Consider the following 144,179-nt stretch of genomic DNA (forward strand, 5'->3'; position numbering starts at 1 on the left):
TGTCATGTAACCTAGCCCCCACTTGACAAAATCCATTCAGACTTTACGAAAACATGTATATCTAGATCGATAATCTTTTTGCAAACCTTTGTGTAGATTTGTCAAAAGGCACCACATTTATAAGCCTTCACAATATTTTGAAACCCCCCCTCTAATTTTGCCCCCTCTTGACAGAATCCCACCAAACTTTGCAAAAACATGTATATCTAGATCTATTATCAGTTTGCCAAATTAAGTGTAGATTCGTCAAAATGGCACCTCATTTATAAGCCTTTACATTATTTTGGGACCCCCTCTAATTTTGCCCCCTCTTGACAGAATCCCACCAAGCTTTGCAAACTCATTCGGAATCAGGTAAGGAATATAATTGCAGTTTCATTGAGTGGTGCCAAAGTTATATGCCATCCAAAAACTGCCCCCAAACTTCTGAAGTATCCCCGAACTTCCCAGGACTGTTCGCGAACATCCGAACTGTTTGTGGACTTTCTCTGCAAAAAAACACCCTTTTATTGCTTCTTGCAGCCATATCCCATCCCATCCACATCACCCCTCACCTCCCCAGAGATTATTTGATAAGTTTGACAAGTGGAATGTTGTCTTTTTTAATATGTTTTTACCCCGATGTCCACGGACACGGCTGCAAATCCAAGATAGCGGGCATTTCCAAAAATCTGAAGCACTTCATGCTTTTCACCATCCAATCAGTGGGCGCGTCCGATGTCCGCGGACACCACGTTGCCCTCTAAGCGAATCGGAGTCCTGTCAGCGGACCGAACATGGAAGTATGTCCGCACAGCGGACATAGATATCACACATTTTTTTAGACCTGCAGAACTACTGGACGGATTTCTACCAAATTTACAAAAGCACACTTTCGGGACCAAACCGCCGCTCTTGCCACACATTTGGTGAAAATCCATCCAGCGGTTTGGGCTGTAGGCGTGAGCAAAGTTTTTTCTCCATTCAGTCTATGGGAAAAGAAGACATTTTGGGACTCCCCCTTATAACTTTACTCTCCCTTGACCAAACCTCACCAAACTTTGTAGAGTGGGCCATATACACTTTTTTGCAAAGTTTGGTGAGGCTTCGTCCACGGGGAGCAAAGTTATAAGCCGCCCAAAAAGTGCTCTTCCTATGGGTTTAGCAACTTAAACGTAACTACATGGCCGCTACAGCAGGCCATGTAATATATAGCGAGGGGGAGGGGGAGAGGAGAGCGCTAGATCTGTGTATAATATTGCAGGTACAGCTAGTGAGCTTGAATCCACATTCTTCTACTCTTCTTAATGAAAGGGATTCAGCTCATCAGCTTAAACTAAGACATGTTCATAGAAACTTGTTTCACTCTTCTTTTAATGCCATGTTCTTTTCCGGTTCAGTTCTGATGAGCTGAAACGATCATGTCCAGCTCATCTAAAGGAAGACTTGCAGATGATTGCTCTGCCTACATCGAGACACAGGCCTCAGTCACTATTCAGGAACGTTTCACGGATCCACCTCTACAAAAGTCTGCATCTGTGAGAGGGCAGAGTTCTTCTTTATTTTGAGTTTATTTCTCAAATGTAGACCTGATGGAAATCTTTTGATGCTAATAAAAAATATTAAAGAGCGTTTCGTCTATTGAATGTTCTCTCCTTAATCCCCCATACAGCAAAATGTATGCTGCATGCACTTAACTGCATTCTTGCAAATTATTTTATAAATTAGCTCAGCGGTTCATTTTTCAGTCTCATATTGTTCTCTCTTCCCTTTTGACTTAATCCTAAAATGACCCAGTCACTCTTCTCTAATTATGCAGCAGGCCACATTGGACTGCGGCTTATAAAGAAGAAGGAGGTTTTCCGACATGATCCCATGCTGTGCAATTCACTATTGTACTTCTAGCAGCCTTGAAGTTGTGAGCTGTACTAGAGCCAGCATTTCCCTGTGATTTGATAGTTGTTCCTCAATAGCGATAGAGCGGGTGCACATAAGCATTTTCCTTCTGTGAGTGGTGAAATAGCTGCACATGTATGCCTGCAATGTAGTCCTGAGCAATGTTTGATTTTTGGGGTGCCCCGTTTATGTTGTACTGTGTGAACTATTAGTTTGAATGGATTTAAAATGCTGTCCATCTCTCTAATTTGTGTTAAATTGCTTTGTTGTGTTATGTTCAGGGAATGCATTAAGTGCAAGCAATATCCTCCACCAATTTGGCCTCTCGCCTCCAATATGGGAAATCTCCTACACTAAAGGGCTCATGTTTTAAAGCATGCTAATTTTCAAGGAGTTGACGCCAAAAGTGTGCAATAGGGTGCACTCCAGTCCCCCTCGACGCAATTAGGATTGTTTGTTCTATGAAGAAGACACAGTGCACAGAATTCCAAGCAGATCCAAGTTTCTATGAATGAAAACTTGAACGCCTTCCTCCGTGCACTTGCATGGCAGAAGGTGTTTGTTTGGTGTGCTAGGGAATTTGCATGAGTACCTATGGAATCTTTAAGCTTTTTAGAAAGTGCCAAATGCTAGGGGAATCATGTATCATCCTTCTACACATAGATTTTACTCCTCATTTAGCACTCTGGGTGATTGGGAGGAACAGTGAGAAGAAATCAACTTAACCTACTCAAGAAATGCATATGGTTTCTCAGCTTTCAGGCACTGTACTGGTGTGAATGGTCTCCCATGCGGCTGATCGCTACTTTACCATTACCTGGAATACTGGTTCCTCCTCTGCATCTCCCTCTGGCAGTGGTCCACAAATGTCTATTATGTGTGTACTCCTCTTCACACTGTACACATCTGCTCTTGGAAAACTCATTTATTCTTTTGGCTTTCCATATCTTTTTGCCATTTGTATTAAAAAGTTCTTCTCCTCCCCTCTTCCTGCCTCATCTCTGAGATGTCCTCTTCCATCATGCTCAACTCCTCAAAACCTGTTGTGATCTTTTTCCTGGCTTCTTCCATCTGCTTTACCTTTCCATCTGGACCTCCTTACTAGAATCCCCAAATCCATTTCATGATGGGGGCTGCTTTGACACTGACATGGACCTCTAGTACTCATCTTCAGTCCATTGACTGCCGATCCTGACCTCTGGTAGAGCCATAAAATACGATCCCATCTCACCATCCACAGTGATGAACCACTCATTGCCACACAAACCTTAAGGATTACTGCATCAACCTGCTTGTAGGACTCTCTCTCTCTACTCCAGGACCCCGCTTCCAAATTGACATGGACTCCGGTTCCTGGTCTTCCAGTGGGGTGGAGTTAGGACACCCAGGGTCCGAGCTGTAGGCTAAATCTTTATCAGCAGGGTTAAGTGGAATGGTGGGATAAAGCTAAATGGCCTTGGCAGCATCCAAAAGATACAAGTCTGCAGTCTTTTGATTGGATGCAAGTATGAGGACTACAACAATTTGCACACAGTCATCATATTTGGAGTTCCCAAATTGAGAGGTGGGATCAAAGAAGTACTTGGGTCTTGCATTGCCATTGGTGCAGATTCATGGAGGTTTGTTGATGGCTGGCATGATACACCATCATTTCGGCAGAGTGGCATGACTGATTTGTTAGGGGATTGCGATGACTGATTGCAGACGGTACAGGTTTAGTCTATTGAAACCTTCTTTTTGTCAACATGTTCGGGTAGTTTCTGGGGTGATTCTACACAATGTTGTGGTGGCTTTACATGGCTATGATCAATAGGTGCCTCCAAGAGACAGGACTTTGTAGTGGAGGTGAGGGAGTATTATGAAGCCGCATGGCGGAGTTGGACTGACTTACTATCCTAACAAACCAATGCCCACTTCTAACTCTGAGGGAGGGCTCCACAGACACAGATAACATATTGGAACATTACAGTGGAACACTCTGAGTGGGAGCGCCATGACTGGCACACCTTTCATGATACAGGCAACCAGATGTTCTTGGGTCAGCAACTAACCCGTAAGTTCTGGTTTGCTCGAACACAGCGATATAGCCATTGAAAATTGCCTCTAGGTGCAGATAATGCTGATGACAGGATAGCGTATATTACCAGAGTTCACTTGAAAAGGTGTTTCATGGGTGCCTTTCTGAAAATGAACAGTTGGGTGAGTAGGTAAATGTGAAGATGAAGAGCATTCCTGAGCCGCAGTCTGCACAGAGAAACACTCATGTCCCCTTTTATCCTAAAACTAGAGAGATGGACCAAAGAAGGTACACATTGCTTAACGAAGAGCCCTCCCTTGGATATAAGACTGGGAATAGCCTGTGTAGGTTTGGACAGACAGGCAATGCAATTCACAGTGCTAAACGGGGAAACAGAGTTAGATTTCCTCAAGCCATAAATGAGACAAACCGTTCGAGGTCTGAATAATTTGAAGGCAGCGCATTCCAGTGGCAGGGATCCTGCATCAACGGCATAGCCCATCGTTGAATTAGTGAAGCGTGCCAACCAAAATCTGATTCGGCCTCCTGTCAACAAATGGGAGGGTTCACTTCGACTATCATAGAGCGAAATTAAATTTCACAACAGCTCCAAATTGTGCATTAAGACTAAGATCAGCATCCCAAAAAAAAACAAGATGTTTTACTTTCCTGAAGTGTTTGACCTGATGATCTAACATAATAGGTGGGAAGTCAGAACAGCAGCTGGGCTGGATAAGAGCCCTAGCACGATAATACCTTAAAGAACAACATCTGCTATCACGTATCTACTCTATAGAATCTGTGCATTATCTGTGCATGAACATTATTGAAACCAAAAAGAGTCAAAGGGGCTCATTTCCCAAGTCACCAGATTTATCAAAAAAAGTGGCATAAAGTAAGGTGTAAATATTGTCATCCTTACTATTGCCCCCCACCAGATTTCCACCAAATGTTCAAATCCCTTCACTTTACACCTTGCAATCCAAGCATAAAGACTGTCGACATACGGTGGGAAAATCACACTGAGTTATCCTGCCACTGTACCACTATAGTTTTACACCTTTGATATATGACTGTAGAAATAATACAGCCACATTACATTTCTTTCTCCAACCTTCACCCCTAACAAATCCACATGCTCGGAGCAAGTGTAATGGTATAAGTCTAGGAATCACTGAAAAGGGCCAAATCAGCCAAATGTGTCTTGGAAGTCTTGCCAGTACCTACAACCAGCTACAATGGTGTCCAGTCAAAGGATCGATTACAAAAGGCTCGAATGCAAAAGGTGAGAGTCAATAGGGTCGAAAACCAAAGGTATGAATTTTTTTCTATTTATATATTTATTTTTGGGTTTCCGTGTAGGTAAAAAAAAGTGGTTTTTACCACAAAAACGGGGGCTGGGAGGGGACCCCGCAAAACAATATATATTTTTAAAAAAAATTGCGGACCTTTTATTTTCGAGACTATTGACTTGAATCTTTTGTCATTCGACCCTTTGCAGTCGATCCTTTGACCTATAACCATTATCAGTTGGGGGTTGGGGACAGAACATAAAACACAGTCCCAGTTTTCCAGCACCATGGAAGGACTACCATGGCATGCACTCCAAGGGAGCCAGCCACATTGAAATCTTGATCAGGCACTGTTGCTCCAGCGGCAAGAGCAGTCTTCTCCCCAGGCAACTCATTATCCTGCTTCCTAGCCCCCATATGAGGGTGCCCATCAGCCTGCTCTCTAGAGCCCTCGGCAGCAGTGCCTGTACAGAAGGAGGGGTGGAAGAACGTGAAGGCCCTACATGCTAAGGGTGGACAGGCCCAGGCTGTCCAACCCAGACCTCATTGAGCGGAAGGTCTTTTCCACCAACCGCCCGAATCTGCTAATCACCTTTAACCTCCTGGCAGGAATTTAGCCCTACAATGATTCCAAAAGGAAGGCAGTTACATTAACCCCCCACACGCCGTTGAGGCTCCTAACTGTGCTCTTTCTATGAGTAATGGGCACATTTCAGGACACAGCTGCCTTGGCGCATGGTATCACACAGCCCTGCTTCTAAAAGATCATCTCAGGTGTTGTCTGTCAAATATTTCCTTCCCCACCAATAATTGTATGAAGTTCCAGTTTAATGCCTTAGCAGGATTCCTGTACAAGTTTGGGTCCTAGGACTATACGCACATTATGCTTATACCATCCAAGGCAAGATAGCAGATCTTTATAAACACACACATGCAGCTCACCATCAATATGCAGATGGTCTGCGGTACAAGCCTGGTCTTCACTCACGTCTGTGCAAGGTTTCTTGGCACAACCCAGGACTTCAAGATCCTGGCTGCGAGCAACCCACCAACCATCGTGGATGGATAATCTTAATAATGGGTCTAGCAGCTGAGTGTGTGCATGAAACCACACTATCTCTGTAATCACACACCTATCCTGTATGTAATATCTCCCCGCCGCCTCCCAATGTGCATACATCTGGGTAACAGCATGCAGGGGTGATAGGATTGGCCGCACATGGCGGTCATAACTGAGGTTCAAGGGGGGCAGGTTGCACTAGGGATCACTCTGTTGGGGTACATGCACCAGTCACATGGCATGTCATAAACAATCTCATGACCATCAGAGCAATCAGTGGACATCCACTGGCAGTGACCCCATGTGATGAGCATAAACATCCCCAGGCAGCAATCCTTAGAACCAGCTGATTGATCATTGTTCCTACTCTGCTGGCACCATAGCTCGCTGTGCTCTAGCCAAGGGGTCTATACATCAGCAGAGCGGAATTATTGCAGTGTGGACCTTCATGTATGGATGTGCCTCTGGTTGTCCCATGGAAACATTCATGTGTGGAAGCAATACAGGACATGTAATGCTTTACACGCAATAGAGCAACCCAGTATGCATTGTAGGCCAATGAATTGCATATGCTAGCAGTGCAAGCAAGTAATTGTCAACACTTGCAAAACCATGGAAGCACCAGGGAAAGTCTGGCTGCAATACAAGCAACTACTGGAGAGTGAGGCAACGACACGCATATATGGATTAAATGTCATATAAAGCCAGTGCCTTGGCCTAGTTCAGCTATAACAGGAGTCCCAATATGTTTTCTTTCCCAGAAATCAGGAACTGCAATGTGGTTTTCTCCCAACAATCAAACAGGCACTACAAGTCTCAGAATGCAAAAGCAGCTTTAAACAAGCATTTCATTAATGGAAGTGCGCATGTTGGCATGCATGCTGGGTATTTGTTGGAGTCAGATCTACTAAGAATAATGGTGTAGGGAGGTCATGGCACTGGTGGTCATGCTAGGCTAAACTGGTGGTTATGCTGGGTTAAGATATGTATGGAGACACATGAATATTAAAACACTCAGGACATCTTAGCTGGGATGTAGTAATGAGACGAGTATGTCCAAAAGTCTTGGTCACATGACAGGTTATTAGTCGGGACCACGGCTAGTCACATATCAAATTACTGGCATGTGACTGACCAAAAAACAGTTCTATTTATTTTTTTTATTTATGTATTAATATATTTATACAGCACTGTAGCCCACAGGCATCAGAGCGCTAGGGGATATTCCTAAACCATGAAATGTCAGCATTAACAATGATTTCATATAGCATGGTAATTTAGCAAGTCTGTGTAAAGTTCATACATTCACATACACATGCATGCTGCTCCCTCCATTCTATCCGTGCTATTAGTATTACATACGAAATACGGTGCAATAATAAAACGGAAAACCATGCACACCGGGGTTTCTATGTTAGAATTGAATTATCTGTCATAACGCTCCGGCAACGTGTCTGCATGGTGCGACACAGTTATATGGATTCCTATGGGTTATGTCTCTGTTCACTTGCTGCAAAAAAGCAGGTGGAATCCATAGAAACAAATCGTGTTAAATCTGCACACAAATATTCTGGTGGCATAAAACAAGGTGGTTTCAAAGCAGGCAGAAACTCTCATCCTGTTCCTTGCCTCAACTCTGCCTTAAACCAGTGCGTAAATCGAGTGGTGTTCATGCGTAAACTCATGCAAACCTTTAATGCTAGGTTTTGTCAAGGGTTTTGACCCATGTTGAATTATAAGACAGGGTAGATGTGGGGATGAGCTGTCGCCACCTTTCATTCTATCCCGGAACGAAACTGAATCAATAGACTGGGTAGATGTGGGGATGAGCTGTCGCCGCCCACATTCACGCCAGAATCCAGGAGAACCGCGCAGTTTACGCACACCAAAATGGTCACCTAATCTGCCACCCACCAGTGCAAAGAAAGGTGGTTCTGTTCAAAATCTGTTTTTATTGATGTCAAAAAGTTTCTAAAATCTTGGGAACAAGACCACTCTAAAGATACAACCTTCTTGTGGGGGGTTCCACATCACCACTCTACTGTAAGGATGCCATCAAAACAATGTTAAGCAAGGGTCCTATACTATCAAGCAAAAGACCACTCCATTGAAATGCATTAATTCAAGACAGATCCCAAAAATGGGTGCAGTACCAGCTTTGTCCACAAACCGGCGCTAGCGGTCTAAACTCTGACAGTAGAACCGTACCTCAGGAATGCCAGAGGATCCTGAGCTAACTGGGACTTCAAAGGTTTGTTCCCAGGAGGCATGCTGATTCAATTAAAACACATCAAAGGGCCTCTATCCATGGGAAGCATTCACACCAGCCCTTACCAGCAACAGCCCCGTAGATCACATGGACCTGCTAACCAAATGCAGGATGGCCCCCTGGTTTGCTGACCCCAGCCCACACAATATACTATTTCCTTTGAATAGGATATGCTAATTTTGAGTGTGGACTGTAAACAGAGCTGCCTGGGAGGGGAGACATGTGATCCCTGACCCACCCAAGCTTCTGGGGGGCGGGCTCAGACACTTTTGTGGAATCAGATTGCAGCAAATATATGTTTAAGTTAAATGCTTCTAAAATAGTGTATTAAGCTTACAAAAATGTGCAATTTGGAGAACCTCAATCTAAGAAATGTACCCACAATTCAAGACTTGATTAAACTTTGTACCATGTTCTGAGGCGAAACCCCGCTATTTATTGATATTACAGACACCGGGTTTATGCTAGAAACCTAGTAAATAGCTGGAATGTGTGTAGAAGGAGGGTGTACATTTGTGTAATTTTTGATGAAAAACCAATGTTGCAAAACCCACTAAAAACGAAATTAAGTTGCCATTTGTTAATGCAAGCCCCCAGGAAGATCAGAGTCCGACAAGCATGGACCATAAGGAATATGTAATGTGTACATGTAATTTCAACAAATTGTGTATCTAGGAAATATGTATTAGGGTCAGAAACAGATTTGTGTGCAATTTGACAAGGGGAGGCTCCTCTGACCATAAAACCTACAGCATCACTCTGATGCTCCAATTCTTTCCCCCAATCAAGGGAGAGAGGAAAGCTCGGCCAATGACAAGTGAGAGGGGCAGGCTTAGCTAGGCCCAGGCACACACCCATTTTCAAAACACATAAAAGGAGCATTGAAACCCAGGTAGAGGGACATTGACTTTTCACTTTCTGCGGAGCGCTTTGCCGGGAGACTCCAGACTTCAATCCATCAATCTCCAGAGACCCAGAAAGCAGTGCCAAGAACTTTTGCCAGAACCAGAGACACTGTATCCAGAACCGATAACAGAACCGGAGACCCAGAGACCAGATCGCGGTGCAGTGCTGCTAGCAGACCCAGACCAGATCGCTGTGAAGTGCTGTGCGCAGAGACCGTCCGTGGCGAGGGAACCGCAGTCCAAACCTGACCAGATCCATGACGAAGTCGCATTCCTGTCCAAAATATAGTGTGAGTACCGCCAGAACTGTGCAAAACCCAATCTCATTGTTTAAAATAATCTAATTAAAACTATTTTAACCTATTTAGAACTACCTCATAGGAATCGTGTGTGTCATTCTGTCCTTTTTAAAGCTGAAAACTGTCATCTGCCATTTTGAACTTTTAAATTTCAAATCCGAAAAACTTCCTTCACAAAATCGTCCATATCTCTGGAACCGTTTGTCCTAGGAACAAAATTTAACTGTCATTCTAAAGCTTGGAATCTACTACTTATAGTGCCTCCGTAATTACGCTTGAAGCGCGCGACTAATTTGCCGCAATTTGACATTTGCAATTATTCCAGCCACGTGTGAAAATATTTGCCTTTGCTTCCATCCTTGAAATTCATTTTTAACCTGCTAATTACTCATAGAGCATTGCTAAAGTGAGCCTGAACTAATACCAACTAGCTATCACTCACCCTGAACCTCTACAGGGAATTAAAATCAATTTTAGCATCATTTCACTTCATTGCCACCACATTCAAAGCATTTTGGGCCTGTGTTTTAAAATCATACCTGTTTTTCTCTAAGCTTGCTAGGGGGGGACTGAATTTCGTATTGTATTTGATTGCATTCCTGAGAACTGTGTGCTCTCCTTTCCATCTCCTTATATTGCATAAAGGGGGGGGGGAATTGTCAAGGAAAAGTGATTACATTGTCTTTTGTTGAAGCAATATCCAGTTATTTTCTGTACTGCATTTCATTCATCATTGCATTGTCCTTGAAGCCATAAAGGCATTCTCTACCACCTTATTTTTCTTTTCCTATTCATAAGTAACCAAGAACTGTGCTACTGTAGGATTACCTATTGCTGATTACTGCTCATATTCACAAGTGTGCTATCCATTATCAATTTATTTATAGAAGTGTGATATATATATATATTGTTTAATTTTTCAAATAAACCTTTTAAATTTGCAAAACAAATCTACTTCTTGGCTCAGTGGGGTCAGGGGGATTCTAAGAGAGGGGTGTCATACAAGGGTTCATCATCCAGATTATAACTTGCCATAAAAATATATAAATAAGGGCTTCCCTTGGGCATCCCAGACAAGGCACTGACTTAGTGGGATTGCTTGATTGGAGTCACTTACAGTTTCAACATGTGCATCCACTGCGGACTTCAAACATTTTTTTAATTCTTTATTTTCCGTTTTCAACATTTCAAAGACAAGTCAAATTAACCAATCAATATAAAGTGTAGTAACAAATAATACAATAGCAACTCGATTCACCTATATACATTTACAATATAATATATACATAACCCCCCACAGACCCCCCTCCCACACAACCAACACATTAGCTTTGAGACTTAATACAAATCCATACATTTTCCCCATATTTTTTCAAAAAGGGAGACCTTCTTTTCTCTCCTGTGGCGAAGTGGTGTGCAAGTGGAAGCAGTCATTGCAGTCTCCAGCCTTTTTGACTGAAACTCTGTGCAACAACCTGGTTTGGAGTCCTACTTCACTGTCTACTACTTCTGGCTGTGCAGGGGTTAAAAACTCCCAGGACCGCGAAGCGGAGCGAAGTGGTGTGCAAGTGGAAGCAGTCATTGCAGTCTGTGCTGTCGGCTGAGGCAAGGCGGGGAATCCTGCCGCATTATCCATCTGTTTGATCAGGTAAACCCCCATTGACTCGAACTGTGACTGCTTCATTGACATTCTTGATTGCAATCTGAATCAAGTATAACGGAACTTGTGAGAACCGTCATTGTTCGCCACTGTTTGTAACATTTGGAGCAAGCTTTGGAATACTTTGGTGCTTCCTCTGCATGCAAGTTATAGTTGGGGGGGAGCCGGCGTGAGTGAGGAGCAAGAAGTACCTCACGTAACGACGGTGTACTTCATAGCCCTTTTTTAGCCGCGCGTTCTCAGCACATATTCTAGCTCTGCGTGGGAAGCTAGAGAAGGGCTGAGAAGGGCTGAGCGGCGACTGCGGGCTCTGTAGCCTTTGAGCCGCTCAACTGCAGTGTTGCTCCTCATCATCGTACACGCTGTGGGAGGGGCGCTATTTGGCGTATGTTGGGGCTCACAATAACTGAGCTGGTCGGCTCCATTGTGAATTGCCTATCTGCTGCAAAAACGGGCGAAGGGTTGAGCAGCGCATTTGAGCAGTGTAGCTTGTGAGCTGCTCTGTCCTAAATGCATTTTAGCGCTCACAGGTAGGGTTCGTTTTGATACGTGTAGGAAGACGCAGCTGCTCTCTTCCTTGGCAACTCCTCCTGCTTGAGGATCTCTGAACATTGTAATGCTCCAGTCTTTGAGTGTGAAGCAGACTCAAGAAATTGAGGAGTACCCCACTACAGGATGATCCAAGAGCACCAGAATGGGAGGACCCAGAACTGAGAAGGATTCAGTTGAACAGTGGCGCTAATTGTCCTATAGATGAGCCTGGCAGGGGCCAAGCGATGGAGGTGGGGGACTCGCAGTTACAAATACAAGCGTTAGTGCATATAACCCCATGTCTCCCCCTTGTCTCCACGCCTGTCAAATGTAAGGGGGCCTTGGATGCTGAGCCCACCCTAGCCGATAAGTGGAAAAAAGGTTTAGAATACACAACAACAACGACAAAAAGTCAGAAAAAAATAGAAGAGCATTTTGGGGCAAATAAAGTGGTGCCTGATGAATTAACATATGGTCCAAGTAATATATCATCAAGCTCCCTAGAAGATGTTTGTCAACTGGCCAAATGTGTCAGTTGCCACTCAGCTCTGGACACAGGTGATCCAACTCTGAGTCATCTGAATCTTACAAATACAGAAGACAACCAAGAACTCGGAACTCCGGTACAGGTCCGCCAACCGGTCGAATTATCTGTTGCTATCCGTCCAAACGTAACACAGGAAGAAATTCTGGTTGAGGGGCCGGAGTCGAATGTCAACTCATTAACCGCACTCAGTTATGTGTTGAATTCGCTGGTCTCCATTTTTGAACTTCTGAAATCCGAAGTGCAAATTCAATTTGCAACCATGATGGAATTAACAAAAGAAGTAGCCGCACTGGACAGCTCCGTAGCAGGCTGCTGCAATGCCGTTAATTCATGCGTATTGCCGAAATTACAGTTGATGCAATTGGAGTGCACTAAACAGGGTTTGGACATTTCTGCAATACAGAGGTCCTTTGCAGATATTCACAAATCTGAAGAGGCAGATAGATCTCTTAAACAGGGTCTTTTGGCCCAATTGCAATTGTACAATCATAACTCACAAGAACAGTTGGGAAAAGAGCCTATAGAGGCAGATCCTACAATTGACTGTGAATCATCTCTTTCAGCGTCCACACTGGAAGAATTCATGAGACTGGCAAATGTGAATGTGGATCCCTTCCATGGAGTCGCAATGGAGAAGTCTTCAGAAACTAATACCAGCAGTCAGCTGGTCTCCCAAGAGGCTGCATTAGAAGAAGTGGGTGTCTCAAGTCCACACCAAGACAGGAAAAAAATGAGAAAGAGGGCAGCAAGACGGGCCAAAAGAATTAATGAAATTAAATCTCAAAGGAAAAAGGATAACTTGGAGAAAAAGTAAAAAAATCAGAGTGGATTAAAGCAAAATAACTTGGCCACCAACTCATTCTTTAAGAAAGTTGGAAATAACCATCCGACTCTGATAGAGGATGATATGGAAATTATGGAATTAACATCCCCCAACAGCTCATCTGTTAAGAGGGGGGACCCACAGAGGAATTGCAATCACGTAAAATCCTCTCAACTCACCGATGAACACAAAAAAAAAGCAGGCATCACTAAAAAGAAGGTCGACCAAAGTATGTTCACGAAAGTATCCCAAACAGAAAAGTTCCCTGACAAACCAGAGATGGCCCAAGTACTGTCCAACCCAAAGAAGTCAATTCCTTTGGCCCCTATCTTTCTGAAAGCTAAACAAAAGACGAGAGCAAATGCGTCACTGAATGATAATGATCCTACGGTGTTGAGGAATCTTAACATTAAGATTGCTCCTATCTTCTTGAAAAAAGAAGTCCACACCAAGACAGGAAAAAAATGAGAAAGAGGGCAGCAAGACGGGCCAAAAGAATTAATGAAATTAAATCTCAAAGGAAAAAGGATAACTTGGAGAAAACGTCAAAAAATCAGAGTGGAACAAAGCAAAATAACTCGGCCACCAACTCATTCTTAAAGAAAGTTGGAAATAACCATCCAACTCTGATAGAGGATGATATGGAAATTATGGAATTAACATCCCCCAACAGCTCATCTGTTAAGAGGGGGGACCCACAGAGGAATTGCAATCACGTAAAATCCTCTCAACTCACCGATGAACACAAAAAAAAAAGCAGGCATCACTAAAAAGAAGGTCGACCAAAGTATGTTCACGAAAGTATCCCAAACAGAAAAGTTCCCTGACAAACCAGAGATGGCCCAAGTACTGTCCAACCCAAAGAAGTCAATTCCTTTGGCCCCTATCTTTCTGAAAGCTAAACAAAAGACGAGAGCAAATGCGTCACTGAATGATAATGATCCTACGGTGTTGAGGAATCTTAACATTAAGATTGCTCCTATCTTTTTGAAAAAAAAAAATAGCCCCCAACAGAACTTTACAGCACCCAGCGAATGTGAGTCAAATGACAATACAAATGTGAACAAGCGAGTCAGAGCCCAACCATATTCACCTCTAGACACCTTGGTAAAAGAAATCTCGCATAGTGAGCTACAGGGATCACAGCGTCTGGAGGCAAATTTGGCAGTTGAAAAGAGCAACACATGTGACATTATGGATGCGAGCTGGAATAGTGCGGAGGATGTAAGAGCCCACAGATCTGAAATCAGGAGAGCAGTAGATGCTTACATGCAAGGACTTTCTATTCCTCTACTCATAGATCCAGCGTCATCAACCACCCATTGCAAACTACTTAATGGTGTTGTCAAAATCACGGGGAGTGCGAAACAAGCCCAGAAGGGGCCGGAGATGGGAGGGTCTGTCCCTATGATTCATGCAACAGTAACATCTGTGACTCCAGCCGCAAGTTTGGATGTAAACACCCCTAGGGTGCCCACCCCTGTGGCTGGCTCTGATCTATCTTCACCCCCACAATTGAGCCTACCCATTGATTTTACAAAGGATGTATTGGCGCTGATTCAAGATGCTTTAGGGGATTTGGCACCCAACCTGAAAGAGAAAAGAAATAATGTGACCTCCACCAAGGGCATTAAAACACAAGGGACTGTGGGTATGGGGAAGGTTACTCCTCGAGTGGCACTGTGTTCCATGATTTTGAAATGTAGACCTGCTCCATGTACTCAATACGATCTGAACCGAAGAGCAATATTAGCCATCTTTTCGGATATACCATTGCTGGAAGATATATCTTCAGCTGACTTGACTTTGGTAGAATTCACATCCAATCAGAATTTAAATTCAGTACGGGTGTGGATGCAATCTAGAGCAATTCGTAATCTGATATGGCAAGCGAAAAACTCATTATTTGATTTGGGCTTTCTGCTCGACTTAGAAATCGACAGTGTTTTGGAGTCTGAGTTGTCAAGCAATATGGAATCTATGCCAAGGGCAATAATTGTCGCAACGAATTGTCAAGATTTAAAGCAGCCATTGAAGGATAGGGCTTCGTGTGCATGCAACTGCAGCAGTAATTCGAACTAGCTATCTAACCTGGCAAAGTTAACCCCTCTTACCTTGGTCAGCTGGAATTTGCGGGGTTTCAAACATTTGCTAAACAATGATGAGAGTGGCCTAGGCAAATTCCATATAATTCTGCTGCAAGAGACTTGGCTGCTAAGCCCCATAGTCTGGTCAGGTTATCAAATACACTTGAATCCAGCTCGGAAGCCCGCAATAGGCAGACCCTCTGAGGGTCTACTGGTGGCACTGAAAGACGAACCGGGATCATCTTCACAGGTGTGGGCCATGCCGAATGCATACATGCTACTTGTAAGGGCGGTAATTAATGGTGCCAACTATGCAATTTGGAATATATACTGGAACCCAGTAGCCATCACAACTGAGTGTTTCTTTAGGGATTTGAATAAATTATTTGACATAGTATCTGCGGATGATAAGATTTTGTACTTCATTTTAGCAGGTGACTTGAATATGAATTGCTTAGCAACAAATGGGGCGCAAAAGAGTGAAAAGCTGGTACAATGGAACACAATGGTCACTCACAGGAACTTGCAAATGTTGAATGGAGCATTTAATACAGACATCCCTCCTGCACCAACTTGGAAAAGAGGAAATTCTGTATCCACAATTGATTTCATCTATGTAAATTGTGCCTTATGGTCAGCAATGTGCTCCTTTTGTGTGTCTCCATCTGTAACAAGTGATCATAACATGTTGTGTGCCACTTGGCAAGTAATAGCAAATGTGAATGATATCAAACATAAGATAATTGAAGGTGGTTGCTTTGTGGTAAATGGCGGCAAGAACCGACTCTGATGGTCGGAGAACGCCCTGTGGCATTTTAATCAAATTTTATATGACTCAAACACCTCAACTAACTCGCAAGCATCAGACATAGGTTTAACATATTCCAATACAATGCAATTATATAGCCACCAGAAGGCTGTGAATTCCAAAAGAGAAAGGCACATCCATGTTTTTGATAGCTCTATATTCATTAGGAAGAGAGCATATCGTGCTGAAGTGAGAAGTCTGGCAAAGCTTCCTCTCACCATTAGATTGACTCTCATAAAAAAAGTCCGCCTGAATTACAATAACTGGGTCAAAGGACATGGAGCCAATCTATATCACAAAGATGGTGCAATTATGTTGTCGACTTTGGCTGATAAAAATATCACAAAAATGTGGGCAATAATAAATCAAACTAATAACGCCCGCCAATTAGACCTTCAGACATCGACAGTTGAGGTGCATCAGTGGGTAGATTACTTCCGATCCCTATATGCGTCACCCGTAAACACGGTCTCGACATTAAATACACGAGAGGTGCTGAGGTTCTGGCTACATACTGACCAAAAGGAAATAAAACACCTAATTATGACATCAAGCAACTCGAGTGCAGTAGGGCCTGATGGGATTTCGAACTGTCTGATGAAAAAACACCCTGAAGTCTGGAGCTCAATTCTCTACAAGATATTTTCTGCAATAAACAACCATCAAAAATTACCAAAAACATGGACGGATGCAATTACAATTCCGATTTATAAAAAGGGTGACCGTCAATTACCAACGAGTTACCGACCAATTTCTCTATTGGATGCACCTGCGAAAATATTTTGTAGAATAATATTAAAGGAGCTCAATGAGTGGATAGATCAAAATAGTCTAAGAGACCCATTCCAGTCAGGCTTTGTAAGGGGCATGGGCACAATACCGAATATCTTAGCACTCTCAATGATACAATCAGATCAAGTTGATGGTGGACTCCCCTTATATTTGGGGTTTATTGACTTTAAATCCGCCTTCGACTACATTGATAGAGATATGCTTATAGCTAAGCTAAGGCAACATCAGTGCCCAATGCCCCTTATAAACTTAGTGATCTTACTACACTCCTCTACCTCTATGCGAGTTAAACTAAATATGGGCGGAAGATTATCACCAGCTATCCAAACATATAGAGGAGTGAAGCAGGGCTGTGCTCTTGCCTCATTCTTATTTAATTTCTTTATTTTGATCTAGGCCCTGCACTAATGAACTGCGTAGCTGATGCGCCTCGTATAGGATCTCAAAAGGTTGCCTACTTACTATATGCAGATGATTTGGTATTACTATCCCGCACTCCCATAGGCCTACAAAACATGCTAAACCAATTAGGTTCATATGCAACATCAAATAACCTTGTGATCAACACAGCCAAATCCCAAATTTTAGTGTGTAATAATAATTTTACAAAAAAATATCATCTGGAGTTCAAAATTGTGTACTAACTAAAGTTGCCAGATATAAGTATCTCGGAGTATATATTGAGCACAAGAAAACTCATGACAGCTGAAATTAGGGTTAAACTTAGTTCTTTGATCTCACAATCTAAAATCATGTTAAGAAGATATGGGAAGTTCACCGTGAAACACATTGTGGTCTTTTATAAGGCCAAAGTAATTCCAATTCTGCTATATGGTGTCGAGGCTTTGGTACCACAAAACCGCAAATTCTGGGATAGCTTAGAAGCTAGATTTTGGAAAAAAGTTCTATCACTCTCCCCAGGTACACCACTGGCCATGCTGCGATATGAACTGGGTTTGGTCTCCTTATATGCCCATGTATTATGGAAGCAGTGTGCGCTTCTACTGAAAATGCTGGATGGTTTAGGGAGGCCTACCTTTCTAAATGTACTAGCCCAAAATCTATTAACTGCAAAAGTTGGTATGTCAAGGATGTGGAGAAGTCACACGCTCAATGCGGCTGCTGATGACTCAGTATCGATCGAGCTTCTGTTGACTAATCCGGATCATGCCAAAAATTAAATTTATCAAGCAGACTGGATTTTCAACATGGAACTTTGCACAAAACTTAAAGACTTTAACCTCGAAGCTTTTGGCACCAAAAGGTATGGGGTAATAGCAGAGTATCTGCTGAAATTCCCGTCACATGCATGCTGGCAGAAATATCTAAGATTCAGATTCAATCAATATGAGACAAATGAGATCCTGTCTAGAAGAAAAGTAATATCGAAGGATCAGAATCTCTGTTGTCACTGTAAAGTAAATGGACAATGTGAAACATTACAACATCTCATCATTGAATGCCCCACATTACATGACATCAGAGTGAAATGCTTCAGGGGAAAGTTGTCGGTTCAGAGTGGCACCAGTTCTGTGCAAATATGGAATCGTCTGTTTTCTAATCCAAGAATGACTATACAACTTGCAATTGTGCAATTTCTTATAATTTTCCCCAGCTCGAATTCTGCATAAATTAATTCAAAGTGAATGATGATTGTCAGTTCTAACTAATTTCAAGGAGGGCTCTCACTTTCACTTTGTATCATTCTGTTTATTTTGTTTTATGTGGTTTTATTATGTTTACTTGTTTCACATTTGCCTATAATGGGATGCAAATATTCGTTGTAAAGTATAAGATGTTTAAGTATGCTAAATGATAATGTGTATAAAAATTAGAAAAGTTGGTTTACCAGCTATAACAAATAAAAAAAATTTAAAAAAAATTCTCTCCTGTATATCACTCTCTCCATTTTAGCTAGTTTAAACATTTCCACAATGCTGTCAATTATCAGGAAAATCCTGGACTTCCACCCTCGCAGGATCATTTTCTTGCCTATCGTGGCACCCCTAGGGAGCCATTTCTTTTGAGAGATGGTTAAATTATCCAACATATCATCACTACCCAAAAGTAATGTTTTGAAGCCATAGTCAATTTTTTCTCCAAGTACCTCATCACATATCCCACCAATATCCACCCAAAAATCATGCACCCTTGTGCAGTCCCCAACATATGCTCCAGCGTTCCAGTCTGAATGTTATGCTATGTGATGTTATGTTACTTTGCATTTATATAGCCCCTTATGTACCATTGGTATGGTCTCAAGGCGCTGGTAGGTTGAACGCCCTTGGGAACCGAAGTTCAAGTCAGTAGAGAGAATAGCGAGAGTCATAAGGTGCGTGTGAGCACCGGATATGTGTGCAGCTGGTGTGGCATTCGTGTGATAGCTGCTTCTTAACGGTAGGTGTGGTGGTTGAGAGATCATGAGTATGTGTTTGTTCTGGCAGGTTGTTATCCAGACCGATTCTGGCTGCATTCTGAGGAGAATGCCTAGGCTGGAGGGTGTGTACCAGAAGTGTTTAGTTAGGGTGATGGAGAGTATGAGGCAAATGATGGTATGAGAACAGCTATACCGAATGGTGTCATAGTATCGCTGTGTTCTAGTTGAGTGGTGGTGTTAAGAAGAGAGTAAGCGTGGAGATGTGAAATGGTGGTTTACCCTAGTTGCTTGAGATCTTCCCCACTCCAATGGTTCCATGTACTCCATCCGTTCCATGTATTCTGAACTGTTCCACGTATTACGCCCATTGCAAGCACTCAGAGCCGTTCCTTTCAATTCTCTTTCATACCTTCCATACACTCCAATCCGTTCCATCCACTCCAATCCGTTCCATGCACTCCAATCCGTTCCATGTACTCCAGGCCATCTTATGCACTGCTCCTTTCAAAAGGGCCATTCGTTCTACCCACTCCAGGCCATCCTATGCACTGCTCCTTTCAAAAGGGCCATTCGTTCTACCCACGTTACCTTTTTCCGTGTATCATCCTTCCACATACCTCATCTTCACACGTTCCATCTGCTTCTCTGGTTCCACCCATTTCATTGGTTCAAGACACATCACCCGTTCATCCACCTACTTCATCCATCGTACCATTTCACCCGTTCCACCCACTTCATCCATTCTGCACCACTTCATCCGTTCCATCCACATACTTCACCCTTTCCATCTACATACTTCACTTGTTCCAACACCATACTTCTTCTGTTCCAACTACATTTTACACTTGATCTATCCACTTCACCCGTTCCGTCGACATACTTCACCCATTCTAGTTAATATATTTGACCCATTTTGTCCACATACTTCACCCGTTCCTTCCATTTACTTTACCCGACTCGTCCTTAAACATCACCTTTTTTCTAGATCCATTCTCCGTTCCTGCTACCCACTTCATCCGTTTCTTCCTCCTACTACACCCGTTCATTCCAACCACTTCACCCGTTCCTTCCAATCACTTCACCCGTCCCATCCATATAGATCATCATTTTGCTCTACACTCGACACCCGCTCTGCACTCTACACCCACTCTGCACTCTACACCCGGGCTCTCATTCTACACCTGCTCCGCACCCTACACCCGCTCCTCGGTCCGCATTCTACACCCGTTTCGCACTCTACACCCGCTCCGCACTCCATACTCGCTCTGCACTCTTTACCCGCTCTGCAACTACACCATACCCTACATCCGCTCAACACCCAACATCAGCTCAACACCACCGCAACCTACCTCTGATCAACACCCTAATTCTGCTCAACACCCTACATCTGCTCAACACCATCATGCCATACATCTGCTTAACACCCTAAATCTGCTCAACACCTTACATCTGCTCCACTCTACTATCTACTGACACTCTACAACCACCCCACAACCTGTATCTGCACCACGCTCCTCTATGCTCCATGCTCTCTTCCGCTCCTCTACTCATCCACTCTCATCAGCTCCTCTACTCACACCCTACATCCGCACCATAGCCTACATCTGCACCACGCTCTTATCTGCTCCACGCTCTCATCGGCTCCATGCCCTCATTCCTTCTGTGCTCTCACCCGCACTACGCGCTCACCCGCTCAAAGCATTCATCCATTCTACGCACTCATCACTCTACGTATTTATCCGCTCTACACACTCATCCGCTCTACACACTCATCTGCTCTACACACTCATCCGCTCTATGCACTCATCCGCTCTACGCACTCATCCGCTCTACACGCTTCATCCACTCATTTCGTTTGTTCCTCCTGCATTATCGGTTCTGCCCATGTCACTTGTCGCCTGCACTCAATCCGTTCCGTGCTCTCCATCTGTCTCATGCACTACACCCAACTCATGTACTTGAATCTTCTATTCAGTACTTTCCTTTTATACCATGCACCCTTACTTTCCATGCTTTCAGTCTGTGCATTCATCTGTCTCCTGTATTCATCTTTCTATCCTCTTCTCTTTATTCCTTTTGTCCATTTCATTAATTTCGGCCGCTTTACTTCTTTCGTAGAATTTATTCTTTTATCCATTTCACTGCTTTGGTCCACTTTACTCATTCTATTAAGTTTGTCCTTTTTAGTTTGCATTGGAGGTTATTGGTTTTCAATTTCTCGCATTGATCTTGAAGTTGTATTGTTATTTGTTTTATTGTTATTTATTATCTAGTAGTTTGGGTTAGTTGAATTGTTGCTGTCCACTTTAATCCTTACGTCCACATTGATCCTATTGTCGATTGCATTTATTTCATCCATTTCAATAATTTCGGCTACTTTACTGCTCTCGAACAGCTTATTAATTGTATCTACTTCACAGGTTTGATCCTTTTTATTCATTCTATTTTGTTTGTTCTTTTTAGCTACACAATAGAGGTTATTAGTTTTGATTTCTCGCTCGGATCGTGATGCAGCATTGCTATTTATGATCTAGTATTTAGGCAAAAGACATTGAGGTGCTGTCATCCAGTGTGAGTTAGTTTGAGTTCGGGGTTGGTTTTATGGGAAGAGCCAAGTTTTCAGTAATTTGCGGAAAGACATGAGGTCTTCGGTGAGTCGGATGTGGGGTGGGAGTGCGTTCCACAGCGTGGGGGCCAAGGCTGAGAAAGATGATCCGGAATCAGAAAGGCCTCTCTTGCATAAACGCTCTGGAGTCCAAAAGACCCTATTCAAAAATGTTATTTGCCTGGATTTTTCACCCAGACTGATTGAACAAAGGTTGACATTTTTGCACATCTCCATCCATACATCAGAATCGATGTCACAGCCAAGTCTCCTACACAATCCTTCCCGCAAACAATCATTCTCTTTATATTTAGCAACAAACAATTTATAAACCCTGCCAGCCAAACCTCTGTCACTCGTTTTGATTTTGACATTAAGAAAATCTAAGTGCAACTCCTTTGCCAAAACGACCTCTCCTTTTGTCTTTTTCAGTAGTCAGTAGTCTGTGTTCCAAAAGGCAGTAATCTCCAATTTTTCTCTGACCTCCTTAGTCGATAGCCATTTTCCTTCCTTTATGAGGTCCCCAAATCATCTGACCCCCTTCAAAAACCACTCTGGCCAGAGTAGAATTCTCCCATTGTCTCTGATCCCTGTATTAGACCAAATTGAAGCTTCCGGGACCTTCAATGCATCAACCCACAGGAGAACAAGCCATTTTTTCATGAATTTTACAGCCCGAACTGGATGTTGTAGTTAAAATTGCTCTAGGTGTCAATGGCCTCGCATGGCTTGCCTCTGCAATTGGCCATTCATCATTGGATTGTCAACCAAGAACAGGGCAAAGTATTGAGCTACAAATGCCAGATGACAAGCCTGAAAATTAGGAACTCCAAGGCCACCCTTTTCTAGAGGCAATTGTAGTTTCCAAAGCTTTATCCATGGGGGTTTGTGGTCCCAGATGAAGTCCTGAATAAGCCGGTCCAGTTCTATCCAGTAATTCAGGTCAATTTTCAGTGGTAACATGCTAAGTACGTAATTCATCTTTGGGGTAGAGGTCATTTTCAGGGCATTTACTTTCCTCCACAATGAAAGATTCCGAGTCGACCACCTATCCAGATCTAGTCTGAAATCCCTACATAGTACCTTCAGATTTTCATCAACTATGTGTACAATCTTTGGTGTTAACCAAATTCCCAAGTATCACATCCTTTCAGCACAGCACCTAAAGCCCAAGGAAGTGAACATTGATTTATTACATGTCACAGTCAAAGGCATCACTTCAAATGTTGTCCAACTAATTTTGTATCCAGATGCCTCATTACATTTCGACAGACGATCCATCAAAATGGGCAAAGAGGTCTCCAATTCTTTCAAGACCAATAGGAGATCATCAGCATAGAACCAAATATTCTGCACCACACCCAGCAATTTACTCCCCTCATCTCTTGTTCGTAGCTGAGAGCAATGGCCAATGGTTCGACTGCAATAATGAACAACAGTGGCGATAGTGGACAGCCCTGCCTAGTACCTCTCTCTAGGATGAATGTATCGATCTTAATCCGTTGGTGTCTATGTTAGCAGTTGGTTCAGCATATAATAGAGTAACCCAACAAATGTATCTCTCACCAAGGCCCATTTTGGGTAGTACAAAATATAGATAATCCCAATTGACAAAGTCAAAAGCTTTTCTGGCATCTAAGGACAATACAGCGATATCATCACATGAGTCCAAGGCTTGAGATATTGTTTGAATAATTCTGCTTATATTACTCGAAGTTTGTCTATTCCCTATGAACCCAGATTGGTTATCATGGATTAGCTTTGGAAGCAGATTTTCCAACCTCATGGCCAAAACCTTTGATAGAATTTTGTTACCCGTATTAATTAAACTAATTGGGTGATAACTTGAAGGCAGATTCTCATCTTTCCCTTTCTTCAGAATCACAGATATCATGGTGTGGTTAGTAGTGAGTGGCAGAAGGCCATCCCATCCGTGATGAATCATACATTTCTTCCATTAAGATAAGAGCCGAGTCTGGTAATATCTTATAGAATTCAACTAGAAGGCTGTCAGGCCCAGGTGACTTCCCAGTATTTAGCTTATTAATTTCTTTTCTCAACTCCTAGACTGTCAATTCCTTCTCTAGAGATTGTTGGCCAGCTTCTGTGATCTTTGCAATTTCAAGATTCCCAACTAAATGATCTTCCACTCCATATATCTCAGGTTCATTGCGATATAAGTTCATGTAGTAGTTCTTTAAAATTTCATTTATCTCTTTGGGGTTAAAAGTGGTTATGCCACTAGAGCCCATAATTGAAATTATGGCACTATTGGAATTCATTTTCCTCAGACGGTGCGCCAACCACCGATCACATTTTTCTCCTTTTTCATAATAGGATCATCTTAATTGGTACAAACTTCGCTCAGCTCTCTCCGTTAGCAGAGTATTCATTTTCATCTTCAATTTCCACAGTGAAAGACCCTCAATCTTCAAGTCCAAATCTTGTCTCTCTCTCTCTCAGATTTTTTTTTGCCACTTCATAGGCTAAGAAGAATTCCTCTCATGCAGGACTTAAAATCTTCCCAGACAGTCTTCGCATTTAGTTCCCCAGAGTGATTATCTTCCACAAAGTGGTCAGCTTCAAAGCCAATCTTGTCCAGAATCTTCTCATCGCTCAGAATCGATGTGTTCATCTTCCAAGTAAACGTCTTGTAAAGTTTGAAATCCAGCTACAAATCCATGGTCACAGGTGCGCGGTCAGTCAAAAGTATATTACCAATATTACTTGAACAATCATTTTCTGTCATTTTCCCACCTGTTAGCAACATATGTAGTCTAAAGAAGGTATTATGTACGCTGGAGTAGAAGCTATATACCCTTGCAGAAGGATGTTCAAATCTCCAATTGTCCTTCAAATTATGTTCCTTAATGAGAGCCAGAAGTGGCAAGTAATGGTTGTCATATTTCCTGTGCATACTGCACTTGCTTTTATCAACAGCTGGATCAATTACTACATTAAAATCACCACCCAATAGTACATTCGGTGTGTTTAGATCTTGGATAATTTGAGCGACCTGCCTGAAGAACGACCCAGCATCTAAAGATGGTGCATAAATGTTACAGAGTATCATAATTTCCCCCTGAATCTTCACAAGTGAAGCAATTACCATATCCTCTTTATCAGAGCTTTCCTTTAGAACTTGTATAGGTACATTTTTGCATATTAAAATCACCACACCTCTAAATTTAGAGATGAATGAAGAACCAAAAGCTTTTCCAACCCAGTCCTTTTCCAGACTGGCAAGCTCAAGCTGCAACAAACGAGTTTCCTGCAAGAAACATATATTGGTGTTCACATCATCCAAATAATTAAAAATCTTTTTCTTTTTGATTTGATGATTTATGCTGTTCATATTTCAAATCACAATACTCAATGCATCACAAGATTTTCCCATCATACCCCCATTCATCATTTCACATTCCAGGAATTGTACCAGTCTCAAAGAAAAAGAAAAGTAAAAACAAAATAGCTCCCACCCTCTTGAGAAAAAGCCAGATAACAAATTCCAAGTATAATACAAACAGAACATTCTAAAGGGTCCTAAAACTGCAGGCATCTCTCCTAACAACTGCTGAACTCTTATCAGAATCAAAGTAAGCTTACAACATATAAAACGTCCTCCCTAATAGCCACTAGCCAATGGTTAAGTCAACTATGTTAATCATCATTGTTAATGAAGCTTCATGAAGAATACAAAAAAAATCATAGTTCTATTCTATTTAAATATTCCCAAACAGTTTTTGGGACTTAAAAAAGTTAATCATTCGTCTCAATTTACAATCATTAAAATTCAGTGCCAGTTCAGATCGGGAGACAGCAAAAGAAAAGAAATCTGCAAGGTTCACAATTCAATGGACTAACGTTGTCTCACCACCACCCAGCATCATATAGCCAACATTATGTTCAGCCCACAAGGAGAAGTGATGCAACAACAATGCTAGAGCACACTCCAGGACCGGATAATTCATAGATAGTGTCTCTGTCACTACGCTGAGCTGGCCAGGCCAATGAAGCATGAGTTGACCATTCTTAGAATGTTAATTGGCCCTGCGATACCGGGGTCAAACATTTGTGATACAGTAAAGAATGCATAAAACAGATTTCAAAAACTAGTTAAAAAAAGTTGATAGAAGTCAATAACCAGGTCATCATATATGATAATGCAAAGGCCATAAAGCCTATTACTGGGTTATGTCAGTGAGCACCACCACTAAATATAGCATGTCTGTACCACCACCACTTCCTAGCAAGTAAGTATTGCGCATCAAAGATATATATGTAATAGACTTCAGGTATCGCTCCATATGACAAAAAGCCCACATCTCATCCTGTATGATCCCCAGCATAACCAGAGATATACATGAATTAGTTAGAGGACAATGATTAATTAAATATCAAACATGGAGTTATAAGAACGTACTATCAAAGCTGAAAGTGAAATTAATAGCAAAATATTCCAACACAGAAATCCTCAGGGAGAGCATAAAACATTTTCAGGCCGATTCATGGAATAATTAGCGCGGCGCAAGTGGGCAAAAACGTGCGATTCGCAGTGGAATAGCGAAAATCGCAGTGCAAGTGCGAAAATCGCACGAAAAGCAGCGCACGTCGATTCAAACAGCGTGCGCCAGGTCACAGCGAAAATCGCACAGGCCACAGCGAAAATTGCACAAAGCGCGGCGCACGCAACAAAAGTAGGCGGAACACGAGGCGTACCACTCGGAATGGGGAACAACTTGCCAAAATGTGGGCGTCACGGGGGAAGCACAGGGTACAAGTGCGCGGAACGCCCAAACGCTCGCCTACAACACGTATTCATGGAATAGAATAGGGCAAAAAAGCGCACGCTCAAACCAGCGCACAGGCACAAACACGACCGCCACAAGAAAGCAGGCGGTAGCGTCTCTGCGCCTGGAAGAAATGTGCGCCAAAAGGTGCGCCAACAAATAGCACCTATATACAGCCATGATGAATGCCCAATACTGTGGCCCTCCAGGACAAATGACGTGCAAAGGGTACCCACAAACACAGACACGCGCTGACAGAAAAAAAACGTGTGCGTGTATACCGGGGTGCGCAGGAAGTCTCACACGCGAATTGGCTGGGTACGTGGATTACAGGGGTGCGTGGGAAGTACCACACGCAAATTGTCAGGGTACGTGGATTGCAGGGGTGCGCGGGAAGTTCCACACGCGATATGGCCGGGTACGTGGATTTCAGGGGTGCGCGGGAAGTTCCACACGCGATTAGGCAGGGTACGTGGATTTCAGGGGTGCGCGGGAAGTTCCACACGCGATTTGGCCGGGTACGTGGATTTCAGGGGTGCGCGGGAAGTTCCACACGCGATTAGGCAGGGTACGTGGATTGCAGGGGTGCGCGGGAAGTTCCACACGCGATTAGGCAGGGTACGTGGATTTCAGGGGTGCGCGGGAAGTTCCACACGCGATTTGGCCGGGTACGTGGATTTCAGGGGTGCGCGGGAAGTTCCACACGCGATTAGTCAGGGTACGTGGATTACAGGGGTGCGCGGGAAGTTCCACACGCGATTTGGCCGGGTACGTGGATTTCAGGGGTGCGCGGGAAGTTCCACACGCGATTAGGCAGGGTACGTGGATTGCAGGGGTGCGCGGGAAGTTCCACACGCGATTTGGCCGTGTACGTGGATTTCAGGGGTGCGCGGGAAGTACCACACGCGATTTGGCCGGGTACGTGGATTTCAGGGGTGCGCGGGAAGTTCCACACGCGATTAGGCAGGGTACGTGGATTGCAGGGGTGCGCGGGAAGTTCCACACGCGATTAGTCAGGGTACGTGGATTTCAGGGGTGCGCGGGAAGTACCGCACGCGATTTGTCAGGGTACGTGGATTTCAGGGGTGCGCGGGAAGTTACACACGCAATTTGGCCGGGTACGTGGATTTCAGGGGTGTGCGGGAAGTTACACACGCGATTTGGCCGGGTACGTGGATTTCAGGGGTGCGCGGGAAGTTCCACACGCGATTAGGCAGGGTACGTGGATTGCAGGGGTGCGCGGGAAGTTCCACACGCAATTTGGCTGTGTGCTCCCAGGTATTACCTGTACACCCTCCACGGCCCCTGCAGGCAGCACACACCACAGGGGACTACCCTGCACACCTGCTCATGTCACCCACCACCCCCACCCCCCAGCCACCAGGGGCACCCTCCACCAGGCCCCCACCCATGTCACCCACCACCCCCACCCCCCAGCCACCAGGGGCACCCTCCACCAGGCCCCCACCCATGTCACCCACCACCCCCACCCCCCAGCAGTGCAGGGGCATCCTCCACCAGGCCCCCACCCATGTCTCCCACCACCCCCACCCCCCAGCCACCAGGGGCAGCCTCCACCAGGCCCCCACCCATGTCTCCCAACACCCCCACCCCCCAGCCACCAGGGGCAGCCTCCACCAGGCCCCCACCCATGTCTCCCACCACCCCCACCCCCCAGCAGTGCAGGGGCATCCGCCACCAGGCCCCCACCCATGTCTCCCACCACCCCCACCCCCCAGCCACCAGGGGCAGCCTCCACCAGGCCCCCAACCATGTCTCCCACCACCCCCACCCCCCAGCACTGTGGGGCACCTGCCAGCAGGCCCCCACCCATGTCACCCACCACCCCCAGCCCCCAGCAGTGCAGGGGCATCCTCCACCAGGCCCCCACCCAAGTCTCCCACCACCCCCACCCCCAGCCACCAGGGGCAGCCTCCACCAGGCCCCCACCCATGTCTCCCACCACCCCCACCCCCCAGCAGTGCAGGGGCATCCTCCACCAGGCCCCCAACCATGTCTCCCACCACCCCCAGCACTGTGGGGCACCTGCCAGCAGGCCCCCACCCATGTCACCCACCACCCCCACCCCCCAGCAGTGCAGGGGCATCTTCCACCAGGCCCCCACCCATGTCTCCCACCACCCCCACCCCCCAGCCACCAGGGGCAGCCTCCACCAGGCCCCCACCCATGTCTCCCACCACCCCCACCCCCCAGCCACCAGGGGCACCCTCCACCAGGCCCCCACCCATGTCTCCCACCACCCCCACCCCCCAGCCACCAGGGGCAGCCTCCACCAGGCCCCCACCCATGTCTCCCACCACCCCCACCCCCCAGCACTGTGGGGCACCTGCCAGCAGGCCCCCACCCATGTCACCCACCACCCCCACCCCCCAGCAGTGCAGGGGCATCCTCCACCAGGCCCCCACCCATGTCTCCCACCACCCCCACCCCCCAGCAGTGCAGGGGCATCCTCCACCAGGCCCCCACCCATGTCTCCCACCACCCCCACCCCCCAGCCACCAGGGGCAGCCTCCACCAGGCCCCCACCCATGTCTCCCACCACCCCCACCCCCAGCAGTGCAGGGGCATCCTCCACCAGGCCCCCACCCTTGTCACCCACCACCCCCACCCCCAGCCACCAGGGGCACCCTCCACCAGGCCCCCACCCATGTCTCCCACCACCCCCACCCCCCAGCCACCAGGGGGAGCCTCCACCAGGCCCCCAACCATGTCTCCCACCACCCCCACCCCCCAGCAGTGCAGGGGCAACCTCCACCAGGCCCCCACCCATGTCACCCACCACCCCCACCCCCCAGCAGTGCAGGGGCATCCTCCACCAGGCCCCCACCCATGTCTCCCACCACCCCCACCCCCCAGCAGTGCAGGGGCATCCTCCACCAGGCCCCCACCCATGTCTCCCACCACCCCCACCCCCCAGCACTGTGGGGCACCTGCCAGCAGGCCCCCACCCATGTCACCCACCACCCCCACCCCCCAGCAGTGCAGGGGCATCCTCCACCAGGCCCCCACCCATGTCTCCCACCACCCCCAACCCCCAGCCACCAGGGGCAGCCTCCACCAGGCCCCCAACCATGTCTCCCACCACCCCCACCCCCCAGCACTGTGGGGCACCTGCCAGCAGGCCCCCACCCATGTCACCCACCACCCCCACCCCCCAGCAGTGCAGGGGCATCCTCCACCAGGCCCCCACCCATTGTAACGCTCACCTTATTCCCGTAGAGGCGCCGGTCTTGACTGGGCGTATACCGTATCTTCAAAGGTGATGTGTAACACACGGCTGGCTCTTTGGGCTGGACCTCTGTGCACTGTATGTTTGACTCGAAGGGTAAGATGTCTTAGGTAAGTGAACGCCGTGCTCTCCATCTGCCTCGGGGCAGGGTGCTGTAACCAGTTTCTTCACTGGATAAGGGGAGCAGGCCTCTTGACTTCAGAGGACTGCTGTCCGTCGTTTACTGCACGAACGGTAAGTTTCGAGTAATTCTAATGTCTTTAAAGTCTTTAGTAATGATGTCTCTTGTTTTGCAGGGTTCCGGCGATGGTGGATGACGGGCTGAAGTGAGTTGAAGATGGAGCCCGTGTGATGAATAGAAGCGCCTGGAAGCACGTAAGTAAGCGCTTGTTGCCTGCTTCACGATGCGCTCTAACTGTCTTTTTATTTTGCAGGTACAAGTTCGGAGCGGCTGCAGGGTGCCGGAATACCCACTGGGTTAGATGTGGAAAGGAGTGATGGCACGTGAGTATTAAAGTTCCCCAATGTCTTTAAACGCACCTTGTTTTGTCTTTCAGATGCGGGATGCAGCGCCGAAGGCCTCCGGAGCGTGCGAAGAGTTGGTAAGCTTTTGTCTTTCAGATGCCGGAATGCAGTGTGAAGACCTCCGGAGCGCACGAAGAGTAGGTAAGCCTTTGTCTTTCAGAATGCAGCGCGAGGCGTTGGTGACAGCCGATGGCCCAGGTAAGTGAAGAGCTGTCACTGAAGACCGTAATGCTAACCTGTTCTTTCTTGTCTTTATAGGTGTTGCTGAAGACTGGATTCAGGATGGTAAGCCTTTTTCCTTAGGCCCAGGATCAGATGCAGAAGACACGATGAGCGTTCTGCTGCAGAGGATGCAGAATAATGCAAAGCAAGATTCATCCATCGGGTGTGGTTTAAATAGCCTCCTGTAGTGCTTAGGTGTCTCCTTCCACAGCCACGCCTAGGTAAGAAAAGAGTTCCTGCTTTCCAGAAGAGTTCCAGTGTTCTGAACCTAGGGAGTGGCTCCTGCCCCACCCAACAGGAAAAGTAGTTCCAAACAGAAGAGGATCAGAGGCTCAACTGGCAGGCAAGTAAGCAGCATGGTCTGCTGCAGGTAAGTCCACCCAAGCATTATGAGCCCGGCGCTTCCAGCGCTGGGACTGGGCATATTTATGAGCCTGGTGCCACTGGCGCCAGGACTGGGTCCAAAAGGTCCCAATTGGGACTGGTTGGCACTCGGAACCTGGGTTATGAATCTGCTTCCAAGGGAGTTGGGAAAACCCTGACCTTTTGGAAGCAGAGATCATGACAGTACCCCCCCTCAAGGCCCCTCCCAAACCGGGCTTCTCCGGGGGTTTTGGCTTGTCAGGAAATGTTCGGTGAAATCTTTTGATTAGGCAAGGAGCGTGGACATATTCAGCAGGTTCCCAGGATCTCTCTTGGGGGCCGTAGCCTTTCCAGTCAATTAGGTAAAATAGTTTAGATTTGGAGATCTTGGAGTCCAGAATGCTTTTGACTTCAAACTCGAGTTCCCCATCAACTAAGATAGGTTTTGGAGATTTAGTTAGTCGAGTTTGAGGTTGCACGGGTTTTAATAGAGAGACGTGGAAGACCGGATGTATCTTCATGTGCGGGGGCAAGTCCAACTTGACCGCTACTGGGTTTACTATGGTAGTGATGGAATAGGGACCAAGGTATCTTGGGTTGAATGTGCGTGGCCCTTTTAGAGGTAGATATTTGGTGGATAACCAGACTTGATCCCCTACTCGATATTGAGGGGCTTCCTTCCGATGTTGATCTGCTCCTTTCTTGTATTGTTCTTTAGCCCTTTGAAGGTGAGAAACAGCTTCCTTAAAGGCTTGGGTGATTGTAGAATGCAGGTAGTCTACTGCTGGTGTTTCAAGATCTTGGAGGCGATCCAACTCCGAGGTTCGAGGGTGACTGCCGTACAAAAGAAAAAACGGGGTTTTCCCAGTTCCCGAATGGACAGAGTTATTGTAGGCATATTCGGCTATCCAAAGGATGTCTTTCCAGGTTTTTTCAGTTTGTTGCAGCATGCAGCGTAAATACTGTTCCAGAGTTTGATTGGTCCTCTCGGTTTGTCCGTCGGTCTGAGGGTGGTGACTGGTCGATAGTCTCACATCAATTTGAGCCGACCGACAGCAACTTCGCCAAAAATGAGAAATAAATTGACTACCTCGATCCGAAATTAGAACCGAAGGAAAACCGTGCAGTCGGACGATGTTTTCGAGAAATTCTCGGGCCAGAGTTGCTGCTGTTGGCAAGCCTTTGAGCGGAATGAAATGCGCCATCTTGGAGAATAAGTCCACGATTACTAGAATCGTAATGTATCCGGAGCATGGAGGTAGATCGGTGATGAAGTCCATAGAAAGCGTATGCCAAGGGCGAGGTGGGATGTCAATAGGGCGTAAGAGGCCTGCTGGTCTTTCCTTTTGACTCTTGTTTTGGGCGCATACTCCACAGGACATTATAAAGTCTCTGATATCTTTTTTCCAAGACGGCCACCAGAAGTAGCGCTTGATCTTTTCTGAGGTCTTGGCTATACCGGGATGTCCTTCCATTAAAGAATCGTGATAACAAGAGATTACTTCTTTCTGTAAATCTGTGCTGGGTAGGTATAATCGTTCTTGGAAATACAATAAGTTGTCCTTTACTGCAAAGTCCTTTCCTTGCAGATGCCAATTCTGTATGTCTGCTGGAGTTACAAGTTGCCTGGCTTTATCCTTAACTTCCTCTATGGATTGTGTGGCGATTACACCCAGAATTCTTTGTTCGGGAATGATTGGTACAGGTTTAGGGTTGATCAAGTGTTCTTCCACTCCCATCCGAGAAAGGGCATCAGCTTTACCGTTTTTTGTACCAGGTCGATAGGTAATTATGAAGTCAAACTCGGCAAAGAATAATGCCCAACGGAGTTGTCTAGAGGATTGGGCTTTTGCGGTTTTCAAATATTGCAGGTTTCGGTGATCCGTAATCACAGTAACGGTGTGTCGGGCCCCCAGCACATAATGCCGCCAAGCCTTAAAGGCAGACTTGATAGCCAGAAGTTCCTTGTCAGTAATCGTGTAATTGATTTCAGGAGGCGAGAATTTGCGGGACCAAAATGCCACGGGATGCAACTGATTGGTTACCGGGTCCTTTTGTGATAGAACTGCCCCCATGGCAAGGCTTGAAGCATCAGTTTCCACGATGTAGGGGAGTTCGGGGCGAGGGTGTTTTAAGATTGGTGCAGAGATAAATTTAGTCTTCAAATCCTGGAAAGCTTGTTCTGCCTCGGTAGACCATTCAAAACGTTTGTTTTTCTTTAACAAGGCAGTGATGGGCTGGACTATTCGAGAGAATTCAGGGATAAACCTGCGGTAAAAGTTAGCGAAGCCTAACATGCTTTGCACACCTTTTACGGAGGATGGTGATGGCCATTTGAGAACTGCATCGACCTTCTTTGAATCCATACGCACTCCGCCAGGTGATAATATGAATCCCAAGAATTCAACTTCAGTCACGTTGAAAACACATTTTTCCAACTTAGCGAAAAGTTTGTGTTGACGCAATCTTTCGAGGACCATTTTCACATGTTTCCGATGTTCAGATTCCGATGAAGAATAAACGAGGATGTCGTCAATGTAAACAACAACACACACATCTATGAGCTCTCTGAGGACATCGTTCATAAAATATTGAAAGGCGGCCGGGGCATTGCAAAGTCCGAAGGGCATGACCTGATATTCAAATAGCCCATACTTGGTGCGGAAGGCCGTCTTCCATTCATCGCCCTCTTTTACTCGTACCAAGTGGTAAGCTCCTCTAAGATCCAGCTTTGTATATATGCATGCTTTTCTGACTTGGTCCAGGAGTTCAGGGATCAAAGGTAACGGATATCTACTCTTAACGGTGATCTGGTTCAGGGAGCGATAATCTATACAAGTTCTAAGGTCTCCTTCCTTTTTTGGAACGAAGAACAAAGCTGAAGAAGCAGGGGACTTGGAAGGACGAATAAACCCATTTGCCAGGTATTGATCCAGGTATTGTCGAAGGTGAAGGTTCTCAGGCTCGGTGAGGGCATAAATTCTACTACAAGGAGGAGTAGATCCAGGTATCAGGTCTATCTGGCAGTCATAAGACCTATGAGGAGGTAGAGAGTTAGCCTGATCCTTCCGGAAAACATCTTGGTATTCTAGGTATTCGGGAGGTAACTGGGGAGTCTCTGAAGAAATTGCTGCCAGTGCAACACCAGGTGGAGGGTGACAAGTAGAGACACATTCTGGAAACTGGACCGTTCTTGCTCGCCAATCGATCAGAGGATTGTGTTTCTCTAACCAAGGTATTCCTAGAATAATCTGAAACTGAGGGGCCTTGATCACATCGAACACGATCTTCTCATGGTGTCCATCTTGACTTATTAGCGTAACTTCTTGAGTGGTATGCGTTACTGGCCCGGAGGCTATCTCCGTACCATCCACCGTAGTAATGAAGTCCTTTACAGCCTTGGGACAAAGAGTTAGATTCATCCTCAAAACCATTTCATGATCCACATAATTGCCGATGGCACCGCTGTCGACGTAAGCTTCAATTGCATGTAATCGATCCGGATTATCAGGGCTAATGAGGACCATAGGTATCACGAAATGCGAGGTCACGGAACTGGTTTTCACGCTCGGCAAGAGGACCTCTATTCTTGTCGGGCGAGGTCGTTTCCCTGCTCAGAGTTTGTAACTTTGGTAACTGCAGCTCCTACTGCCTTCTTAGCAGGTTTCACCGGACAGTCTCGAAGAAAGTGCCCTGACTTTCCGCAATAGAGGCATAATTGCAACTGTTTTCTCCTTTCCCGCTCCTTTTGTGTTAGAGGACCTTTCAGACCCCCTATTTGCATGGGTTCCCCGGAGTCTACTCCTTTGGAAGGAGTTGGCGGTTTGGAAAATACTCGAGCATCAAACTTGGAACGATCGGCCTTCCTGTTCTGCAGTCTGTGATCTATTTGAACGACTAAGTCTATATAGTCCGAACAATCTTGTGGGGGATTCACTACTTGGGCTAACACATCTTTGAGCTCTCCACGTAGACCTCTATAAAACAGCGTAATCCTTTTGTCCTCAGGCCATTGAGTTTCCACTATCAGTCTGTTGAAAGACGCAATATAAGCCAAAAGGTCTTGATTACCTTGTCGCAACGAAAGAAGCTCATTGTCCAAGGCCTGCCCCTGTGAATGTCTTGCGAACAGTTTTTCCATACTGAGCTGAAAAGCTTGAAAATCATGGAGGACCGGATCATCTTGATTTACTAGAGGGATCGACCAGTCTGCCGCATTGCCACTAAGGTACGAAAGCACGAAAGCTACTTTAGCTTGATCAGTTGGAAAGGCTGCTGGCCGGCATAAGAAATGCAACCGGCACTGATTGATAAATACTGCAAACCTCTTTGGGTCACCAGAAAATCGTTCGGGCGGAGCCAGAGGTACATTCCCAGGTAGGTTGATCTGCACTGGATTCATAGAGGATGTAGAAGGAAGATTTCCCCCAGATGCGGGTAATGGGGTCTGTCCGGCTTGTGACTGTAGCAATTGTCTAGCGAGATCATCTGTTTGCTCCTTGGAAATAATCAGTTCCCTTCTTAGAGCGTTCGTTTCCTGATGGGCTGCATGCACTTCTGCCCTTAGTTCCCCAAGTAACTGGGCTAGTTGGTCGGTATCCGAGGTTTCCATAGCGCCTGGACGGGAGTTTTGTGGTAGGCTTTGCATTCTGTAACGCTCACCTGATTCCCGTAGAGGCGCCGGTCTTGACTGGGCGTATACCGTATCTTCAAAGGTGATGTGTAACACACGGCTGGCTCTTTGGGCTGGACCTCTGTGCACTGTATGTTTGACTCGAAGGGTAAGATGTCTTAGGTAAGTGAACGCCGTGCTCTCCATCTGCCTCGGGGCAGGGTGCTGTAACCAGTTTCTTCACTGGATAAGGGGAGCAGGCCTCTTGACTTCAGAGGACTGCTGTCCGTCGTTTACTGCACGAACGGTAAGTTTCGAGTAATTCTAATGTCTTTAAAGTCTTTAGTAATGATGTCTCTTGTTTTGCAGGGTTCCGGCGATGGTGGATGACGGGCTGAAGTGAGTTGAAGATGGAGCCCGTGTGATGAATAGAAGCGCCTGGAAGCACGTAAGTAAGCGCTTGTTGCCTGCTTCACGATGCGCTCTAACTGTCTTTTTATTTTGCAGGTACAAGTTCGGAGTGGCTGCAGGGTGCCGGAATACCCACTGGGTTAGATGTGGAAAGGAGTAATGGCACGTGAGTATTAAAGTTCCCCAATGTCTTTAAACGCACCTTGTTTTGTCTTTCAGATGCGGGATGCAGCGCCGAAGGCCTCCGGAGCGTGCGAAGAGTTGGTAAGCTTTTGTCTTTCAGATGCCGGAATGCAGTGTGAAGACCTCCGGAGCGCACGAAGAGTAGGTAAGCCTTTGTCTTTCAGAATGCAGCGCGAGGCGTTGGTGACAGCCGATGGCCCAGGTAAGTGAAGAGCTGTCACTGAAGACCGTAATGCTAACCTGTTCTTTCTTGTCTTTATAGGTGTTGCTGAAGACTGGATTCAGGATGGTAAGCCTTTTTCCTTAGGCCCAGGATCAGATGCAGAAGACACGATGAGCGTTCTGCTGCAGAGGATGCAGAATAATGCAAAGCAAGATTCATCCATCGGGTGTGGTTTAAATAGCCTCCTGTAGTGCTTAGGTATCTCCTTCCACAGCCACGCCTAGGTAAGAAAAGAGTTCCTGCTTTCCAGAAGAGTTCCAGTGTTCTGAACCTAGGGAGTGGCTCCTGCCCCACCCAACAGGAAAAGTAGTTCCAAACAGAAGAGGATCAGAGGCTCAACTGGCAGGCAAGTAAGCAGCATGGTCTGCTGCAGGTAAGTCCACCCAAGCATTATGAGCCCGGCGCTTCCAGCGCTGGGACTGGGCATATTTATGAGCCTGGTGCCACTGGCGCCAGGACTGGGTCCAAAAGGTCCCAATTGGGACTGGTTGGCACTCGGAACCTGGGTTATGAATCTGCTTCCAAGGGAGTTGGGAAAACCCTGACCTTTTGGAAGCAGAGATCATGACACCCATGTCTCCCACCACCCCCACCCCCCAGCCACCAGGGGGCAGCCTCCACCAGGCCCCCACCCATGTCTCCCACCACCCCCACCCCCCAGCAGTGCAGGGGCATCCTCCACCAGGCCCCCACCCATGTCACCCACCACCCCCAGCCCCCAGCAGTGCAGGGGCATCCTCCACCAGGCCCCCACCCATGTCTCCCACCACCCCCACCCCCCAGCCACCAGGGGCAGCCTCCACCAGGCCCCCACCCATGTCTCCCACCACCCCCACCCCCCAGCAGTGCAGGGGCATCCTCCACCAGGCCCCCACCCATGTCACCCACCACCCCCACCCCCCAGCCACCAGGGGCACCCTCCACCAGGCCCCCACCCATGTCTCCCACCACCCCCACCCCCCAGCACTGTGGGGCACCTGCCAGCAGGCCCCCACCCATGTCACCCACCACCCCCACCCCCCAGCAGTGCAGGGGCATCCTCCACCAGGCCCCCACCCATGTCTCCCACCACCCCCACCCCCCAGCAGTGCAGGGGCATCCTCCACCAGGCCCCCACCCATGTCACCCACCACCCCCAACCCCCAGCAGTGCAGGGGCATCCTCCACCAGGCCCCACCCATGTCTCCCACCACCCCCACCCCCCAGCCACCAGGGGCAGCCTCCACCAGGCCCCCACCCATGTCTCCCACCACCCCCACCCCCAGCAGTGCAGGGGCATCCTCCACCAGGCCCCCACCCTTTTCACCCACCACCCCCACCCCCCAGCCACCAGGGGCACCCTCCACCAGGCCCCCACCCATGTCTCCCACCACCCCCACCCCCCAGCCACCAGGGGGAGCCTCCACCAGGCCCCCAACCATGTCTCCCACCACCCCCACCCCCCAGCAGTGCAGGGGCATCCTCCACCAGGCCCCCACCCATGTCACCCACCACCCCCACCCCCCAGCAGTGCAGGGGCATCCTCCACCAGGCCCCCACCCATGTCTCCCACCACCCCCACCCCCCAGCAGTGCAGGGGCATCCTCCACCAGGCCCCCACCCATGTCTCCCACCACCCCCACCCCCCAGCACTGTGGGGCACCTGCCAGCAGGCCCCCACCCATGTCACCCACCACCCCCACCCACCAGCAGTGCAGGGGCATCCTCCACCAGGCCCCCACCCATGTCTCCCACCACCCCTAACCCCCAGCCACCAGGGGCAGCCTCCACCAGGCCCCCAACCATGTCTCCCACCACCCCCACCCCCCAGCACTGTGGGGCACCTGCCAGCAGGCCCCCACCCATGTCACCCACCACCCCCACCCCCCAGCAGTGCAGGGGCATCCTCCACCAGGCCCCCACCCATGTCTCCCACCACCCCCACCCCCCAGCCACCAGGGGGCAGCCTCCACCAGGCCCCCACCCATGTCTCCCACCACCCCCACCCCCCAGCAGTGCAGGGGCATCCTCCACCAGGCCCCCACCCATGTCACCCACCACCCCCACCCCCCAGCAGTGCAGGGGCATCCTCCACCAGGCCCCCACCCATGTCTCCCACCACCCCCACCCCCCAGCCACCAGGGGCAGCCTCCACCAGGCCCCCACCCATGTCTCCCACCACCCCCACCCCCCAGCAGTGCAGGGGCATCCTCCACCAGGCCCCCACCCATGTCTCCCACCACCCCCACCCCCCAGCCACCAGGGGCACCCTCCACCAGGCCCCCAACCATGTCTCCCACCACCCCCACCCCCCAGCACTGTGGGGCACCTGCCAGCAGGCCCCCACCCATGTCACCCACCACCCCCACCCCCCAGCAGTGCAGGGGCATCCTCCACCAGGCCCCCACCCATGTCTCCCACCACCCCCACCCCCCAGCAGTGCAGGGGCATCCTCCACCAGGCCCCCAACCATGTCACCCACCACCCCCACCCCCCAGCCACCAGGGGCACCCTCCACCAGGCCCCCACCCATGTCACCCACCACCCCCACCCCCCAGCAGTGCAGGGGCATCCTCCACCAGGCCCCCACCCATGTCTCCCACCACCCCCACCCCCCAGCCACCAGGGGCAGCCTCCACCAGGCCCCCAACCATGTCTCCCACCACCCCCACCCCCCAGCACTGTGGGGCACCTGCCAGCAGGCCCCCACCCATGTCACCCACCACCCCACCCCCCAGCAGTGCAGGGGCATCCTCCACCAGGCCCCCACCCATGTCTCCCACCACCCCCACCCCCCAGCCACCAGGGGCAGCCTCCACCAGGCCCCCACCCATGTCTCCCACCACCCCCACCCCCCAGCAGTGCAGGGGCATCCTCCACCAGGCCCCCACCCATGTCTCCCACCACCCCCACCCCCCAGCCACCAGGGGCACCCTCCACCAGGCCCCCAACCATGTCTCCCACCACCCCCACCCCCCAGCACTGTGGGGCACCTGCCAGCAGGCCCCCACCCATGTCACCCACCACCCCCACCCCCCAGCAGTGCAGGGGCATCCTCCACCAGGCCCCCACCCATGTCTCCCACCACCCCCACCCCCCAGCAGTGCAGGGGCATCCTCCACCAGGCCCCCACCCATGTCTCCCACCACCCCCACCCCCCAGCCACCAGGGGCACCCTCCACCAGGCCCCCAACCATGTCTCCCACCACCCCCACCCCCCAGCATTGTGGGGCACCTGCCAGCAGGCCCCCACCCATGTCACCCACCACCCCCACCCCCCAGCAGTGCAGGGGCATCCTCCACCAGGCCCCCACCCATGTCTCCCACCACCCCCACCCCCCAGCCACCAGGGGCAGCCTCCACCAGGCCCCCACCCATGTCTCCCACCACCCCCACCCCCCAGCAGTGCAGGGGCATCCTCCACCAGGCCCCCACCCATGTCTCCCACCACCCCCACCCCCCAGCCACCAGGGGCAGCCTCCACCAGGCCCCCACCCATGTCTCCCACCACCCCCACCCCCCAGCCACCAGGGGCACCCTCCACCAGGCCCCCACCCATGTCTCCCACCACCCCCACCCCCCAGCCACCAGGGGCAGCCGCCACCAGGCCCCCACCCATGTCTCCCACCACCCCCACCCCCCAGCACAGTGGGGCACCTGCCAGCAGGCCCCCACCCATGTCACCCACCACCCCCACCCCCCAGCAGTGCAGGGGCATCCTCCACCAGGCCCCCACCCATGTCTCCCACCACCCCCACCCCCCAGCCACCAGGGGCAGCCTCCACCAGGCCCCCAAACATGTCTCCCACCACCCCCACCCCCCAGCACTGTGGGGCACCTGCCAGCAGGCCCCCACCCATGTCACCCACCACCCCCACCCCCCAGCAGTGCAGGGGCATCCTCCACCAGGCCCCCACCCATGTCTCCCACCACCCCCACCCCCCAGCCACCAGGGGCAGCCTCCACCAGGCCCCCACCCATGTCTCCCACCACCCCCACCCCCCAGCAGTGCAGGGGCATCCTCCACCAGGCCCCCACCCATGTCACCCACCACCCCCACCCCCCAGCAGTGCAGGGGCATCCTCCACCAGGCCCCCACCCATGTCTCCCACCACCCCCACCCCCCAGCCACCATGGGCAGCCTCCACCAGGCCCCCAACCATGTCTCCCACCACCCCCACCCCCCAGCACTGTGGGGCACCTGCCAGCAGGCCCCCACCCATGTCACCCACCACCCCCACCCCCCAGCAGTGCAGGGGCATCCTCCACCAGGCCCCCACCCATGTCTCCCACCACCCCCACCCCCCAGCAGTGCAGGGGCATCCTCCACCAGGCCCCCACCCATGTCACCCACCACCCCCACCCCCCAGCCACCAGGGGCACCCTCCACCAGGCCCCCACCCATGTCTCCCACCACCCCCACCCCCCAGCAGTGCAGGGGCATCCTCCACCAGGCCCCCACCCATGTCACCCACCACCCCCACCCCCCAGCCACCAGGGGCAGCCTCCACCAGGCCCCCACCCATGTCTCCCACCACCCCCACCCCCCAGCAGTGCAGGGGCATCCTCCACCAGGCCCCCACCCATGTCACCCACCACCCCCACCCCCCAGCCACCAGGGGCAGCCTCCACCAGGCCCCCACCCATGTCTCCCACCACCCCCACCCCCCAGCAGTGCAGGGGCAGCCTCCACCAGGCACCCACACATGTCCCCCTGCCCCCAGGTCCTGACGATACTCAATCATGGCAGTAATGGGCAGCATACCCAGCACAAACACCCAGGCAAGGATTGCATCCACCCACATAGTGAATGCAATTACATGATACAACCCCAATGGCAAGTCTGTAAATGAACACATGTCCGTCACACACACATACACAATGGGTGCAAGTGAATGTCAAAACCCATATCATGACATGTATGAAACCAATGAGAAAATACCACAAGTGAAAGTTAAAAAAACATGTATTAAAGATGAAAAATAAGTAAACAAATCAAACATACAACAATGGGGATAACAAAATAAATGGTCCATGTCCGAGAACAAATGTAAAAATAAAAAAAACAAAGTAATCCAAAAACAAATGTTGTCCAAAGCAATATCATGTGGAAGGAAAATAATGAAAAACCATTTCCTCATGGTGAACACAATAATTAATAAAAAAAATGTTTCTTCAAAAAGCAAACTATATACACGAATATTCCAGGGTCCATGAGCCCAACACCATAAATGAAACCTACTACTACCTAATGAAAATAATATATACAAAAAAGTGGCCATTGTCCGAGCGGTCCAAAAAAATAAAAATTAATAAAGGAAACCTAACACTAACTAACTAAATAACTATATACAAAGGCAGCGGGCAAGTCCTGCGGCTCACTCGGTGATGTTGCTGGCCAGGGCATCATCGAACTCCATGTCGATGTCCTGGAGGCGGGACTCTGTCCTGGCCCCGAGGTCTCGCAGGGATAACCCCATGTCCAGCTCAAACTCCCTGCGAGCTTCCTCGAGGCACTCAGCCCGCCTCAACGCCCGACGCATGGAGAACTCCGCCCTGACCATGGTGAGCCGCTCCTCTTCCGCCCGCTGCCGCTCCGCACCTATCCGCTGGACCAACTGCTCCCACACGGAAGACACCACCATCCCAGGGTTGCCCTGCCCTCCGGCCGATGCCTGCCCCTCTGATCTTGATGGCCCCGAGCCATGATGCCTCCCACGTCGAGCCTGCTGCTGCCTCCGACGCCACTGCCTCTGCCAGCACGACGGCATCCAGGCTGATGGAAACCACCGACGCCGTCGTGCACGTGCCCTGCCCGATGATGCTGTCACATCTTCCATCTGCTGGGGTGCAGTTGCTGTGTTGTCCACCCCTGCTGGACCTCCGACTCCCAACTGTGGCAGGGATGGGATCCCCACCGAGCTGGCTGCATTGGTCGGGGCAGGTCCACAGGGGGCCCTGGTGGCATCTGGGCCGGAAGACGGCAAGGAGAACGACTGGTGTATAGCCTGCACAGAGGAGGAGAGGGCCGCCAGATTGGCCAACACATGCAGGAAACCCCCGAACATGGCCGATCCCAATTGGGCCACGTCGGCACGGTGCACTTCGTGATGACGTGCGTGCTCCTCCTGGGAAGCACACACGGCATCACGAATCACAGCCGTGCGCATCGCGACCCCAATCAGGACCTTCTCCACACGGCCAGGGGTTCCCACGTCCGCAGGTGGAGGGGAGTCAGGTGACATGGACATCCCCTCTACCTGCGGACGGGCCTGGGACGGGGCATCCCTGCTGGTGCATGGTGGTGCACTCACAGGGTCAGGGACAGCGACATGCACAGGCCCCTCCACGGTGACCTGTGCTGCCTCCTGCCCCTGGCCCTGGACTGCACCACTTGCACCAGCAGGGATGCCCCCACCAGGCCCCATGTGTGCCCCAGTGGCGGCCTCCTCCTCCTCTGTGCAAACCACCAACCTGGATGGCTCCTCACCGTCTCCCACCGTAGCAGGCCCCTGTGGGGGCTCACCCACCCCTTCCGCTGCAGCCGTGGGGGCATCCCCGCCGCCTTGCTCCACAGCGCCGTCTCCGCCCTCTTCTTCACTAGCCGCTGCGTAGAGGGAGACAAAGAACACAAGCATCAGGGCACTGTACAATGGTCCCCTAGACAGGAAGCAATAGCAGATGAGCACCACTGTCAAAGTACACTTCCATCATGTCCCTCCACAACACATGGGTCAGTCCAGGCAAAACACACACAGTAACAGGCATGGTGCATGCCATGGACATTTCCATGCATGTCCAATGGACTCTTGAAACATTCAATGATATGTAACTCACATGCATCATGGCTCATGCCTATCACATGCACACACTTAACCTCAGTCACATCCATCTGGCCCCAAACACACCAAACACAGCGGATACAAGGGTAATTTGGCTGCTTCACTGAATCTGTGCATTGTCACACACATGTGTCATGCATCCATGGCATGCACAAGTCACAGACACGCAGGTCAGGCACACAGACATGGCTACCATATATGTACCTGGCATCAGCACCCATCCCTCACCCCCACCCATGTCCAGGTACAGAGACTGGCATGCTCTCATGTTCAAAATCTGCATAGGGCTCCCCATGCGGCATTTGAACACATGCAACAACCATGTGGGTCACACATCACTGGTCGCACATGCATTACCATGATGTCCCTGCACACATACATGCATACATGGCCTATGGCACACATACAGGCAAGTATCATAGAACCAGCACACCGCAACATGCCCTGTCTCACACAGTAATGCTTGGACACTTACCGCTCAACTCCAGACGGGCCTCCCTCTCAAGGATCTGGGCATGGAGCGCTGGGCGTACGCGTTCCAGGACCCTCATCTGGATGGAACTCATGCGGCCCCGGCCCCCCTCCACGAGGCGCCGGGCCTTCACAAGGGTCCTGGACCTCAAGTCCTCCCAGCGCTTCTTGATCTTCAGGACGTTGCGGGTTGCCACCCCCTCCGCGTTGATGGCAACCACACAGTCGGCCCAGATCCTCTCCCGTCCTTCCTTGCTGGCGCGGGACGATCCAAAGAGGGCATCATACTGCCCCAGGACATGCTCCACCAGGACACCAACTTCGGTGGCAGTGAAGCTGGTGCCCCTCTGCCCCTCTGGCCTGGGGTTGCCACTGGTGCCAGATGTGGAAGTGCCCGACATGGCAACCCCAGAGGCAGGTGTGGGTGGGCAACTGGGTCCTGGGGCTGGGCTGTGGAGCGATGTAATCCCAGTCGGGAGTCTTCTGTTCCAGCAGGGGTGGACACAGCAACTGGACCCCTGCAGATGGCTGATGTGCAGGCACCAAATGGCAGGGCACGGTGGCAGCAGGCAAGCAGGCAGGCAGGCAGCAGCAGATGGCACGTGGGAGGCTGCACGGGGCACTGGGGGGCAGTAACTCGGCCTTCTGGGCAGGAGCGTGGTCTTCCGTGTGTTTTCGCGTGGCCAGATTGATACGGAGTGATTTGGCACGTGAAAATCCTGCACGTCAGCGTGAAATCCGAGGAAAGGCCCTTAGCGCGTAAGCGCGTCAGCACGCATACGCGATTCTATTGGACCAGAGTCCCTCAGCGCGTAAGCGCGTCTGTGACGTGACCCGCACGGGGGTTCCCCACTCAGCACGTGATGACGGAGCACACGTGGAAATACTGCACGTCAGAGTGTCATCGCGTGTAATTGGACAAAAGTGCGCGTACACGCGATTGGCCTATGTACGTGTATTTCATGGGTGCGCGGGCACTTACACACGCAAGTACGTCAGCGCACCTGTATCCCGTGGTGCGTGGGAATTTCCACACGCTATTGGACTGGGAACTGGATTCCAGGGGTGCGCGGGTCACACGCTCGCCTAGAACACGCGCAAAGCATAAATTTGCGCACTTTAACAATAACAAGCTCAGACGCCAGGATGAACATACCGTTCCTAGCAGCAGTGGCAGTGGGCTACCAAAGGAGGAGGAGGAGGATAGTCAGGGCCAGAATATTCACACCCAGAACCAGCCTTTTCGGGATGCCTGATGACCAGGTGTATGGGAGGTACAGGTTTCCACCACACATAATACTGGACCTGGTGAGTGAGTGGGAGGATGACCTCACATCACCCACCCTGTGCTCCCAAGCACTCAGCCCCCTGGAGAAGGTCCTCAATGTACTGCACTTCTTAGCCACTGGATCATTTCAGCGGACAAGTGCCATAGTGGGTGGGGTGTCACAGGCCACCCAGTCACGCTGCCTACACCAGGTCTTGAACATCATCACTGCACGCCCATCAGTCCGCAGGCACATATACCTGCCCAGAACACCTGCAGAAAGGCCTGCTGCCGCCCTGGATTTTTACGGTGTGGCACGATTCCCCAAAGTGCTAGGTGCAATCGACTGCACCCATGTGGCTCTACGTCCCCCCAGGGCATCTGAGCACATCTATAGGAACCGCAAGCACTGGCATTCCATCAACGTGCAGGTAGCATGTAATGCCAAGGGAATCATCACCTCAGTATATGCCAACTATCCCGGGTCCACCCACGACAGCTTCATTTACTGAATGTCCACCCTAAGCCGGGACCTAGAAGCTGGGCGGCATGGCGATACATGGCTGCTTGGTGAGTATGTATGCCACTGCACATGCATGCATGTTGGATACTGAGCAAGGTCACAACCCCACCAATGATACCAATCACCACCTCCACAGGGGACAGTGCCTACCCTCTCAGCCCCCACATGATGACGCCAATTCGGAACCCCACCACGCCACCCGAGGTAAGATATAACACAGCCCACATTACGACCCGGGGCATAGTGGAGCGCACATTCGGAGTGCTAAAGTCACGCTTTCGCTCCCTTGACCGTTCTGGCGGCCAGCTGTTATACGCTCCCCCAGTAGTGTGCAGGATAATAGTGGCAGCATGTGTCCTGCACAACGTTGCAACACGCCGGGGGCCTGGCCGTGGACATGGTGGTGGCCCCACATCCCCAACCACATGCACAGCCGCTGCGCATGGGAGGGGAAAGGGCACGGGGGGAGGCAGCCCCTACACAGCTAGTGGCTAATTACTTCACATAGAAATCACACCCCTGTGGAGTGCACACTGCCCTGGCACATTCCATCTGACAATCAATGATGACTCAACCTGACACTGATCCTGATGTCTGGAGAATGAACCGTGAATACCATATCAGCCTGAGATTGTTCACCTGGAAGTGTCACAATGTGTGCATCCCTACCCACACAGACACCACCAATGCAGTTTTGTGAAGTTACACATTCAAGCAGCTAAAATGAATACCCACTTGCAAAATGCAACAAGAGGACAGTGCCATGTCAGCCAACCCAACCCCAGCACCGCCACACGACACACCGTGCCATGTCATGCTATTTGCAGGTAAACAAAGTAATCCCCACAACATGACACTAGTGTCACTATGTACAGTGTCCCTATTAGAAACCTGCAACACCTGAAATGCTCACAGCAATGCTGGACCAACAACATACTTGAGCACGTACTACCATTAACATGACATCACAAATGTTACATATTAGTAGTCTCACCACCTGGAAATGCCTGCACTCCCACCACTACCAACTGTGCAGTGTTGGCGCCATGTAGAGTTGTAGGTGCACTGCTGCCAACATGGACCCCATCTCCAGACTAGAGGTCCTTGTGTAGACATGAGGAAGGGATCTGCAAATTGGGAGGTAGACACAGAAGATGAGTTACACATCAATGCAACATGCAGTGTACAACACAACAGCAATATGCACTAGGAATGTATACACAGTATTGACTACAGACTGCCCACACAGCTCATGGGAGTCCAACGTCACTGTGTAATTCACTGTCACTTGGGCACACCCTTTGCAAGCCCATGGAAACGGGAAGCAGGAGGGGTGTGTGTGACTCAAACCCAAGCATCTGAACCAAATACATTACAAGCCTGCATGTGCCCAGCCACAATGCAGCGTATGCCCACAGGAACCACGGAAGCCAACAAATCGTCCCAAAAAAATAGGGAATAAAATAAATAAAAATAAAAATAAGAAACAATCAAAAATGGCCATTGATGGGCCCGGGGGGGTTGGGGAGGCCACCCAGGAGGTCCGAGGACAGGATGCACACCAGAACCCACCTGCGTGGATCCTGGGAAAATAAAACACCTCCATGGGCTCATGGCCCACACGGCTACCCTATTGTGGGAGTATCACTGCTGTCGCTATTATCACCCTGTGCAGCTGCATCCGGAGGTGGTTGCACTATGGGAGGCAGCCCACGCAAGGCCCTAGTCTGCTCCTCCATGGCTGCAAGCATGCGGGTGTGGTAGGTCTGGTTCTGGAGGATGAGTGTGCGGAGGTCCCCATGCAACAACTCACGGGATGCCCGGACCTCCGCCCTCGTTGCCTGCATCTCAGCTGAGAGCGTACGGGTGAGACGCTCCAGCTGCTGTTCTGTCCTTTGGTGTGTTGAAGCCTCAAGCTCAACAAGAGTCGTCCTGAGGTGAAGGAGCTCCTGCCTCAGGGCTTCCCTGTGGCCCTGGGACTCAATGGAGATGGCCTCCTGCAGAGTCGCCAGTGCCGCCCGCCTGTCCCTGTTGGACCCCAACATGTCTTCCCTGTGTGACTGGCAGATGGAGTCGGTTGCCTGCTCTAGTCGCTCCATCAGCCTTTCTGGGGGGACAATGGAAGTGGCCACCCTATCCATGGCCTGAGCCATCATCTCGGATGATGCAGCCTGTTGGGTTGCCATACCGTAAATGGATTGCTCCCATGCGGTATTGCCAGGTGGCGTACGGCCACCACGTCGGCGGGCACCACACCTGTCTGGGGCAAGGCGAACTGCGCCTTGCTGTGCCGGCACTGCCTGAGGCTGCAGGACTGCATTCCCCCTCTGATCTGCTGGCCCAGGAACAGGATCAGATGTCGCGGAGTGTGACCCTGCATCCGTAACCACCAAAGGCGTAGCTGCCAACACTGACATCCCCATGGAGGGTTCTGACCCTGGTGCAGGTGGGTGAGACAGAACAGAATCCCTCCCTGGAACACTCACCTGCGACGGCACGTAGGTCTCATCCGAATCATCACCTGAGTACAGCTCGGGGGAGGTGCAGCCAGAGACACCCCTTGAGAGCACGACCTGCAGCACTTGTGGGTTCTCCCCCACCACCACACCACGTCCCTCACTGGTGGTTGGTCGGCCCTCGGACCCCTCCTGGGTCTGCACCATCTCCACAACCCCAGCAGTATCAGGTGCGTCTTCCCCTGCAAAGACATAAATACAAAGAAATGGAAACAGGCATTAGCACCATGGCACACAATGAGGGCTGAGAAGCAAGAGAACCAGTACTTGATTGACACATGTCCCACATGACTAAAACCCTCCCATGCATGCACCCTCACTGCGTATGAAGTGCAGGCAAATGGCACACACTGATGACACCAAGATGGAAGATGAACACATTTTCTGCATGCTGCCTGGCAGTGGCATCACACATTGGCCTGTGATTGCCAGGTGAAACACACATGCCATCACACAGATGGCATGTACCATTGCTATTGAGTGAAGATGGAGAGGAGGGCAGCACCTATTCATTCAGTCCAGTTCCCGCATGTAATCGCTTTTCTAATTCTAACAGGTCAGATTTTTCACCTGGAGCTGCCAGTCTGAAATGGTCCAATTGCACAGGGACATGTGTGTACAAATGATATCCAGGTAACAAAGTCACTCCACTTTACCATAGCCATGTCAGACATGTGACTAGTGGACAGCGACATGCCTAGTAAAAGTGGGGGAATGCAAACAATCTGACTGAATGAACAGTGAAAAATAAGCAACTATGTTGTGGCAAGGTGACACTTCAAGGGCAACTGGCATGCAGTTGGGCTAGATGTCTACTGTTGGCAGAAGGGATACTGCTATGGCCAAATGCAGCTGCGCAGGAAGGATTGCATGAAGCACATGGCTGACCCATATGACTCAGGCGCACACACTCTCACCTGGCACACAAACAGAAGCCCTCACACACACACCATGCACATGGATGACACACACATGCATGTGCACTCACCGGACAATGCCTCGTAATCAGCCAGATCTCCCACGCCTTGGATCTGTTCCTCCGTGACGTAGGTCCCAGCGACTGACTCATGTGGAGTGAGTTCCATGTCTACTACTGGAGACCCACCTCCAGTCACTAGAGTTGCGGCATGACTTGAGGCCAGCTTACTCTTTGCCCTGCGCTTTAGGTCATTCCAGCGATTATAGCAATCATTGGCTGTGCGCCTCACGATTCCAAGGGCACTTACGATGTCCGCAACGGTCTGCCAGTGTGCCTGGCGTTGTGCAGGTGTGGTCTTGGATCCTGCAACAATGACCATCTCGTTGTCATGTGCGGACACATACTCGACAAGTGCATTCAGTTCGTCATCCGTGAAGCTGGGCTTCCTGGACGGGCCGGACTGTGTAGCCGTGTCTGGGGCATCAGCCTGTGCCGGACGAGCACTCTTCCTCTTCCGCTTGGAAAGTGGTGGTGATCCTGAGTCTCCTGCGCCGCTCTGGACACTAGGGGCAGGAGCCCTGGTGGACTCTGTATCAGGAGTGTGGGATTGCACACTCAGCATGGGAGTTGGTGCAGGCATTGGCTCTAGTGTGATGGTGTCAGGGGGAATGTCAGCAGCATGGACTAGGACCGACACTGTCCTGGCTGGGTGTGTGAGGGCTGGGGTGGATGGAGCCGCAGCTGCCCCTGCAGCCTCTCCGCCCTGCCTCCTTGGTGCAGCAGATGACCTTGCTGGCCCAGATGCACGTGGCATGGTGACATCAACGTGCACCAGCGCACGTGTCATAGGCCTGCTGACCTGGAAGTCAGCCATGGAGTCAGCCAGATCTGGTGCCACAATGGGCTGGTCCAACAAGGGCTGAGCATGGATGGTGTCAGCCACATCAGCCTCAACGGGAGGGAGGGTGGGGGATTATGGGTGCCCTTGACTGGTCCTCCACACATGGGGGGACAGGCTCACCCTGCAAGTAACGACCATGTCCCCTACCGGATCCACCACGGCCACCACTTGTGGCTCTTCCACCTTTGCCACCCTTACGGAATCCTCGCCTCCCAGCCATGGCACTGATGTAAATGTGCGTATGGGAGTGGCTGTAAACTATTGTCCTGGGCAATTGGGGGTCAAAGGGGTTGGGTACCAGATGGTAATTGTACCCTAGTGCTCTTGCAAGGCTGATTGTAACCGCTGGGGAAAGATGACGGGTCACGCTACGCACAGGAGCCCCAAAAAAGGGAGATGACGTGCACGCAACCCCTCCTAGACCACGTGTGCAGAAAGAAAAACCTGCACTACTCTGTGGCACCCAGTAACACAAGAATGAACGTATGCGTGTCACACGCAGCCTAGAATGACCTCTGAAGGGGTAGGCTACACACGGGGTAAGCACAGATGTTAGATACGTGCGTGACTCACCGTCTGCCTGGTAAACGAGCGTGTAAAAGGAGCACGTTTGGTTGGCAACACCCCCGCCAAAAGAAGATTTGTACGCTGTCTGAGGAGACAGGACAACAGTAGAAGGGAACACTGTTTGAGGGAACAGGCCCAGGTAAACCAGTAAAAGCGAAAAAAGAGAAAAAGCTGTCAGAGGTAACAGGGAATACGAACTTGAAACGCCATGAAGTAAATCGCGTGTGAAACGACAAGAAGTACAGAATTCACCCACTCGCTCTCCACGAAAAGCACGTACAAGGAAAACGTGTTCTACACGTACCTTTTATACAGGCCCACACGTCCAGCGTCACTTACGCGGCGTGTACGCGCTAGGGCCATTTCCACCAATTACATGCTTTGTCACTTCTGCGTGTAGGGCCATTTCCACCAATTACACGCTTTGTCACTTCTGCGTGTAGGGCCATTTCCACCAATTACACGCTTTGTCACTTCTGCGTGTAGGGCCATTTCCACCAATCACACGCTTTGTCACTTCTGCGTGTAGGGCCATTTCCACCAATCACACGCGATTACACTCTGACGTGCAGTCTTTCCACGTGTGCTCTGTCATCACGTGCTGTGTGGGAAACACCTGTGCGGGTCACGTCACAGACGCGCTTACGCGCTGAGGGCCTTTCCTCGGTTTTCACGCTGACGTGCAGGATTTTCACGTGCCAAATCACTCCGTACCAAGCTGGCCACGCGTACGCACACGGAATACCACGCTCCTGCCCGGAAGGCCGATTTACTGCCCCCCAGAGCCCCGAGCACGCTCCCACCTGCTGCTGCCTGACTGCCTGCTGCCCCTGCACTGCTGGGGGGTGGGGGTGGTGGGAGACATGGGTGGGGGCCTGGTGGAGGCTGCCCCTGCACTGCTGGGGGGTGGGGGTGGTGGGACACATGGATGGGGGCCTGGTGGAGGGTGCCCCTGGTGGTGGGGGGGTGGGGGTGATAGGGGACATGAGTGTGGGCCTGGTGGAGGCTGCCCCTGCACTGCTGGGGGGTGGGGGTGGTGGGAGACATGGGTGGGGGCCTGGTGGAGGCTGCCCCTGCACTGCTGGGGGGTGGGGGTCCAGGGGGACATGAGCAGGTGTGCAGGGTAGTCCCCTGTTTTGTGGGCTGCCTGCAGGGGCCGTCGAGGGTGTACAGGGAACACCTGTGAGGACCCACCCAGCCTAATCGCGTGTGTAACTTCCCACGCACCCCTGTAATACACGTACCAAGCCAAATCGCGTGTGAGAATTCCCGCGCACCCCTGAAATACACGTACCCTGCTGAAATCGCGTGTAAAACTTCCCACGCACCCCTGAAATACACGTAGCACGCTGGGAGACATGAGTGGGGGCCTGGTGGAGGGTGCCCCTGGTGACTGGGGGGTGGGGGTGGTGGGAGACATGGGTGGGAGCCTGCTGGCAGGTGCCCCACAGTGCTGGGGGGTGGGGGTGGTGGGAGACATGAGTGGGGGCTAGGTGGAGGGTGCCCCTGGTGGCTGGGGGGGTGGGGGTGGTGGGAGACATGGGTGGGGGCCTGGTGGAGGATGCCCCTGCACTGCTGGGGGGTGGGGGTGGTGGGTGACATGGGTGGGGGCCTGCTGGCAGGTGCCCCACAGTGCTGGGGGGTGGGGGTGGTGGGAGACATGGGTGGGGGCCTGGTGGAGGGTGCCCCTGGTGGCTGGGGGGTGGGGGTGGTGGGAGACATGGGTGGGGGCCTGGTGGAGGCTGCCCCTGCACTGCTGGGGGGTGGGGGTGGTGGGAGACATGGGTGGGGGCCTGCTGGCAGGTGCCCCACAGTGCTGGGGGGTGGGGGTGGTGGGAGACATGGGTGGGGGCCTGGTGGAGGGTGCCCCTGGTGGCTGGGGGGTGGGAGACATGAGTGGGGGCCTGGTGGAGGCTGCCCCTGCACTTCTGGGGGGTGGGGGTGGTGGGAGACATGGGTGGGGGCCTGGTGGAGGGTGCCCCTGGTGGCTGGGGGTGGGGGTGGTGGGAGACATGGGTGGGGGCCTGGTGGAGGATGCCCCTGGTGGCTGGGGGGTGGGGGTGGTGGGAGACATGGGTGGGGGCCTGGTGGAGGGTGCCCCTGGTGGCTGGGGGGTGGGGGTGGTGGGTGACATGGGTGGGGGCCTGGTGGAGGGTGCCCCACAGTGCTGGGGGGTGGGGGTGGTGGGAGACATGAGTTGGGCATGAGTGGGGGCCTGGTGGAGGGTGCCCCTGGTGGCTGGGGGGTGGGGGTGGTGGGTGACATGGGTGGGGGCCTGGTGGAGGATGCCCCTGCACTGCTGGGGGGTGGGGGTGGTGGGAGACTTGGGTTGGACATGGGTGGGGGCCTGCTGGCAGGTGCCCCACAGTGCTGGGGGGTGGGGGTGGTAGGAGACATGGGTGGGGGCCTGGTGGTGGGTGCCCCTGGTGGCTGGGGGGTGGGGGTGGTGGGAGACATGAGTGGGGGCCTGGTGGAGGCTGCCCCTGCACTGCTGGGGGGTGGGGGTGGTGGGAGACATTAATGGGGGCCTGGTGGAGGCTGCCCCTGCACTGCTGGGGGGTGGGGCTGGTGGGAGACATGAGTGGGGGCCTGGTGGAGGCTGCCCCTGCACTGCTGGGGGGTGGGGGTGGTGGGAGACATGGGTGGGGGCCTGGTGGAGGGTGCCCCTGGTGGCTAGGGGGTGGGGGTGGTGGGAGACATGGGTGGGGGCCTGGTGGAGGCTGCCCCTGGTGGCTGGGGGGTGGGGGTGGTGGGAGACATGGGTGGGGGCCTGGTGGAGGATGCCCCTGCACTGCTGGGGGGTGGCGGTGATGGGTGACATGGGTGGGGGCCTGCTGGCAGGTGCCCCACAGTGCTGGGGGGTGGGGGTGGTGGGAGACATGGGTGGGGGCCTGGTGGAGGGTGCCCCTGGTGGCTGGGGGGTGGGGGTGGTGGGAGACATGGGTGGGGGCCTGGTGGAGGATGCCCCTGGTGGCTGGGGGGTGGGGGTGGTGGGAGACATGAGTCGGGCATGAGTGGGGGCCTGGTGGAGGGTGCCCCTGGTGGCTGGGGGGTGGGGGTGGTGGTTGACATGAGTGGGGGCCTGGTGGAGGCTGCCCCTGCACTGCTGGGGGGTGGGGGTGGTGGGAGACATGGGTGGGGGCCTGGTGGAGGATGCCCCTGCACTGCTGGGGGGTGGGGGTGGTGGGAGACATGGGTTGGGCATGAGTGGGGGCCTGGTGGAGGGTGCCCCTGGTGGCTGGGGGGTGGGGGTGGGGGTGGTGGGAGACATGAGTGGGGGCCTGGTGGAGGCTGCCCCTGCACTGCTGGGGGGTGGGGGTGGTGGGAGACATGAGTGGGGGCCTGGTGGAGGCTGCCCCTGCACTGCTGGGGGTGGGGGTGGTGGGTGACATGGGTGGGGGCCTGGTGGAGGCTGCCCCTGCACTGCTGGGGGGTGGGGGTGGTGGGAGACATGAGTGGGGGCCTGGTGGAGGCTGCCCCTGCACTGCTGGGGGGTGGGGGTGGTGGGAGACATGAGTGGGGGCCTGGTGGAGGCTGCCCCTGCACTGCTGGGGGGTGGGGGTGGTGGGAGACATGGGTGGGGGCCTGGTGGAGGGTGCCCCTGGTGGCTGGGGGGTGGTGGGAGACATGGGTGGGGGCCTGGTGGAGGCTGCCCCTGGTGGCTGAGGGGTGGGGGTGGTGGGAGACATGGGTGGGGGCCTGGTGGAGGATGCCCCTGCACTGCTGGGGGGTGGTGGGTGACATGGGTGGGGGCCTGCTGGCAGGTGCCCCACAGTGCTGGGGGGTGGGGGTGGTGGGAGACATGGGTGGGGGCCTGGTGGAGGGTGCCCCTGGTGGCTGGGGGGTGGGGGTGGTGGGAGACATGAGTGGGGGCCTGGTGGAGGCTGCCCCTGCACTGCTGGGGGGTGGGGGTGGTGGGAGACATGGGTGGGGGCCTGGTGGAGGATGCCCCTGCACTGCTGGGGGGTGGGGGTGGTGGGAGACATGGGTTGGGCATGAGTGGGGGCCTGGTGGAGGGTGCCCCTGGTAGCTGGGGGGTGGGGGTGGTGGGAGACATGAGTGGGGGCCTGGTGGAGGCTGCCCCTGCACTGCTGGGGGGTGGGGGTGGTGGGAGACATGAGTGGGGGCCTGGTGGAGGCTACCCCTGCACTGCTGGGGGGTGGGGGTGGTGGGTGACATGGGTGGGGGCCTGGTGGAGGCTGCCCCTGCACTGCTGGGGGGTGGGGGTGGTGGGTGACATGGGTGGGGGCCTGGTGGTGGCTGCCCCTGCACTGCTGGGGGGTGGGGGTGGTGGGAGACATGGGTGGGGTCTGGTGGAGGATGCCCCTGCACTGCTGGGGGTGGGGGTGGTGGGAGACATGGGTTGGGCATGAGTGGGGGCCTGGTGGAGGGTGCCCCTGGTGGCTGGGGGGTGGGGGTGGTGGGAGACATGAGTGGGGGCCTGGTGAAGGCTGCCCCTGCACTTCTGGGGGGTGGGGGTGGTGGGAGACATGGGTGGGGGCCTGGTGGAGGCTGCCCCTGCACTGCTGGGGGGTGGGGGTGGTAGGAGACATGGGTGGGGGCCTGGTGGTGGGTGCCCCTGGTGGTTGGGGGGTGGGGGTGCAGGGGGACATGAGCAGGTGTGCAGGGTAGTCCCCTGTTTTGTGGGCTGCCTGCAGGGGCCGTGGAGGGTGTACAGGGAACACCTGTGAGGACCCACCCAGCCTAATCGCGTGTGATAATTCCCACGCACCCCTGTAATACACGTACCCAGCAAAATGGCGTGTGATAATTCCCACGCACCCCTGTAATTCACGTACCCTGCCAAAATGCGTGTGATAATTCCCGCGTACCCCTGTATTACACGTGCCCTGGCTCATCGCATGTAAGACTTCACGCGTACCCCTGTAATACACGTTCCCTGGACAATCGCGTGTTGAACTTCCCGCGTACCCCTGTAATACACGTACCCTGGACAATCGCGTGTTGAACTTCCCGCGTACCCCTGTAATACACGTACCCTGGCTAATCGCGTGTAAAACTTCCCGCGTACTCCTGATATGAAGGTTGCCCGCTTTGCGTTCCTTGTTTGGCAGCCCTGTAAACTGGTCCAGGGTTAGCGCAGCCCTTTGCGATGATTTAGCGATGTTGATGGCTTTTCCTTGCGCGAGGGCGTTCTTGGGGGCGTTACTGGCGCTGCTGCAGGGTCGCTGCGATTCTCTGCGCCACGGCTGGTTTGGAAGCATGAAATCCATGAATACGCTGTGCGCGGAAATCGGTTTTAGCGCACGTGCCTGGCGCACACAATCGCACGCGGACACTCTGCGCCAGCCGCTTGCGACACTTTTCTGCGAAATTCTATGAATTACCCTGTGAATGTGATTCTAAACATTTACTGGTGGACGGTGTCAACAAAAACCTTAAATGATATGTGATGCGAGGATCAGATCAGCTTTCATTGGTATTTCTATACGGTTATATAGGTTTCAAACATAGACCGTCTTAGTTATGTCGGGACGGCAGAGAAGCAGAGTAAAACATCAGAGCCACCAGCATCAATAAACGTGCAAGTCAAGATCATCGGAAATAAATATAGAACCAGGTAGATATGGAGTTGCAATAAAAAGCTTGTCGAAATCGATAGAGGAAATAAATGATCAGCTCGGTAGGGCAGAATATGAAAATCATAAGCGCAACCAGTGCAAAAGGCGGGATGAAGCGCACAGCCAGATACAGCCAACTGTCCAATGTTTATACCATAGTTATCTCGTCCTGAAGAAGCTGGAGTGTTTAGCACAGTAATGGGAAATGGAAAAGAAATGAACATAAGAACGACGCTATCTGCATGCGATTGAGACAAGTGTGTAAGCGCCAGCAATTTCCCAACACAAAGTAACAATCCCAAGAGGGTCTAGACTTTTTGGCAAGCACCTGCACATTACCTATTTCTTATTATGCTACATTAGCGAAGGTTGGAGTCAATCAAAGGTTTGGTATGAAAGGTTTCGATGAAACTACGAGGCAACTTCAGGTTTAACATTTCCTCTTATTGGTAGGTCGGCAGAACTGCACACGTATCCATGTTCAACCTGTATAGTATCAGAGGTTAATTCCAGATCCCCATTCACACGCTTTGCAAGACCTGTTCTAGAAGGCACTGTGAATCAAGCTGAGTACACAATACTATGATATGATATGATAGTTTATTTATATAGCGCCTATGCACAATGTGTTTCAAAGCGCTTCAAGGCAAGGGAGGGAACAAGGGAAAATAAAACCACATTCTTACAGGCCATGAACAGTAAGGATGTGAAATTAACTATCGTACTCGGCCGGGGGGGGCGTGGCTAACTGGCTATGGTATAGGACGTGCTGCGCGAGGAGCTCTTGATGATCTGACTCTATTTTTGCCAAAGTTACCTGTTGAAACTGCAACGAGCGCCTAGAACTTTGGGGATCAGGCGTCGGAAGCCGCATGTCAAGTGAAGTTCGCTGGAGAAGTTCATAGTCCCCGGGAATCGTGAGATATACATGTTTTTGTTGGTGCGACTGTGTGGCCGCTTCGGCACCAAGATGGCGGCTAACAAAACAGAGGCCTCCGAGGAGAAACAAAACTGATTCCCCGGAACTGCAGGACATGGCTGCAGTAAATTGCCTGGAGGAAAAGTACAATAGGGAGATATGGCGGAGTGTTCGAACTAGCACCATGAGAGCGCCCGGCCTGGCATACGCTAATGGAGCCTCGGCGATCTGACCGCAGGAGGAGATAACATTGGATGCTTGGGCGACGAGGCCTACGGAAGTTGAATGGGGAGTGTGAGGCCATAGCCCATCCGTAAGACAATTCGAAGTGCCATCTCGAATGCGAATCAGAAGACCTGGGAGCCAGACCATTGTCGGACCGAGGACAGTGCAACAGCTGCACTAAGGCGGAGGCGTACAGGAGTGGAGGGAGCGCCATGTCGGTGAAAGGGTTGAGAGCCAAGACTAAGCAACCCACGATGGAGACTTTCACGAAAATGCAACGGACCCCCTCAACATCGGTGCAGAGCATGGTCGTGACCCCTGCGGTAGATGCCCCCGAAGGGGACAAGCACCAGATCCTGGAGGCTATAACAGGACTGAGTGCTAAATGGGACTTGGCAATGGTGGACCTACGCACAGCTCTAGAGAATAAGATCGATGCTGTAGGTACGGAACTCACCCTGCTACGTCAAGATGTTAGGGCACTTGCAGAAAGGACCAGCGGTCTGGAAAATGAGGTGAAGATTAATACTGATGTTAGCACGAGCAATGCGAAGGAGATTCATGTCTTAAAACAACAGGTCACCAACCTGGAAAATCGTGTGGAAGAGGCGGAAGGAAGGGCGAGGAGCAACAACATTCGCGTGGTTGGCCTTCCGGGGGGGGAAGAAGGCCAAGACCCCACAAACTATGTTGAAAACATGATCCTACAAGGGATCAGAGCCGGGAATCTTTCGCAGGGATTTACGGTGGAGAGGGTGCACCGCGCCCTAATGAGGAAACCCCGGCCGGGGGCCCCGCCAAGACCGATCATCGCGAGGATCCTGAATTACAGGGACAGAGAAAAGATCCTCGAATATTTTCGCAAGGGCAGCACGATAGAGAGAGCATCCACCAACATCACAGCATACCCGGACTATACGATACTGGTGCAAAGGCAGAGGTATAGTTATGTCGCCGTCAAAAGAAGGCTGAGGGCGGCGGGAGTCAAATATATGCTGCTGTATCGGGCACGATTGAAAGTGCTACATAAGAACAAAGCGCTATTTTTTGACACCCCTGAGGATGTTGTCACATGGTTGGACCTGCAGGGCTGCCCGGAACAAGAAGCGGATCGTGACCGGCAGGATCAAACCGAATGAAGACTTCGTAAGGAGGAGGACCCTGATGGTATAAAAAAACTGTAACTAACTGAACTTTGTACACAATCTGAGCCTGGTGCTCGATTTGTACTGGAATATAGTGAGTGTAACTGTAATTGGTAATGGTTTGGCAACTGTAATGTTTTTTGAAAGGAGCAACAGAACGTGGATGACCTACCCCAATAGATTATTAGTTTCAGCGGCCATTAGGGAGGCTTTATCCTACTGAGCCCTGAGTAGAAGCTTGTGCTAGGCAGGGCTAGATGTGGGGGTGCCTGAGATCCAGGAATGGAGCTGGGCAACGGTTGGGGAGGGTATTGTTGGGGGAGAGGTGGATAGGAAGAAGGTGGGGGGATGGGAAGTTGAGTGTGTGTGTGGTTATGGGGAGTTTAAGTTTTGTCTCGAGCCTATTTGGAGGAATCAGCATGTTGTACTTGCGGTGCAAGAAGGGGCGTAATCGGCGGAGGATCGGGAGGGTGTTTATCAACGACCTATGGGGGACCTCAGGATAATAACGTGGAACGTCAGGGGCCTTAACAGCTATCTGAAAAGAAACAAAATCATGATGTATCTGAAAAGGCAGAAAATGGATATCGCATTACTACAGGAGATGTACTTGACGCGAGAGAAGTTGGACCTGGTTAAGAGAAAGTGGAGAGGGACCGTAGTGGGCTCGCCATACTCTGCATATGCCCGGGGGGTGTTAATCTGGGTGGCACCGCATGTCCTGTTCAAATCGATACAAGAGGTAGTTGAAACTGATGGAAGGATGGCTATATTGCGAGGGCTTGTGGAGAGCAGGGAGGTATGCATAGTAAACACGTATGCCCCCAACCAAAACACAGCAGCATATTTCAGAGCCCTGTGTACCAATCTTAGTACGTGTATAGGGAGCGCGGTGATCTGGGGTGGGGACTTTAATTGTGTGTTGGATCCTGTGGTGGACAGATCTGACGGCAGGGTGGGTAAGCCTAGCCCAGCGGCGAGAGCGCTGCAGACGCTGCTAACTGATTTTGGCTTTACAGATGCGTGGAGGATGAAACATCCCACAGAGAGGCAATACTCGCACTATTCAGCCCCGCACCAACTGCATACTAGGCTCGATTACGTCTTCGCTACAGCAGATGTGATATCTGAGATTACTCAAATTGAATATAAGGTCAGGGTCCTCTCGGATCATTCGCCCCTGATCCTCGGATGGCAATATTGCCCTCCGAGGGCGAAGATCCCTACATGGCGCCTCCGAGCGGAGGCGCTCAAAGATCCAGTTTTTAGAGAAGATATAAGGGAAGAGATTACTAACTTCTTTGAAGAGAATACTGGGAGTGTTGATTCTGCGGGCACATTATGGGAAGCTTTTAAGGTGGTGATGCGGGGGGCAGCCATTGCTAAGTCAAGAGGGTTACAGGGTGGGGTCTTGGCTGACCTGCAGAGGGCGGAAACTGAGCTAGAAACAGCATTGAAGAGCGGTGATGTAGACACGGAGCTGGTGCTTCAACTACAGCAACAATGTGCAGGGCATTGGGAAAGACTGCAACCTCAATTATAGGAAATATGTTGAGAGGCAGCACGCGGGGGGAGACAAGACAGGCCGCCTTTTGGACTGGCTATACAAAAGCGAGACCCCTAGGCCGCCGATTAGGACCATTATTAGGGAGGACGGAGATGAGGTGGCCACGCAAGAGGGGGTTAACAAAGAATTTGTGGAATATTACAGAGTGCTGTACGGAGATGATGAGAGGGGTGACTAGCGCAAGATAATCGAAACGTTAGAAGACATAGGGCTGCCCAAGATAAGTGAAGAAGAGAGGGAGGAGTTAGATGAGCCAATCACGTTGGAGGAGTTAGAAGAGGTTGTGAAGCAGTTGCCTACCTGTAAGACCCCAGGAGCAGATGGGTTCCCAAGCGAATTCTATAAAGTATACAGAGAGGAAATCCTCCCCCAATGCTGGACATGCTTAATGAAGCGTTTGAGATAGGACGGTTGCCTGAGTCACTCAGAGAGGCGATCATAATACCGCTGCCCAAGCCCAATAAACCGGAGCATAGATGTGGTTTCTACAGGCCTCTGTCGATGCTAAATCAGGACAGCAAGATTCTCACGGCTGTCCTAGCAAATCGATTGCAGAAAGTGATTGGTAGACTCATACATCCTGATCAAACGGGTTATGTCCCGAGCAGAAACATAACACACAACCATAGGCGACTTCACCGGGTGGTCGAATGGGATAGTAAGAACGAGGGTGAGATGGCGATAGTGTCTCTAGATGCAGTTAAAGCTTTCGACTCGGTCAAGTGGTCATGGATATTGGCTGCTTTGGAAGGGTATGGAATGGGGCCGGGCTATATCAGGTGGGCCAAGATGTTGTATAGTGAGCCGCTTGCCAGGGTCCGAACTGGAGTGGTGATATCCGAAAGATGGTAACTTGGCAGAGGCACCAGACAAGGGTGCCCCTGGTCCCCGATGCTTTACATCTTGGCCCTGGAGCCTCTGGCAATATGCCTTAGGGCACAGTATGATGCGATTGGCATTGAGGTAGGAGGGGAACAACACTTGATATCCTTGTACGCGGACGATTTGTTACTGTACTTGCAATACCCAGAAGAAAATCTCTTATACATACTTGAAGTGATGGAAAGGTATGCAGAGTTGTCGGGCATCTCGGTGAACCCCCAAAAGTCTGTCATATTCCCGCTAGGTAGCTATAAGGGGATCCCTGTAGATGGATACCAGTGCTACAGGTACCATGGGCAACTAGCTCTTTTCGCTATTTGGGCATAGATGTATATCACACGGTGCAAGAAGAACGCAGACCCAATACGTGAGTAGCCGTCGAGAAAATTAGGAACAGCATGCAGTTCTGGGCAAGATTGCCCTTGGCGATGATGGGGCGGGGGGCCATGCTTTAGATGGTAGTGCTGCCCAGGCTCCTGCATTACTTTAGTAATATCCCATACATAATACCCAAGAAGTTTTTCAATAAATTGAACAGCATGTGTAGGGATTTCCTGTGGCACGGTACCCGAAATAGAGTGGTGTTTTGGAAACTGCAGAACTTTTATGAAAAAGGAGGTATCATACTGCGTCAATTTGAGGTTTATTATTTGGCGGGACAGTTACAGTATGTGGCCAAGTGGCTTTCTGATGAAGTGACCCCTGAGCACAGGGTGCTTGGACAGGACTGCGCCCCGTTTTATTTGAAAGAAATGATCTGGCTGTCCGAAACTGAAATGAGGGGGCGTCCTGCGATGTTGAGGCTTGGATGGAAAATTTGGCGTAGGGCTTGTCGTTTGATGGAAATCCCATGCCCGTGCCTCCCGCAGATACCGCTGGTTTGGTTTGACAGGAGGGGATGATCAGCTGAGGGCGATTGTTAGGACCTACTGGGAATCAGTGGGGCTGGCAATGCTAGGCGATGTTTGGCAAGAGGGATTCATTAAGGAGTTTATAGAACTCAACGAAGAGGCGGGGCTACACACGGGCCAATATGTCACGTACATTAGATTGGTGCGGAAGATTAAGAACACCTGGCCAGAGACAGTTTTGATAGAAGAACCAGATGCAGTTTTGGAAACAATATATGATATATCCGAAGGAGGTCATGAGATCTCAAGACTGTATGAGATGGTGATGGCTAAGGCAGGGAAAGATTTGACACATCTGAGACTGGACTGGGAGGAGGAAGTGGGGGCCCCGATGGAAGACGGTGTATGGGAGCGTGCCCTGGGTTACCACAAAAAAGTGTCTAGAAATGCCAGATTAAAACAAATACAGCTGTATGTAACGCATAGGGCATACGTGACCCCCTTGAGGATATCCAAGTTCCGAAACGCTGGAATACAAGTGTGTCCTAAATATAACCTGGAAAACGCTGACATGACACATATGTTTTGGTTGTGCCCGATTATTAGGAGCTACTGGGGAGAAGTGGCGCAGAAACTGGCTGATAAAGGGGTTATTCTTGTCACAGACACGACTTGGGCCTGCTTACTGGGCGAGTTCCCTAGGCCACGGAAACTCAAGCATATTGAGAAACTGAGAAATCTGGCGTATGTGCTTGCGAAACGTAGGATCGCCATGGGGTGGAAGAAATGCCACAAACCTAAGGTGGATGTATGGTGGAAGGACTTGCAGAAATGGGCGGAGGCTGAAACGGTGGCATTGCAAGACGCGAGTAGCCAGGCTGATGAAGGGGAGGCGGGCACCCTGTTGGCTTGGAAAACGCTAATAACAGAATTGTTTGGAGTAATATCAGATCCAACAGACTCAGAAGAGAACGAAACCCGACCGCATGTGCCAAACATTGAAAGGGATTGACAAATAGGCTCACAGGGGGAGGGAGGGATAATGGGAACTATTATGATTATGCTGCTTGTTTGGTTTTTGTTGTTTTGTTGGTTTGTTTGCATAAAAACAATAAAAGAAATAAAAAAAAAACTATCGTACTCGGCCTGACGACATTTCAGATAGTGCAAGAGCTAAGACATAGATAAGGAAGGGAGGGGGAGAGTGGGAAGGAAATGGAAACAGACAGGCGACTACCGTACTAGGCCTGACGACATTTCTGGTAGAGCCGGAGAAAAACAAAAGGTGAGGGAGAGGGGTGCAGAAAGGGAGGGGAGAAACAAAACAAGCGACTATCATACTAGGCCTGACGACATTTCAGATCGTGCTGGAGGGGTGGTGGGTAGGATAAAAACAGTAATGGGAGGGTGGAGGAAACAGACGAGGTTGCTATCATATTAGGTCCAGGGACAATTCTGATAGAGTAAGTGGATAGAAGAAAGTAAGGGGAGGAGATAGGAAAAGGGTGAAGGGAAAGGAGGAGAGAACAGAGAGTAAGCAGTCAAAAAGAGTGGAGAAGCAAGAGTGGAGAGCGAATACAATTGCAGAAGTCAGTAGTAACACATAATGTTGCAAGCCAGGATACAAGATGAAGATGGGAATAGCATGATTCAGGGCCACCATGAGTACAAGATGCAAAGGAAGTCCAGCATGAGAGTTGAGAAAGAGTGACGCACCGTGAATGAATGAAGTCCATAAAAGTCAAATCCAGCATTGGCCACAAGACAGTGATGGTGAAGGAGTTGTATAGTTGATTAGTGGTAGTTTTTATGAGCCACGCTCATCATCCCCTGGGAGGGACCTCTTTGCACAGCACGTAAGTGGAGGCAGGGATCGATCGGTCGTTGCATGCAATGAAGGGCTGTGGAACTATATAGCGGCCCAATTTCTTCACAGCCTCAGAGGGAAAAATCGCATTGTGGCCTGGGATATAAAAAAGTCTTTGCTGCATTCCCTGGTTATCCACAATAAGAATCACATCCTCCGTTGGAAGAAAACAAACCTCTTTCACGGATTTCGCAGATGTCCGAGTTCCGTGTTCTGGACGTCATGGAAACCACTTCAGATAATGAAACGCCTGCCACGAAGCCATGTTGCAACGTCGAGCATATGAAGAAAGATCTGATCTTCAGTGTCGTTTGTTCTCAGAGACAGCTGATCAGACAGCACGTAGAAAGTAACGTCAAAGGTCCTTTTTTTCTAGTCTTTGCTCGACACGAGAAATCCACCGAAAAGAAACAAGAAAAGCACACTTTAATGCATTCCAATAACATGAAACTGTCCTAAACCATGCAGCACCATTTTAGGGATCTAAGTAATCTGAATTTTCCAAAGTACCATAAACAGATTAAAATAAAAATCACATCATGAATTCCAAAAACCACCAGCCAGAGGGAGGGAGCCAAAAAGATGTGTTAAGACACTCAGGCAGAGGCATTTCTCAGTGTTTCCAGCCATTGAAAAGCTTAATTGGGATCAGGGGTAGTTTTCTCCCCTTCTGGCAACCACAGGGTTAGGATGCTTGCTTTATTCAGGTATACCACAATACCCAGGAGTTTAGCCAGATCTTTAGCACCATTAACGGCTCTTCTTTTCAGCAAAATCTCCTTTGGATAGTCTGGATAAAGAAATATTGGATTCCCCTTGAAACTGACGGTACCTTTAATTCTCGCAGCATTCATTAAGTTCTCCTTAATCTTCGTATTAATAAAAGAAATCAGAATTTGCCTAGCTTTGGGACCTGTTCTCTTCCCAACTCTGTAGGCATGATCAATGTAATTTGCAGCAACAGAATCAAAGTTAAAACCGTCCTTGAAGACCTGAATTATAAAGGGGATTAAATTGTTGCTGTTAGCCTCAGACATTTTTTCAATTCCAACCAGCCTAATGTGTTTAGCTTGTAACTTCAAATCCAGGTCCCGATATTTCTCCTTCTCTTTCTGTAGCTCATCCTTCAAGTTATAGGCTCTGAAGCTTCCTGCAATTTCTGAGCCCATAGAAATTGAGCCTTGTTCCAAGCCAGTGACCCTGGTATCCAGTTGGGACACCCTCAGGTTTAGCTCAGTCATAGATGCCTTGACTTCACCTACATCCTGAGCCACCTTCAGAAGAATAGTATAGATGTCTTGAGGGTTGGGAGTCTCACACATCTCTGAAGTTTGTTTTGATTTCTTGGGAATTGGGTTCTCTGCCACTTCAATCTTCTTTTTTGAGGTCATTATCATCAAATAATGATCTTAAAGGAGAGGGCCCAGGAGCAGCGGGATTAAGCAGCTGCTTCAGTGGCCAGCATTCCGGAATCCGCGGACTTCAAATATGACATCCCCCTATCCTCTTGTGACACATAGGATCCCTGAATGTCCCCTAAATGGACACCATGCATGCTTCTGTGGCCTTCCCTTACACACCCTTTAATCACCCTCTGACATAAGCATGGCTCTCACTGGCACAGCAGTTAGGAAGGATACAGAGGGGAAAGCAGCAGCCCAAGAGGTCAACCAATCAATGAAGGTTATCAGCAGTCTGGGAGAGGCAGATTCGCTCAAATAGAAGTTAGAGGAGCAGTCAGGGAGGGGCAGGAGCAGTCAAAAAGGACCATGCAGCTATCAGGGATGGGGCAAGAGCAATCAAAAAGGACTGTGCAGCAGTCAGGGAGGGCAGGAGCAGCTGAAAGGAGTTGCGCAGGAGTCAAGGAGGGACAAGAGGAGTCGAAAGGAGATGTGCAGCAGTCAGAGAGCTGGTGGAATAGTGAACGAGGTTGTAGCTGCAATCCAGGAGAGCCTCCCGGTGCATGATGGAGGAGCAGCAGAAAAGAAGGGTACAATGGACAGGGTAGGGATGGCAGCAGTTAAGAGTGTGCAGGGGAGCAGGGAAAGGGCAGCAGTCAGGGGCAGATGTGGGAAGAAGCGAAAGCGATCTGAGGACCCTGAGGTCAGGGGCTGGAGTATTCGAGGTTGCAAGGGTAGAAGACGTAGCAATCTGGGGAGATATGGATCAGCAATAGCTTAGTGTAGATATAAAGGACAACAATTATACTTAGTGGCTTTGCTGCATGTTCTTTGGGGTGTTTCAGGGCCTCTAGCACTATGGGGTACATATGTGTGGCAGAGAACCAACTGTGGCGTCTATACGGGCTCTCCTTTGCAAATACACAGGCACGGAAGCCAAAAGGGAGACCTCAGGAGTGCATTTACTGTGCACTTGAAAATAAGCACCAGGAAGCTTCAGCGGTAGCAGTAAATACATATTAAACAAAGGTGATGGGAATGGGAAACCCGCAGGCAACCCAGAGTCAAACTGGTAAGAGAGACTGAAACTAACCTATTTAGGCAATTTGTTTGCAAGACTAGTTCATGTACAAAGGCTGAATGTGATTACTGAGTAACCAGCAAATCTTCGGACATGGTAACAAAGACCATGGATACATCCACTAGAAGACGACAAGAGAACAAACCCTTTTATCGCATATAGAAGGATGAATTGTGAATGTCAAATGGTGTATAAGATCACGTGGTCGGGAGAGACCAAAGGAGGAGGTTCAATTAATAGGAGCCGGAAAGCCCACCAAGGCATTCCATGCTCCGAGACCCTGACTGAGTGTGTGTGTGTGTGTGTGTGTGTCGTCATTGTTCCCAGTGCAGTGCGTCCAGGCCTGCCGTGCTCAGCCCCTCAGCAGGTGTCACACTGGCGACAAGGCGGAGACAAAGCCCACCCGCTGCCACCGCTCACCCGATACAGCGCTTTGCTTCAGTGGCCTGCTTCACGCCCCAGGTACCCTGTGCCTGCAGACTCAACCGCAGAGTCGCACCCATCCCCGCTCAGTGCCTGGGCAACGATAACAACAGCAACAGCACAACGAGGGATAGCCGTGAGTAGAAACAAGGCACACGTGCTCTTCCCTCGGCCAATTCCCTGCAACTAATACTGACACCACGTTAGCAGGCAGACTCTGCCGACCGCAGGCCACCAGGACGAGGCACAAGAAGCCCACGATCAGCCCACCAAACCGATCCATCAGGCCTGAATGCATGCAATTGACCTGGCAGAGCTACCAAGGGCACCACGCTGCCCAACCCCTCTAGAGCAAGGCAACACAACACTGCCAAGACTGGCCCACTCTATAGGAAGCCAGCCCTGACTGCTGGAACACGTGCCCTGAAAGGCACACATGCTGCCCTGTACACTCTGCATCACCTACACCTGCATAGAGCCACACCATGGCAGAAGACCCAGCTGCAACAGCAGCCAGGCCACAGAACAAACCACAACCCGGACACCAGCACATGGTTATATACCACACAGGGCACGTTTATTAATCCATTAGAGCCCTTTGGCCCCTGGGAAGCGCTCTGTTGGCAGCTATGGGTCCAACGATTCGAACTAAGCCTTAAATCATGCAATATCACTGTTGATGAAGAAAAACTGATGTTCCTCATGTTCAAACTTGGCACCATGGTGTTGAGGATCTTCAACGCGCTTCAAACTGTGGCACTGAGGATGATTATGAGATGGCGAAGACTATCCTAACAAGAAAGTTTAAGCCCCAACTAAGTTGGGATTTTGAACGCTTCAAAATGAGCCAGGCAAGGCAGCGTCACAAGAAAGTATTGATGATTTCCATGGGTGGCTACAGGAAATGGCGATCGGGTACGACTTCTCCGATGACGAATTTGCAGTCAGACAACAAGTCATACATGGCCTCTCTGCCGAGAAGCTTTGCTGAACCATCCTGTCTGATACAAGTCTCCCACTAGACACAATCCTCACCATGGGACGTCAATGTGAAAGGACTGACGAGCACGTGGAAGAAATGGAACAGATGATCAGTTGCTTACCGCTCGACTCAGAAACACAGCATAACAGCTTGACCACAATCAATGCAGTGCGACAGAACCGACCCCAACAGGGGCAAGTAGCGAGCACATCCAAGGAATGCCTATGGTGTGGTGGCCAACAACACAAAGGAGAGCCATGGCCGGCATATGGCACCACATGCTACAAGTGTGGAAAAATCAACCACTATGCGTCAGTATGCCTCAACTCCCAAAGAGACAAGTAACACTTGCATCAAAGAAGAGCCCAAGAATGGAAAAGGGACCCAGGAACACGCAATCCTTTCGCCCACAGCAACCAGACCACCGCTCATGGAGGAAACCCAACCAAACTCGAGATACACACAGAGGGAGGGCCTGAACAGTCGAAGGGAACGGCACTGACAGCATCAGCGAGGATGACGACCAGTCAAGTAGAGAACAGTCAACAGACAGCGCAAGTCGCTACCACAAGTCAAGACGAGAAAAAGCTCACATGATCTCAGCAGTCAAACCTGATCACTGCAAACAACCCTACAACAGCAAATCGCATCGTAGCTGCATGGTAACAGTCAGAGACATCCCGTTGAAGATGATGATTGATACTGGTGCCACAGTGAATATTATGCCGACCATGAAGTTCGAGGAGCTAAACCCCAGACCAACACTGCGGCAAAAGCCCTTACAGCTATTTGCATATGGGTGCAAAAACCCCCAGCCAATTGTAGGGTACTTCGAACCCACCCTCACATACAGCAGAAAGAGTTGCAAGACACATATCTATGTAGTTGAAGCTGGAATTGAGATACTACTCAGCTGCCCATCCGCCTAAAGACTAGAACTGATACTATTTACGTTCACAATCCACTCCAAAGAAGTTGACCACCTGCTGGCCAAACACAAGAAGCTGTTCCAAGGCATTCAATGCCTGAAGGGGAGGACAGTGAAACTTCACATCGACCCAACGGTGGAACAAAGGTCTGTCCGCCAACGAAGGGTCCCATTCCACATGAGAGCAGCAGTCGAGGTAGAACTGAACGAAATTGAGGACCTCCGAACAATCGAAAAAACCACAGGACCCACACCTTGGGTGTCTCCCATGATCGTGACAACGAAGCCCAAAGAGCCACAAGCTATACGGATATTCATTGACATGCGCCTGCCTAATGTTGCAATAGGGAGGGAAAGGCATATAACCCCGACGGTGGATGAGCTAATCGTGGACCTAACCAGCGCCACCGTTTTCAGCAAATTAGATCTGGGTACCATCAGATCCGGTTGGCAAAGGAATCAAGGTACATCACAACTTTCTCGTCACGCTTTGGGCTAAGAAGATACCGCTGGCTTAATTTTCTCCGCAGTGGGAGTATTCCAACATGAAATGAGGAAAGTCACCAATGTCAGTGAAGACATTCTAGTCTATGGCAAAAAGGAGGAAGAGCACAACATACGGCAAGCTGCAATGCTTCAGTGACTGGAAGACTTCGGGCTGACCCTCCATGAGGAAAAATGCAAATTCGGAAAATCCACACTACGTTTCTTGGGATTTGTATTCAATGAAAGAGGGGTGTCCTCAAATCCTGGAAAAGTGGCCAACATTGTGGCCAACATCGTGGCCAACGTCAAAAATGCCCAACCCCCACCAACGCATCAGAAGTCCACAGCTTCCTAGGGATAGCGACATACTGCGGGCGATTCATCCCCGATTTAGCCACTGTTGCCACTCCACTGCGAGTACTCACAAGGACAAAGTGAACATGGGAGTGGGGCAAAGCTCAGGAGACAGCGTTCTAGAAAGTCAAAGACTCTCTATCCAGTGACGACACCATAGCATTCTTTGACATGTCGTGGAAAACAGAACTGCTGGTCGACGCCAGCCCCAAGGGGCTGGGAGCAGTTCTCACACAGACTGGACCGTAGTTCCCTTCACCTTTGTCAGCAGGGCCTTCACTCCCACAGAGAGAAATTACACCCACATAGAAAAGGAGGCCCTCACCATCATATTGGGCTGCAGATATTTTTATATATACATCCTAGGCCACCCAGTAAAAGAACTGAGAGATCACAAACCGCTCCAGCTTCAACAACTCGACCTCGAAGTACAGTATCGAGCAGGGGTTGACAGCCCCGCAAATATTCTGTCACGACACCCCGACAAGCCACTGCAATGGAATGCGAAGCTGCCAAAGAAACAGAGGAGAATGTATGCCACATCATCCCTTGTGCCAAACCAAGAGCAATGAGTCTAGATGAGAAGCAGCCGAGACAAACAAAGACCCCTGTCTCCAAATCACCAAGGAAGCCATACTAACAGGCAAATGGAAAACCTTCCTCACCGCTGTCGCCCACCGGACACCCCAAGCACATGAAATGATGCAAGCTTTCTTCGGGATCCGTCATGAGCTGTCAGTCTCCCCAGAAGGCCTGATGCTCAAGGGACACCACATTGTAATACCCGCCAACGTACAAGAGAGAGCACTCCAGCTCGTGCATGAAGACAGATGGGGAGCAGGTGCAAGTAGATCTTGGTCACCTGGCCTGAGCCCCGTCCACCTGATGCCTTCCTGGTTGCCGCTCTTTTTCCCCACTTAGCAAGCCATGCCCACCTGGTGCCCTCCTGGTTGCAGCTCTTTTTCCCTACTTAAGGAGCCCTCAAGCCTCAATGCTTTGCAGATGGGGAGCAGGTGCAAGTGTATCTTGGTCATCTGGCCTAAGCCCCACCCGCCTGGTGCCTTCCTGGTTGCTGCTCTTTTTCCCCACTTAACAAGCCCCACCCACCTGGCACCTTCCTGGTTGCCGCTCTTTTCCCCTACTTAAGGAGCCCTCCAGCCTCTTTTCCTTTGCAGATGGGGAGCAGGTGCAAGTAGATCTTGGTCACCTGGCCCAAGCCCCGCCGACCTGGTGCCTTCCTGGTTGCCGCTCTTTTTCCCTACTTAAGGAGCTCTCCAGCCTCTTTTCCTTTGCAGATGGGGAGCAGGTGCAAGTGGATCTTGGTCACCTGGCCTAAGCACCAGCCACCTTCTTAGCCCTGCCTCTCCCTTCTTGCTCTTAACTCTTAGATCAAAGGTGTCTCTCGCCCAGGCGTCCGAAGGGACGGGCAGACAAAGAAAAGGGAAATCCTTTTTGGACCTGTTTGGACCAGGAGGATTAAGGGCCTGAACACCTTCTCAGACAGCAGGTAAGCATGCACCAACATGTGTTTACTCCCTCTGTGCCCACAGGCTATCCCCACACCCCTTGTCCCACCGTGATGTTCCATTGTGCCCCCCCCTTCTCGCACACAGGTGTTTCCTGTTTTGCTTGATTCTTCTACCCTGCTCCCCCCCCTCCAGCCTACTTCTGCAGGCGTCTGTCCTGATACATTCTGGTTTCACCATCACCATGCTGGATTTGTCTTTTATGGACTTCATTGATTCACGGTGCGTCACCCTTTCTCATGGTGGCTCTGAATCATGTTGTATCCAGGCTTGCAACAATATGTGTTACTACTGACTTCGGCAATTGTATTCACTCTCCCATCTTGCTTCTCCACTCTTTTTGACTGCTTACTCTCTGTTCTCTCCTCTGCTCCCTTTTCCTATCTCCTCCCCTCCTCCCCTTACTTTCTTTTATGCACTTACTCTATCAGAATTGTCCATGGACCTAGTGCGATAGCAACCTTGTCTGTCTCCTCCCCCCTCCCCTTGCTTGTTCCCCCCCATCTCCCCTGCAGCACTATCTGAAATGTCGTCAGGCCTAGTACTATAGTCACTTGTTTACCATATCATATCACCAGGGGATCGTGAAGACACAGGCTTTCCTCAAATCGTGAGTGTGGATGCCGCAAATACAGCAGAAAGTCATAACCCTCGTAGAAACCTGCGCATCATGTCTAGCCACATGCAGACCGGGACCCCCAGAGACCATGGCCTGCCCACCCAGAACCGAACGCCAATGGGACACAGTGGGTGTGCATGATTGCCAATGAAGCTTACCTCCTGGTAGCCGTGGATGAGTATGCATGGTACCCAGAAGTTGAACCTGTCAATTCCACCAATGCGGCCTCCATTGTAACAGCGTTGGAGAAAATGTTTCCTGCCCACGGCATACCCTTATCACTCAAAAGCGACAATGGTTGTTTAAAAGCAAAGAATTCCAAAGTTTCATCGACAACATGGGAGTCTGGCATCACCACATCACACAGTATTGACCCCAAGCCATTGGAGACGCGGAAAGATTTATGGCACCCAGCAATAAATGTGCATGAATCGCCAAAGACAAAGGGCTGCTATGGCTACCAGAACTGTACCGGTTCCTCCAATCATACAGACAAACCCCCCACTCAGCCACACAAATCAGCCGCGCAGCCCTGATGTTCAGGTTGTCCATCCAAGCAGGACTACCCCACCACCACTCGTGGCACCCCCCACAACCAGAACTAGAGTGAATGGAACAGAGAAGGCAAGAGCAAAATGCCATGGAGGATCACTCGAGAAGGGCAACACCCAATCACCTGCAAGTAGGAGACACTGCACTAGTGAGAATACAAATACTGCATGGAAAGATGGCCCTCCCCTATGAATCTCTACCCTGGACCATCACCCATCGAAACCATGGGCTGGTAACAGTCACACAAGGAGCCAAGACAGTCAACAGGAATATGTCCCACTTCAGGCGAATACCAAACACCACATGGAGAGACTCAAGAGGAAAGAGCCCTCATAGGTGCATACCCTACCGGCCGGGCAAACACTACTCACAGAAGATCGACTAGAACCCCCAGAGACCCCACCACAAGTGACTGCTGAACAAAGAGACAAGGGAGGGAGTCCAGTGAGACCGACTACCCCCAGGTCAGAAGGCGGGGGATGATACTCGCTCTATAGGAGACTGCTACCCTCCATCGAACTCCAAGGGTACATCCTAAATGGCATCTGCTGACAGGCGTGAACAAATGAGAAGAACACGGCGCCACAATGACTGCAACCAGAGACCATAGAAATGTTTGAAAGTTGTTTTGTTTGTTTGTCCAAGTTGGGGAGGTATTTAATGATCACATGTTGTGATAAAATCACGTGGTCGCGAGAGACCAAGTGAGGGGGTTCAATAAATGGGAACCGGAAAGCCTGCCAAGGCACTCTGTGCTCCGAGACCCTGACTGAGTGTGTATGTGCCATCACTGCACCCACTGCGGCACGTCCAGGCCTGACATGCTCAGCCCCTCAGCAGGTGTCACAGATATCAAGAGAGACTTTTCAGCGCTGGCTGGCTCATGAGCGCCAGTCAGCACTGATATTAAATAAAAAACCTGTGAGTGGTGCACCTCCTATGTGGTGCAGCATCCCAATTACAGGGTTGCCACATCATTCACATTGTTGCTGTGGCCCGCACAGCATTGGTGCACCCCGGAAGTCCTTCTGGAGCGCACCGTTGCTGTGTACCAGGCCTAGCTGTAGATATGTAGAGGCCTCTTTCAACATTATGGTTGGGGGCCACCTGCTGAAAGCGAAAACAGTCACTCACAGGTTGAGCCAGGAGAGAATGTAATGGGCAATATCAGTGGGAATGGAAGGAAAGTAGTGAGGGCAATGCAAACAATGGAATTTTCAGGAGGGCACCGCATGACAGAGGACAAAGGAGAGAAGAGTGATGTTGCTTGTGAGGCAGAAGATGGATGTATAATTTCAGTAAAGGCCTCCCCCTGGCACCCGTAGGGATGCATACTTTAGAATGGCGACCAAAATAAGATTAACAGCCGCCGATTATCACCAGACCAGTCAGCATGGAGCTTTAACACTAAATGCCCACTGAAGAGCTTGAAACCATTCTTTGTCAGCAGGAGGCTGATGTAGAGGAACCAGTATTCGAAGGCAATGAGATGACAACTCTTTTGTAAATCCCGTGAGAAGAGAAACGCAGCATGTAACGAGAGCACTTCAAAGCACACATTTTAAGCCCCAGAATGAAAATAGAGAATAAAGATTTTCAATAATAACTAACTAGAAAGTCTTAATTCTATTAAAGACTCGGAGGCGAGCATTATGCTTCTCTTTCTTTTATTCGACAATAAAGAAAAGAGCTCAGCAGCAAGGTATTTGTGCACCAAAAGTGAGTGTGCCATGAGTAATGTGCAGAAAACAGGTGCACCAAATATATATAATAAACATAGCAATATAACAGTAATATAACAGTAATATCTTAACATAAAAAGTAAGAGTCTCTGAAGAAAACTACATTTCGCAGGGAGCTTGGCTCCAGTTCATTTTGAGGCCATCAACACGTGACCTAGTCCACCAATAGTAGTTCAGATCCTCTGCATAAACAGTCCTAAACATGATGACACTTCCTCTTTCTGGGCTGCAAACTTGGCTGTCTATAGTAGTAGATAATTGCAGCTAACTTGAAGAAGAAGAACTTGTGTTGGGCCGTGATCAGGCGGACTTGTCTGCAGGCGCTGTCAAGAAAAAGGAACATTTTAGTCTCTTGTATATGACAACCCTAGATCCCTTATCAGGGTGGGAGAAAATCTTGAAGTTATTCCGATAGGGTACATGTAAATTTCAGAACATTAATCTTTTCATTACATCTTTAATTAACATCAGGAAGCGTGCTGTTATTTTCTCGCCGGCTGGGATAATGCTCGCCTCCGAGTCTTTAATAGAATTAAGACTTTCTAGTAAGTTATTATTGAAAATCTTTATTCTATGTCAAGACCGGAGGCTCCCATTATGCTTGTTTAAAGCTTACTTACCACAATAGATGCCGGCTGATCTACTGGCTTTAGGTATAATTGTTTGAAAACTGATTCACTAGCCCAGTCTGCCATCCTCATGATATCTTCTAGGTGAACTCCTGCATGAAATGCTTTGGAGGCCATGGCTCCTCTAACTGATGTAACGCGGTTCCCACGGGGGCGCTGGTCTAGTCTGGATTGCTGTGGCCTCTTCTAGCGTGATGCGCAGGACCCGGAACACCGATTGGACAGGACCTCCAAATCGTGCTTGCCTGGCCCGTAGGAATATCCTTCTGCAGATGAGAAAGGGGATTAACAGTCTGCAGAATAGTGTGCTAGCTCCCCCCTTCCCCCTTTCGTTCCTCTCTAACTTCCTCCAAACCCCGGTTTAAGCTCACCTTATGGTTTGGAAGGATGAACTCTCCATCCTGCTTCTGGTGCAGGGGCGCGCGTTCGTCCAGTTACTTCACTGGTTTTCAGAATGGCGCTGGCAAAATCCACTTGACTTTCCTGAGCGATGCGCCGTAAGTATGAAAGTTCAAAGTTCAAGTGAGGCCCCCTTTATGTTGTCTTTCTAACCTGTGATCTGTCCTTTAATTCAGGTGCAGAATGAAGGCGATGCGTCGAGGGGTTAAACTGCCGAGGTGAGTAGTGATGAGGGCGATCCCTCTAAATGTCCTTATCATTCCCCAGAAATGTCTCTTGTCCTTTCCCCATAGGGGCCGGGGTACGGTACCTGCCAACGGGGCGGCGCCGACCTGAAATGTGAAAGAAAAGCCGGTAAGTGTTATGGATGTTAATCAGGCTTTCCTTCTGTGTTCCTTCTGCTCACCTTTTGTTTCTTCCTCTCTCCCCTAGGTGCAGAGATGTGGCGTCCGATGCTGACAGCCGCGATGGAGCCGGGAGATGTCTCGAGGACAGGTGAGTGAAGCGTGGCGCTGCAGCGAGCAACGGGATGCTTTTAAATGGAAGTCTTTCTTCAGGGATGCTGGCGAGAAGGTTCCGGATGCAGGTAAGAAGTTTGAAATAGTCCTTGGTTTTCACCTTTATCTTCTCTTCCTTCCTTGCAGGTCTTCCAGGTTCGAGGCGGGCGTGGCTGGAGTCCAGAAGCAGGAGCAGACACGGTGAGCGTTAAGCTGCAGGAAGCAGAACAACGCGAAGCATGAGCTGCTGTCTGGGCGTGGCTTAAATAGCCTACCAAAGAAGTCCCAGGTATGTATCCTTCCCCAACTAGGTATGTATCCTTCCCTGGCCACGCCCGAGTGAAAAAATAGTCCCTATGAAAAAATAGTCCCTTTCAGGTCTCAGGGAGGCCTGAAGCGTGCAGCATGGTCTGCATCAGGTAAGTGCACAAAACACCTCCCTTTATGAGCCTGGCGCCTGATGTCCAACATGAGTCCAAAGAGCCCCTATAAGGGGCCGCTGGGCTTTTACCCGAGGGCATGATGCCTGCTTCCGGGGGTGCTGGGCCTGGCCTGGTGCTCCGGGGGTAGGCATCATGACACTGAGTGGGCTCCGAAATGCTTGGTGTCTATCCCTGCTTGAGCTAACGTCCACCGGACCCAACGTGCTAAGGTCGGTGCTGATACTGCTTTGTGCGGTTTACACAGAGCGATCAGTAACTGCCCATTAGGGGAGGTTCTGAGTGGAGCCGTCTTTTCTTCGTAGACTTTCAAGCATTTAGCCAAGCAGAGCTTCGGTTGATCTCTAAAGGTGGGATAGGAAATCACCCTGGAATTGCACTTTGTTCTTCTATGAATATGGAATACAATTCCATCAGGAGAAAAGGTTCTGAGCTCGGAGAATCCGTAGAAAGTTCCAGAAGAACTGGATACCAAGTCTGAGATGTCCAGTCCGGCGCTATAAGGATCAGATTTGCATGCTCCTGACGGGCCTTCGCCAGGGTCCTCGCTATCATAGTGAAAGGAGGAAAGGCATACAGTATTCCCTGGGACCATGACTGTAGGAATGCGTCTGTTGCAGCTGCTGCTGGGTCCGGCCTCCAGCTGTAGAAAGCTGGTAGTTGGAAGTTGAGTCTGGAAGCAAAGAGGTCTATGGATATCCACCCCAGATCTCCTGAAGGCGGAGGAAAATCTCTCTGTTGATTCTCCAATCGCTGTAATCTGTCGAGTGGCGTGAGTACCAGTCCACTACTGCATTTGAGAGGCCGGGAAGGTACTCCGCTGTAACTGAAATCTGTAATCTGTCGAGTGGCGTGAGTACCAGTCCACTACTGCATTTGAGAGGCCGGGAAGGTACTCCGCTGTAACTGAAATCTGGTGATCCAGACAGAAATGCCAGAAGTCTTTGGCTAATTCTGCTAGGGGTCTCGACTTGGTGCCACCCAGATGGTTGATGTATCTTACCGCTGAGATGTTGTCCATCTTTAGCAAAATACAGCAACTCGCTTTGTCTTTGGCAAAAGAGCGCACTGCAAAGGAACCGGCGAAAAGCTCTTTACAATTGATATGAAGGTCCAGCTCCTGTGGGGACCAAGTCCCTCCTGTGGCTATGGACCGCATCTCGCTCCCCAACCGGAGCGACTGGCATCCGACTCGATAATAATATCTGGAGCGGAGCCGAAGATGTGAGAGAGCCACCAGTTGAGCTCTGTCCTCGCTTAAGGAGACAGTGTCAGGAGTTGAGAATAAGAAAGGTTTCTCCTTAAGTGTTGGCCTTTTAATCTTTGCAGCTCTCGATAGTGAAGAGGGCCGGGAAATATTGCTTGGATGGAAGATGAAAGTAGCCCTATCACTCTTGCTAGTTCTCAAAGGGAGAACATGTTCTTCTGTAAGAGTCTGCATATTTCTCTTTTGGTAGTGTGAATCTTGGCTGATGGGAGTCGAAGCTGCGAATTCTGTGTATCCACTATGAATCCTAAAAATTCCATATTTCTGGATGGAAGTAGAACTGACTTCTCCCAGTTTATAAGAAAACCTAGGCTGTGTAGCAAGTTTATTGCCAGTTCGGTTTGTTTCTGAACTAACTCCTGTGATTGGGCCATGAAAATAATATCGTCTAGATAAATTATGAGACGAACACCTTGCTCTCTTAATCGAGCTACTACAGGTCTTAAGAGTTTGGTGAATACCCAAGGCGCCGAAGAGAGTCCGAATGGGAGACTTGTGAATTCCCAATCTCGGTTTCTCCAGGAGAATCTGAGGTAACTGATGTGTGTTTGATGATTCAGTACTGCGAGGTAAGCGTCTTTTAAGTCCAGGCACATAAGCCAGTCGTTCGGTCTGAGAAGATCTCTGAGCATGTGTATACCTTCCATTTTGAAATGGCGGTAAATGATGAACTCGTTGAGCGCTCTGAGGTTTATGACTGGGCGCACTTTTTGCTTCCTGCGTACCAGAAAAATGGGACTGAAGAAGCCTCCCTGACTTGAGCAGGGGCGAATCGCGTGCTTCTGATGGAGACTGTGTATTTCGCTGTCTAAGGCAGTTTGGTCTGATAGAGACATTACTATGGGAGTGGGGCGACATGTCTGAACGGGCTGTTTAAAAAACTCTAGGTGTAGACCCCGAGCTGTGTCCCTGGCCCAGGCGTCTCCCGATAAGGTATCCCAATCATTTGCAAACATCCTTAACCTCCCTCCTATAGGTGTTAGTGGCGCTGGCGCAGTTATCAGTACACTGACCTGTGGGTTGTTGCTGGGCTGGATACCTGGCCACTCTCCTCCAGGGACGCCCTCTACCACGACCTCTCGAGGGGAAGAAAGTGTCGGGCGTTCTTGCCAGGAATTATGCTGACCTCGAGATTGTTGAGGTCTCTTGTTGAAGAAATAACGGCCGGAAGAGCAACCTCTTCCTCGTCCGGCCCTGGAGAAAACCTTGGTTGCAAATACTCTTTTTATTGACGCCTGTGCTTTGTCTAACGCCGTGAATGTCCCGATGAATTTTGTCATCTCCTTCATGTAAGGGTCTTCGAAAAGCTGGCCTTGCGCCGTTGGGCCAGATTCTGTGTCTGCCAGCTCGGTTAATTTGGCATCTATCTTGTATAGAATGCCTTTCCGTCGCTCTGTTGAGATGGCGCAACTGGTGTTGCCCAATAGGCAAATAGCCCTCTGAACTCAACCAGACAGTATCACTGGGTCGAAGGGGTCCGATGAGGAGATGGCTGCATTCACAAGATCAGAGATTTTTGCTAGTGGACCTGCTATGTCCAATACTTTGTCCTGGCAGGCTTTCCAGGCGTGATCAATACCCTTCCTGGGGTCTTTAACATTTTTACCCAAGAAGGTAATCATTTTAGAATCGAGCTCTGGAGTCAGAGCTACTTTATCCGCAATGTCTGGTCGTGGACATTCAGCACGTAGTCTGGCGCAAACTTCTTTATCAAGCGGCTTATGCAGCCTAAGGTGGATGTAACTCGATGTCTTGGAAGATGGTTCCCAGTCGGTGGACCTGGGGTGTATTAAGTCTTCTGGGGTAAATGTAACTTCAGTGGGGCGTGGCTTGGAAGCCATGTGAAAAGACGTGCCTGTACGGGGGCTCCCGCTGATCCGTACATTATCCGACTGATACCGCGCAAGGACCGCTGCGATTTGGCGAAGATTGGGATGACTGTGTACATGAAGTTCGGCTGCACGCGAGGATACATTTTTACACGGGCTCGCATTGCGTACGTGTACTTAGGAGCCGAGTGAAGCGCTGGTGGCGAGACCTCGACGGACGACAAAATGGCCGCCGCCGCTTGACGAGGGGACAAAGGAGCGGTGGACCGGGACCACAGCATACGTGCGCCCTCTCGGCGTTACGAAGGGGGCAGCGCGACCCGGCCCATCTGGGGGGAGCGCCGGACAACAGCGGTGCCTGAGATTGTTGGGCGAGCTGTGACTTTCAAACTGAGTTGTGGTGTATGGGCATGGTGCCTCCCTGCCTTGGACCTGAGCGCGGCCAGAAGGACGCTCCTGACTGGAGATATGGCGAACAAGCCTTTGAGAGCGAAGAATAAACAGCCCACGCTCGACGAATACGCCAAGACACCGCCCGGCCCGGAAGGAGCCAAGAGCAAGGATAAGGCTCAGACCAAGGAGATGGCCGCTGGTGGTGCGAACCAGGAGGTCCTCGCGGCGATCGCGGACCTGAAGGCGACGTGGGAGACCAAGCTCCAACTTGCTGTGGCCGAATTGAAAACTGCGATGGAACTACAGGTTGGGGCGGTGCAGGAGGACGTGAACCTCCTGAGGCAGGATGTGCGAGCCCTGGCTGAGCGCACGGAATCTCTGGAAAAGGAGATGGGCCCTACTGTGGCGGACTGCACTGCACATAAGCGCGATATCCATGCCCTGGTGCAGCGGGTGGGCAACTTGGAAAGTAGGGCTGAAGAGGCGGAAGGACGTGCCCGGAGAAACAACGTTCGCATCGTGGGCCTGCCGGAGGGGGCTGAAGGCCAGAATCCCACGGAGTTTATTGAGAACTTGCTGCTGCAGGAGATCACTGGGGGAGCCCTGTCGCAGGGGTTTGCGGTGGAGAGGGCGCACAGGGCCTTGATCAGGAGACCACCGCCGGGGAACCCGCCTAGGCCTGTGATTGCCAAGATCCTCAATTATCGGGATCGGGAAAGGATCCTTGAACACTTTCGTAAGGGGGGCACCATACGGCGAGGAGAGGCGACCATTACTGCTTACCCCGATTACACCTTGCAAGTGCAGCGCAGTCGCATGAACTTTGGGGCGGTTAAGAGGCGATTGCGGGCAGCTGGGTACAAGTATATGTTGCTCTACCCGGCCAGACTGAAGGTTTTCTTCAAGACTAAGATGCTGTTCTTTGACACTCCGGAGGAGGCCATGGAGTGGCTTGATGCACAAAACTGTCCTCAGGAGCCAGATGAGCGGACGGCGGACGGAACGGGAAGAGATAAGTGACGCTGCGGGCCCGGTTGGGCTATGAACATTGGGACTGGAATATAGTCTTTGTGACTTTGTTGTGGAAGTGTATGCGTTGGGAGTTTGGAACACGGTCCGTGTGCGCGGATACGGATACGAGGGAGAGGAGCCTCCAGGGGCTGTTCTTTGTACCCCAGTTTGAATTTAGGTTAGTCACTGTGTGTGGGGTGACACCCTGTCGGGTTCTCTACTTGGGCTCCAGAGAGAACCGAACACGGGGATGCCTGAGATCCAGGGATGGAGCTGGGCAGTTGGTTGGGTTAGGGGGGTGGGGTGTGTTAGTTTTTGTATGAGCCTGGGAGAGAAACTGGAAATAGGGGTCTTTGAGGTGGGGGGGAAGCGAGCAGACCTGGGAGGGAGCTACTGATACATCATGGGGGACCTTAGGATACTAACGTGGAACGTTAGAGGGCTTAACAGCTACCTTAAGCGTAACAAGGTCATGTTGTACCTAAAAAGGCAAAAGATAGATGTCGCCTTGTTACAGGAGACGCATCTGACAAGGGATAAACTGGAACTGGTGGGGAGGAAGTGGAGAGGGACAGTAGTGGGATCTACATTTTCGGCCTATGCTAGAGGTGTGCTGGTTTGGATTGCACCACATGTCCCGTTTAAGCTACTTGGGGAGGTTGTGGAGTCTGATGGGAGGCTGGTCATGGTAAGGGGGCTTGTGGAAAATAAAGTAGTGTGTATTATAAATACTTATGCTCCCAACCAGGACACGGCGACGTACTTTAGGACGCTGATCACTAGACTTGGTGAAGGGATGGGGGGTCCGGTGATTTGGGGTGGGGACTTTAATTGTGTACTAAACCCCAGGGAGGACAGGTCGGATGACAGGGTGGTCAGGCCCAGCCCGGCGGCTATGGTACTGCAGACGCTGCTGGTAGACCTTGGCCTGGCAGACGTGTGGAGGACGAGACACGCTGGCGTGAGGCAATATTCGCATTATTCGGCCCCGCACCAGCTACACACAAGGCTGGATTACTTTTTCGCCACTCCGGACGTTGTCGCGGAGTGCGACCAGATAGACTACAGGGCGAGAGTCCTTTTGGACCACTCGCCCCTGGTCATGCGATGGCAGCTTTGTCCCCCACGTGCGCGAATTCCAACATGGCGCCTTAGGGCGGAAGCGCTCAAGGATCCAGTCTTCAGGGAGGACATGAGGGAGGAGATAGTTGCTTACTTTGAGGCGAATACAGGTAGTGTCAAGTCGGCTGGTACTTTGTGGGAGGCCTTTAAGGTTGTAATGAGGGGGGTTGCCATTGCGAAGTCCAAGGGATTAATGGGTGGAGTCCTGGCTGATCTGCGTAAGGCCGAGATTGAGTTGGAGAAAGAGCTGGGGGAGGGTGGGATTGATACGGAGGCGGTCACTAATCTGCAGCAGAGGTGCGCAGAACACTGGGACAGGCTCTGTAACCTGAATTACAGGAAGTACATTGAGAGGTTGCATGCGGGTGGGGGCAAGACGGGCAGGCTTCTTGCTTGGCTGTATAAGAGCGAGACCCCGAGATCCCCGATCCGATCAGTTATCACTGAAAAGGGCGTGGAGGAGGACACCCAGGAAGGGGTGAACGGGGCATTCGCGGATTATTATCAAGCATTGTATGAGGATCGAGAAGGGGGAAGCCGGGAGGAGATAGAGGTAGTACTTGAAGACATAGGCCTGCCCAGGATAAGTGACGAAGAGCGAGAGGAGATGGATGCTCCGATCACTCTGGAGGAGCTGCAGGAGATTGTGCGGCAGCTGCCCACTTGCAAGGCCCCAGGAGCGGATGGGTTCCCCAGTGAATTTTATAAAGCGTATGGAGAGGAGGTGCTCCCGCCCATGCTGGAGATGCTTAATGAAGCGTTCGAGGTGGGGCGGCTGCCGGAATCGCTCAGGGAGGCGATTATAGTACTGCTCCCCAAACCCAATAAACCGGGACATGATTGTGGCTCCTACCGGCCCCTATCGATGCTGAACCAGGATAGCAAGATCCTAACAGCTGTCCTGGCGGCCAGAATGCGGAGGGTGATAGGCAAACTGATCCATCCTGACCAGACGGGCTATGTCCCGAATCGGAATATTACACAGAATCATAGACGCCTTCACAGGGTGGTTGAATGGGGGTGCAATGAGGACAGCGAAATGGCGATAGTGGCGTTGGACGCGGTTAAAGCGTTCGACTCTGTTCGATGGCCGTGGCTGCTGGCGGCTTTGGGGCGGTTTGGACTGGGACCAGGCTACATGAGGTGGGCCGAGCTATTATATAGTGCGCCCCTGACTAGGGTCCGTACAGGCGCAGTGGTGTCAGACAGATGGCAGTTAGGCAGAGGCACTAGGCAGGGGTGTCCTTGGTCCCCAATGTTGTACATACTGGCCCTCGAACCCTTGGCAATTTACCTCCGGCAGCAGTATGATCCGGTGGGCATAGAGGTGGGAGGGGAGTGCCATCTTATATCCCTGTATGCAGACGACATGCTGTTATACCTGAAACATCCGGAAGAGAATTTGCAGTATATCTTGGAGATATTGGAGAGGTACGCCTGGCTGTCCGGCATAGCGGTCAACCCTCAGAAATCTGCACTATTCCCGCTAGGCAGTTATGTGGGGATACCGGTGGAGAGGCTGCCAGTGCTGCGGATCCCGTGGGCGACGAGCTCCTTCCGGTACCTGGGCATTGACGTGTATCACACTACCGAGGAAGAACACAGGCATAATACCGAACTAGCTGTGGGAAAGATTGAGAAGTGTATGAGGTTCTGGGAAAGATTGCCTTTAGCGATGATGGGTCGGGGAGCTATGCTTAAAATGGTGGTGCTGCCCAGGCTCCTGCATTACTTTAATAACATCCCGTATATGATACCTAGGAAGTTTTTTGCTAGGTTACATAGTGTATGTAGGAATTTCCTATGGCACGGCACGCGCAACAGGGTCGCATTGTGGAAATTGCAGAACTCTTATGAGAAAGGTGGCGTGAAGCTGCCAAACTTTGAGGCCTATTATATGGCGGCGCAACTGCAATATGTGGCCAGGTGGCTCTCGGATGAAGAGACCTCCGAACACAGGCTGCTAGGGAAAGACTGTTCCCCCTTCTATCTGCGGGAGGTGATCTGGGTGACCGGTTCATGGATGAGGGAGCGTCCTGAGATGCTAGCCCTTGGCAGGAACATATGGCGGCGTGCCTGTCGGATGATGGGTGACCCCTTGCCGTGTATGCCGCAGTTACCTCTGGTTGCCCTAGCGAAAGAAGACGGGCAGCTGAGAGCTATTCTCCGGACATACTGGGAGTCAGTGGGGTTGATCACTATGGGCGACATCTGGCAGGATGGGACCCTGATGGAGTTCGATGAACTGGAGGCAGGGTCGGGGCTACACAGGGGTCAATATGTGACATATCATAGGGTGTTCCGGGAGGTCCGGAACTACCTTGACCGGTGAACCGGATGCCACGCTGGAAATAATGTATGACGCATCAGAGGGTGGGCACGAGGTCTCTAGGTTGTACGAGATGTTGATGACAAAGGTTGGGAAGGATTTGGGGCACCTGAGACTGGAATGGGAAGCGGAGATGGGGGCCCCGATGGCGGATGGGATGTGGGAGCGCGCCCTGGGGTACCACAAAAAGGTATCGAGGAACGCCAGGTTTAAGCAGATACAGCTCTATATTATGCACAGGGCATATATGACCCCCCTCAGAATTTCCAAATTTCTGGATAATGGGCGCCAGGCGTGCCCCAAGTGTAACGAAGAGAATGCGGACATGATACACATGTTCTGGGCGTGCCCAGTGATTGCAACCTACTGGGGTGAAGTGGCGCGGAGGCTGGCAGGGAGGGGTGTCACACTTGAGGTGGATTCGGCTTGGGCCTGTCTGCTGGGAGGGTATCCCAGGGCGCGTAAGCTTCGACATGTTGAGAAACTTAAAGATCTGGCCTATGTGCTTGCCAAACGTAGGATAGCCATGGGGTGGAAAAAATGTCATAAGCCGCGAGTGGAGGTCTGGTGGCGAGATCTCCAGAAATGGGATGATTCCGAAACGGCAGCGTGGCAGGATGGCAGTATGACAGGGGAGGAGGAAGAAACAGGCTCTCTCACGGCATGGAAGTTATTGTTAGCTGAGCTGTTTGGTATGGGGTCGGCCTCGGCTGGACTTGAGAGCGATGAGGCCCCACCGCATGGAACGGACACTGATGGCGGACACTCTACAGGCTCATAGGGGGGAGGGATGGGGATTGCAGTGCCTTATTTTTTGTTTGTTTGGTTTTATTTGTTTGAGGTGTTTTATTTATGTTTCGTTGTAATGTTGTTTGGTTGAGATAAAATAAAAATATATTTAAAAAAAAAAAAATGTAACTTCAGTAGGTTTGGTCCCGATTGTGTCATTAGGGATGGGGTCTGCCGCAATCCCTGACACAGAGGGTCTTGAATCCTCGAAATGAAATTCCTCATCTGAAGAGGAGTGAGAAAGATCAGCGTCGTAGACGTTTTTGTTATGATCTTCTTCTTCCGAGCCCTGTCCGTGTCCCTCCGGGCTTGAGGGTCTAGTTCCCCTGGTTTCCTCCTCGGGGTAAGAGGGTAGATTGGAAGGGGTTACCTTCCTATTCATGAAGGCTTGTTTCAGCCTTGAGAAGGCGTCCGTTATGGCAGATGTGGCATTAGATGGCTGGCTCGGGGGGGGTCGTAGAGCTTTTACTCTTGTGAGCCGGTATACATCCCCCTTCTGTAAGGTGCTTCCTTTTCTGTGTTCTTGTCCTCCCAGGAGGGGAGGTCCCTCTGAAATGCTCCTCCATAGTGTCTAGACGATGTTGTATGGGAATGAGCATATCAGTTACAGCTTTCTTAACACTGGTCTCCACAGAGGATCCCAGAACCTTCTGTATACTATTAGCCATTGCCACTTCATCTATGTAACAGTGATCTCCTCAGCCTCGGACCAAGCCTGATCTGATTGAGGCGAATACTGTTCTGCCATTATAAAATAAATGCACCTTACTCACTTTTTTTTTTTTCTTTTCTGGGCTTCCGAATGCCTTCTCTCACTGCCCAGTAATGTTATTTCAGTTTAGCTTTGTAAATGTTCTTAAATGCTGAATAGAAAATTTCTTTGATTATACGCACGGTGAAAGCCAGCGAGAAGAAACGGTCGCTCTTGTCTGAGGAAAGATTCTGGCGCTCGAGCTGCAAGAACCGTTATATTATAACGGGCATGCGCGCCCGAGCGCTGGAATGTAGAGGAAAGGACCCGGAGAGCAGGAGCTCCCCTGGCGGACGGCATGCGGTACAGCGTGGTCCGACTAGGCCGCGCCGGATCCCCAGTACCTCAGGGGTGCAACGATGTTGCAGCGAAGCCGGTGCGAGCTGTCGGAGAATCCGCTCGACGAGCGGAGTAAATAACTGATCAGTTGTGACCGTGTGAAGCGGTCTCCGAGGTCAGAGGACTGACGTCGGAGCCCAACATAAAAGTACAAATTATTATAATATTATTTTTTGTTTTTTTATAATGAATATTGAAAGTAAAATTTGTATGAGTCTATAACTATGCAGTAAACATATATTATGACATTTTGTAACGTTATCTTTTAAATTATAAAATCATGACGTAAGCAGTGCTAAAAATGAAGTACTTATCTCTTGTTGTGAGCAGCAAAGAAAGAGGAAGTGTCATCATGTTTAGGACAGTTTATGCAGAGGATCTGAACTACTATTGGTGGACTAGGTCACGTATTGATGGCCTCAAAATGAACTGGAGCCAAGCTCCCTGGGAAATGTAGTTTTCTTCAGAAACACTTACTTTTTATGTTAAGATATTACTGTTATATTACTGTTATATTGCTATGTTTATTATATATATTTGGTGCACCTGTTTTCTGCACATTACTCATGGCACACTCACTTTTGGTGCACACATATCTTGCTGCTGAGCTCTTTTCTTTATTGTCGAATAAAAGAAAGAGAAGCATAATGGGAGCCTCTGGTCTTGACATAGAATTCATTTTGCTCTGTTACAATATTACAGACTGGCCACATGGGGCCCCCCAGAAGCTTGAGGCCCTTTTCATGTGAAAAAGTTGCAAGGCCCTGCTGCGTGCCCAGCCTGCTCCTGCCTTGTTGTGCCCCAGCCCTGGCCTGGAGTGGAGACCTATAGCATTCTTAAGTGTAGAATGTGTCTTTTATTGTTATGTCTGTATGTATCATGTAACGTATTTATGTATCATGTATTGTAATGATTGAATGTATTGTGAAGATGAATGTATGTATTGTAATTTAAATATGCATGTATTGTTATGAATGTATATATGACTGTGTATGTATGTGTGTTTGAATGTAATGCATCGTTTGCGCAGGTGTGTGTATTTATTCATGCTTATATCAGTACATAAGGGTGTTGTGTGGGAATCTGTGTGTGCGCATATATATTATCTCTGCAAGGGATTTACATGGCCAACCATACAATGGTCACCAGTGGCCATATCCGGCATAGGTATGCTTCCTATCCATTGAGGTTGCCACAACCTGTCCATGCCAGTAACGGTCACTGTAAATCATATGCATGGAGGCGGAATCGCTTCATGCATGCATGCTTACTGGCATATATATATTGTGAGAGCAGCTTCTTGCATTGTGGCTGCAACCTTATGAAAAAGTCAGAAAGTGCTCCTATGTAGTCTACTCTTAATGACATGGCATTTACTTCGTTCATTGCTTTTTCCCTATTTTTTTCAAAAATGATGCTGCAAAGTGCATGATTTTAGCACCTTATTTCAAAACAATTCTCCGGGAACCCCCCACCCACTCTAAACTTCTCTCCGTTTTTGGGGGCTCCCTCACTACACTCATTCGCTTGTGCTCACTTGAGGACAAATTTAAAACCGTCTAATGAAAACATTCAACCCCCCCAGTGAAGGCTTGATCACTCATGAATCTTTAAGAAAACGTGGTGATCCTTCAGGAGCTTCCCGGCCCCCCGGCACCAAAAGCTGCCTTCTCCACTGGACAAGCCCCAGAACCATGAAACTATGTCTAAGTAGTGCAGTATATAACCTTTTTAACACAAAATTACATTTTGATGCAGCATATAATATTTCTAATATAGCACATTATGTTGCATTACATGCAATTGCATTCCATTCCTTTTAAGTGACCTCATTGCCACCCAGGTTGCCAGCTCAAGGCAAGGGTATTTAAAGGCATGAGTCTTTCTCAGGGTGCCCCTCAGTGACATAGCTCGCTCACAGTCCCTGTGGTGCAGAATGCATCTTCTGCTTGATGCATGTTGCTGATCAGTAACCCAAGAGGAATCATGACTCCCACAACGCTTACTTGTTCCCCATAATGTTCCCAGCAGGCCTCATGAACTTCATGGACACCCAGTTCAAGGAGCTACATTTTAAAACCAACCCTCATTTAAAAGGGCCGGTGACTCCGCCCAGCTTTCCTGTCAATAGGACCTCTCTGTCTGTGGCCTACCGATTAAGAAGAAAAGCATTTTCTGTCCTGTTTCAACAAAGCCAGGCTCACAATGACACCCTATTGTTGTCAAAGATTAAAAGCCTGACCGTTCCTGAGGTGCCTCATTATAAATTGGCCAGTGCGGTATTAGTGTTACCGCACCAGCCAACTATGAGTTTGCCGGTAAGAGGCCTGATTTACCTCCAGCTAAGAGGTAATACCGGCGAATCCCCCCATGGAGTCCTTGGGACTCCATGGAATGGAGATTTACTGCCCTTACCGGCACTTTTAATCGGGCAGTAATTCCCTGAATCAAGTGCCGGTAACAGTAATACCGTTTGGTGGTATCCCGCCGGATATACTGACGGATACCGCCAAACGTGTAAAGAGGCCCAAAGACATGCTTTCATCATTAGATAAGATCATCATTAGAACATTTCTCACAAAGGGGTGGCATACTGTGATTGCATGCAGAAGCCAAGCACTTTTGCACATCTCTGTTTTCCTTTTCTGTGTGTTGCATATCCGCATTTCTCTTTGGTGCAGTCTTTTTAACACAGACTGCACAGGTAGCTTAGGGTATATTTTCTCATCATTGTCATAGAAAACAAGCTTGCATATCAGTTTGGGGTAGAATCAAAACAGAAACTGCTTTATTTGTCTTTCAAGACCAGATTCATCTTCGCAGCACTGTAATAGACTTCAACAACCTGGCCTGCCCTTCAGACCTCTGCATTGTTACTTGATAGTCACGTCACCAATGTGAAACCTAGCAGGAATCTTCCTGAACTCTCACTTTAGGTCTACGTGGTGGGAAGAAGGCCATTACAATACTCTCGACTGTACATTTCACCTAGCACGTTCTTCTGGATGCTGCAGCCGAAGCAGCTTACTAACCCACCATCTCATCCCTATTGCTAACATTCACTCACACAGTCCCTTTGTGAATTCTGCCTGGTACTGGTTCCTTGAGGCAAATGTTCACAAAAGTCCTGGCTACAGAACATTGCCAGACATTTGAAGGCAGAAAAAACATAAACAGGCATTGCTACGCCAAATTCTAAGATTGTCTGAAAGGCAAGTGAATGACTCCCCTGCAGACCTCTTTGCTGCTTTCGAAACAGTAGATCACCAGGCACTTATGGACACCCTACATCGGCACACGGGGATCAGCAGCCTTGCCCTACAATGTTTCAAGTCCTACCTCGCCATTTGCCAGCAGTTTGTTCAGATGGACTCTGTAGTGGTGTCTTCATTGAGTCACTAGTAAGCTTCTGAGAATGTTACCTCCTGTCATGTTCCATACAGAATGTTTGGGTCTGAGTGTGGCAGGGTTCTACAAGAGTCAGTTGGAGAAGGGATTGAGATGCACTGATATTGCCTGCGTGGTGGTTTCGGTTTTCCTCTGTATAACAGCTACTGCCTTCTTGAGATGCACTTATATCAATAAAGTGGCTTACCTCAACCTGCAGCGTGGCTACCTCCTGATCATGTATCCACAACATACTGGCGATAAGCTGTCTTCACATCATCTGCTGCAGGGGGTGCGGAAGGCCTGGAAACTGCCTCCCGCTGATTGCCACCACCCAGGGCACTTCCCTACTCTCTGCGGCAAAGGTTTTGTGGCCCCTGTTGTCTTTGCCAGGTGCCCGACACTCCAAACCTGCCTCCACTGGCGGAATATCTAGGGGGCATGGAGAAAGTGTGCGGAAATCACAGCCCTCTTCAGGGCAGTGTCCCAGTAGTGAACGGTGTCCAGGGCTCGCCGAGCACCAGAGGGCCAGCAGCAGTGAGGCATGCTGCGAACCGTGCGCAGACCTTCTTGGACAGCAGGAAGTCGGCAACAGTGAGGGATGCCATAAGAAGTGTGCAGATCCTACAGAGTACGGGCGGACAGCAGTTGTGAGGGATGCAGCAAGCTATGTGCAAGTTCTGTAGAGCTGCTGACAGCGAACAGCATTGGAATGTATATACTCCCACAACCAACTGCCTTGAGTTTGTTACTCTCGGATCCCTGTTCCGAGCTGAGTGAGCTCTGTCCGCCTTCGCGGATCATGGCAGCCTCGGGTCAAGTCCTAAAAATTAAAGTGTGGGGACTCAACAAACTGAATGGGATGTGACATCGCCAGAAATTAGCATATCAAGGTGAAATATGCACATTTCATTAAACTGGCTTTGCATAACCACCCAAATTGCACAGGACGATTGGCATTTGCCTTTCATAAAATCAACACACACACAAAACCAAGAGAGGATATTTTTTTTTAATAGTGTTTCTGAAAACGTTAAAAGGTGCGCATGTTTTAAACTCCAAGAACTAATACGAATGCATCCCCTGGATCTTGCAGTACCATAATGGGACATTTCACTTTTAGTTGTTTGTTATTTTTCATCAAGTTTCATAGTGCAGTGGTGAAGTGTCTATCTGGCAAACCTGACGACTGAGGTTCGATCCCTGAGGTTAGCTTTCATTCCTAAACTCAAAGAGGACATTCAATGTTTCTCATTTTAGCTGGGGGGGGTCTGAGTCCACCCTCTGAAAAAAGTGGGTGGACTCCGTCCTCCCAACCCCCCGTGTGTACCCGCGACTTGATGATGACATCATTACTCAGACAATAGCAGAGTGCCTTCCAACAGTAGAAGTAACAGCAAGTGATGGTCATTGCTGCATCAGCCGGTGTCACGTGGGTGCTAAGAGGAAAGCCACTAACAACACAGCTTTGCTGGCTCTCCCTTCTGCATCAAACAAGGAAGGTGTTTCTTCCAGAGCATCCAGTGATTGTGATGAAGGACCAGAAAAGAAATGGCCCAAGATTGCTTTTGAAACTCCTGCAGGCGAGGGTCATCACGGTCTGCTAGGACACACCACTCATCATAGGTCCTGTTTGCTGGCTGAAAGCCATGATTCCCAAGAAGAGAAGGAGGTGTCCCAGAACAGAAAAGAAGGACTTTGCGTAACCTGCTCACAGTCCTTCTGCTGCTCAGAGGATGAAGGAAACCTCATTTCTATAATGGGCATCAGCCTAATTTGCGGCAACTTACTTCCCCTTTCTGGTAGGGAGCAAATTAGAGTTCTGCAAAGTCTTGATCCAGAACATTTGCCGTTATACAAACATCTCATGATTGGGTCTGGGTCTTTTTGACTCTTCGGTTATCTATACCTTTTTGTGCCTGCGTTTAATTTTATTAGTTATTCTTGATTTCAATTAACTTTTGTTTTTGCCAACAACTGTGTGGGGTTTTTGAGGTCATTAACACACTCATTAACACATTCATTTCCTCAGGAAAATAGTTTTTGGGCACCTAAAATGTTAATACTGTATTTTGAGAAACACCACTATTGCTTCCTTTAAGAGTATTAGTGCACATGTAAGTAATCTTTACATGTGTGTATGTCTGTGTGCAGTGACCTATGGGTCCTAACCGCTTTGTGTTTAAGATGAATGTTAATGCTGGCATTTTTGTGGAAGGTTGCCATAGGGCCATCCCCTTCCAATTTGGGTATGTTTGTGTTTGCTGTGGTGGCATTCTATTTCAGCTCAGTGTGTGAAGAGCATAGGGGCCGTCCACATAAAGCTGAAGCAGGGTGCATAATAGTACCATCACAATCCCCTTGCAACACAGCAATACATCCTGTCAAAAAACCAAAGGGAACAAGTTGGAGAGTGATTTGAAAAATATTCTTGAAGCTGAGTTCCTGGTTGTACCATATCCTGCCACGATCCTATGTAACATACCCCCTGAAACCACACATTTTAATGTAACTGATTTGAAAAATGCCTTCTTCTCCATCCCATTGCACCTTGATTCTCAGTACCTCATTGTGGGTACGGATCGCGGGCAGCGATTTCAACACACAAGGATCCCTCAGGTTTACTGTGAGTCCCCAGTATCTTTAACAGAGTGTTAGATATGGATTTAGGTAACATAAACTTTCAGAGTACTATCATTCAGCACATATCTGACCTTCTAGTGTGTAGTAATACACAAAGAGCAGTGCAGAACAGACTCAGTGGCAATATTGACATTGTTTGCAGAAAAGGAATACAAAGTGGACAAAATTAATATGCAGTATTGTTAGAAGGAAGTGGTATACCTAGGGCAAATTCTATCCTCAGCAGGAAAAAAGGTAATGCAGAGACAGCAATTGCAGTACAAAATACATCTCACCATACCACCATGAAAAAAATGCAGCAGTTTCTAGGATTGTGTAACTATTGTAGAGCTTGAAAATTTGACTAGTATAGCTATACAAAACCCCTGTTGCGAGGACTTAAAGAAGCACAGAAGGTAAAGGTTCACTCATATGGACAGGAGAAATTATCACATGTTTCCAAGAACTTAGGGATGCTATATGTAAAGCTCCAGTGTTGGCAACCCCTGAGTACACAAAGGAATTATCACATTCCAAAGGGGAAGTAATAGCAGCAGTGTTGACTCAGGCAACATCTATGGGACACATACCCATGACCTATTACAGTGCGATTCTGGACTCATTAATGCAGGGTCAGTTCCCTTGCAAGCAAGTTATAGCTGTTCCAGCTTTTTGCGGTTGAATAATCATTTGCCAGAGGTATCGGGTGCTCGCTGACATTATATGTGGAGCATGTGGTATTTGACATTCTGGAAAGGTCCAAATCAACCTTCACTGCCCAGAGTGTATCGGGTTATGAGGTCATACTATTGAATCCTTCCATTCACATTGTAAGGTGTCACACAGTGAACCCTGCTACATTCATTGCAATACCTGTTCAGCCAGGGGAAGAAGTGCAAGACTGTGTTACATATGAGGTACCCAAGAATCACCTAATTTTTTGCCAGGGGGATGCACTCAAAGAGGGAGAGGTGCTCTTCATTGATCGGTCATCAAGGATTGATCAGGAGGCTGGCCAAAAGCAAACAGGTGCTGTGGTAGTGCACCTCAGACAGGGAGTACGAAGTAGCTGTGGAAAGGGGGTTGCCATAGAATTACTCTGCTCAAGCAGCAGAACGCATTGCACTGTTTGAAGCACTAGTAGCATTGCATGGGTGTCTAGTGACAATATACTCTGACTCAGCTTACGTCACATCCACAGTACATTTAGGGTTGTCCAGATGGAAAAGCAGAGGGTACAAGAGGACCGAGGTGACACCTGTGCAGCATGCAGCATTGCTGGAAAGATAAATATATGCATTATCCCACCCATCAGAAGTAGAAGTGGTGAAATGCGCTGCCCATGCCCGAGACACAGACTTTGTGTCACTTGGAAATGATACCACAGATAAGGACACCAAAGAAGCGTCATATCTAAAAGAGCCAGGCATCACAGCAAATTGTGAGGTAGCAATGCAACAGTATCAACTAGCAGTACCTTACATCGGTACCACTCACTCAAATAGCTGAATTGCAAGGTCAGGCACTTGTGGGTGAAAAGGAGGTGCTCAATGTCACTGATGTATCTAATTTGAAGACAAAATATGACAGCCAACGTATTAATGCCACGTGAACTGCTTATGGTTGTTCTTGAGCAACTGCATTACCCAACGCATATGTCTAAACCATATGTCGCAGCGGATATCCATGAGGACTAATTTGTCCCCAACCTTCAAGAATATGCAGATACATTTGTGGCGAATTGCACTACCTGCTACCTCTACAGCACTGGATACATCCTCCGGCCGTTGCAAGGCACATTGCTCCCTTTAACAGGACCATTTGGGGAACATCACATAGATTATATGTACATGATTAACAGATGCAGTAACTAATGTTGATGTGTCCCTTGTCCCAATGGATTGAGGCAGGTCCTTGTGCCCAACCAGATGCTAAATTGGCAGCCCCATTTTTAGTATCCAAGGTCTTCCCTCGATGGGGGATTTGTGATGTCCCAAAGTGAGATAGTCGGGCTCATCATTTCAATGAATTATTTAAAGAGTGTACAACCCTACTAGGGATTAAACATAAATTCTGCTCAATTTACCACCCTCAAGCTGACTGGATCATAGAACATCTTAATGGTCTTTTGAAATGAGGGCTGTCAAAGTTATGTTGTACATTATGGAGAAACTGGCTGCACTGTATTTCTTTGGCTCTATTTAGTCTTAGGAACCAGCCAGGTAAGGAACACCACTTGTTCTTGCACGAGAAAGTGATGACAAGAAAGGTGAACACACCACTCAAACCCACATGCATTACATCAGATGCACACAGGGCAGCTGAGATTTTGGGGGAGAAGGTTGAGGGGTATTTTAGAGATTTAACTAGATGAATTAGAACAATCTCTAAACAGCTCACCCCTCGTAGCTGCCACGTCTACGGTCGACACAACATCGCTACAGGCACATCAGATTGACCCCAGAGACCTTGTTTATGTGTGTTCTTTTGTGCGCAAATGAGACGACTGTAGGTTCAAAGGTCCTTTCAGAGTAGTTAATGCTACCCCGTCTGCAGTGTGAGTGAAGGAGTTCAAATATTAAACCCATCTTTCTGACATCCAGAAAGCGACTGGTAGAGCACAGCCTCCTTCAGGCACTGAAGCACAAAGATATAACAAAATGAATGTAGTGCTATTGACATTTCTGCAACAGTTGTGCCCCCACAGGCATCATGACACTTCTTTCCCACAGCATTCAAGATTGAGAAGTAATGCAATGTATATATTGTAGTGTCTTGTGTTTCTGTGTTCTTCTTTCCTTTGTTGTAGGTAATGTTATGAGGGGTGTGCATATAAAATGGGGATATGAGTATAGTAATAACACTGAAATCTTAAGTATAGGGATGGCAAGAAATAAGAGATAACCAGAAAATGACATTGAGTAGAATGAATATAAGGGTGTCATCTTAGAGACATTTTTTCTCAAAAACGTAGCAGGTGCCCCCTCCAGAAAGAAAATGGCATGATAACCTGTTCTGTGGTTTTTTCCCACTTTGAGAGTTTGCAGCCATCGCTTTTTGTCACTGTACCTTTCACAGATGGGAAATATCCATTTGCATATCAGTCTTTGTCCCGCCCACATGGGTAGACCAGCACTGAAATGCTATGGCAATTCCCTTCTGAACAAGAGACACTGTCATGCATTTTTGTTAGGGTGCCTTTTATCTATTCCTCTGCTGGTGAAACACTGGGTTTGTAGTGATACGAGTTTCGACCTAGCACACCAAGGCCTGAGCTGCCCCTTGAATTTCTTTGGGAAGGATAAGTGGATCCATCAAAGCACAGAGCAGCGTAATTTAAAATGCTTAACTTCTACATTTTATTCCATCGCTTTATATTACATTTAGATTTTTTTTAGGCAAACAATCCTTCAACATGGGGACTTTTGGCAGGGTGTTTTAGCCCTTCCCATTTAACGGGTTTACAGCGGTTAATATAACCTCACTTGGTTACTGGCTGAACAATCTTGACAGCACTACTGAGAGTATCATTTTAGGTTTTACTGTGCTACAATTTTAGATGGATAAACACATTGCTGATTGGTTGTGGGTTACTTAAAAACAACCTATAAGTGAGTAAGAGAAGAATAAGGTTGCTAGGGCTATATTCTAGGACTCAATTACAGTATTGCTAATATTGGGAGCTGCATATTGTTTGACTTTACTATTTTTGATGCTTATATATTCTCTCAACAAGATAATAAATATACATAAATCTATATTTCTAAAAGTGAAAATGTGTGGGTTTGTAGCTTGGTAAAGCATTGTTCCTGTTACACTCACCTGGCTCCCACAGGGGCGTCAGTCGGACCCGGACGGCTGCGGTCTCCACCAATGTGATGCGTAGTGCAGAGATGACTGACTGGACTGGCCCTCCTAATCTTGTCTGCTTGACCCGTAGAAGTATTCTCCTGCAAGTGGAGAGATGAATTTAGCCACCCGTGGATTCAAGTGATGGCACCCCACACAGAACTCCCCACTAATCACCTCCGAAGTGCACTCTCAGCAATCTCACCTTATACTCTTGAAAGATGAGCTCTCCATCCTGCATGGATTGCAGGGGTGCGTTGATGCCAGTTACTTCACTGGTTTGAAGGCGTGGGAGAGTTCCGGGGAGTATTGACTCTGAGGTTCCTGGCGAGGACCAGTAAGTATCAAGTTCATAGAGTTCAATATGTCTGATGTTTACTCTTGTTCGCCCCTTCCTTCCTTGTCTTGCAGCTGAGTTTGTGAGAAGATGCTCTTGTGGTAGCTGGTGGCGCTCAGGTAAGAGTCTGTATTACCTGACGCTGTCCGGTAAATGTTACACGTGTTTAACGTGTTGTTTTTCTCTCTCTTTGCAGGTGCGGCACATGAAGATGTGGAACGTTATAGAATAATGCCTCCGGTGGTAAATCAGTTAAGTCTATTGTGATAAGAGTTATATTTGTTGGTTTTCTCGGCTCACCTTGTTGTTTTCTTTTGTCCCCAGGTGCCGGAGTTCAGCGAAGAAATAATGGAGGCAGTGCCAAATCGGAAGATGCTGCAAGGACTGGTGAGTATGGCGCGGCGCTGCAGCTGGAGATGCGACGCGTACTGGAATGATGTTCTTTCCAGGTCCGGAGGCGAGATGGATTCGGAATCAGGTGAGGAATCCGAAAATAGTTTGTTTTCTAACCTTGTCCTTTTCTTTCCTCTTTGTTTTAGGAGCTCCAGATTCGAGACGGGCGTGGCAGAAGACTGGATGCTGACTGCAGGCACGGTGAGCGTTACGCTGCTGGATGCAGAATAACGTGAAGCGTGTGCTGCTGTTCGGGCATAGTTTAAATAGCCTCCAAAGTAGTTCCAGGTAAGAAGTTCCCCAGAACCACGCCCGAGTAAAAAATAGTCCCTGTAATAAAATAGTCCCATCCAGGCCTCACGTTGGCTTGGACTCACTTGCAGCATGGTCTGCATCAGGTAAGTAAAGTCTATGAGCCTGGCGCCTATGGCGCCAGGACTGATTTCTATGATGAGCCTGGTGCCTAAGGCGCCAGGACTGAATCCAAACAGCCCCCAGCCGGGGCTGTTGGGGTTTTAATAAAAATCTGGATGCCTGCTTCCGGAGCTGATGGGCTTGGTCCCGAAGCCCGGGGGTAGGCGTCATGACAGTTCCTTATACAGTTCCACAATGTTTCTCCAATCTGCAACAAATCCTGCATAGTTACTTGTAAGGACCCTCCGGAGATTACTGGCACCATGACATGTGGACACCCCACCCCTTTCCTTGGATTTCAACACAAGTCAAAATGTGTTTGTGGCTTGGTGAAGTGTTGTTCAGTTCACAATTCCACACTGGTTTACTAATCTGCACCAAATTGTGCATAGTTACCTGTTAGGACCCGCCAGACATTACTGGCTACATGACATTTGGACACCCCACCCCTTTCCCCAGATTTCAGCACAAGTCCAAATTTATGGTTTGTGATTTGGTGAAATTTGCATAGCTACCTGTTAGGACCCTCCAGGCATCACTGGCTATATAACATTTTGACACCCCACCCCTTTCCCTGGATTTCAGCACCTTCACACGAGACAGTTGCCTGAAATCGGCGAAACATCAATGTGGTAGTAGAAGGACCGGTTTTCATCCCTAGAATGCACGGTTTCTGGGACTTTTGCACCGCAATGCACCACAACAAACTGCACCACGCCAGGGTGAAGCGACAAGTGGGGCGAGAGCACAATAGATCCTGGTATGCAGCAGCATACCAACTCTCACCTCCCCTCAACGTCTGCTCCGGGGTATGTCAGCCAGCCACACATGCCCATTCGCAGTGTAGTATGTGTCAGAGTGCAAAGCACATCAATCGATAAGCGAATCGGAACAGCGACCTATAGGAGCATTGACTTTCAACAATTGATGAGAGTGTTGTCATGTCTGTCCACAGAACTCATTTGGAGAACAGTTACTTTTTGCTAGTACTATATAAAAAGAGTGAGAACATGTTTCAATGTGTTCCTGTTTACGAGTATAAAAAGCCAATACATTGCAATTGTAAATACTTGTTTTAGTGCTAAAACTGTGCAGTGAATATATTGATAACATCAACTATTCATTAGACGCCAAGGGTAATAAGTAGGTGGTCTAGAAGCAAACCATTGACATTTGTGCTGTCCAAAATTAAACATGTCAGTTGCTGATGGTCAGTGGTTTCTCTTGCACTAAACTCAAAGATCCATCTCTCTAAAGCCTTGCATCAAGCATACCACTATGCTTGGCCACAAAATACGCCACAGCCCCGATGATCATTCATGAGAATGGAGAACTGTAGGTCTGGTTTACTGGTGGTTCAGAGGTGTTTTGAGGGGGAGGAATCCTCTAAAGTTGGGAGGACATACTGATGATTGCTGTTTGGTTCAAAGGTGGATGATACCTTATGCTACATAGATTGGTTGACAGTGAGACTGTGAATATTAGGTTTCTCATCTGATGACAGATACTTGTCTCTTGAGACTCTCCCATGTCAATCCCATGCACAAGCTTTGCGACTCCCTGAGGATAATTTTGGATTGAGGTCTTGGTATCTATCGACATTGTGCCATTTGACCAGTATTTTCAATGGACCGGTGGTTCCAGGTCTTGTTGACCACTCATAAGATTTATGATGGGAGAGAGAGAATTTCTCCCGGCGGCCTTTTGGAAAAATTGCAGTTTTGCGATTGTAGAAGGGTAAGACGGTACGCTTGAGCACTGGAAAACAGATATGGGCATTATAAACTCGATTTGATTTCAGGGGTTTCTTGGAGTGTTATACCTTAATCTCATTGGGAAGTGGCAGAAGCGAGCTACACAAGACCACTTATTTTACATTTGAATCTTACTGTTCTACCTTCTCTTTCTATAGTCCCCTCCCCTTCATTAGTAGCCAACTTTCAGGTGGGGAGCTGCAGATAGGCTGGAGAGCACATCCGCTCCATAGGCAGGCTGTTTCATGATTAGAACTTCTAGTTATGGATTCTGTCAAGACCGCAGGTTGTCGCCTGCAGGCTATGCATTCCATATGCTCATGTTTAAACTGTTTTAACAATTGCACATGTGATTACTGTATTATCTTCGTTTTTTTATCATGTTCTTATGTTCTATGTATTATCTCATTATCTGAAAGGGTTTTTTTTTTAACCGAATCCAAGTTGTTTGAACGAGCTTCATGTTTCCAAAGATTCAAAACTCTGTCACCGCCCTTTCTGAGGACTAAGGCATTTTGAATGTGCATGAAACGTAGTCATTTTATTTGGAATTGCATAGCTAATGCATAGCCAAAAGAGATTCAATGTCAATATCCTTAATGGAATGGCAATGTTGAAAAAAACCTTCTTTAGTGAGTCTGACAGTACTACCTCTATTGATTTTCTACCATATACAGATTACATATAAGAGCAGCACGGTCACCACTAGTGGCAGACAGCCGCTTCACAAGACAACTTACATTACATTACATTACATGTACCACGAATGTCTAAAATTGACAAATGTTGCAATCTCTTAAAACGGGATTAATGGTATTACAATGTATGTGCATTGTAAAATCTACTTGGGAGAGTTAGCATTTGAAGCTGTTGGCAATAGTCTCAGCAAAACAAAAGGGGTGATGGCTGGAAGGTTTAGAATTAATCTTAACCTCTGGCATTGCTCTGGGCAACCCTGCAGACAACTGTTCTTCGAATGTGAAGCCATTACAACAGGGGAAGGACCATATGCAGATCATGCTTGGACCCACCCCCAAAAGGGGCCGTCCAGCCTGAACTGCTTGGTGACATTCCTTCAGGACGAGATCAGATGCATCCACAGAAACAATAATCTCAGACCAACATTTTTCCTTAGTGTAACATCTATAGTATGTGATTGTTGGCATATCTGCAATATATTCTAGAAGGTCACAACTTAATCCTTAAAATATGTCAAATGTTGTTTTGAAGGGCAACTCTGAGCTTTGGTCTATAATACTTTATACTCTTTTCAAAGATGTTCTCATGACGAGGTGTATACCGAAGACATGGCACATTTCTTACATCATGCCTATATATAAGAAGGGAGATAGCTCTTGCCCTACCATTTATAGACCTATAGCATTCCTTGATGCAGACTCCAAAATGTGTGCAGGACTTGTGTTAAGTAAGGTATGTAGAGGAGTGGTCAGAGAATCAGAATTTGTTGTCAACTTTCCAGTTTGGTTTTAGGAAAAATGTGGGGACTGAAGCTGGGGGTTTGCTTTTCTTGCTTTGCAAGAGAAGGGGTGGAAGCCTGATAGCATACCAATTTACGTGGCATCCATTGATCTTTCCATTGCATTCAAACTCATCTATAGAGCCACTTTATGTATGAAACATGCCAATGCCGGGATGCCGCCTGCACTTCTTTCCATTCTGTACCATTTACACAAGGGCACCTTGCTTCGAGTACCCCTTAATAATGAGGGTACTCTAAGGAGCTCTTCCAGGGCTGCATCTTGGTGCCAACCTTATTTAATTTATATGTTGAAGATGCTGGCCAAACTCTGGAAAGGCCGCCTTTGTGTCATCTGTGGTAGAGGGACTCAGGGTGTGTTGGACAGCATACGCTGACGATTTTATGCTGTGCAATCATACCCCTAGAGGTCTTCAGCATTTGTTGTTGGCTTATACAGCATACACTCTGCTGAACTCTCTTAACATTAATGAAAAGAAGACAGTTATTATGAGGTTGAGCTCTAGGACCAGCGCCATGGGATATGCATTGTTTCTTAACAATGAAAGGTTGGCTATTAGGTCCTCCATGCAGTATTTGGGTTTCCCGACTTTTGGGGATTAAAAAAAAAAGCATTTTAGACCATACTTAGATGGTAAAGTTGGACCTCTTATTGGTGAACTAAAAAAAAAATGGACCAAAAATATGGTACATTTTCCCTTTCAACCTCCCTCCGTTACAATAAATGTAAGGTTATTCCGCATTTTTGTTATGGTCTGGAACTTTTCCCCTTATGGGCTAGAGGAGAACTCTCTATACACGAGGCACATATTTGGAGGTCTGTATTGAACAGGCTTCCCAAATCCGTACCATTAGCTGCTATACGTTACGAGTTGGGAACTCAATCTATGGAAAATGTGGTAGAATGTCGATGATTCTCCATTCTGATGACAAGCCCTAAAAATACGTTGTATCCAATCTTGGGCAGTGGTTTGCAGAATGGGACCTCTGAATCTGAATTTTTGACTGGGTTACAACATAGTGTCTGGATGTTCTGGAGAAATTTGGGGTTTCTTTTGAGCTTCTCGTATTTTATCCAGTGATAGTCAAAAAACGACTAGAATTTGCTGACGGGAATAGAACGGTTCAGCGGGTCCTAGATACTAATCTTTATTACCAGTTGGTTTCGCAGTTCAAAAAGAGGAGGACCCTTGAGCCATATTTAGTGCAATTCCCTGATAAACATAGGCGTGAAGATTTTATGCGATTTCGTTTCAATGTGTTAAAGACAGTAGAAATCTTAGATATCAGGGGAAGAATGTGTCCGGCCACGTCTGCTTGCAGGTTTTGTAATGAAACTGATTGTATTGAAAAGCTGCGACACCTCTTAATTGATTGCCCTGCACTGAGATTAGAGCGTATTGGATGCTTCAGCAAATTTGTAACAAATCTTGAAAGGGTAAATTTAGACAGTTTGTGGTGGAAAACGAGTCATGATAGTAGGGTTTCTCTTCAGATCGCTATTGTTCGATTTTTGACGGAAACATGTAAACAATGTGAGCATTTCCCTCGAACGTAAGGTTGAAGCAGACTTGTGGTTCCATTCAGCAATAATGAAATAGTTTTCTCTCTAAATTCAACTGGTTTGCTGTTCCTTAGTTGAGCTATGCTCTGTGTCCACTTTTATAGGATCTGGCAGGATTAGGCTTGTGTAATTGTGCTTTAGTTAACTCAGTTATGCTTAACTGATTGTCAGCTGTTTTAATCGACTTTATTCTTAGCTATTTTGTATTATATACAGGACTTGGCAAAATGTATGTTAGTGGCTTAGCTGTCAAGTTATCCTCATACTGTAAATTGTAATGATATCACTGAGTTTATGGGTATAGTTTGTCTAGTTTTGTTGATATTGTTTGTTTCTAATTTTAACCTTTTCTATTCTATTGTATTTGAAACTTTTGTGGTTTACTAATTTAATTCTGAAATTGTGCAATGATTACTTGAAGAAAGAAAGAAAGAAAGAAAGAAAGAAAGAACGAAAGAAAGAAAATGCATTTTTGAAGAATTCATACATCTCTGTATTGAAATTGCTTTGCGAAGTTATTGGTTTGTGAAAATTGAACATTAGTAGCTCCCATGCTGGCCATCTTGAGGGCACTAATGAGTTTCCATGTACAGATGGTACATGCAGAACACAAGATATGACCACACTTCTCTTATTTATCAAATTCTCCTTCTGCCTGAGCGAAAGCTTGAAGAATGTGCTGCTGCAGTGGCCTCTCTCTCCTTGCCGCCCTTATATACATAGGGACAGGTAGCAAGATACACAGAACAGGCTGATGATGCCGGCAAAGAGCATCAGTACAAGGTTAAGTCCCCATGGCTGGGACAATTGTGCATGGGCAATTAACCATGGAGATTGCTGTCAACCAACCTCTGAAGTAACTCCCAAAGAGTGATTTCGTCTTCGCTCCAGATGTGTTAACAAACTGGCACTGTCTTGTCCTTATGGGTCAAAACATACAGAAAATATATATTGAAGGCAATAGTGGGTAAAGGGATAAAAACACGACCGGACTAAGCGCCAGTGTAGACCCGAGCTCTAGAATCATCCACATCTCACTGCATGGACAGGGGCACAAAGGTGAACTAGACATCTCTCTGAGTAAGATATTAACGCTGTAATTGTCATTGTTTTCCCTTTTAGTGCCTCGTGTACCTGTTTCCTCGCGAGAGTTACTTCCCATGGCTTGCAAGATGAGCAGTGTATCCTTTTTTTTTTCATTTTGAGAGGCAAACATACGAGCGTTCATTTCTCAGCTGCACTTTCATGGAACGGTCCATTAGTCAGTTTGTCTCACTGTGACAAGATGTCCCTAGGCCACACAGCTGTCATTTAGCCTTCTCACTTGCATTAGGCAAATTAAAGAGATCGAGATGAAGATTTTGCTTTTGTTCTGCTTGAAAAGGCTACGAATGCGGCGAGGCTCTTACATTAAGTCACTCGAGATGGAAGCCTGGGTAATGAAACCAAAGGCATTTTCAGAGGTACAGTAAGTACAGTACTGGTGCGTAGGCGGTATGTACCCGCTACACTAAGACTGAGGCTTGGAACCTGTAAAGTTTAAACTAGGGCATGAAAGGACATGGTAGATGTATCCATTTCGTTGCGCCATAGGCGGGTGCATGCATCAATTCATGTACTCTTTTAGAGAGATTATGGGCCTCATTACGCCCGTGGCTGTAGCCGTGCCCTTATTAAGGGCACGGCTGCCGCCAGGAATGATTTGTTACCGGGTCCAAGAAAAGGGCAATAACCGAGTTATGCCGACCTTGGCGGACCCGACAATTGCCCTTTTCTTGGACCCAGTAAAAATCAATCCCCATTCCCATTTGAGCCCTGTAGGGCTCAAATGGGAATGGGGAAGATGCTAACAAGGGGCCCATTAATGACACGTATGGTTAGACCAGACGTGAAAAGCGGGACCCGCTAGCAGGCCTCGTAATAGGGCATTCCGTAATGAACGGTGCCGGTCCCGTACCGGCACCGTTCATTACGGGAGCGTCGGGGTCCTAATGAGGCCCTATGTATGTGTTTTTTGGTGTGTGAGCTTCATGGAATGTGCCTGCTTTGATGTCATTACATGGTAGTGATATGTACGAAGAGTTTGAACGATATAGTTTACTAGACGCTCTAGATGTTAGAAATAAACCTGCTTCTCTTTAACGTAATATTCAAAAATAGCATTAGATCCTACTTTAACATATGTTCGTAATACTTTAATTAGTTCTAGACTGGCATAGACAAAGCCTGAATAAAATGTATTTGTTTACACATGGATGTCATTTAGCTCATTACGAGTTTTGCGGTGTGGGAAAAAAGTGGAGGTAATTCCGTTTACCTCCATTTTTCCCCGCAGTGCCAAACTCCAGAATTGCCTGTATTACCTGCAGCGATATAACCGCATGGTAATATCAATGGGTGTGTTAGGTAAAACTGGAGGAGTTAGGCAACTCCTCCACTTTAACCTGTGGAGCTGTAAATTGGCTCAGTGGGTTAGACAGTTGTTGATGTGATCTGTGTTTGAGCTGCAAGTTGCAGGTTCAAATCGAGGCAAGACCAACTCAGCCTTTCAATCTTCCGAGGTCGATAAATAAGTACTAAGTTCGATTGGGCAATAATAGTTATGTATGTAAATTTGTCTTTGTAAATCACTTTAGATTAAAGTGCTATATAGGTGTTACTACCATCCAGTAATACAGCTGTTGCTAATAATTGCCAAAATCCCCAATCCATAATATGTGGACTTGCACCCAAAACAACCCTTGCAATCTGGCAGTATGCCCCGCAGAGGTAATGCAGCCTGACCAAGTGGTGGTATTGGTGGTATTGGTAATCCTGCCGGCCGGCTTGAACGCTGCGTGAAGAGTGATGAGTAAGTGAGGTCCTTTACTCTAGCCTCTGCTCCAACGAGACTAGCTTCTGAACCGGCGCGGCAGCCGGAGTTTGGTGACCTGGCTTGTCAGAGCACCTGCATTTTCTTGGCCCATGAGGTTCGGGAGACAGAGCTGTGAGGAAGGGGGATGGAGGATCAGCTGGTGGCACGACCGTGCGGCAAGAACCTTCTCACCCGAGTAAGGTGGGCTACGAGCAGTGGTCCCCCTCGCTGAATGGCGGTCGGCTGTGGTCAGTCTAAGAGCGTCTAAATAACAAAAGTAACCCCTGAGCAAAACCAGTCAATTTATCTTGCCTCTAGTGCTCTACCAATCCCGCTCCGTTTACCCTCTACTGATATGCTGTTGTAATGACTGATGGCTGAAATAGGACTGTTATCTGTGTTTGAAGAGTGGCTGGGCTGAGTGAAACTAAGCGGGAGACTGCAGAGCTCTGACTCTTTGATCCCGCATTATCAACTTTCTCTTCTTTTATCATTCAACCAGCTTTGCCTGGGGCTGTAGGGCATTACCAAATACCATTACTAAATATACTGGTATAATCGGTACAGGAGCACATATTGACCCCTGACAGAGAAAGAGACTATCTGTCTTTCATGTGTATGTTCCTCTAATTTAAATGAGTGGATGTAGACTTTGCTGAGGGGTTGAAGTATAATATAAACTGAGGGATCCTTAACCATCTACAGAGAATCCTGTCGGAGGTGGCCAGTAATGAGTCTCAGTGAGTGATTTGCTGTAACATATGGTGCAGGTGCGGCTTGATAGCTTTCGTGATGGGTGGTGAGCCTTGTGGAAACCATTAGTTATTGTTGCACTGTTAACTACAAATACCACCTGGCTTGAACCACAAGTCTGTTTCTTGGAAAGAAATAACGTAATTCCAGCAATTACCATAGAAGCAGAATGTCCCCCCAACGAAAACCTGCACAGGATAAATACAATTTGCGTAATAGGCAGTCCAAGACACAGACCGATAAGAAGAGGAAAGGTGATGCTAATAATAAACATAAACAGCAAATGCCAATGAGCAAAGTCACCATTACAAACTTTTTCCCACGTAATGCTGCCTCGGAGCTCATTCAGGATATTCTTGAAAAGGTTATAGGGCCTAACCAGAGTGTAAGTGCTATGCAAGACAACTCTTCAGTGTTAATGATTGACAATAATCGCTACTGGAGCTTTGTCTCTCTGTCCAAAGATCATTGATTCCTGTCCTAAATAGTTCGACTGTCGACAAGGAAAATAATGCGACACTGAAAACACCTCCACCACCAGTGATTATACCTGAGAGGTTATCTATGTCTCCGGATTTGGCAAGACATTCAGAAACCATAGAAGCGGAATTTAATATGGGCTCTTTTTCAGATACGAATATCGTGGCTGAGATGCAATCCACTATGGCCTCACTACAGTTTGCATTGAAAATATTACTTAAATTGTGTGGCTGTATTCTGGAAAACACAATTAACTTGGCAGCAGCAAACATAGAAGAGAAAGTAGCGAGCGAGGAAGCTGAGAACAATCTGTCCGAAGCCATTCGTATGATTGAAGACCCCACTCCACCATTGGAAGTAGTTCAGAATGTGACCAATAACTCTGAGATCTTTTTCTCACGGAAACAGCAGTGTTTAGCTAAAAGGGCATAAAAAAGAAAACAATTTGTGAGGTACCCAGATCACCATTTGAGGGTGACCCCGGGGTCAGAAACACGAAAAAAGCTAGGAAAAAAGTAGCACGGGCGAAAAAGAGAAACTCTGAAAGAGAAGTGTGCCTCACGAGTTGTCTTATTCCGGAGAAAGATAAAGTTTCACCTGATGTGGAAGAAACTCCGCCCGAATCCTCGATTATGAAACAATCAATCAGTAGAAAACATCTCATCTACTCCGAACAACTCTAGGCCGATCCTCTACCTTGAGACCGCTCAGAAGACAAGGCATATGAATGAGGGGCAGAAGCCAGATATGAGTAACAACCGCATCTGTGTAATCAAGAATCTCTACCAAAATAACGATCCTGATTGGTTAACACGAACATAATTCTTGATTAGGGTCCAATCTATCCCCCAATTAAGAGTCTCAACATCAGACGATTTTGAATATATCGAACCATTAAATACTCCAAATACGAATGTTTCGGCAATTCATTGTACATTTTTGGCCACTGCTAATTGTTACGTACGTATAAGGACAACTTATTGGAGGTTGATGTGGAAATTGATGTGGACCCAGGAAAGGAAAACCCGAATTGCCCAAATAAAGTACCGTTGGAGCCTAAGACCAAGGCTAGTATAAACCAATTCCTTGCAAGTAATCAGACCTTCCAGGATTTAGCGGCATGAAATGGTAAATTTTGCGGCATGAAATGGCAAATTTTGCGGCACAAACCTTTATTTATTGCAGCATTTTTGTGGGACATTTTGTATTAACTGGAGGGTGTAAGATTACCACATTGCAGGGAATAGGCAAAGTGCAAGGCTACAAGAGAGCCAGGGTATCATTATTATGTATCTTTGTATTCATTTAATAGGAAGAGTCCCAGATGTCTCTGGCTTGGCAGAACAGTTTTTGGTTTGGCTACATTTTTTGGTTTAATATGCATGCCTATTTAATAGTATTAACTCAATTGATCATTATCAGTTGTAATGCTGAAAATATTCCCCTTCTATGTTCTCCAATCCCCCAAACACCCACACACCTCTCTCACCAACACACCTCACCAACTCCCGATCACAACTTGCATTCCTTAACCTCTCACTCTGTCATACAAATAATCACGTGCTATGTCACACTGTCAATTCTGAATGCTGAACATGGGGAGCGGGTGACACCCCTGCAGCACATATTTGGTATTTATAAAAATCGATCGAATAGTACTGGACGAAATAGGTCAAATTGTACCATTCAACCGATTTTTGTCATCAAAATGGGCAGTACCTTGAATAGAATCGCTCTCCCGACAGAGTTCTGCAAGCTCCCAACGCCTTTCACAGGGACAGGCCCTCCAGGGGCGTGGCACTGTAAAAAGAGACCCAAAAAATGCATTTTATCCTGTTTGAGGAACAGAAATGCAAGCGACACAACAGCGGTTCATACCGTAAAAGAAATGCATAACAGGGTCAGGAAAGACCCTGTCATGCAGTGGCAGCCCCACATCCCGGCGCGTAGGGTTGGCTACAATTTCTGCACATTTAAAAGTGCATCTTGCTTAGAAATGAGGGATGCACTTTTAAATTGCCAGAAACGTCACTTTAACTGATCAAGGAGGTGAAAAAGGCCATCTGAATGGGCGCGCATATAAAATGTGCCCATTCATGTGTCCCTTGTGGATTGGGCTGCACTTTTTTGGGGCGCAAGTGATGAGATGTGTTAGCGCATTTTATTTCTTGTGTAAAAAAAAAGTTGAGAACCTGGCACCCTGAGTATTTTTATTTTTTTAAACTAATTTTTGCAGATTATTTCCAAAAAATATATTTTTTTTCTTAAAGGTGCAGTTTTTGCACAAAACGGCCATTTTTGCGGCATTTTATGCAAAACGGCCATTTTCGCGGCATTTTGCGGGATCGCAAAATCGCAATAAGCTGGAGATTCTGAGTAATGAGGTTCAACTCGCAGATATCCAAAACATCTTAAAATGGCTGGCGGAATCTTTACCGATGGTATTGAAAAAAGACTGAGGGATTTCAATCCTCTCATGGAATACTAGGGGTTTCAGTCATTTGATTTGCCAGGAGGGATCATTGCCATATATTAGTAACTATACATGTTTTTGTTTACAGGATGTTTGGCTGACTGACACTATTGTGGTGAATGGATACACAGAGTTCCAATCCCTTGCCAAAAAAGGGGAAAAGGGTAGAATTTATGGGGGATTAATGGTGGGGATTCAGCATAATGTCAAATCACGCTGCATTGAAATCAAAACAGATGACTTTGTTATTGTGGTTGAATTGGTTATACGTATTGAGAAGAAGGATGAGAAAATGTTATTGATACGTCTGTATAATCCCCCAGGGGACGCTCATACTACCATTATTCAAGAGTCTCTTCATGATATTTTGATTAATTGGACATATAACCAGGAAAATAAATCTGTAATGATTGTTGGGGACTTCAATTGCTATATGTCTGGAGATGTTGGGACCGTGAGTAATCCAAATTTAAGACCCAAGAGCGTAATGTCCCTTAAGAAGGTTGACCCTAAAGGACAGTACTGGTTGAGTTTTTGTTTAACTATGGGACATTGAGATGATTAATGGTAGAACAAATAATGATTTCCCGGGTCAACCGACTTGGGAAAGTGGTGGCTCAAAGAGTATTTTGGATTACATGTTTGTGTCTCCTGATGTTGCCAGCCGGGTAAAGGATATGAAGATAGCCAAAAACATCTGGAGCGATCATGCCTCACTTGGGTTGACTCTGACTACTGATGACTTAAACCTATGGGGGACCTAAGGGTTAATCATGCAGCAACTAGGATCTCCTGGTCAGAGAGAAATATAGCCAAAGTGGTAGATACTCTATCACAAGATCAGTACAGGGACACCAGTTGTTTTCAGGATATGTCCATTGACCATATTGAACACTGGATCTCTACTCTTGCCGAGGAGCATGCTAGTGTTGGTAAGGGTGGCACGGTGGTCGGGCCACCCAGGAAAAATCCATTTGACTATGAAGTTAGAGATGCTAAAAGGCAGCTCAGAGCAGAAATTAGGAAGACAAGGAAAACATCTGTATCAATCAAATCCTTCCTTTCTGTCTTCAAAAAACGTAAGGGTAAGGTCCAGTTGTGGTTAAGACAAATAAAGTATCACAATAAACTAAAGCAATGGCAACATACTTTATGGTTACTATGTACCAAGAATTCTCAAAATATCTGGGGACTCCTGGGAGAAGTAAGAGGCAATAGGACAAATTCAATCGTTAATCCTATTGGTGCCCACATATGGGAAGGATTTTTGAGAGAGCGTAATTTACCCAACAATATTGAGATACTAGAGTCCGTAAAAACATCGCCATCTAAGCCTCCATTTACAGTAACAGTCTCCACACTAATTGATAAGATAAATAATTTAAAATCTTCAAGGGCACCTGGTCCTAATGGTCTGGCTAACATTACATTGAAAAGTAATCCTACATTTTGGGCCAAGCTATTAAAGATTCTCTTTGATAAAATTGTGTTGGGAGGTCGAATACCCTGCTCCTGGCCAAGAGCCACACTTATACCAATTCACAAGAAGGGTGATAAGAGCGACCATAGAAACTACAGATTATTATCAATGTTGGATTGCACTGCAAAACTTTTTGCGGGCCTAATCCTTGATAAACTACATGAATGGGTGGACAAGGAAAATATACTTAACTGTTTTAAGTGGCTTAAGGAGGGGCTATTCAAAGATGCATAATTTGGTCATCTTAGATACCCTACGTACGTTAGCCAGAAATAAGAATAATCCTCCCTTGTGCATGTTGTATGTTGACTTTAGGGAAGCCTTCGATTTAGTCCGTAGATATATCCTATGGACCAAATTAGAATCTCTTGGCTGCCCCCAAGGCCTGCTTTGCTATCTTAGGCTTCTCCATCAAAACAATACAGTCTCCCTGAAATTGGACCATCAAGGGAATATGACCGCGCAAATTGAACACAACAGAGGAGTTAAGCAGGGTTGTGTTACAGCCCTGACTTTATATAATCTATTTACTTTCGATCTACCAGTTGCCAGGCCCATAACTGTCTGCCTAAAATTGGCGATAAACATTGTGCAGTTCTCGCCTACACAGATGACCTAGTGATATTAGCTCATACTCTGAGCGGTCTGCGGAGATCCACGGAAGATTTATGGCAATGTGCTAGAATCAATGGTCTAATAATAAATCTGGAGAAAACCAAAGTGATGCTGTTTATGGCAAAAATGTAGAGGCACACTCAACCCAAAACGATTTTTAGAAATGGAGGCACAGATGCAAAGCAAGTCTGTCCCTCAATTTCTAACAATCTTTTTGGGTTGGATGTATTTGTACATCTGTGCACCCTCTTGCATTGCATCTGCAAAGGGAGGTAGCATAGAGAGGGCAAATGAGACTGTTTGCATGTCTCTGAGTGTGTACGTGGTGACTGTGAATGCTATGCTATGGGCGGGGAACGGAGGCGTTGAGGGAGGTAACTCCCCTGAATTCTAAGGAAGGTAACAGCGTGGGAGAGGGTGGGAGAGGGTGGAAGGGTGGGAGTGTGGGGTGAGGTGGTATCACCTTCTTGGGGGGGTTTAGTGGGGTGGGGTGCAGTAGAATGTGAAAATTCGGCCTTTTGAAGACCACACAAATCGGCCAAAATAAATCTCTTTTTTGTATTTGTTCTTCAAAATGCAGAATTATCACATAGAACCGAGTATGGACCTTGCCATACTGTTGACCTTGTTCAGTGTAATAGCATTCGACCTTGTTCAGTGTAATAGCATTCAATGGGACAGTATTTGCTGGGCCTAATGGTGCAGAGCTAATGTGCTTCTATATTTTTAAAGAGGCAGTAACAGCACTTCTCAGCAGGGCTGTGTAATCTATTTTCTACTAGAGCTGCCATATTTGAAATGGGGCAATGCTGGTACTCCTCAGTTAGCTCTCTAAACAGGGCTTCTATAATTGTAATACTATGCTTTTGATGAGGCAATGCTAGTTCATCTTAGTGGGGCTGCTAAACTTCGCAGCAGATTTATTTTTATTGGTTATTTATAATGCGCGTAATAATACCCAGAGGTTACTAAGCACGGACCGAGGGATTGAACCTGTGTTGCGCGGACTGAGGGATCGAACCTGTGTTGCTCCATGTGGTCTTGCTTCCAAGGCGAGCATGTTGCCCCTGAGCTATCCTCCCTAGACTCTCAAGATCTGAAGTACATTTAATGATACAGAACTAGAGCTATTGAGCATGTCTAACGTCATCTTCATCATCATCAGAATAACAGAACATTGTTGTGGTTATACAAGAGTTAATATATTTAAAGGGATGGAATGTAGCAGCACTATTCAATAACCCAAAGTGCTTAAGCAAAGTAAATGTGAAAATACTACACTTCTCACCGTTGGGACAGTACTGCCACTTCTCACAGAGGCTTCTACACCTTTCATGGGGCAGCACTGATCCAGCCTACTGGACAGCTTCACTTTTAATGGCACTTCTCAATAGGACTGCTATACTTCAATAGGAAATGAGCAACACTACCCCGCAGGGAATTGCATACTCTTGATGCCACCGAAGCAGCACTTCCACCCACCACAGCTGCTTTATTTTTAACGGCACAGTGTGTGTACTTCTTAGTCACTCTGTTTTACATTTAAACAGACCGAATTGTCATTTCTCAGCAGGACTGCAACACTATACCATTGTGTTTTGTATGTTGAATGCTTCTTCGCCACCAATGTGGGTTTATAGCACTCTCCCAGTGTCTAAATAGATCTGACTACATTCAATTGGCAACAGGCATGTCCCGAGCTGCCTGCTCTCCATAAGCTTCCGCTCAGGATGTTGGAAGCCGTGATGGGGCAAGGGATGGAAGGCTCGAGCCTGTAGGGTAGCAGAATCAGCAGGGTCTTAAAACCTGCTCACACATTCTGCAGTGAGGGGCCATGGGGCAAAATGAGCCTGATCCCACATACAGGGGGTTGTTACCCCTTTATCTCTCCTGAATGAAAGAATGAGCCACAATGTATCACCCCTGCACACACAATGAATGAATATGGTATGGATCTATGGATCGAGAAAACTGGAGAATTCAGAGTGTTTTAACAGAAATATAATTGCCTTCCCAAATGGGAGACTGAATCCATTAATATACACGGGTCACTGAGATGACCAAGAATGAAACTGTACTTTCAGTTGTGAGATTTCCCGCAATGGGTATACTATGCTCCAAGGAGTGAGGTGCCCACTCAATATATCACACTGTTTAAAGGTGTGAGACCCATCCTGAATGCTTGCCCAAAGAGCCTTGGCCAGAGTTTCACACTGAAGAAGTGAGCATGTGATCCGGGGTCTGCAGCCCACAAACACGCATGGGATTCCCATGCTTCCACTTGCGAGATTTGCAACAAATTAGTGAGATTGTGCTCCAAGGTAGGAGGCACACGCACAGTCTTTGCTCTGAGGTTTGACACACTCACAGGATGGGATGGCATTTTGTTCTCCCATCCTAGTTGTGTTGCTCTGCCTTTTGAGGGCTACTACAACCTGGAAGATTATAGATGGGTGGAGTAGGTGCAGTGATGGCCTACTGGAAGGCAACTGGAAGGTGTAAACCTCCTTCTTACTTGACTTGAGTATATGCAGTACATGCTAGCCAATGTTTCCACTATTCTGCGCCTCCCCAATCCCCTTGCACCAAGTTGGAGACTATGTGCGAATGCGGTCATATAACTGCTGGTGATGTCACTCCCTATATTTGGGCACCCCCCGGGAAATTCATAAGTCGGCTCCCCTGCACACAACGTAGTATTGCAGCACCTGAAATGCGTAAGTTAGGGTGCCTTTAGGGTATGCTGAAACCGTAACCAGCATATTATACGCCGGTCTAATGCTGTCTCCCTCTCTGCTCTCACTATCTCACTATCTCTTCCTCTCCCTCTGTCTGTGCTTTGGTGTGAGAGTATTGCTGATGCCCCCCTGAAGTGGTTCTGGGATATGAGGGAAGGGTGGGCTCAGGGGGGGAGGGGAGGAGCAGGGATGCACCTGTCCTGAGAATCTCACTACATTTGTGTTGTGAGATGCGAGGTAAGGGGCCCTGATGTTCTTTGGAAATAAAACGGCTGTGAGGGGGAGCTATGTCTGTGTATGTCGGGTAACCAGATTTTCAAAATCCAAAATCAGGACGGCCACCAAAATTAGAGTTACACTTCAGTTGCACATGCCATGGGGTCGAATATGGGATATACTCTAATTTGTAATGCCATAACCTTGGCAGTAATTGCATAGCTCGGAATGCTAATCCAGGCCATCTGAAGTTGAAACACGTTTCCCGCCGCTACAAGACATGCCATTAAAGTGCTGTGCATTTAATTGAATTTAAAATGTGCAGGTGCATCATTATTCGGCGTGGTTACTTGGAAAAATGCACAAGCAGAGATTCACTCGACACAATAATGTGAAGGGGCAGTATTTATCAGGATAACAAATGGGGCGGGGGTGCTGGTTTCTGCAGACCGTCTCAACCCAGGACTCTCCACCCACACTTCTCTTAATACGTTGCTTGCACCCTGTTTACTAGAGCTGCCACAGTCGTTGCAGACAGCAAATCCACTAGAGAAACTATCCCGAAGGAGTGGATGCTTTGTTTTTTGTAGCTGAGAGTTGAATGAGAGAAGCAGCAACAGAGGCATGCTCCAAGGTATGAACGGGTTTGGTATTTGGATACATGCATTGTCATTGTTTGCATCCTTTTGGAATGTCACTGTGGGCACATTGTCCATATGGAGGATGTGAGGGAGATGTTAATACGCTCTGCTGGGGTTCCTGATGTTATGACAGAGCTTGTAACGGATTAGATGACAAGGTCTATAACTGCATTTGTTTTTTAAATATTTTTTAATAACTATTGGTGTTTGTGCATACTGTAAAAAAGAAATGTGGATTCAGCAGCACTACAAGCAATCAGATTCAGCACAAATTAAACATTGGATGACAGCAGAAACATATAATTAGTTTTAATCTGAGAGGGACCCTTTAAAAAAGAAGCGCACATTAAAAGACAAAATGTTGTTTGTTCTCATCAAAAGATGCTATTTAAAGCTTAAATTATATAATTGTGCTGATATTCTAAATTGGCAATCATTTAAATTTTACAATTTTCCAGTATATATTGGAGCAGGCACATCAATCCACCAAAATGACAGTGGTATCTGAAAGGATATCACACACCCGTTGACATCACAAAAAGATGTTTAATGAAAGCAAATGTAATTATGGAATGTCACAACTTCTATATGAGAGAACATTCCAGGCCAAACTATTGCTGAATTTGTGACGGCCCTAAGATCCTGCACCGCCTCCTTCAAGTTTGGACAATTTCAACATGAAGTCATCAGAGACCAGTTGGTAATCGACACCAACAATCCACACATCAGCGAATGCCTATGGGAGGAATCTGAACCCTCCCTGGATTAAGCCACATCCCTAGTGAAAACAATTGCACGGTCAAAAAAGGATTTCTACAGCTACTCCTTGCACCATGTCCAGGAAGCATATATCTCAGGGGGAACCCAAGAAGCAGGAGAAAGATAAGATGAAAAAAAACAGAGCTACAACGAAGTATTATGGGTGTGTAGACATGAATCACGTTGCCATGTTCTAAATGGTATGCAGTGTTTTGAGCACTGGAAAAAACATTGTTGGGTAAACAATATTTTTTTCAGGCACTATCCAACACTTTCCCCATGTATTTCCCCCATGTATAGAGTTTGTTCATATAATTACACCAGTCCTAAAATATGTTGGGATGGGTGTTTAGTAGGTGAAAACGAATATCGTGTACCCAATGATGTTTGTTTTCAGTGGTGAAAACACACAGATCCTTTATAAATACTGCCCTGCTATTGGGAAGATATGTAAGGAATGTGGGCACTTGAGTCACTTCACCACATATTACAGGTGCTCCAAGTTAACACACCATGCTGAAACAATCTAAAAAATAAGGAAAGGCTAGCAATGGTTTGGGATGAAAAGGATGATGGTGCTACATGTCCTCCTCCCTTAAAGACGTGATCCTTATAGTGGGCTGCAAGGGGTAAGAGACCGAGAGACTGGTTGCGCACAAAGGGATCAAATGTGTCCCTTTAGGATTCATCTCAAATTCAGGTAAACTGCACACCGTTATTTCCCTGCAATTATTCAAGGAAAGGATGAGAGCTGTCATTAGAGTTCTAAACGACACCAACTTGGCCCAAGCACATATTCAGGTCACAAGATTGAAATTATTGTTCATTTAAGGGCATGTATGACATACAAGCAAATCACTATTGAAGGCTGTATCAATGTAGCAAAGAAAGAACCCCCATTCTAAGTTGGAGACACCAAGCAAACTTCAGCATTACTTTCAAAGCCAGGGGCTTCAGAGCACGTATTCTTTGTTGATTTACCAGAACAAGAACAAGAAGGGGCAGAAATTATGCAACAATACCTCATTGTGTTCAGGACAGAAATAGGTCTCCTGCAAGGTTTCAAATAATAATAAAACTCAAATCAGGCACCGTGACCTTAGAATTTCCAGTCAGGAGTGGCCCCATTGAATAGCAAGAATCGCTTAGAATATGCTCATGGACATGGTCAATGACAAAATAATGGAACAAATTGCATCCTCGGAATGAGTGTCACCAACAGTTCTAGTGCCAAGCCTAATAACACTATTAGACTTTGAGTGGACCTAAGGGGACTCAATGAGAACATTCAAGTAGATTGTCATAATAAGTATGTTACACTTTTCTTACTGATCAAAGAAATTAAACATTTCACAGGTGCAAGAGTTGGCTCCACATAGGCTTGAGAGGTGCATACTCTCTGGTGGAATTGTGGAGGGAAGCAAAAGCCTCACTGCATTTATCTCCCCATTTGGACTTTATAGATTCAACTGCATGCCATTTGGGCTAGGTTCTGTGGCCTTGGTTTATCAGCGACTGATGGGAAACACATTTAAGGGCATGTCCAATGTGTTATTTATCAAGATTTTCAAATGCACGGTTTCTGTTGACACACTGTCACGACCCTCGCCCAAAACCCCTTCTGGCAAACCCATTGGCCAGGAGGAGTCAGGACTCAGGCCTCCAGAGCCTGGCAACCTCTTCAAAAGCCCTCATGGGGCCAGTCCTGGCGCCTATGATGCCAGGCTCATACACCATGAACAACAATGTGCTTGGGAACTACTTTATTGTATCGTCAGCCAGCATGGAGGCATCCACATAGCTTGGTTCCGTAAGAACCAAGCTATGCGGTCTAGTGTTTTGGTGTTTTAGGCCTGGAACTACTTTCCCTGGTACTACTTTACCTGGGCTATATAAACCACACCCTGACTGCAGAACATGCTTTGTGTTACTTTGCAGCTTGCAACGTGACAATCACCGTGTCCAGCTATCCCCTCGAACCCCAGAGAAGCAGGACCTGCAAGGAGACAAAAGGAACATCATTAGCAGCAGCATCTTACCTGCAGTCTTCATCTTAAAAAACTCACAGCTACTAAGAACAGCTTCCTCGAATCTGCACGCCTCCTGGACAGAACGACCCGAAAGAGGAAGTTAGAGGCAACATTAAAGAAAGCCGTAGAGACATTTACAAATTACGAACTGCTCAAAAGGCTTACCTGGCTGGTCGCCTCTCGGCTGGCACCACTCCGGACATTCCACTCGCGCTGAAGAACACTGCGACCTACAAGGAAGGAAAACACAGGTTAGTAGAGGCAAGACTTTGCAGCGCTGCCCATAGCGCTTACTTACCGCATCATAGCGCTCTTAATGCGCCATCATTTACCAGCGGGGCTCAACCAAGCCAGTTCACCGCGCTGAAGCTCTGCATACCTAAGGGAGAAAAAATAGACATTTTAAACAAAGGAAGGCATGCAGGATAGCAACAAAACTAAAGAACAGCAATAAGACCTACCTGAACAATATCAAACGGGCCAGCGTCAGTGAAATAACTGGACCGCACATGAAAGACAACGCGCCCCTGCAAAGAAGGCAGGACGGAGAGCACGCCTAATTCTACCACAAGGCAGAACCTTCCCCGCAGCCCACATCAGGGCAAAGCTGAGAAGCATACCAGCGAGTAACCCGGCTGGGTGGCGTCCCTGTGGATACCAGGTGAGCGTAACACACACATGTTCAAACATTACATAAAGTTTTAGAAATCCTACAAACACCTATCCTCTCACTGAAAGCTGAAACGTGTAAAATGTCTCAAAAATGAAATGAGCTACGTGGCCCTTCAATGCCCTCTTTGCAGCACATCCAAGAAGAACATCTACAAAATGCAGGTAATCCAAAACAATGCGCTACGCTCGGCACTCAATATCTCGAACAGAGATCATGTCTCAGCAGCAAGAAAGGAGGTGCACTGGTTACCTATCCAGGAAAGGATTACATTTAAAATCCTTGCTATTACCTACAAATGCCTTTCAAATACAGAGCCAGAGTACTTTGCCCAAAATATCATCAGATCCAACACTCTCGGACCAGTGAGGCCAATCCACGGTCACCGAATCGCTCCAAAGAAAATTCAAAAGAACCAGAGGAGGAGGTGCCAGCTTCCCTTCAGTAGCTGCTCTTCACTCCTCACTAAGAACTGAAGAATCTCTCTGGGTATTCGGGAAAGCCCAAAAACCTTACTCTTTGCCTAAACACTGGCCTGTCTGAGCATGTACATGGTGAGCTATGCTCTACACTTACCTGTTTGTCAAAATGTTTTCTCATCAAGTATAGGCACTGTGGAACTGATTCGCAACAGTGCCTTGTTGACCGTGGGCTTAGGCACTTTACACATGCAAAAAAGAAAAATAAATAAAATAATAAATGGCCATTGTGACCGGGGCACCAGTGGAACAGGGGTGAATATTGGTTTCTAAACCAGCAATCAACCCCACACACACCTCTAGTACACCAGAAGGGATCCGAACAGATTAGAATACACGTGAATTATAAGGCTTCCTTGTCCGATTTTGGTAACATGGATGGAACGGCATGCTTATCTCTGCAAGGTTGTGGATCATGGGTTATTTGGAACACAGCGAAAATACAATTATTACACATTGATAAAGGGGATTGTCCAGTTAAGGTTGTATACCAATATCTACTTTATTATTCTACAACAGACAGTTCTAGCACACTACAAAATACAACCCACCCTGTAAAGGAACAGAGAAGATAGACAGTTTCACAAAGGAAAGGGATGCACTCTAGATAGTGACAGGAGGTTAGTTGGTAAAGTAATCAGTCTTACTGCTTATGGTTAGTTGTTTTCAGCATCAAGTGGGCTAAGGGTCGTAACTGTCTTTAAGGGCCTTCAGAGAAGGACCAGGGGGGCAGAACCGCAATGTACCTGGTGCTGAAGAAGTTCTTGGTGCTCAACAGCATCGAGACAGTTCCAGGGTGCTTTGCAGCCCTTGAGTCAGAGTTAGTGGTGGGAGACAGCTCCGGGTACCAGGCGGCAGGCCGTTTGGCTAATGAGCATGGACGGACGTCTGCAGGCATTCAGGTGCGGCAGCTCAGGGCCAGGAATCGTTGTCTCTGTGCTGGTTGGTGGATCTGGAATGCTGGTCAAGGCGTCTCAGACAGCTCTGGTGACTGCAGTGTGACAACAGTCAGCGGTACAGCCCAATCTGGTTAGAGGGCTTGACTGCCTCGAAAATGTCCTTAAAAGATGGACGCTGGATGATGCTTGAGTGGCACTCCTCCTAGCTTCTTTGCAGGGCTCGTGTCCTTTCAAGGCACTCCTCCCAAAGCTCGGGAGAGTGACTGCAGGAAACGGCCTTGTCCTTTGTCCAGAGACTCTCTGGGACTTCCCGCCTAGGCAGCTTCCTGTCAGAAACTGGCATGGCACGATGCATGCTTGATGGGTACCACTTCTGGAGCCGCTGGACGGGTCCGCTGGGTCCGGCATCTCCCTCTGTTCCCTGCGAGATGTTTAGGGGAGGGATCTTGCTTCCTTCTTGGAACTCCTGGCCTTCCTTCACTAGCAGAAGATGTAAGGTAGATGGTAGCTTCAGCTGAGGTCCAAATGAGTCCTTCTTCTTACTCCTTTCAAAGTCTTCAGATGATCTCGTTAGTATGCACTGCCACCAGCCAGAGTACAAAAGGAATGCAGATGCATGGGGCCTTCGATATTCAAATTAGGCTGCCCATGCTGGAGGAAGGTGTGCCTTCCCCCTCCCTGACATGCTTTGATGAACACAGGGCTGTCACATTCCAGCTGAATATGATAGGGGAAGACAGTGCCTGTAGGCTGTGTCTTCCAGGAGAACATGTGAGTATACAAACTATATGTGAAATGGTATCCCATCATTCCTTTTCATTATTTAAAAATCAAAAAAGCTCAGGTGAGCGCACTCTCCCCGTGCGGATGGTAGAATTCCTCACATGCCCCCCAGCCTTAACATGTGAACCACCACCCTACTGAGGGTCTGGTTCATCATCAAAGTGAAAGTACCGGCTGAGGCCTTCTGGATTTGCATGCTGGGAGCCTGGCTTGTGCTGGATGTCCATATCTAATCCCTCTAGGGCTAAGGCCCACCGCAAAAGCTTAGGGTTCTCCCCTTGCATGGCCATTAACCATTTCAGAGGCATATGGTCCTTCTGGATCATAAAGTGAGACCCAAAGATGTAGGGATTCAGCTTCTTTATGGGCCACATGACTACATACGCCTCTTTTTCTGTAGCAGCCCAGTTCCTTTCCCTTTTTGGAACCACCTGCTAATGTAGGCGACAGGTTGTTCTACCCCTTTAGAGTTCAGCTGCGCTAACACTGCTGCAATCCCAAAATCACAAGCATCTGTCTGGATAATACATTCCTATAGTCTGGCACTTTCAGAACTTGGGCCCAGCACAATCCATCCTTTAAATCCTGAAAGGAGGTTTGACAGGCGGGGGTCCATGTTACCTTCTTTGGCATCTTTTTGGATGTTACATCATTCAGGGGCATGGCAATGGTACCATACCCTCTGATGAATGACCGGTAGTACCCAGTGAGCTCTCACCTGCGTCTATGTGGTGGAGATGTCCCACTCCTTCACAGCCTGTATCTTTGCTTCAAGAGGTTGTTTCGTACCTGCACTGACCATGTGGCCTAGGTAAGTCACGCTACCCTGTGATAACTGGCACTTCCTGGCCTTGATAGTCAGGCTTGCATTCTGCAGCGCCTGAAGCACTTGTTTCAGGTGGGATACCTGATCCTCCCAGGGGTAGCTGAGCACAGCAATGTCGTCTAAATAGACAACACTGATGATTTCCAGTCCAGACAAAGCCTGGTTAACCATCTTCTGAAAAGGGGCAAGGTCATTCCTTCAATCCGAAGGGCTGTAAACTGATAATGTCCTTCCGGGGTTGAGAATGCTGAACTCTCTTTCGCTCCCTCTGTCAAGCCGATTTGCCAATACCCCACGGTGCGGTCAAAAGTACTCATGTATTTGGCAGCGTCAAGCTTGTCAATGAGCTCATCTGCCTGAAAAATGGGGTGAGCATCTGTCTTTGTGACAGAATTCAACTCTCTCTAGTCCAAACAAAAGCAAACTTAAGTTTTCCCACCACTGGTCTTTTTAGGAACAAGTACCACTGGGCTAGACCAGGGGCTGTGGGATGGCTCTATCACTCCTAGGGACATCTTGAAAACGTCCTCCTTGATGATTGCCCTGACCTTATCGGACATCCGGTGAATTCTGCTCTTCACCGGCTTACTGTCTCCAGTGTTCACATCATGGGTGTACTAATCTGCGCGACCAGGAGTCCGAGAAAACAGACCGGTAAACTGTCCCAGTAAATGGCGACAGTCTGTCAGTTGCTGTTCTGACAGATCCATTGCAAGATTGACACCTTCAACTGACCCATCTGTGACTTCAGTAGGCAGGAGGTCTCGGAGGGGATAGGTCTCCTCCTCAGTGTCTCCGTCAGTCAATAATGCCATGATTAAGTCATCCCGGCTATAATGGGGGTTTAGCCGGTTGACGTGAAAGACCCTGCACATCTGTTTAGGTCCTTTCCCGTCAATGAGATAATTCATCTCACTGACCTTTTCCAGCACAGAGTACGGCCCAGTCCACTTGTCCTGAGGGGCACTGGGTTTGACAGGCTCCATAATCCACACCCGCTGGCTTGGAGAATAGACTGTCATGTTGCCTTTCCGTTGTGCCAGCTCCTGACCGGCCTTTAGATTCTTTGTTGACTATTTCAGGTACTTTTCCATTCTAGACTGAAGGCCAAGTACATAGTCCACCACATCTCGTGACGGGGATGAGGGTTTGCTTTCCCAATTCCTCCTTCACTAGACTGAGAGTACCTCGCATAGGGTGTCCAAATAGAAGCTCAAAGGGGCAAATGCCTACTCCATTCTGTGGCAGCTCCTTATAGGCAAACAGAAGGCATGGCAGGAGAATATCCAATATTCTCCTCAGGTGCTCTTCCAAGCCACCTATCATGCCTTTCAGGGTCTTGTTGAACTGCTCAACAAGCCCATTGGTTTGTGGATGGAAGTAGGTAGAGAACCGGTAGGTGACTCCACACTTTTCCCACATGGACTTCATATATACTGAAATGAAGTTAGATCCCCTGTCAGAAACAACTTACTTGGGGAATCCAACACGGGGGAATATCCCAATCAGAGCCTTCACAACCTGATGCTCCTCAGAGAGACAGCCTCAAGGTATCTTGTGGCGTGATCCACCACCACCAAGATATATCTGTTCCCTGTGTGGGTTTGAGGATCCAAAGGACCCACAATATCCATGCTTATTTTCTCAAAAGGCCGCCCAACCACGGTTAGTGGAATTAAGGGGGCCTTTGTGGCACCACCTGACTTGCCAGAAGCTTGACAAGTCAGGTAGGACCGGACAAATTCCTTAACTTTTATGCCAAACTGCATCCAGGAAAAGTGCGCAGACAACCGGTCTGATGTCTTAGTCACTCTCAAGTGACCCGCTATGGGAATTTGGTGAGCCAAATCCAAAAGGAACTTTCTGTAGCATTGGGGAACCACCAACCTTCTGGTGTTCCTCGCCCTCAGAATCCTTTGGCTCACTGTACAGGAGTCCATCAACCCAGTACACTTTGAACAGTCCAGGGCCTCATCCTTAGCCTACTCCTCAGTCTGCTTCTTTCTGGGCTGTGTAGAAGTCAGTCTGATCTGGGCCACCAGCTGATGCAAACTCATCCAGCTTGGGCAGGACCTTCAGATCTGCACCCACCTGGTCCCTCACCTCAGGATCCTTGCCTGCGCCAGGCAACGCTGAAGTCATGGAGTCCCCTTCTACCAAAGTAGGGTCCTCTGTGGCTGCTAGCCCCTCGCCTGCAGGAGTAAGCAAATAAGTAGTCTGTGGAACCGGACTAGGGGCTTCTGGCTAAGCCGGTCCTTCCAACATGCCCTGTGGAAGCACTCCAGGCTCTATGGCCCTGAGAGCGTTCAATCTGGTGATCTCTTTGGCCCTTGTTCGTGTAGCCGCTGCAACTATTTCAGGATCAGGAAGATCATTACCCAACAGACATGGGACAGGGATGGAGTCTTTCACCGCTACACAGTGCTTGGTCGTTTCACCTCTCCAGCGGAACTCTACTATTGCCAAGGGGCACCTACCATCAAATTCACTTATGCACAAATCAGGCCCAGCAATAAACTGGCCTGGCTGTACCCACTGCCGGGTGACAGTGGTGACGCTAACTGCGGTGTCTCAGACCGCAGGAGTTTTGTGTCGATTGATGTACACGTGCTCTAGATTGAGTTGAGTATTATTGGGCACTGGGGTCTCTTCCGGAGATCCGCAACCATTCCCACTCAGTGTAATCAATCCACATAGCTCAGGGGCAACGCGCTAGCCTTGGACACAGGTTTGATCCCCGGGTCTGCACTTAGAAACCTCTGTGTATCAATTATCATCATATGGTTAAGATGAGTCGTACTCCATAGGAACCCCTCAAAATTCTATTGTTAATAACTTTTGATTTGAATAACGGATTTGACCGAAATTTCGATAGTGATTAAAAACCTGCAGGCCCTACAGCCACCAGACTGCAAAGATTTGCAAAGATTAATTACAAAAATAAGAAGGTTATAAAGTGTCAAAAAAGTGTTTCAAAAGTGCAGCCTGCTTTCCATTCATTTTACATAGACAAACAAGGTCAATTTTTGCCAAAGCGCACAGCCTTAACCGCTGGACGGATTTGGACAAGGTCTGAAACAACTTGGGCATAAATCATCACGATCCATGCCTGGTTTGGGGTTATTCCGTGCAGTAGTTATTTAAATATTTGATGGAGAAGGGGGTGCCCCCTTCTCAAAAATGGATGGCTTGTTACGCTCACCTGGCTCCCACAGGGGTGTCGAGCGGAACTGGACAGCCACGGTCTTCACCAACGTGATGCTTAGTGCAGAAATGACTGACTGGACTGGCCCACCTAGCTTCGTCTGCTTGACCCGTAGAAGTAGTCTCCTAAAGACGGGGAAAGGGAATTAGCCACCCGTGGATTTGAGTATTAACACCTCACTGTGTCCCCGATTATCACTTCTGACATTCCCTTTCACAAAGCTCACCTTATAGTTTTGTATGATGAGCTCTCCATCCTGCAAAGAATGCAGGGGCGCGTTGATGGCCAGTTACCTCACTGGCTTGAGGATATTGGAAGAGTTCTGGACAAATCTTGGCTCCAAACCTCCGGGCGAAAGGCCGTAAGTATATAGTTCTAATGACTTCAAAATGTCTGATTAATCACTCTTGTCCAATTCCTTGTTTCTTTTGCAGCTTAGACCCAAAAGATGATCGTCTTGTGGCAGCTGAAAGCGTTCAGGTAAGAGTCTGTGTTTTGTAACACTGTCCGGTAAATAATGCCAAGGTTTAACTCGCTGCTTTCTCTTTTCTTTTCAGGTGCAGCATAGGAAGATTTGGCGTGCTAGTGGATAATACCTCCTGTGGTAAAATCAGGTAAGCATATGGTGGCAAGAGATTGTCCTTGTTTGTTTTCTTGGCTCACCTTGTTGTTTCCTTGTCCCCCTTAGGCGCTGGAATGCGGCAACCAGGTGATGGAGACAGCACTGGATCGTAGAGATGCTGCGAGGAACGGTGAGTATGACGCGGCGCTGCTGCTGGTGATGCAACGCATTTAAAATGAAGTCTGTTTCTGGTTCGAAGATGCGCTAATCCGAAATCAGGTAAGAAATCCAGTAAAGTTCTTGTTCTAACCTTTCTTCTTCTTTCCCTTCTTTCTAGGCGCTCTGGACTCGAGGCGGGCGTGGCAGGATGCTGGATGCTGACTGCAGACACAGTGAGCGTTACGCTGCTGGATGCAGAATAACATGAAGCATGTGCTGCTCTTCGGGTGTTGTTTAAATAGCCTTCAAGATAAAATAGTCCCTTCAAGCCTCACATGGGCTTGGATGCTTGGATCCCTTGCAGCATGGTCTGCATCAGGTAAGTTTTAACATATGAGCCTGGTGCCTATGGCGCCAGGACTGATGTCCCATATGAGCCTGGCGCCATAGGCGCCAGTACTGTACCCAGATAGCCCCTAACAGGTGTTGCTGGGTTTGTTCCAGGTAACATGATGCCTGCTTCCGGGGTTGATGGACTTGGTCTGGATGCCCGGGGGTAGGCATCATGACATGGCTATATCTTGGGGATTTAACCCAAACCAGGGGTTTTAGAAATTAAACAACCGCTATCTTGGTTTTCTCTCGATGCGAGAGATATCCGCGGCTATAGCTGAGGATATAGGAACATTAAACACAGGAAAAAGCTATTTGCAGGTCAAAAAACATGCACATGTCATCAGGCTAGAGATGGAGGGAGGGTGACTAGAGGTCAATGAGTGAAATTTGGGAGTTGGAGGGGATCTAGGGACTGGGTTTGCAACACAAAGCTTTATGTAACCTCGGCTATAGCCTCGAATAGACGACATCTGAAAGCAAACTGTGTCACAGAAACAGTGTGCATTGTGGGGGGAAAGGGAGAGTGCAGGGGAGGTGAGGAGACCATCTGGGGAGTCGGGGGATATGGCATAGATGAGGAGGGCACTTGGTGAGGGCGTTGGGGGGCAGGAAAGCATTTTTCTTTTGGCTGTTTTGCCGATATTCGCTATATTCATCATTAGAAATGCTAGAGAGGTTCAGGGAACAGGCTTTATTTTTTTGGCATTTTCTTTTTAGAGTTGTCATTTTTGTTATTTTATATTTTCCTCACCATATGTCCAACATTGTGCAAGAAAATTCTAAGGCGTGGCCATTCTAATGTTCCATCAGAAAGCTTGGGAACATCAATCATGATGAATCATTTGGTGTAATTCTCCTGGGATGATGCGTATTGGAAATTGCACAAGATGGTCTGGCCCATACTGAGCTGCAGCCTTTTTTGGCTTATTTGTGGTCTTATATCTTCACTGTTGCTGTGAGCGCTGGTTATGCAGAATCAGCCTCCACCCATTAAAGGTGCTTCTAGCAACAGCCACAGTCTTCAAACACTGGCAGTACTGGAACACTCTATTTGAAGAGTTATTAGAAATGCTAGAGAGGTTCAGAGAGGAGGCTTCATTTTTTGTAGCATTGGGCCTCATTATATGTTTGCCAGTATGGTAACAACGGTACCGGTAAGCTTGCCGTTACCGTTGTTACCAGAACGGCAAACTATGAGTGCCAGTCCATGGGAGCCTTCCCGCCCGCCAGGACTGGCCTGCCGGGCGGGACGGCAACCGCGAGCAGAGCATGTCTGATGCACCGGCACCATTCTGAATGGTGCTGGTGCATCTGACCTCTCCATTCCCATAGGGCTCAAATGGGAATGGGCAGCATTTGTTTCCGGCACCTGCGAATGGGCAATTTCCGGCTCTGGTGGGGCCGTAATGACCCGGTAATTGCCCATTCGTGGGTGCCGGAAAAAATCAGACGTTTGGCGGCAGCCTGCCAGTTTTACCGGCAAGGCTACCTCCAAACTTGTAATGCATGTGATTGTCTTTTTAGAGTTGTCATTTTAGTAGTTTTATGTTTTGCTCACTAAGTGGACATTTGAACATGTCCAACATTGTGCAAGAAAACACTAAAACGTGGCCTTCTTATGTTCCATCAGACAGCTTGGGAACATCAATCATGATAAATCATCTGGTGCCAGCCTCTTTCTAAATCTGCCTGCTTCTACCCTCCCCCCTGCAACTTATCCAGAACAGGACTGCGAGACTTGTCCTTGGCCTCAAGCTCAGGGATCATATCTCTCCAGGACTGAAATCTCTGCACTGGCTCCCAGTGGCTGTGAGGATTAAGATCAAAACCCTCTGCATCGTCCACAAGGCCATCTGGGGCCTGGGGCCTCAATACCTTCAACTCTCTCTTCCTAAATACCTTCCTTCTCAACCTCTTTGCTCCTCTGCCTCCAACTCCCTCAGGGTCAGTCGCTTCTCCAAGAAACAAGTTGGTGGTAGATCTATTTCTTCGGCTAGGGCCTCTCTCTGGAACAGCTTCCCTGAAACTTGAGGAGAATCATCTTCAGTTCCGGAAGCACCTGAAAACCTTTCTCGTTGTGTCTGCTTTTTCTCCTCCTCTCCCTTGCTGATTTCCTGGCTGACACTGAAACTGCACTGGTTACCTGGCCACCCTCTGATCTCCGGCCCAGGTTCACTCCCCCACCAGTCGCACTCCTGCACTGCCTTCCTGGCAACCCCCGCACTTGGTGACTGTTTTCTGTATCCATACGATCCCACTTCTAGCACTTGACACCGGACGTCTGCACTTCCCTTTCACTTGCCACCTGCTGGCCATACTTTTACTTATTGTTTATTATTGTCTTATCCCATGTACTGCACTGTCCTCTCTCCCTTTCCCCCGCACTTCTCCTCCGTCCCCTGCCCATGCACTTGCGCAATCTGAATGACACCTGGCCTAGTAGGATTGTTGTTTGTCTTCCCTCTGTTCCCCCTCCCTTGCCTCGTCGCGCCTTGAAAAACTTGTGTATAGGCGCGTTATAAATACCATATCATATATCATATCATATGAATCATATATCATATCATATCATTTAACTCTGGACTGGCAAATGCAGATGACTCCAAAAAAGTTCCCATGTCTGCCAGAAATAGATTAAAGAATAAAGGTGCCTCAGCACCCTTGCCTAGCTCCCCTTCTGACCTTGATTAGTTCAGATAGAAGCCCGATATTGTCGAGCCTCACCCTCAGTAGGGTATCCCTATGTATTTCGACCAGTATCGCGAGCAGCGTCTCTGGAATCCCCCAACTCCTTAATTTAATCCAAAGAAGCGCTCTGTCGACCTGGTCGAAAGCCTTTGACAGGTCAACCCAGGCCCCATATAACGGGGCCTCACCTTTCCCCATAGTGTGTTCACTTGCCAGGTTTAAAACAAAGCCATTCAAGGCGGTGGAAAGACCACATCTGAAGCCTGTTTGAAAGAGAGACAGAACTTGAGCCGTATCTACCCAGTTGGATAGTTCATTTAACAAAGTTTTCATGAAAACATCACTGTCTATATCAAGGAGGGCGATCAGGCAATAATTCGCTGGATTGAACCGATCGCCCCTCTTGAAAAATTGTATAACTACCGCACTTTTCCAGGATGGTGGAAACAATTTTCTCTCTAGGATCTCTGTAAAGGAGCTGATTCAGTAACCTGGACCACAATCTCGGGTTATTTTTAAGAACCTGATGTGTGAGTCCATTTGGACCGGCAGCTCTAGATGAAAAGGATTTAGGAATTATGTCAATTATGTCCTCCTCTCTGAAGGACAGGCGCCACGGAACCTCTGAGAGAGGATTATATTGAACTCCCTGCGGGTTCCCAAAGATTCCTGATAGCTATTCCACCCATCTTTGTTCTGGTACAAGATTACAAAATGTGCTACTGGATTGTGGTTCTAATTGGCCTATCACTGACCAAAAAGTCCTTCATTCAATAACTGCAGCATTAGTTCCCCGTCCTTTTGAAGGCATAGCATCCTATGATTTCCTGACCAATGCTTGTAGTTTGATTTTACTCTCTTAACTTCCAATCTATAAGCCTCAGGGTCAGGGTATAATAACTTTAGTCTTTGCAGGCATTTTCTAAATTTTCTTTTTCTCAAACAAGTTTCCTCGTCAAAACTGTGTACATGTCTTTGTTTATTCCCTGCAGCAGTTTTCTGGGGGATGAGCTAGACCAGATGTATTTTACAAATTTGTCCGGATGACATTGAGACTGCCAGATCAAATTTGGGGTTTTCTTTAACTCACTATTCTAGTGTTTCCCATCTTGTCTGTATTTAACTGACCTATGCCCTCCCGTCTGCCAGGTCTGACCTGGCGGGTAGAACGGCACCCACTCGCAGACTTTGACGGAAGCACCACCACTGTTGCACACTTTGCCGGTGCTTCCTTCCTCCCCATTCCCATTGAGTCTTATAGGACTCATTACATCTGTATATTCATCTGTATGTCATACATCTGTAATCCAGGGCTCAAATAGAGCACTCTCAAGTACAGGTTACTGCCAGAAAATGCAACTCCCCATTCCCATTGAGTCTAATGTCCCGGTGGTTCCCTAAAAGCAGGAGCCAGAAAAAAAACACATCTCCGTTTTTACCGGCACGGCTACCGCCGGAGTTATAATGAGGCCCATGGTCTTTTCTACCGTTCAGATAACTAACCGTGTTTCTTTCTTATGAAATTCCACCATTACTATATTACAAATGTATTGCGTGTAATGTTTCTGTATATGAATGGACCTGCAAGTTACTACCACCCAAATTAAAAAGTCATGACCTTTTCGAGGTGTCATACATCTGTAATCCAGGGTTCAAATAGAGCACTCTCAAGTGCAGGTTACTGTCCCTTATAGGGGTTAGTTCAGACATCTTCACCAAAGATAATGATAACACATGCGCTATTATGGTTTATTTATTTTTTAAAGTCATATTACTGCATGTTTGAAGGGCTATATACCTCGTTGAATGGGTAGACAGTGCAGCTCCTTCAAGATCGCGTCCCAATTGGAATATGGGACACCTAGAGTTTGCCCCGTCCACCAACCCACTAGGGCTAGTAAGAAGACATGTGCTCAAAGATACAGGAAAACACAATGGCCATAAAAAACTCTGGTTCCTGCAATCAGAGTCTCCAATCTAACTTACTTTATGAAAAAGTTGGCAACAAATCTGGTTCTATATCTCAGTAGGTTCTGTGCAAGCTGCTGAGAAATGTATTCAATCTGAAGGTCAGCGTTTTATGTCCTGGCATAGCTTATTCAGCCTATTATTCTATTGATATCTAAACATTCAAAACTATTATATTTAGTTGTCAGAAGACCAGATACTTTTATTATAGTAAAGGAATGACCCTGTCGTTGAACTGCACACATACAACCATGACTGAATAAAGTGTAATACATGCACGTGCACTCACATAGTGAGAAAAATACTTTTCTGCACAGGAACCCGCAATCAAACTCACTAAATAATAATCGTGTTGAATATAATTGAAAGAAACACATTTCCAATGCACGGTTGAGGTGACAATCATGGTTCACGTACAGTGTTATATCATTAAATACCAAAGCTAAGGTGCGCTCAGAGATAATGTTAAAGATTCAGTGGATGAATTTCTTAGGACACAATGAGGAATGTCCTTTCAGAAACACGAGCTATTGACTGGCATGCCTTGAGGCAAGAGGAGCATTTGCAGCATCCCATTAATAATTGTTTTATGCCAGCACAATTCAGCATACAGTAAATCCATCTGCCTGTGGGAATAGCTAAATGAGAACCTACCAGGAAATCACATTAAATGCTGCAAAGAGCGAAGTGTCATTATTCATTTACCAACACAACAGAATCTAATAATCCTATCATGCGCGGAACAAACTAGCCAACTCTGCATCACTAATACAAATTAAGTGGCTTAATCAACTTTGTATTACTATTTTTGTGGGCATTTCAAAAGTTAGAAATTACTGTCTCCTCCTTGGCACTCACCGCCTGAGTGAGGAATTGCCATCTGGCAAGGGCGTAGAAGATGCTACCTTTTTGATTTGTATTAATTAATACAATTATGCAGGTAGTTCTTTCTCAGAAAGTGTCACCTACCAACCAGGTCCCTGTTTCGTAAACTCTATGTCAAAGGCATAGTGTACACCTGTACCGTGATCTGCAGCGCCTGCTCTCTGGTGGCGCAGAGCAGGTTCAGGGGTCACAGGTGCCGCCATGACAGCTGTGGTGACAGCCACATGTCTACAGCGCAGGGGCTGCATATAAGACTTGCGCCCTTGTTCCCAAAACCACATGTCAATGAGTGTTACTATCCTCGTGGCTGTTATAAACTTTAAATATAATCCATACCTGAGTTTAAGGTGTGGTGGGGTTAGTATTTCTCACACTTATTAAAGACACATTAAATTGATATCATACATGTGTTAGCCCTGTGAGCCCATCTCAGCTGTGGATGGGATATGGGTTTTCTGGTCAGACAGCCTGGCCCTGCCAAATGACAGGGTATTAGACTGGGTGTCTATGTCTCTCCTTTTGATCCTTTGTGAGGTTGAGTAACACCTCCCTCCAGTGCCCAAGCCTCCCAGCACTGACTGCAGCAAAACAAAAGAGGTGATGGATCGAAGGTTTAGAATGAATCTTAACTCATGGCATTGCTCTGGCAACCTTCCAGACCATTTATCTTCACCTGCTAAGCCAAGTCATTACAAAAAGGGAAAAACCATTTCCAAATCAGGCTTGGATACACCCAAAAAGGGATAATCCAGCCCGAATTGCTTGCTCACATCCCTTCTGCACAAGGCCATAAGTATCCCCCGACATGGCCCTGGAAACAGGAATCAAAAGATGCACCCATCCCAAAAGGAGTAGCCTTGCATCAGGGTGCTGCATACAAAAAGGGCCTTAAATGCTACTGTCAAGGGAAGGTATAGAGTGAGTGTAGACAAGGGGAACTCAGACCAACTGGAGGAAGATTCCACTGTCTAGTTTTCACTATATAGCTTTCTCCTTCCTGTCCCCTCCCCCTTTTTTAACACAATGCACTTTAGTTAAGATGTCAGAAGGAAAGGTTCACTTGTTCAAAGGACAGGGATTGGACTCCTATAGCAGGCTTGCTTTAGTACAATCACCTGTAGATGTGTGCCTTTAAAGGAAGGGTTCTCCCACTCCTTCACTGATTCATCTGTGAACTTCAGTCCTTGAAGAAGAATTTGTTTTAACCCTGTTGGGAGAGCATGACCTTCTAAAGTCCTCCAGTTGTGAGGTGAAGACAGGTAATCCAAGGCTCTGGTCAATTTGTGGGCCATAGAGACTGCCTAAGTCACTTTAATCCCTTTGTCTACAGAAACATATCCTTTAAAAAGACCACTGTGTTTTTTATCTGGCTTTCTCCCCCTGCATCATAACCCAGAGCGTATGTAGCATCTTGCTATCGTGCACATTATGTTTTCTTTCCACAGGGGTGGTGTTTTGTAGTGTGTTCTCTTGGGTTATTATTACACATGGTGTGTTTTAAGTATATATAGTTTTATTGGACATTCTTTTTTTATTTTGAAATGTTGTACTTTGATGGTTGAGGTGCTACATGGCTATAGTCTCACATCCTACCTGGATTCTGGCTTCCCTGGACATGCCAGATTTGACACCTGCTTGATCCCCTTCATCCTCAATGAAAATCCTACTCGGCTGGCATTGCTTACAGCTAAGCGGGTGTCCATGAAGATTTGAGGGTTTCTTCCGTTTGCCTTGGTGTATGGTGTGGTAACCCCAGGGAGAATGTGACCACCCTCACTTCTTCCTTGGGACAATCTGTGAAATTTATAGCAAAGGTTGAGGTGCTTGTTCTGTATGTGCTCCCTACCAGCCCCCACCACTCACTCACCCCTACTGTGTCAAGTAGCAGTGTCTGCATGAAGATAGGCCAGAGGGGAGCTGATACACACTTCTCCAGTCTTGTAATGACGAAAGGGATCCCAAACAACAAACTGTGGGAGTTCAGCTTCACTAAACTGTCTGTAGCATGAGGCAAAACACAATGATGGTTAGAGCTTCAACTGGTCGTGATTGATCCAGTCTTTCCTTGCGTTTGATCTCTTTTTGTAAATTCGTATACAGCCCTTGTCAAGTGTTTCACAAAGTGCTAATCTTGTCTTGTATTTCTCCTTCTTTTTTCTAGGTCCCAAGAAACATTCTTCTTCCTGAGTGCTGCGCAAGTCTAATAGGTAAGCAATATTTAAAGGCCGGAGTTGCACGTTCTCTTGAAGACTCAAATCGGACCTTTTCACTTTTCTCTAAAAGCTGCCGGTCCTGGGAGATAGTGGATGCAGGACAGGGTGGGTGGGAATGAAGCAGCAGCTTGGAAAATCCATCCTTTTCAGGTAATTTCTTCCTTCTGTGTTCTTGTCTTCTATATTTGTCTCCTCACCTCATCTGATCCCCAGAGATAGGATTCCTCTACACGGAGGGAAGGGTTTGCCAGAACCCAATATAGCCACCCAGCCTTGAAGACGAAAATTGATGCTGCTGTCTCGGAAGAGCAGGGCAGAACCTAAGGGATGGCTTACTTTGTATAACAGAAGAGATTGTTGTATCTCTTCACCAATAATATGAAGGGGGCAGTCAGAAGAGATACCAACTGCTAGTTCCTGCCCAAGTTTGAAATGCTGTCCTTGAAACCTGACCTTTCCACCATCTCAGCAGGGCAACAGAGGGTCACCAACACCCAGAAAAATGTGCCTAGTAGGTATTTCTGTTCCGCAGTACATAAGCAAATCCAAATACATTGCCTGGACTGCCCCGTGTGCCAGAAAACCTCTAGGAATGATGCGGCAAGTGTCACCTTTCAATCCTTATCCATCATTCAAGTAGCTCTTCAACCAAACTTTAAAGTAATTTCTCCAAAAATAAGTACCAAAGGACACCGGATAGTGGGATGAGCTGCTACTGTGGGGCATGTTTCCTGCCACAAATACACAGCGAGTGTCCACAGTTTTTTCTCCCTTCCATCTGATCTATGGAATGGAGATCTTCTGGAAATTCTTAATCAAGATTGCGAGGATAAGAAGAACAAAGAAACAGGGAACCAAGAGTTCATCAAAGACACCAAGAAAAGGCAAAGAATCACCCAGTGCTTGGCTCAACAACAGGTGCAGGACAGCCAATAGAAACAGAAGTGGTTGTACAACCTGGATACCCCACTAATATTGTCTGAGGTGGGAGACACAATGCTCATCTTATTATCAAAGCTTGTGGCCCAGTGCAATGGAAAATATGAAATTATGCAGGTCTTCAGTGATCACACCTACCACGTTCAAAAAGATGACTGCCATAGTACCAACCAGGTGTGCCACATCAATTGACTAAAGGAATGGTAATAACTCAAGAAACACTGATGACACCTTGGCATCTTTTAACATCCCGGGCCTGGCCGAGTTTATGCCCAATGACCTCTAGAGTGAACAGAAGCAAGACTCAAATCCAAGATACTAGGAAGGCTAAATTGAGTCTTGATCTGGCCCGCTAAGCCTAAGGTAGATCCAGGTGTACCAAAACAATAATAACATCAGGAGGAGAAGCTGGAATGTAGGTGGAAGAAGTGGTAATAATAAGAGACAAGCGTAGTACAGCAGAGTAAAAAGGTTGATAGCAGGTAAAAAGAGGACGAATGAGCTGTAGCAGGAGAACAATCACCTAGTGAGACAGAACAATAAGGGTCTGTTCTGTCAGGTTGCGTCTATGCAGCTCCAGGAGGCAGGAGGAAGAGCCAGACTCAGGCAAGGAGCTAGGAGGAGAAGTAGTGAAAACAACCAAGGGCAGGAGAACCCACATTTTGAGGAACGAGGGAAACTATTCCCATGGTTAAGTAAGAGGCTCAGAAGTGGGGAGTTACTCCTGGCTCTAGCTACCCCGGCGTACACGTTGCACCTGAACCCTCAGCTGACAATGATACAAATAGACTTATCTGGATCATGTTGGCAGAAGCAAGACTGATGACTGGGTTTGGAATTCTGAGAGAACCCACAATTGATTGAGAGATTTACATGGGTTCAGGGACCCCTGAGAAATCCCTAAAATGTATTTTTATTTCTTTATTGTGTAATGTGGCTATTACACAAGCCTTAAAAACATTAAAACTCATTACTACATCATCTATAAACATTATAAATACATTATTAAAACCAACAATTTATATTTATACACAAAACACTAGAAATACAGCCTATCATTTGCATTGTACAAGTTTCAAAAATTCCTCCCATATATAAAAAGCAGCAGAAGATATGACCACAGAATCTGCTCTGAAAAGGGTATTCCAAAACTAATCGGAATTAATTGATCTAAAATCAATACAATTATTTCTATAGCCTTTTTTATAGAAACATTTCATTTTCTGGCAATCTGTTAGTACATGACTGCTTGTTTCTATAGTTGTTCCGCATAAAAAAACAGAAATCCTCATTGTGGGTTCGCCCGCCCGACTAGCCAATACACAGCCATAGTCATTGACGGCACCCCCATCACCATCTCCAACCAAGTAAAAACCCTACGGGTCTATCTGGACTCTAGTCTTACTATGTGCAAACACATTAGGGCACTTGCTTCATGCACAGCATACACCACCAAACTCATTGTTCTAAGTAGACCCTTCCTTACGCAACCAAACTGCATTACCCTCGCCAGAGCAATAATCTTAGCTAAAATCGACTATTGCAACATATTACTACTAGGAACCTCAAGCAAAATGCAACTACTCCAGAATAAAGCATTAAGAGCAGCATTAGGCATAAAAAAGGGATCGCATATCTCAACACAGGAGAGAGGCACACTTGCTCCCTATACAAGCCAGGATTCTCCATAGAACTCTTACCACCACACACAAATGTGTCTCAGGTAAAGCCCCCAGCTACCTCAACAAAAGTTTAAGACTCAAATCAATAACCAGAGTCCTTAGATCCAACGCAAACATGCATCTACTCACCCCCCGAATCAAGAATGCAAGAACAGACAGCTCCAACTTCCCCGCAGCAGACCCTAGAATCTGGAACTCATTCCAAGCATATATTATCAATGGGCCCTCCCTCAACAAATTCAAGAAACTCCTCAAAACTTGGCTATTTAACGAATACTCCATTTGTCTCTGCCAGGTATATTTTTACTGTTTTGTATTGTTACCGAACATAAGATTGTAAACCTATTCTCTATGCAACCAGTAGATTGTACAACTGTTGTCTAGTTGGATCAGCACATCCATGATACTATGTAACTAAGTTTAGTCACTTATTGAACCAGACACAACCACTTTAAACCTTCTTATATGTAATAACCAAGACCAAGTGTGCCTGCAAAACTATGTAAAAAGGTTTATTCGACTAATTAACTAGAAGCAACCATTGAAAATGTCTTGTTATATGTAACAACCATGAATAAGTATACCTGTAAAACTATGCCGTGATACCCCTGGGTTTGGGCGTACAACAAATGCAATAAATAAATACATAAAATAAAAAAAAATAGCCTACATATGCGCTCATCATGAGGGAGGCCTTGCCAAGCTCCCACATAATCATTGATTGCAATAGGTTCATGCAAAGGTTTAATATAAATCGCTTTACAGGCTTTGAGCACAACTTCGTCAGATATAAAGATGGGTATCTGCTTAAAAACTTTGGCCAGAATATTCTACATACCTGGTTGATATGGTTAGTTTTTCGATATTTAAAATCCTATCCACTATTTTTGCTTTCTTTTTCATTATAGTGTCTATAATTGGACATAATGGAGCTTCTTGTATTGGGATTTCATATTTCTCCAGCTACTCAGCAGTAAATGGACTGAGTTATGTTAGGTAAGTGTTATTACTTACTAACATTACTTGTTCCCAATAGACTAAGTAGTTTGTTAGTCTGTAATTTGCTGGCTAACAATTTCAAGCAAAGTAGTGTTCTTTGAATAGCCCAACTTGTTTTAAGGGATGTGGTACCTTACTCTAGCCTAAGGGCCTCTACTATGGTAGCAGAAGGCAGATTTACTATGCTTCTTAAAATCCTTCTTTCAATTTGTTTAAGCCGCCTAACATGGATGTGAGGTACAGTTGCCAGTCCATACAATAAGCTGGGTGCTATGCTCACCTTATAGATCTCCAATAAGGCATTGATATTATGGCCTCCATTCTTTTCTATATATTGTTTTGCTGCGGACCATTTCTTCCAGATATATGTGGTATGCACGTCTCTGCATAATAGCCTAGACAGGGGTTATTTTTAATATGGAAACCCAATTAAGTTTTTCCCACATTAGGGGATGTGACACACCATCAAAGGGCTGACTAAGGTCTATATAGCAACAATATAGACTTCTCTTTCTGGAAATCAGTTTTGACTCTACCATAAGATATTGAATCACTAATATATCATTCATGGTGCCATAGTTTTTTCGGAAGCCTGTTTGAAATGGCTTCAAGAGAACTTTCTCATTGGCCCATTTTGTTATTCTTTTTAATATGATAGTGTTAAATATCTTCTGGCTGGAGTCCTGCATCACTAATAGATGATAGTTAGCTGGATTCAATTAAGATCCCTTTTTATCGATAGGGATAAGTATAGATTCATGCCAGGATGTAGGTGTTATTCCTGTAGATTCAATCTTTCTAAAACCTTTGCAAAGGATCTCTGACCTGAGCTTAGTGTCTCCTTTATATAGGATATTAGGTATCCCATCCGGGCCTGGAACTGACGTGGATGTCAATTTAGTTATGATGATTCTAATGTCTTGCTCATCATAATCTATTAACGTGCTACTACATTGTGTCTTCCATGTGATGTCTAGTGATATTGCGTCATCATTGTTATATATTTCCCGAATATAGCTAGCCCAGGTTTTGGCATTGATTGGGTTTAGCTCCATTGATTTAGTAGATGGTTTGCTCTTGTTAAAATAGTGCCAACATTTTTTCTTATTTTGAGTTTTAAGTAAGCCTAAGAATAGTAGCCATTTAACATTTTTTTACGAATGTTTATGTTGGCGTAACCAATTTTTAAAGCCAGTTCTCAATTTCATTAATTTGGCACTTTTTTGAGTCTCTGTTAAGGAAGCCTCCCCACGCACGGCAGCCCTCGCTCATCTAAGGGCAACCTTTTCCTTATGGATGATCATATCAAAGGGATTATTATGTAAGGCAGTATGATTTCCTAAAGGTTTGGTCTTCTCCAATCCCATACAAGTTTTTATATCTTTTTTTTCTACACATGGCTATTTATTTCATACCTTTTTGCTGTTGTACATCCTATTCGATTTCCCTGATTATTCTTAAGGTTCCTTCAAGAGGGTTGGGTCTGGCATGCGTGGGAATGCTAATCTGCCAGAATAAGGCCTTATGATGGCTTACATGGTTTTTCTTGAGTTCAAAGGAGCGATAATCCTCAGTCTTGTCTAAGTAAACAATGACAATCTATATGAGAATAATTTATTCCATTCGTCCAGGTGCCCATTTCGGTGTCCAAGATGTAATATTACTATGGCATTTATAACGTGCCTATAAACGAGTGTTTCAAGGCGCGAGAGTCATTTCATTTATAGGTTAGGCATTCTATGTCGAAAGCCCTTATTAACGTCTGCCATTTTCATGCACAAGAACACCACTCTGTATTCATTAAATGCAGGTTTCAAACATTCAGCACCCGTGCAATCATAACACCTCTTTTTGGGTTTTCTTCGACCCATTGGAATAACAGTTCCCTTATTGTTTTTCAAATGTCATTGGTAAGAATGTGGGTCATACACATTAATTAGCAAAGTCTTCTTCAATGAAGGAGCGAAAGTCTGTATCACTGCAGAAAGAACATATTGGGAGCTGTACTGACCCACATACATCTTAGCTAGCAAATCTGCTCATGTCCCAATAGCCAGCCCTCCACTTGCTCTACCTTTTGGGAATTGCATATTAATATAATATGGTAAAACCATCTATATAAAATGGTCTTTGGGTGCAGGTTTCCTGTAGGAAAAAAAGATTGGCTGGGAAATCCCTAATGCTACTGGAAGGTGAGATGCTATTGCACCCAGTGAGAGAAACATGGCTTTGATTTTCATCATTATTTTTTTACTTTCACTCATTGTGTTTAATTTCAGTTGGCTGTGTGCTCCTTGTGAGCCTCCAGAAACCAACATGATGTTTACTGACTATTAATCCCTCCTAGATGTGTAAATGTTTTTTGGATTTAAGGAGGAATACTCTCAGTTCTTGCTTCCCTGCATAATCTTTTTCAATCAGAGGATGCCTTATGTGATCCATTAGGTGCTCTTCTAGTTGTGTAGTAATCAAATCTGTGTCTGCATCATCGAAGATCATCTGAACTACAGAACAATTTGCTTTCTGGGACTGAGCACTGGTGATAGTCATCACTTGAACCTCACCATGCATGTCCTCCACTGAAATACGGTCTGATTTAACAGACTTTGGGCCTGATTTACAGCGCGTTTTACAATGGGATTGCACCATTGTAAAACACTTTTCTAAATCAGGCCCCTTGTTTGTTGGCTAATGGAAGATCACATTTTTACGTTCCTTTGTTTTTAGTGGACCTTCATCAATTTCCAAGACTAGGTGTTCCTGTTAGTCTGCTTTAAACCATTAACGATCTTCATACATTTTACATGTTTTAAAGGTTAGGCGTGTAACGGGGTGAAGGACACCATGCAGAGACCAACCTCAAATGGGCCAATTACCCTCCCCTCTTCAGGGAGATCTGGAAAGATTGTTATTTATTTCATTTCTCATTTGTAAAGCGCTTAAGCCTGGGGGCATCAAGGCACTGTTTCAGGACATGTTACACACAATGCTCCTCATCACAGGTCTGGCGGTAACCGTGCCGGTAAAACCAGCAGGTTGCCGCCAGACTTGCGAATTTTACCAGCACCTGGCTTGCCGGAAACACCAGGGGATTACAACCCCGGCGTCCCGGGAAGTCAGGCGCCGGTAATTGTAAATCCCCATTCTCATTTGAGTCCCGACTCAATGGCAATGGGGACCACGGAAGCACCAGCACCATTAATAACGGTGCTGGTGATTCCGCGAAACTCTGCAGGCCAGTGCCGTTCCGCCCGCCAGATACGACCCTGGCAGGTGGGACGGCACACGCCAGCAGGGTTGTACTGTGCCAGTCCGGTAACAACCGTGTCGTTAGGTTTACCGGTATCATTGTTACCGGACCGACAACGTTAGAATGATGCCCACTGTGACTTCACATGGTAAACAACAAAACATTACATACATCTTAAAATATTAAACAGTGTTACTATTTGAGGCAAACTGTGAGCAAGCCGTGTCCTGTCCAGGGTATAGGTGAATAGTAACGTTTTTATGGCTTTTCAGAAGGGCCAGTATGATTCCTCCACTCGTAGGGCATGAGGGAGGGCGTTCCAGTACGTGGCTGCTAGTATTGGGAAGATAGAGCCTCCTCCTTTGACTCTATTGAATTTAGGTATTGCGAGTCGGTGTGCGTGTATTGACCTAGCTGGTCTGAAAGTTTGGGCTCTTGCAATATTCTGTACCAGGTACATTGACACAGTGTTAGAGAGGCATTTGTAAGTGATAGAAAGCATTTTGAAAATGATCCTTTCACGTATAGAGAGCCAGTGGACCTCTCTTCTGACTGCAGAGATGTGTTCCCTTTTGGAGATGTTGAGTGCGGAGTGCATGGCATTGTTTTGGATTATCTATGTTATCGATGTTTTGATGGGAAGTGCCTGCAAAGAGGATATTACAGTAGTCAAGTCTGGCTCCTATAACTGCTCGAGCAATAGTGAGGCAGCTGGACGGAGTCAGGAATCGTCTGACTGCATTAATCAGCTTGGTTGTGTAGGCAGGTGATGAAGCGATCAAGTTCACTTGTCGCATGAGGGAAAGGGTGGCATCCAGATAGAACCCAAGGGCTTTCCCTGATGTAGAGACTGGAATCAGATTTCTGTCAATTGAGAAGGATGTGAATTGTGGATTGAGCTTTTAGTGTATTGCTGGTGACCCTACCAATATGATCTTCATCTTGTCGTCATTGAGGCATGAGTGGCTAAGTCTGAGAAGACTCTCATCGATCTTCCTTCCAAGTATTGAACAATCAAAGATGCACAAAGCATATGCAGGGCGAAGCAAGTCTTCAGGGCCAAGATGAGTAAAAGCACCCAATATAATTGAATCAAATAGCATTAAATAGAAGGACAGAATGGACAAAATCATGGTCTCCTCACACGTGGTGTAAGACAAGAAAGCAAGGGCTAATCGTAAAGATCCAGACAAAGATAGCAATGTACCTTCACTCTCTTTAAAGTTCTGAAGAGGAGAACAGCCAGCAAGGACAACTACAAAGAGGAAGCCTTGGCTTAGGGCCTTACTGATGAGTGATGGTAGGCTAATTATCTAAGAAAGGCAGTTGTCTGACGTTTTTCCTCTGCACCTGGGTTTCATTACTTACGTGCTACTAATGAGCCGAATGTCCAAGATTGGAATAGACTGCCAACCAATCATGTAGGCCCAAGTAATGGTGTGCTTTACATTGTTGCAGAAGCCTATCTGCTGCTGGTATTAAGCCATTATCTGTTTTAGTCGTAAATAAGGTTGCTCAAGGCGTGCCTACCAGATAAGCCAATGATGCTGCAAATGAACTATAGGTATATATTTCCTCCTAACCAATCCCTCCACCCGCTGTTGGCCACATAGGATGACATCATAGCTGACGTACATTGAGGTACATTGAGGTATATATTCCTTGAGTCTCTCTTGATATTTGGGCCAGAGATCTCTTGTTTGGTAATCCCATACAGCAGTTGGAACTCTGCAGGTGCTATTGCACAAAAGGGGTCATCTTCAGTAGGGCATTGGCTACAGAGACTGTGGGAAATTGCAGCTATGGAAGAGGTGACAGCTTTGATTAGTCACTCGGCAAGCACTTAGAAATTGGTATGGGGCCCCGTGATCCAACACCTGACCTTCACAAGACTAAACTGTTTTCAACCAAGGGCTCTGAGTGTGATCTTTCAGGAGACGAGGGTTGGAGCAGAATGAGTGAAATGTGTGGAGCTGCACTATACGTAAGGAAGTACCTGGACTCTCAACCCGACAGGGGGTGGGGGATGCACAGGTAAGGATGTTTGGAGTTATTGTAAAAGCAATACAAATCAATTTTTTTTTTAAAAGTTAGACATACTCAGTTTTGGGCATAATATGAGACAGTGGTGATCATCAATTCTTTCAGTATGTGGTCGGCAGAAACACACACGCTTGTTCAATAGCCAGTTGGTATGCTGCTCTAGGAACTGATTTTAAAGCCTGTAAATGGTCTACAGAGACATTTCATATTCTGACCACCAACTCCTTCTCTTAAATGTTCAATTACATGGCAATTTCCCCCATTTACATACAATATGGGTAATCTTTTTGGAGTGAGTTGGAGAAACTCACCATCCTTTTTTATGAGTTGGCCGAGCAACAGGTGACTGGACTGGTCCGACTGTCCAGATGAATCGAGATCGACTGTCTGACTGACCATCAGAACAAGAATTTATGACATCTTCCCAGATTTAAATGAAGGGGAATTTGTAGAAAATGTGCTTAATGACTTTCAGATATCCTTAAAAAAGACTTTAGACAAACACGTGTCATTGTGGAAATATGCTACATTGGTATACATTCCCAAGAACAAGATGAGAGTGTTAAATACTTTAGAACAACTCAATGACACATTGCCTTATCATGGACCTTTGGGAATAAATTGACGAAGCACATTCATGACCAGTTTATGTTGAAAATGTTCAAGAAATAAAATACAGAAAGAATTGTGGTTGAATGATGATCCCAGTTTGTACTCAGTTATCACTGTTGCTAAGGAACTGTTAGGACGCCCATGGGATGGCTAATTGGGTGTTGGCTGCGACCTATCAGGGGTTCACCGGCAGCCATGCTAGGTTGCTGGAGTGCACTGTATCATTCTGATAAGCTCAAGTTGGTGAGAAGAATGTGAAGGAGTATACCAGCCCCAAGAGGTGTGTTGGTGCCCAGGTGTCGAAATATTGCTCTGAAGGCATAGAGGGATGAGTAGGGACTAATGTGCCTACTCAGCCTCATGCTACTACTAATCCAGCATTGGTCTCAATGATAAAGGTGAAACAGACACAACATGAATCGCATACTACCTCCTTCACATTTTAAGGTATGATATGCCCTTGTTTATGTGCCGGCTTCTAGGACAAGAGGTCACAAACTTCTGAAGTTCTGCACCATCGGGTGTCATGAACGGGTTTGCACCCTAAAAACAAGCCACCATTGGCCTCAAACACAAACAAGCTAAGTTATAGAGTGGTCTTGGGAGGATTTGCCCCAATAAAGAGTGAAGTGATTGTTCTGGGGTTGGAACCCACCTGTTTCAGTATCGCCAGAGGCCGATCCCAGGAAAAACACATGAATACCAAAAAAGGTTCAAGCTATCTTGGACTGGCCGGCCCCAACTTCGGTAAAGGAAGTACAATTATTCCTGGGCTTTGTGAACTTGTATCTTTTTTTCATTGAGAAGTTTGGCAAACCCATGCTCCCAATAGCCAGGTTGATGAAGAAAGAAAAGGCCTGTGCATGGAAAGGAGATGCAGAGGCTTTCTTCCAGTCATTTAAAAAGACGTTCACCCCAGCGCAGGTGTTGTTACATCCTTACTCCTGGCAGCCTTTTTTGGTTCAAACCAATGCCTCCAGCTATGGTTTGGGTGCCTTTTATTCCAGCGAAAAATGACAACAGGATTTTTGCATCTAGTAACGTTTTACTGCCAGAAATTAAACCCTACCGGACAAAATGACACCATCACAAATTGGGAACTGTTGGCCATAAAGGATGCCATCGATGAGTGGTGACATTTTCTCCTTGGGGCCCATCATACCATAATAGCCCTAATAAACCAACAAAATTACAATTCTGAAAGGCCGTACGAGCACTCAGTCCTCAGCAACTCAAATAGGCGCTGTACTTCACAGACTTCAACCTTGTAGTCACTTACCTACCAGAACCTGATAACTACAACATCAGAAATTACAACAACTTCAGGTTTAGGGCATGAAAATAAGGCTAAAAAACAGCTTGAGGATACATAGCCTAAACTATCCTTAATCAGCTCCTAATAGGAGCGAGGCAGCTGATAAAGATAAGAACTTAGTATCTGGGAGAATGGAGGACAAACAAGCAAGAAGCACAAGACAAGACCCTTTTAGTCAAATGGCAGTAGTCACTATCGCTATGGCCCCCTTTATGAAGCTCTACGAATCATTCTATGACACACTAGCAAATCAAACCACTTTGCTGACGATGGTGCATACAAAGATGATCTTTATAGAGGTTTTCATTGCAGCTGGAAAACCAACAGGCAACGGAATACACCAATGTAACCCGCTACCAGTGAACAATGACAGAAGAAGACCTAACAACAAAAAACAAGCTACACCTGAAACCATCTAGAGCTTAGAAATACCGATACTAGACGATAACAACGAGTCAGCTAGTCAGGTAATGAGCAATTGAGAGGATGCTGAAAAAGTGGGGGATTCATCCATACCGAAGAGATTGGAGCGAAGTATAATCATGGTAACATCGGAGAGTGCTCATAACCTGGAGACAACTAAAGAAAAGACTACAGAAAACACGTACCCACTGTTTTCAAAAAAACTGATGTTGGTGTCCACTCTAAATATACAACAGAGACCTACACAGAAGATGATGCTTCCAGGAGCTTTATGAAGAAACTGTTGCTACCTACAAAGGAAAAAATCCCACTGTAAAATTTTAAATGATAAAACAAAATAAGAAACCATCTACAATGATGTAGGAACATAATCAAAGTGATGCAGAAGCTGTAATGTCCCAGTCTCCCCCAAACTAAGTTTTAGATTTGCCCACTTACACGATGAATAATGGAATGGATGATCCTTCCGAAGTATTTGTAGATCACCTACATGATGTGGTAAATCAAGATGTTGCTCTCACTGAGACATGGTTTAAGGACTGCTCTGTCACGGGTTTTGACAGACTTCTTCCTGAAGGCTACAAGATCCTCTCTGAGCCCAGGCCCAACAGGCCAGGAGGTGGAGAAGCCCTCCTCTTTCCTGAGTGGATCCCAGGTTCTGTTGTTCCCACTCAGGCCTACTCCTCCTTTGAATGCCTGGTCTGCAGGCTCTCTCCCTCTCCTGTCTCCTGTCTTACTTTGGCCACCTTCTGTCAGCCATCTGGCCAGTCTACCCTCTTCCTCTAGGAATGGGGGGACCTGGCCTTTACTCTCGTTTCCTCTGCTCCCCAAATCCTCCTGCTGGTGGATCTTAACATACACCTTCAATCTCCCGACTCTTCAGGACCTT

Source organism: Ambystoma mexicanum, chromosome 2q, assembly GCF_040938575.1.
Source record: "Ambystoma mexicanum isolate Mex_15411 chromosome 2q, UKY_AmexF1_1, whole genome shotgun sequence".
NCBI lineage: Eukaryota > Metazoa > Chordata > Amphibia > Caudata > Ambystomatidae > Ambystoma > Ambystoma mexicanum.